At 44.2% G+C, this 107500-nt stretch overlaps 4 protein-coding genes across 4 annotated transcripts in view; 2 read left to right on the forward strand and 2 right to left on the reverse strand.

Moving 5' to 3' along the window:
* Positions 1-18924: 18924 nt before the first annotated feature.
* Positions 18925-21633, reverse strand: LOC127232430 (PRAME family member 12). Its single transcript, XM_051198573.1, has 3 exons — positions 21347-21633; positions 20280-20864; positions 18925-19505 (listed from the first exon to the last, which is right to left on the reverse strand). Exons 1-3 carry the CDS (start codon positions 21631-21633, stop codon positions 18941-18943), a joined length of 1437 nt encoding a protein of 478 aa, XP_051054530.1. The 3' UTR covers positions 18925-18940.
* Positions 21634-58838: 37205 nt separating this feature from the next.
* LOC127232252 (PRAME family member 8-like) lies at positions 58839-61069 on the reverse strand. The gene is given in 5 exon segments (XM_051198274.1): positions 58839-59406; positions 59694-59884; positions 59886-60276; positions 60737-61044; positions 61046-61069. Coding segments are annotated over 5 exon segments (1482 nt in total).
* A 4267-nt stretch (positions 61070-65336) lies between these two features.
* On the forward strand, positions 65337-67567 carry LOC127232250 (PRAME family member 8-like). Its single transcript, XM_051198273.1, is given in 4 exon segments — positions 65337-65354; positions 65356-65669; positions 66130-66711; positions 67000-67567. Coding segments are annotated over 4 exon segments (1482 nt in total).
* Positions 67568-106316: 38749 nt separating this feature from the next.
* LOC127232363 (PRAME family member 8-like) overlaps positions 106317-107500 on the forward strand; it is a 2226-nt gene continuing 1042 nt past the window's right edge. The window contains 3 exon segments of the mRNA XM_051198428.1: positions 106317-106334; positions 106336-106649; positions 107107-107500. The exon segment at positions 107107-107500 is cut by the window's right edge and continues 97 nt beyond it. Of these exon segments, the coding sequence (XP_051054385.1) occupies positions 106317-106334; positions 106336-106649; positions 107107-107500 (726 nt within the window).

Here is a 107500-nt window from a genome sequence, read left to right on the forward strand (position 1 = left end):
GTTTAGGACACTTTACACATTAGATAATATCTTACTCAATTCAAGGGATCTCAGTAGCAAATATTACACAGTAAAGTTCCTTGTTGCCCAGAAATGACCAGGTGGCCCTAGCAACCCAACCATATTAACCAATGACTAGATGCTGCTTGAATATCTGGTTGAGCCTAACTGCAGAGAGAAGCCGTTAGCTAGTGCTTTCTCCATGTCTCAGTTTGTTCTCCCAAGCAGATCTGAGCAGGAATCTCTATGCCTTCTGCAAAGTAGTAATTTCCTAAGGAAATTCTCAGAGCTTGTATACCGAGGTCTTCATAAGCTTGGATCTATATGTTCTCTTTTAAACATGAAAAAAGAGCAGTTGTAGGAGGGGCAAAGAAGCAGCACCAGGTGACACAGGCTCATAAAAACAGCAGGCAAGCAGGCAGGCAGGCAGGAAGATACAGGGCAGGGAAGATTTCTCAGTGGTTAAAGCACTTAGTCTGTGACTAGAAGGGCAGGACTTTGGATCTCCAGCCCCTATGCAAATATTAGGTTGAATGGAAACCCACATGTGATTCCAGGGATGAGAAGGAAGACAGAAGAAACATGGAGCAAGCAAACTAGCCAGATTAGCTTGTCTTGCCAAGCTCCAGGTTCAGTTGAAAGACCCTTGTGGTGACATATTATTTATGATTTGTTAAAGTTTGCCTAAGTATTCAGAAAGCAAAACCAGCCCCAAACTATACCTCCCACCACTTGGGAGGTAGAAGTAGACAGATCTCTGCTAGTCAAGGCCACACTGAGCTACACAAAATATATCCAGTCCTAAAGAGAAACAGCTCACACAAAGATCTCAGCACTTGCGATCACACACCTTTAGTCCCAGGACTCATGAGAGGTATACAAGACAGCAACAGGGTCTGGGAGTTGGCATTCATTCTCCAGCCACATTGAGGACAGGAAGACATAGTCTCAGGATTCTCCAGCCACGATGGGGAAAGTATAGCAGTCTGGGATTAGACTCTTAGGTTTGGTGGAGCCATGACCGCTTTTCAGTCTGAGGTAGAGGTAAGAGCTAGTGACCAGCTGCTTTGCTTTTCTGACCTTCAGCTTGAAGTTTGACCTCAATATCTGTTTCTGGGTCTTTTATTTTTCATGCTGCAGATACTGTCTCAATGAATAAGGTAAAAAAGGACTGAGAAGCTTCCCATCATCAACCTCAGGCCTTTCTACATGCACAGCCATACACGTGAACCTAACACACACACCCAACACGTAGAGACCCAACACACACATACTCTTACATACCCCCCATCACACATACACCCAACACACACTCTCACACTACATCACACACTCATACATACAGAGAGAGAGAGAGGAAGAGAGAGGGAGAGAGAGAGGGAGAGGGAGAGGGAGAGACAGAGGGAGGGAGAGAGAGAGGGAGGGAGAGAGAGAGGGAGGGAGGCAGGGAGAGAGGGAGAGGGAGAGGGAGAGGGAGAGAGAAATTGAAGTTTATTTTGGTTTAGTGGTTCCTGTCCACAGGTAAGCCCATTGCCTCTAGGCCTCTGGTATTGATGTTGAATAGCAATGGCAGAGAGCTTGTGAGAGAGAAAGAACTCTTACCACTTGGTCAGAAAATGAGATGGGACAGGCTGGGTCCTTATAATCCCCTTTGAAGCACAAGACCTAAGAACCTCTCTCTGGGCCCCACCTATTACAGATTCTATGGCCTTCCAATATCACCCTCTTGGGGCAAGAGTTTTAACACATAGACCTCTGAGGGACATTCAATAGGTGCAATTGTGCATGAAGCAAGATACACTGATCTCAATGTGAGCTGTTCTGACAGCTAGAGGAAGTCAGCAGTCCTGCCCCAACAGCAAGAGGAAGTTAGCAGTTCCACAGATTGGCAGACTGAAGGATGGACACCTGAGAACAAGGTGCCATGTAGTCAAACACTAGAGTAGAAATCACTGAAAACACCTTATTGTGTTCTCCTCCCTCCATGGGACTTTCCATGATTACCTCTGGGACATTCCCCAAACCCCTCTAGTTCCCAATACCATGACAACCGAGAAGTTCCTCATGGCCTTGGATTCTCGTTTGTCCTGTGGTTTGGTTCTCCACATGTATTGGGCATCTCCCCGGGCTTTTCACTTCATCCCTCTTGTTGTGAAGTACAGATATCAAAGGTATCTGGGGAGGACAACAGAGACCTTGCTTTTTGATATGAGAACACCACAATGGGTACTGCACATTTTAGGTAGACTTCAAGAATCACTCCTGTTTGGCAGTTGGGTCTGGAAGGACTCTTGATGCAGCAGGGTGAGATGGAGAACTGGTTTTGTTATTCTCTTTCCCATGAGCACACACAAAGGACAACTTACTGTAGAAGCCCTGGGGCCCAGACAGTGTTTGCAGGTATAATATCTGCCTAAACTAGATAGCCTTGTGATATATAAACAGAGCCCACTGGGTAGAAATCAGGAGTCTGGGCATCTAGGCTGCAAAAATGCCCAAAGATGAGCTACCATGGGCAAATAATTAATTCATATCTTCAGCAAGAGCTTGTCAACAATACACATAATCTTGGTGTCTTAGGGTTTCAACTGCTGTGAAGAGACACCATATTATAAGGTGTCTTATAAGGAAAATATTTTATTAGGGTGGTGGCTTACAGTTCACAGGTTCAATCCATTACCATTATGGTGGAAGTGTGATGGTGTGCAGGCAGACATGGTAGTGGAGAAGTAACTGGGAGTTCTATATCTTGCAGGCAACAGGACGTTGACTGAGACACTGGACAGTATCCTGAGCACAGGAAACCTCAAGGCCCACCCCAACAGTGACACACTTCCTCTAACAAGGCTGCAACCACTCCAACAAAGCCATGCCTCCTAATAGTGCTTATGAGCATATGGGGGCTGATTTCATTCAAACTACCTACCCACTTGGGTACCTATTACCAACTGGAATTATATAAAAAACTGTTTTGTACTTATTAAAACACATGGTGAGCCAATTAGATAGTTTGAACAGTAAGCAAATCAGCAAACTTCACAGGGTTTCTATCCTAGAACCATGTCAGGGGCCATGACAGATACAGCAGGTTTAATTGGTATTAACTCTCAATAGCCTGCCTTGTTCTCTTACCCAGACTACTGCACACAATCAGCTCACTTTCACCTCAGAGCAAGTTCAAACCAGACTAAAGGCTTTTTGTAAAAAGAATACAGCTTGCACAAGGTCAGAGTGACAGATGTCTACCAAGATTACTAAGAAAAGCATGCTGACTCTTCTTCACTTGCCAGTCTACTAACAATAGATCTGTGCCTTAATGGTGTCATTGGCACCGTGCCCTCCCCTATCTGGTCATGGATTTGCTCCTATGGCCTTGGACCCTTGTGTTGCTATGGTAAATGGCTCAGCTCCTTATCGCATACTCTAGGAATGTGCTTTTGATCAGTAAGAGAAATTTCTTTATCCCTTCAAGGTTCCTGAAGGAGAAGAGTCTTTAAATAGAAGAAATAGAAGTTAGAAGTAGGACAATATTATTAAAGTAGAAACAGAACACAGGAAATAAAGAGCATGACCCTCAGATTGTGTGTGAAGTTACTATAGAATCTTTTACCCCCTCCTTCACTCCTGAGAGACCTTTCACCTTTGGGACTCTGGGTAGGGGCTGGATTGGTCTCTTAGCCCTTACAGAACCCAAGCTGTCATGGTGATAATCCCAATTTACGATGCTGGAGACCTCTTACATTTTACAAGGCACGGGAGTGCTTAGAGTTTGCTGATAGAATTGCCTAGATCTTCTTTCTATAGCTCATAGCATTCCTTTTATCATAACAGCTTCTTGCCTATTTCCAACTAGTAGATCCCAAAATAGCTCGTTTAAGCCTGATACTATGCTTTAGGCAAAACAAGGATCTCCAAAGAGGAAGACACAGGCGGAAATCTTAGCTCTTCTCCCCTGCCCAGCACAGCCCCTCCCACTGCAGCATCAAAAGGTCAGATGCCTTAGCCAGAAAACACATTTCCAAGGAAACAAGCTCCGTTTGAGTCTTGCTCACAAGCTGTAAAATACACTGGCTCAGCATGTTCTAGAACATTGCCTTTGCTGAAGAAGGGGAGGCCAACATAGCCATAGGCACTAGCGCTTTGAAATGAAGTCCCAGGACTCCACACTGACAGAACCTGACTTAGTCGCCTGAACTGGTTTTTCTGGGGGATCTGCTCTGGTTCTACTCCTCTTTTGCCTCGGCTTCACTCTGCTTTAGTTAGTCTCTAAGCAACTCCTCCCTGCTCTGGATCTTTTCTGTTTATCATCTTTTATTGTGTCAGTTGCCCAAGCTAACACCCTCTCAATCCCCCCCCCCACACATACACAGCGCCCCAGCATCTGAAGAGCTCAGCTATGCCTCTGATTCCTGAGACCAGCTCTGTGCTGGTTCCTTTCTTGAAGAGATCTCTCAGAAAATTTCCAGTCAGGTCTCCATCCAAGCCAGTTCCTCAAAACACGGAGCGCTGCTGTGCGACTCAACAGTGCCACCTCATGGTCAAGCACTGAACTTGGTCCCATCATGTCTGTATAGCTAGTCCTTGGCTTGAATTACCTGCTTTCCCCCACCTACCTATACCGCCAGCCAGCGCTGAAAAGACGCCCATGGCCTTTCTTATCTTGCAAGGTACAGCTTTGAGATTAGCTGACAGCATTGCCCCGCAGATCAGTCCAAAGTCCATACCCACCACAAAGCCTAACAGACACCCTATAGAGGCACATTGGCCCTGAATTCCTCGATTGTACCATTTTGTCTTTAACTTTCATGGTCAGATGAGTAATCTAGTATATATACATGTATATATATATATACATGTATATATATATATATATATATATTGAAGTTAATATATATTATTATTATTAACATACTTATTACTAACTTCATTATAAGATAGTCATAGTCTTTCTCAGCACCAAGGTCAACTGTGTTTCTGTACAATAGTCTTAGAGTTCACTTTTGTGTGGAAACTTGTTCTGCTTTGTTCTCTCATTGCTGAAGAATTGATTGAAAGGCTCTAACCCTCTTTCTGCCTCTTCCTCCGTGTTGCCTTAGGGAAGGGGTTGTGTTGTAGATGTATCAGTAAGGGGTTGGGCATCCCGTGGACCAGTGTGGATATCTGTAATGTTCTTTGCTATGGAAGAAGCCTTGTTGACAAGGGAGGAGAGCCAGTGCAGGCATCGTGTGAGCAGAGATAAATAGGTATCTGCTTTCGGTCTCAATTTCTGCTCTGATTGTTGTTCCTTCCTTCTGTGAATCTTCAGTTTTTATAAAATCTTGTTATTATAAAACCTGTATATAGCTGGGTGGTGGTGGCACATGCCTTTGATCCCAGCACTCAGGAGGCAGAGGCTGGAGGATGTCTGTGAGTTCGAGGCCAGCCTGGTCTACAAGAGCTAGTTCCAGGACAGGCTCCAAAGCCACAGAGAAACCCTGTCTCAAAAAACCAAAAAAGAAAAATCCCTGTACATTTACCATTAAGTGGAGAGTTATTTCCTTAAAAAAAAAAATTAATGTAGACACTATTGCTGTGATGAAACGAGACTGAGCAAGTTGTGGAGAAAGGGGTTTATTTCACCTTTCAACCTTTAAGTCCATCAGCCAGGGAAGCGAGAGCAGGAGTTCAAGGCAGGAACCTGGAGGCAGGAGCTGTTGCAGAAGCCAGGGAGGATGCTGCTCACTGGCTTGTGCCCCATGGCTTGCTCAGCCTGCTCCCTTATGTGCCCCAGAACCACTAGTCCAGAGATGACCCATCTCACAATGAGCTGGGCCTCCCATGTTAATTATCAATCAAGAAAATGCTTCACAGGCTACCCAGAGGCCCATCTGGTGAGAGCATCTTCTCAGTTCAAGTTCCCTCTTCCAAAATGATTCTAGCTCACGTCAAGGTGACATAAAATGAGCCAGCACAGTACCTGTAGCTGTTAGCTTCCTTCCTAAAACCCCTTCCACCTACTACAACAGAATGTAAGTTGCATTTCCATTTTTATTTGGTTCAAGAAAGTTTCCATTTTCCCTTGATTTCTCAGATGATTCATTGTTGAGACAAAGAGTATCATCCAATCTCCATTTCTGTTGTTGATTTTTTGTTTTGTCCTATTACAATCTGATAAAACAAAAAAGGGGAAATAACTTCATGCACATTAAGACTTATTTTGGAGCCTAAAATGTGGCCTATATTGAATAAAGTTCCACGTACTGATGAGAGGAATGTGTGCTATGTAGCCCTTGGATGAAATAGTAGTTTGATGGTATCAATTAGTTCTGTTTTATATACAGTGCAATTGAACTCTTATTACAGTTTTTGCTAGGCTTTGCTTATTTGACTCTGGATGATCTGTCAGTAAGACAGGAATATTGGAGTTACCCACAATTACACTGGGGCTGTCTCTCCCTTAGTTTTATAAAATTGAGTGCTGTGAATGCTCAGTGTTTATATCCTCAATCATATCTTTTCATCAATATGTGGTGTCCTTTTGTCTCTTCTGAGCAGTTTCTTCTGCAACTCTGTTTTCCTGGTATGGGTAAAGCTATGCCAGAGTTCATCTGCTTGAAATTCCATTATTTTGGCCAGGCAGTGGTGGCTCATGCCTTTAATCCCAGCACTCGGGAGGCAGAGGCAGGCAGATGTCTTGTAGACCAGCTTGGTCTACAAGAGCTAGTTCCAGGACAGCTTTCAAAGCCACAGAGAAACCCTGTCTCAAAAAAAAAAAAAAAAAAGAAATTCCACTTTCCATTATTTTTACCACTTCATATCCTGAGTCTATCCCTGTAAGAACCCCACTCTGACAATGTTTACTGATCCAATCTGCCAGCATTTGTCTTTTAATTGCTAATTGCAGAAATGTAACAATCTATATCCAGGGTTACTATATAGAAAGGTATACTAGTTCCTGACATCTTAATGCCTTTTTTGTAGTTTTGGAAACTCCATGTTTTTGGGGTTTTTCCCTATTCATCTTAGAGGTCTGGTGGTTTATTGTTTTAATTCTTTCCTGCTCTCATTCACTTAGCTATCCTTCTCAAAAGATTTATTACTTCCTGAGCTCCCATGACTGTCTCTCTTCAATCATCTAGTGTGTATAGAATTCCTTTTGGTATCTTCTGTAGTACTGGAATGATGAATGGCTATGAAGTCCTTTTCTATCTGGGCTTGCAAACCTTTATTTTCCCTAGGATTCTGGAGGATAGCTTGGCTGGATATAGTAATCTAGGTCAGCAATTATTTTCTTTGAGGGTTTGACATGCATCATGCCCTGGGCTTCTGCACTTTGGAGTTTCTCCTGAGAAATCTACTCTTACTGAATGAATTTTCTTCTGCTCACAGCCTTCAGTAGTCTTTCTTTGTTCTGTGTGCTAGTGGTTTATCTCTAATTTGACATTGATAGGTTCTTTTCTGGTTGTTCCTGCTTGGGGTTCTAAATGTCTCCTGTTCCCAAGCATCTGTGTCTTTTCCAAGATTTGGGACATTTTCCATTTCACTGACTGGATTATACAGACTCAGCTTCCCATCGATGCTGATTATTCCTGCTTGCTTTTTAAATCATGTTTCATAGTTCTTGTTCCTAGCTCTTTTTTAATTATTTTCTGAATATGTCAGTTCATCAACACATCAACATTGTCTTCTACCCACCCCCACCCCCTGCCTGCCCCCTGCCATGTACTGGAGGCACTGCTGTAGACATATTGATGCTGTGTTTAGGTGAAGCTGTGATCTGTATTTCTTGCTGTTTCAGGTAAGAGTTTGTTGTTCATGGCAGGGCTGAATTTACCCTAGAAGCAATAACAGTGTATATATTGCTAGCCCTAAAGAGATTTGTGATGTGGTGATGTGTAGACAAGGCAAGCACTCATTTCTACCAATAGTCCCTCAGGCGATGCACCTGGAGACAATGCTAATGACTAAGCCACTACATATCCAGACGTTCCCCCAGAGCATGAAGGAAATAGACTACTGAATTCTATGCCAGAGGATGCCATCATATCTATCTCTGAGAAACTTTTCTGCTTCTCCATGCTTTCTAGATTTTCTTTATCCCCACAGCTCTTCTTTCTGTCTGTCCTTGGAGGAGAGTTTCACCTTGGTTGCTTTATCTTTTCTTGCTTAGAGATTCATAAAAAGATCCTTCTATTTTGCTATCTTACTCCAGAAGTCCAAGACGGTGCCCAATACTATTGCAACACCTAATGGAAGATTGGATATTAACTCATGATCCCATTTCCTCCTCCAGTAGATTCATCTTCACTACCAAACTGCTTTCCCTAGTTTGTGGTTTGTGTCATATCCTGGAGATAATGTAGAAATGTTTTTTTTTTTTTTTTCTGAACTACTAGGACTCATTTGTGGTTATCACTGGATGATTGATAATATGGCTTTTATGGTGTTAGCTGAATGTTGGATGATCTCCAAATCTGGGTAATTGTGATGGTGGTTATGCTAGGAACGATCTCCCAGAGATGTGTCCAAACAGAATCCCTAGCATGTAAATAAGCTTAAATATAAATCCAAACACTTCTTGTCATAAATATATCAGTATCAAAGCACAATGTGAGTTAGAATTCTGTCTGTAGCAACTATGACCCATAGCTTTGATTTTAATACTAAAATGTTCAAATTGATTCAGTGACACTGTAAAGAATTCCTAACAGAAATGAGCAGCATTGATCTTCACAGTCTTGACTGTAGTAATCACTTCCCTCCCCAAAGTGTATTCTTTTTAAAATTCCATGTCTACACATCTTGATTAATGAGCTTGCATTGAAATCCTATGAATTACGATCAAACTTACAGATTTTCCTGCAGTACAAAGTTTAATATCTTGACAGCTAGCCAACAGACAACTGGCCTGTAGAATCATACGAAGGTCATTTACATACTGGCCAGTTGTAGTAGCAACATCATTTTGATGTTCTGTGTTTTTGATAGCAATATTTTGGGTCCCATGCTTTGGCACACATTTCTCAGAAAAATCAAAATCCTCTTTGATTAACCCTCAGGACTTGATGAGCACATAAACAAGAATTACAGAACACAATTGATTGAGAGTTCAGCCAAAGAAGAATGCTTTCCAACTGAAATGAACTCATCTGCTATCACTCCAATGTTTCTAATCATTTAACATAAAACACTAACATGGAATGTGATTTATAACAACTGTTTGTTATTGTCTGATTAAGTCCAAAACAAGCCATGAATTCTAAAGAGATGCCAGGTGGTGATTAAAAACAAACCCAATGTGTAATAAATTTCATAACCAACTTAATTTGCCCTCAAAATATATGTACATGGGATTGAAACTCCCTCAAAACCAGCTCATTGGTGGAGCTGTCACTTGATTTCTACTATCTAAAACAAATACCCTTAGATCTGTCCTCATACTTGAATAGTAAGGTAAAGCCATCCAAGGCCTCAACAATGTCCTTATCAGAATTGCAACCACCCTAAGTTTCTCCTCAACTTTTCTTTCCACAATAATTTAGTCATATATTGCCATCTGATAATCCTCATAGACTTACCTTTTTCCCCAATAGAATGAAAGGTGTCAAAAACACATTAAATAAAAATGTTTGTCTTGCATTTGCTTTTCTTGTGATTAGGACTTGGGGTGCAACTGAATCTAGTAGTGAACATCAACATTTTCAACATCTCATGTCTTGATACTGCTTGCTTCAAACCTTGATGGATATCATCCCCATGCTGATGCTTTTAGTCAGTCTTCATGAGTTATCAGCAATCCTCCTATTTAAAAATTTCCCAAATAGATTTTGCTTGCTACCAATAATTCCACAAATTGGGAAATATTCTCAAGGAACATTTATCTATGTTTACATGGGCCAGGAGCCTATCCTCCAACCTCTGAAATTGCAAATCCTTCACTTGAAACTCCTTTGAAATGTGTGTGGTGTGGTGGTTAATCTCAGATGTCAACTCTGTGTGACCTAGAATTACCTAGGATGAAGGAAATTATTTTAACTAGGTTAATCGAGGTGAGAAGACCCACCCACTGTAGGTGGCACCATTCCCTAGGCTGGGATTCTGAACTGTATAGAAAAGAGATGGAATGTGACAGGCTCCCTCAAGCTCCTGCTGCTGTGATTTCTCCACGAGACTGACTGAAACCTCAACTGTAAACCAAGTAAACCCTTTCTCCATTAAGTTGCTTTTTAGGGTGTTATCACAGCAACAGGAAAGGAAACTGAGTCAATTAACCAGATCTGCTGATATGGCCAGTCCACTGCTTTATGGTAAAGTTACAGGGAAAGAATGTATGGGAAAACTTCAGGAGGTATACCTCTATACTATTTGTCTTTGAAGCATGAACATATCTCAGTTCCTATAATGTTGCAATCAATATAGAAACCATAAATTTTATTTGTTTTATTTTGTTTTGCTTTGTTTTTGAGACAGGGTTTCTCTGTGGCTTTGGAGGCTATCCTAGAACTAGCTCTATAGACCAGGCTAGTCTTGAACTCACAGAGATCCACCTGCCTCTGCCTCTCGAGTGCTGGGATTAAAGGTGCCACGAATGCCCAGCCTAGAAATCATAATTTAATGTGGGTTCCTTTGCACTGAACACAAATTACAGACAAAACCATCCCAGCCTTTAAATTTTATTAGTGTGTGTGTGGTGGGGGGAGGTAGGAAGAGACAGAGAGACTTGTGCAGGTGCCCATTGGAGCCCCTGAAGCTACAGTTACAGATGATTGTGAGCTGCCTTGGTGCTGGGAACGAATCATGGTCCCTCTGCAGCAAGCACTCCTAACAACTGAGCCATCTCTTCAGCCTCTTGAATTTTAATCAACTTAGAGTTGTGGATCGTAAGTTTTGATTGCACTAATACTATTACTCTAATATAGACCCACAAACTTTAGCAGAACTTTTAGAAATCTTTGATTTCCTCTGCATCATTTAAATTTTAATCTCAACACAGGAAATCTTGAATCAGAAAAGAAACTGGATAACTACCAACTTTCCCATCTCCTGGTTATCAGTTGTCTCCTAATCAGTTTGAGGCTCAACAGAACATGGACCCTGGATAAGTTTCAGCTGGCATTGATCTGATCTTTGTCTTTCTCAAGGATATTGTGGCTCAGTACTGACATTTCTCATCTAAATTATTAGAGGAACTCAAGACAAGTTTGAGGCACAGGACCATCACATTTAACAGAGGGTAGGCCTTCTGTGATGCTGTCCTCGCTTCCCATTGCAGCGTCTGTCAATCTCAGGGTAAAGACGCCTTTCTGACCACACCACTCATTTTCAGAACACTGAGTCCTTCTGCACACAGCTCTCTTTGACTATATGCCTTTCTCACTAGATGAATATCGACACATCCACCAAGTCCAACTCTATATCATATACTATGTGAACCTCCAAATGGACCCGACATTCATTTTTTGTAGTACTGTTATTAATTTAGCCTCATTTCTCTAACAGAGCATTTATTTCCCCACTTCCCTATTGGTCAGTGTTATTACATTCCATGTCATGGCTACACTGGTAGAGCACTCAAATGATGTCTTTGGAGAGTATGGGAGGAGGGAACAAAAAATGAAGAAGAGGAGGAAAGAAAGACCCTGAAGTCCCAGGAGATCAATTCTATTCTGCAAAAATATTTAAAGTGTTCATTCTGCTAAGAAAAATGCCCTTGACATTTAAGGACCGAATTGATGAAGAGAGTGCCAGAATGAAAACGATGACAATTACTGCCTTGGTTGAATCACTATTCTGAAGCAATGTTCCAACCATACTAACAGAGCAGGAGTCCTTCCTCCTCACTAGCTGAACCAGCAGAACAGCAGCCGACAGGGAATCTCAGACATTTTGTGACCGATGGTATCAGTTCCAGTTTGAATCTGGCCCTGGATGAGTGTTTGTTCTCTGGGCCAGAGTTCCATGATTTGATAGGATTCTATTGCACTGCTAGACATCCTATTTACAAAAGTACCTACACAATTGTGCAAGGTTATAACTCCTTTCATTGGAATGATTACAAGAGCTAAGCCTGGGCACCAGAGACTTTACGTGGGAAATAATTTTTAATGATGTGACAGTCATGGCATCTAGTTTTAAGAAGTGTTGAACCATATTTACTGACTTGGAAACTGTTGATGAGAGTTTGGTGGGGGAAACATATTGAACTTGTACAATCACAATCCTGGCAGAGCCATATTTGTTGGGGATGTCAAAATAATAATGCCAGCACAGCTGTTTGACAAAAATCCAGCAAAGCTGAGCCACAAGATGGCTGTAGGGCCATCTTTGGTTTTCATCTCCACCTGGTGCATATTTGGGGGACTTTGAATATTTGTATAATTTGGGGATACTGGAATGATGGAAAATTTCTTATGAATCATTTATTCCTTCTCCCAGGATTACTGTGTCTAAGCTTCACAGGACAGTCCTGAAGATACCACCACTCCTGCTTTTAGGGAGATGTCCTTATCTACTTGAAGGTCTTCCTTATGCCTCGGAGGTTGTGATACACATACAGAGGCCAGGTCTCTTTGTGAGGCTCTGAGACGTTCTTGAAACATCTGTCCTTGTGTGCACTCAGAAACAAGATTTTCAAAACAAAGTCAACTTTAAAAAAGGTCTTCAAGATTCAGAGGAGTTGTCCACAGATCAGATTGCAAGCCTGGTCCCACAATACACTCAGGTAACTGTGGCATATACGGCAACAAAGTTAGATAGGCTGGAGTTACTTCTGCCCTACATAGGGACTCATTGATAAACACAGAATGAGGCAAAAAAGATGATAAAAGAATGTTATGTTGCTGGGTGGTAGTGGTGGCACACACCTTTAGTCCCAGCATTAGAAGCAGGAAGATCTCAGTGAGTTTGAAGCCAGTCCAGTCTACAAAGCTAGTTTCAGGACAGATAGAACTGCTATACAGAGAAACCCTGCCTCAAAAAAGCAAAAACAAAACAAACAAACAATGAGTTGTCAACAGGTCCTACTTTTCTTAGAAAAGTTAGCATACTTGGGAGACAGAGGCAGGTAGATCCCTGACTTCTAGGCCATCCTGGCCTACAGAGGTAGTTCTAAGACAGCCAGAGCTACAGAGAGAAACCCTATTTCAAAACATAACAAAACAAAACCTTGTTTCTCTACATATTTCAAAGCTGACTTCACACTCTCAATCCTTTTTCCTAAGCCTCTGAAGTGAGGACATGACCTTACATGGCTCTGACTGTCCTGGAACTCAAGATGTAGACCAGGATGGCCTTGAGCACCCAGAGATCCTCCTGACCTTGCCTCTCAAGTGCTGGGATTAAGAGCCTGTTCCTACACAACTGGCTTGACATCTTTATTTTCTAAGTGTCTGAACAAGAATAGTTCAAACCTTTCCTATCAAATCCCAAATATTTTATGCTGTCCTGCTTTGGTCATAAGTCCAGCTAAGGACACACCCCCTTGGCTCAGGAGAGAGTTCATTGGTAGAACATTTGTCTACAATGCACAAGACTGTGGGTATGACCCACAGCAAATTACAAACAAGTGTACAAATACACACCCAACCGCAGAGCCTCAACCTTTCTTCCAGGCACGCATGTGTTTCTCGTGGGATTGAAAATTGAACCCAGGGAATGCCAAAGGCTGTTTTGTGTAACTTTCTCTGTTACTGTGATAAAAATGGAACATGGGGAGAGAAGGGTCTATTCACCTCATAGCTTACCATTCATCATGAAGGGAAGTCAGCTGAGGAGCTCAAAGCAGAAACTGAGGCCCAACCGATGCATAGAGGACTGCTCATTTCTGTCTTACTTTCTCCTCTTCCCCAGGAGCATAAGCCCATGTGGACACTGCCCAACCAAGAATAGTCTCAGCCCTTCATTAATCAAGAAAATGCCCCATAGACTTGCTACAGGCGGGTTTCTTTTTCTTTCTCTTCCTTTCTTTCCCCCTCCCTTCCTCCCTCAGTCCCTTCCTCCCGCCCTTTCCCCCCCTCTCCCTCCTTCTTTCAGTTTTTTTGTTTGTTTGTTTGTTTTTTGAAGACAGGGTTTTCCTGTGAACCCTGGCTGTCCTGGAATTTACTGTGTAGAACTGGCTGGCCTTGAATTTAAAGAGACCCACCTACCACTGTTTCCTGAGTGCAGGAATTTAAGGTGTGTGCCACCTCACCCAGCAGGGGTTCCCATTTAACCTAAAAGCCTAAAAACTAACCAGCACTGTGCAATGCCAGTGTTTACCTTTCCTTTTACATGACATGCCACTAAACTGACTGGGCAGGTTGAGCTTCAGTCCCCATGCTTAGGCATCCAGGGTAGCTGGAGTTAGGAACCTATGCACCAGGTACAGACCAAATGATCTTATTTCCTTGGCACACATCTTCAATTTTTATGAATTTTTAGGACAGCGTTCCACTGTGTGTTCCAGTTTGGCCTAGTTAGACTCACTAAGCAGCCTGAGCTGGACTTAAACTTGCTAGTAGATGATAATCATTAAATATTGACATTCTTGCCTCAGCCCCAACAGCTGGGATTCTAGGTATGTGACATGTGCCACCATAACTGTTTCCTGATAGATTTTTTTAACTTGGACATCGTGGAGCTCAGTATGGACACTGCTCTGTTACTCCACAGTGTACAAAAAAAGATAATGAACAACACTGAGTACCCCCCCCACAAACATAAAGAGAGAGACAGAGAGTGAGAGAGAGAGACAGAGAGTTACAGGTGATTAAAAACTGCTGAGAGGATGCTGAGCTTGAGTCTGACCTTAGACCACTCTGGCATCCTGACCTAAGAAAGTCATGGGGGTTACGGGACCTGAAATGGCCATTTCTGTAGCTTGGCAAGCTACATGGAGGGATTAGAACAACCCAGCCACACAACTTTCAACCTACAATTTGTCCTGCCTGTAAGATGTGCTGGAGTATAGGAGACACAGAACTTGTGGGAGTGGCCAACCAATGACTGGTCCAGCTAGAGACCCTGACCATAAGAGACAGCCCACCACTGACATTGTTTGGAAGGCCAGGACCCAGAAACTGGACAGCCCAGAGACCTAGCATAGAACCAAACACCACTAGCAATAAAATCAATGACTTGATTCCTAGTGATATTCTGCTACACTCATAAATTGATACCTAGCCAACTGTCATCAGAGAGGCTTCATCTAGCAACTGATAGACAGAGAGGTAGAGAACCAAAACCAAACATTATGCAGACCTCAGGAATCCTGCTGAAGAGAGGAAGAATTGTAGGAGCCAGATGGGTCATGGACATCATGAGAAAACCCTCAGAACCAACTAACCTAGGCCCATAGGAGCTCAGAGAGTCTGGATGGACAGCAAGGGAGGCTACACAGGACTGACCTAGGCCCTCTGCATGTATGTGACAGTTGTGTAGCTTGGTCTTCTTGTGGGATTTAACAGTTGCAGCAGGAGCAATTGACTCTTGCTGGCTTTGTACCCTCATCCTCATACAGGGTTGCCTCAGCCAGCCTTCATCTTGATGGGTATCACTGGGAGACCAACCCTCCACTCAATAGAAATGGAGGAGTAGATGGGGGCTGGGGATAGGCGGAGAGATGGGGAGGAACTGGGAGGAGAGGAAGGAGGGAAAACACAAAATTAGTAAATAAAATATATTGCCGGGGAGTGGTGGTATACGCCTTTAATCCTAACACTCAGGAGGCAGAGGCAGGAGGATCTCTGAGTTGAGACCAGACTAGTCTACAAGATCTAGTTCCAGGCCAACCTCAAAAAAAAACACAGAGAAACCTATCTAGTAACACAAACAAACAAACAAACAAATAAGATATATTAAACAGCTGGGATGAGAACCATCATGGTTACTCAAGAAAAAGCCATAAAAATATACACACATAAAACATAAGATGGACTCAAGATTGGATTTATATATTATTTGCATATGAATAAATCTATAGCAATTAAGGATTAGAGACCAAAAACTTGAAACTGATATTGAATGGAAGGGAGGAAATTATACACAGCAGGGAAATGATGTAATTATATTTTTATTTCAAAGAGTATCTTTGACTGCCGAATGCCTCCATTTTACTACAGTTTATTCTATCTGTGTTCAAACGCCAAAATGTGTGTAATTTTTTCCATTGAAACTTCCCTTTATGGTCTGATTTTTTTCTTTTCTTTTTCTTAAAGATTTATTGATTATGTATACAGTGTTCTGTCAGCATGTATGCTAGTACGTCAGAAAAGAGCAACAGATCTCATTACAGATGGTTGTGAGCCACCATGTGGCTGCTGGAAATTGAACTCAGGACCTCTGGAAGAGTAGCCAGTGCTCTTTAACCTCTGAGCCATCTCTCCAGCCTTTATGGTTTGATTTTTCAAGAATTATTTTAATTTTATTTTTGTATATGTACATGTCTATGTGAGTATATGCTGTGTGTGGTGGGAGGTGGTGTATGCTGGCAGTGGCCAGTGGAGGGCCTAGAATCCTCTAGAGCAAGAAATTACAGGTGGTTTGAGATGCTAGTCATGGGTTCTGGAACCCAAATTCTGATCCTGTGCAAGAGCAGCAAGTACTCTTAGCAACCACACCATCTCTCCAGCCTGGACAGTTACTTCACACAAATACTACCACTTAGGAGACTGGCTAATGCAACCAGAAGGAAATAGACAGGTGGCATAAAATATTGCATCTGAACGGCAGCCCTTGTAGTTATTGGACACAAGAGATCAGTAGATTGCCACTCCTCTGCTGCATCCTGTAAAGAGGGACATCTGGCACTTCACACTCTCTATGTCACCAGATCTCCGGACAATGAACCCCCAGCTCTGCCCCAGGACTGCAGCATAGCATGATCCCCTGAGCCACTGGAACCACTTGAATTCACATTCAGATACAGCTTTCCTCTTTGCCTCTTTTCCTTGGCCCAGCTCTGCAGACCAGCAACCACTTTAGACTGGGTGCCGTCCTCTTGCACAGCTTTGGCACCTGTTTCAATGCTGTCCTTGCTTTAGTAAGGTCCACTCAAGTTCCTGTAGTGTCTTTAGCCCTTTGCTGTTGTGAGTCGGGATGTCACTTACCCTGGTGGCCTCTGACTACAGCCGAGGAAGACCTTGAACTTCACATGCTCCCTCCTCCTCCACGTTTGTGTTTGGATTACAGGCATGAACAACCACAGCTACTGTCATGTGGAGCTGGGGGCAAGGGGTCAAATCCAGGGGATGCTTGATGCATAGGCAAGCACTCAACCAGCTGAGCTATACCCCCAGCTGAGACAGGAGGATGGCTGGAAGTTTTGGAGCAGAATAATCTGCAAAGTGAGTTTCAAACCAATCTGTTTTCTACAACTGAAACCACAGCTCTAAAATATAAACAGCATCACTAACAACCAAGTACCCTTAAATTTTCTAACATTCTGAGGCTTGACTACCAGGTAGAACATTTGGCTTGTATGTAATGCCTTGTCTTGTTCAGTTCCTTGATCTTTAGCCAGGTTCTCTGTGTGTTTTATAGTATGTGTTGAAAGGAGATCAATCAGGGCATGTCCCCTGTAAGCTGGTGACCAAGAATCTCCATGTTCAGGGTTCAGGGCCTCCTATAGAAACTGTAACTAGAGGAGATGAACCAGAGAGACAGGAGGGTGTGACCCTCTCTATGCAGAACTTCATCTCTGGGGCTGTGCTGTACATCACCCAGACATCATAAACTCTGCTGCATATGAAGACTTAAAAGAGTCTAATTGAAAGCCTGGCATGCAGATCCTGCTTACAGAGTCCAGCTGTCTCCGAAAATGCATTGATTCAGAAGAACACAAGACAATCATTGAATAGGTCTAGGATGTGCCCTCCTTCCTAAGAATGGGCTGGTCTGTGAGCACTAACTGTAGATAAAATATAAAACGATTTGCACATCATGAGGTCTTGAGGTCAGTGTGTAACTTCTGATGATATTCAGCATGAGTATAACATCAAGAGAATTATGACTGATCCTGATTTCTAGTAAGGGTTAATTTTAAGATTATGTCTCAAATGGTACTGTCATGGCAATCACATCTTTTCATGTTTTTCTTTCTTTCTACAGTGTACTTGTTACAAAAGCTTATAGGTAATTGCTGTATGGAAGTCAGTCAACAATGGTGGCCAATATTGAAGCAATGGATCTGTATTTTAATAAACACAAAAATAAGAGTTTGGCCCAAAGTTATTTTGGGCCTATCAGATGAGACCCAAAAATATGAGAACACGTATGGGCTAAGTGAATTAAAGATAAAAGATGAAGATTACAATTGAATAGTGAAAATAGTTATCTATTGTAGAAAGGACTTCAAACAGAGAAATTTTGACCACATACAGGAGACTTATATAGTAGTGACCATACAGATTTTAGGATCCATGAAAGATAGAGGCAAGTTATGGTAGCCACATTGATAATCTCAGAAATAAAAAGGTGGAGGCAGAACAAAAGGATTAAGAGTTCAAGGCCAGGAGCTGGAGACAGAGATGCCTCAGGACTGTAGAGCACTTGCTTCTCTTCTAGAGCAGCAAAGTTGGCTTCCAGCAACCAAGTCAGACAACTGATATAGGAATCCTATGCCTCTGGTACTTGTACTAGGGGACATGCAGCTCCTCATCACATAAACATAACTAAAACAATGAAAAGTAAGTTTTGTAAGAGATCAAGGCTAGCAAGTTACAGTTAAATATTCTTTAGGTGACAAAGAAAAAATAAAGATCATAGCGTGGATTAAAACACATCCCATTTCCTTGCCATTGCCTTTTCCTACTGTCATCTTTGATCTTCACCCATTGCAGCCTACTACACTGAGTATCCTGGATTAAACACCTCTGTAACCCAACCTCCTTCATAGGTGTGTCCATACTGTACTTTAAGACCCCTACACAAAGCCCTCTAAGTATCCACCATGAGATGCCAAGTTCCAAAAGTAACACTCCCCTATTTACTGCAAGCAAGAACAAAGCCTGGTCTCCTGCTCATACACACAGCGCTTAGAACATCTACTGCAGACATCTGTAGCAAAGGAGATGCTCTTGGGCTGCCTTATGGCCCTGAGGGTATCCATGAGCACAGGGCAAAATTGTTCAAATCTCTCTATGGAGACCAGACCCAGCTCATAGCACTCCTGAGGGGCAGGGTACTGCTCCATCACCATGTTGCTCAAGTTGGCTGTGTGGTGGAGAAGGTCACTCAAGACATTCATGGAGAAGTCATTGGTATAGAAATTGACCTTTGTGAGCTTGGAGCATTGGCTGAGGGCAGGGAGGAGGACACTGAGCTGAGAGTCCTTTATCCCACACCCCTCCAATTCCAGAGTCTCAAGGGTGTCTGCCACTTTCTGCAGGAGAACCCTGAGAGGCATCAGACAGAAATTGGACAGTAGGACTCCACTCATGTCCAGATGTTTTAGTTGACAGAGATGCTGACATTCGGATAAACGACATAAGTCTAACCGAAACAGCTTGCAGTGAGTGACAGAGAAGGTTTCCAGGTGATTCTTCAGGTTCCTAGGCAGAGACCAAAGGGTTAGTTCTGACAGATGATGCTGGAGAGGGTTGTGGTGGGATTACACAACAGTAGAAGGGGACATGTGTCCCAGTGTCAGTTGGACCACTGTGGGATGGCTCAGTGCACAGCTCTGTAGCACCTTCTCCTCACTGACACAGAATACCTGTGCGGCTGTTATACCCTAGTGCACATAAGGGAAGGACCCACCCATGGACGACCTGACAGTACTTCAGGCAGTTGTCACTGCCCTCTGCTCCCTGTCACCTCCTCTGTGGGGATTCCCAGTCTCCACCCCATATTGACCCTCAAACCCCTATGGGCCATTTCCCATCCTCTCAGCCCCTATTGTTCCAAGCAATTCCTGCATGGGAAATCTTGGTGGCTGTTCACACAAATTGAGCACAGACCCCCTGGGAGCTATGCGGGCTTTCTGATCCTCCACTCTTTGGGTTCCCTCCTTTCTCTGTTCCCTTCCTGTTAGCTTAGCCAGGATCTAAGGGAGAAAGTACAGCATTCTCACTAAATCCGACCAGTGCATCAGCATTTGTGACACACTATGTACACATTTCCTACCCCAAATGAGGTCTCTGATTCATGTCTGGTCATGGGACACCTAGCTTTAGCTTATATAGAAACAAGACCATGCTACGATATTCTAACAACTCCTTTACAATTCATTATCCAAGAACTGGAAGATGTCAGGCCCATAACTCTTTAACATAAAATGCAAAGTTTTGCTCTGATAGTAGAAACAGCTCTCTATCCATCCTTACCTGAGCAAGTGTCTCATGTGGCCACGGAGAAAACAGATGCCATCCATATAGAGATTCAGAAGACCGTTGAGACTGGAAAACTGGGATATGCACATTGGGATTAACCTCTTGTAGTGTGATTTAAAAACAGGGCAAAGCCTGGTCTTGTAGATACACACTAGAGAAAATGTGTGAAGATTTCTCATCTGAACGAAGTCAGGAGAGAGACATGTAAGAGCTCTCCAAGTTTGGTCGATGGTGATTTCCAACACCTCTATTTTCTCTAGCTGCAAAACTTCCTGGAACATCCAGAAATTATCTAGGTTCAATAACACAATCTCCATGTTTAAACAGTGGATCTGTAGGGAGTCTGCTCGTCCATGAGCCCCTGGCAAGAAGTCTGTTTCTTCTTCCTCCTGTGTGAACCTGGAGTAGAGGTCAGTTATCACCTTCACTCGATGCCTCTGCTCATATCTGGGAGGGGGCTTCACTGCTTGCTTCTCACTCACAGTCTCAGCTGAGCAGTCCCCATCTTCTGTCCCAGCCTCTATGGTCCAGACGTCACGGTGCACCCTCCGAAAATCCAGTATTCGAAGATTCCCCCTCCTGTGAGTTAGACAGGTGAAGGGTCACTGAGAGAGGAGACCCCACAGACATTCAGGTCCTTTCCACACACCTCTCATGTCAGCTCTGCCTTTCTCCCATGAGGATTTCTGCAAAGCTTGTTTGTTTTTTCCCAGCACTGAGTGTCCAACAACCTCATGGTCCCTGGCAATGGCTCTCTCTGAGCTGCATCACTAGCCCTCTGCCTTGCTTCCCTGCAATCAGTTACTCTTGACCTGGTACTACTAGTGCCTGTGGGAGAGACAGGGACAGGCTCCTCCCCCTGTGCCCACATCTTCTCTATTCCTCCCCCACACGCAACTGTCCTTCCCCATCAGAGCTCACCAGCAGGCAAGGCTTCTGCAGTCTTCCAGGCTGATGCTACCAAGGCCTCTGATTTCCCTCTGACCCCATTATCTCAACTCTGAATTTGTCTTCTCTGTACCCCAGGTTCCTCCATGTGACCCCGCATGGGTCTTACTTACATAGGGTGATCGTGCTGTCTCAGCAGAGCCCTCAGTCCTTCTATCACAGCCCGAAAGAAATCCCAATTGCAGGTGTCCATCAGCACCGCCACAGGAAAGTAGGAGAAAGGCCAGGCTGCCACCATAGCCCTCACAATCCTCCGGAGTCTGCAACTGAAGGCCTCCTGGAACAGTGGTAGGAAGAACCTCTTGGGCAGGTCTTCCAGAGCAGAGATGGCCAAGGCCTCATCTCTCAACAGCGCCTTCCTTGCCAGCTTCTCCAGTGTGGGTAGGGTCCGGATGCTCATTTTGTTGGGTCCTGGAAATATCTAAGTAAGACATCCAAGGAAATGTCAATTCATATAAGCACAATTCAATCTCCAGAAAGTATGACTTAAAGGTCACAAACTGATGAATTTCAAGAAAAAAAAAATCCTGCCAAACATGGTGCCTCTGGCCTCTGTCATCCCAGGGTGCTGTGGGTGAAGAGCTAGAAGACAAGTAGTTCCAGGCCAGCTGTGGTTCTTGAGACCTGAACACACGCACAGACACGCATGCTTTTTGCTTGTTGAGGAGGCAGAGAAAGGATTTCTGTGATTTGTACCCTGGTCCACATGCCAAATTCCATGCCATTCAGGTCTTCATAATAAATACCAAACTAAATTTCAATTCAGCAGTCTTTCTGTTAACAGCAACAAAGAAAAAACTGAATAATTAATATAACGTCTTTTGTCATTTTAATTTCCAATCCCAGTTCCCCTCCCCCCTCTTCTACTATTCCCCACCTCCACCCTAACCTACTACTCAACCACATCCCAAAGGGGATAAGGCCTGCCTTTTGCAGTGAATGTTGGGATATCAGTTAAGACTGCACCAAACCTATTCCCCCTGAATCAGGCTAGGCAAGGTAACCCCCACCCCTGCCTTAATATAATGGACTTCTAAAAGGCAGTTCATGTGCCTAGGATAAGTCCTCCTCCCCCCGCAGGACCCCCTCAATAGATCAGGAACCATAATCAAAAATTAAGTAATTTTAAGGTGTTTCTCCCTTTAAAATGTTCTAACTCTCCAGAAATTCTGATTTCCCTTTATTATCATCTCCTATTCACTGTAAATTAATAAAATAAAAGAAAGAAAAAACTTAAAGCTAGATGCTTCGCATGTAGGTCAGCTTTTGGAGTGCTGGCCTAGCATTGACCAGGCTCTGGGTTTATCCTCAGCACTGGATAAAGAGGCCACAACGCCTTTCCCTACCAGTCCATAGGAAGTAGCGCCAGAGGGGTCACTTTCAACGTCAGCTAAGATATGTATGGAGTTTATATACTTACCTTGGATATAAGAGTTCATATTTTTATTATTGTTGCTGTTATTTGACAGGGGATCTCTATCCCTCCCTGGCTGTCCTGGAACTCACTATATAGACCAGCCAGGCCTCAAACTCTGACTGCCTTTGGCTCCAAATACTGGGATTAAAGGCGTGTACCACTGTGCCTATAAAGCAGTTTGTTTTAGAAAGTAAAGCCAGTGGTGAGATCCTTTAATTGCCAGCACTAGGGAGGCTGAGACAGGTGGCTCTCTGTGAGTTCAAGGCCAACCTGGTCTACTGAGCCAGTTCCAGGAGAGCTTCCACAGCTAAAGAGCATCCCTGCCTGGATAAAACCATAAGTCAATAAACAAACAAACAGTAAAACCAACTCCTGGGCGTGGTGGCACACACCTTTAATCCTAGGACCTGGGAGGCAGAGGCAGGCAGATGTCTGAGTTCAAGGCCAGCCTGATTTGTACACATAATATTGAGTTCCAGGACAACTGGGACTGTTTCATAGAGAAATCCTGTCTTGAAAAATCAAAAAGACAAAAAGAAAGTAAAACCAGCAAAAGAAGCAAACTCTTATAACTTAAATATCTACCCAGGTTAGGCTACTCAGACAGTTCTGGTACAATCTGGGCAACATGGCAAAACTTGACCCAAAGATTTAAAACAATCACAAGTTAAAAATGAAAAAAGTGGTATTTAAGAGCAAGACAAAGCTGCACTTGGAGTCAAAATCAGCCCCCCATCGCCTCATCTGCAAACAAAAATAAGAACCCCTGTGCCTTTGAGAGTGTCTGGCTGGGTGAGATGTGGAGTCCTGATGGAGAGGCTGACTTACCTCAGCAGCTACTGGGACTGCTTGTCTTCTCCCAGCTGGCCAGGCAGTGGCTCTCTGCTCCTGGACCCTGAGTATCTTCTCTGGCTCCTCTGAAGCTTTTCAGGCTTTTTCCTAACTCCTCCCCTTTGCAGTCTGCCCCACCCACAAGCTGCAATTTGAGTAGATGGTTGAAGCTTCACCATCTTAACTGGTTTTGAGGTTTGGTGTTTCCAGTGTCTGGATTAGGTCATCAGGCAGGAAAGGGAAGGAATTAAGACTAACTGCACAAAACTAAGATTTTTCTACCTTCCTTCCTTCCTTTCTTCTTTTTTTCCCCTTTTGGTGGAATTTGTTTTTAAATAGGGCATTTATGTAGCCCAGGTTGGCCTAGAACTCACGCTGTATCAGAATCCTAGCCTTGACTAATGTATTTCCTCTGCTTCATTTCCTCCTGAGTGCTGGATTGCAGGAGTGAGCCACAAACCCCATTTAATTACAGATGTTATCGAGGCAGAGTGGGACCCAAAGGGAAGGTTTCTTTGGCATCCACAGCAGAGGATTATACATCCAGGCCTGGAAGCCACTAAGTGAGAGCCTGGGGTCCCAGAGTGGGAATGAAATCTGTCCAAGTCATGGTGCCGGAGACGCCATCCTTTTTGATGTTGCTCGATATTCCCTCAGCACTGAGGAAGACCTTACCTCAAGAGGAGTAAATTGCCTGGGCAGATTGACACCTATCTTTATCCTAGCAAACAGAAGGCAGAGGCAGGTAGGCTAGATATCTGTCATTTCAAGACCAGCCTCATCTCAAAAAGTTTTGGGGCAGTTGCTCTTTTATTTAAAAAAGAAAAACAAGGAAGGAAGGAGAAAAAGAGAGAGAGAAAGAAAGAAAGAAAGAAAGAAAGAAAGAAAGAAAAAGAAGACGAGAAAAGAAGACATTAGACCTAGCAGTGTGGCATATGACTTTACACCCAGCACTCAGGAGGTGAAGGGAGATCTCTCTGAGTTTCAGGTCAGCCAGGTCTACATAGAGAAATTTATCTCAAATAATTAATCATTAATAAATTACAATAATATTAAAGGGCTATTAACTTAAACTTAATATGTTAAATCCCATAGGTTAATACCCAAGTGGGGGAAAAACTCCCAAATGAAAAGAAAATGAGAGTGCTGATTAAAAAAAAAAAAAAAAAAAGACAAAACCTTTAAGGCTGTCTGGTTTATTCTAATTAATTTATTGTCTTTGTAAGGGGATTTAATCCAGTACCATAGGTAGACTTATAGGTAGAGACGAAGTACATTGTTGGAAACATTAGTGTGAGATCAGCTCACCAGAGAAGTCTCTGCCATGACTTTCTGGTGGTATCAAGGCTCATCCACTCCAAAAGTTTTATTTCTTTGTCTCTTATGGTGTTAGGTCTAACTGTATCTGTCAGTGACAGGATGTCACTAACACAGAGGGGACGTTTTACCATTGAGATAAAGTGACAAACCAATTAAACAAATTTATAGCACTACATTTGTACATTAAAAAGAAGAGAGTTTCCAAATGATACTCGACCAATGCAACTCAAAAAAATAGGAAATCAAGAATCAACATTAGCTGGAAAGACTCAAAGATCAGAGCCAGGTTCAGTTTAAACCCAAACTAATAAAAAATAGTAGGACAATTAAACAGATGGTCAGTGAGCCTGAAAATGAGAAAAGCCTCCACAGTGTATGGAAATAGAGACTTTACAAATGGACTAGTTAACTGGGAATCACAAGTTAACAACGGCCCCAAGTGAGGCCGTTTTCAAAGAGTCACTTTGACCAAGTGCTACATTTCTTTCCTTGTCCCTTCTCTATGCTCCCATGGCATAATAGTCACCCCCACATCCATACCAGGCTCCCAGGCCTCTGGCGGGAATGTCAAGCTCTCACTGCTCATGATGTCAAGAATGTACACTAACATGTAAGCAAGTGTCATACAAGCTCCTCTGGAGACAAGTCCCTTCCCTTCCCTCCTAACAGTATTGATCACTAGAAGGGGTTTGTGTCTGGAATGGAGCCTGGCTCACACTCTCCCCAGGCAAGGTTACTACCACTAAAGATAAGTAACCAGTGCTCTTTCTTGGCCTTAAACCAGAAACCTCACCAGAAGCAACTTAACAGGGAAAGGGGTTTGTGTGGCCACTGATCCTGAAATGCACTGCAGGCGTGGAATTGTGGGAAAGAAGTGGTGGAAAGAGTGGGCGGGGCCTGCTCATGGAGAGCAAACAGGAAGCAGAAAGATGATGCAGTGCTGTTTGATTTCTCTTAAACTCATTCCTGGCGTGTGGTCCATCAGATGGTGATGGGAGATGCCATTATGTACATATGCTTCTCATACTGGTTAATGAATAAAGCAATGTTGGCCAATAGGAAAGGAAGATAGGAGGGACTAGGAGACAAGGAGGAAATAGGAAGTAGTAAGGAGGAGCCAAGATGGAGAGTTGGGAGAAAGCAGTATGCTGGCTCCCCGGTAAGAGAAATACATAGATCAGCAGAAATGGGTTAATAATTAAGGCAGAGCTAGCCGATAAGAAACAAGTAACCGGGCCAACAGAATTATATCTAATACAGAGTCTCAGTGTGTTATTTGGGGCTGGAGCAGTGGCAGGACCAGACCGCGGCGGGTGGAAAAACTGTACATCTTACAAGATGGTACCTACCACTCCATTCAGTGTGGTTCACCTTCCTGCTCAGTTAGACATTGTTGCAAAATCACCGAGGGCTGGGTCTCATGCAGGTTTCCCATTTGTCAGACCTGAGTCACGAGTTTCTACATTTCCCCCATTATGGTCTGGACTCCATTGTTCATATTATCGCTCTTCCCTCACTTTAATTGTACTCCAGGAGCTGGGCCCATTGATTAGTTGTAGATTTCTGAACCTGCTTCCATCTGTTTCGGGAAGGGGAGGCCTTACCCTTTCTGAGATGCAAATTGGAGGTGGGAAGAAGGGGGGGAGAGCAGGAGAATAGTTGGGAGGGGGATCCGAGATTAGGATGTGAAAAATAAATTAATAATAATAAATAAAAAGGAAACAGGCATAATTTTCTCTCAAAGTCGCTGTGCCAGATTGTATTCTCACTGGTCCCTGGTACAAAGTGTTCTCCTTAGCAGTTGGGAATTCTAGTGTTCCTGACTCTGGGCATTCTACCCAAGGTATAATGGAACCCCCACCTTTCCTTTAATTCTTTGAACATTCCATACATTTATGCAATGCACTTTGATAATGCCCATCCATCCATCCATCACTATCTCCATCTCTAACACTGTACCTCACCACAACTCCGGCAATTACATGTGCTACTTTTCATTGTTGATTTAACAACCTCTCGAATTCAGTTAGTGTTACCTGTATGGAATAGGTGTGCTTCCATCCGTTGGGACATACACAATCAATCAGCATCCAAGACCTGAGAGGAGAGTGACTCTCTGCAGCCATCCACTGCCAATGGCTCCTGCACCAAGGGTAAGGTCTTGGGGCCCTTCTCCATTGTTGTTTTAAATTGTGTTTCTGATGATAATCTCTTTCATATTTCTATGTTCCTTGTGCATGTGCTCTTCTATTAGGGATGAGGTGCAAGGTTTGGCAAAAGAGATTCAGTGTGTTCCAACTCGACAGACTGCAATCACCTAAGAGAGAAGTCTCTGGGAATTCAGGAGAGTGAAATTCTGGGTTCATTATGGTAGGATGGTGTGATGGTTTGAGTCTTTGGACATTAGAAAATGCAAGTAGCTCTCGTCTGTGAGGATCTCATCACCTGTGTTGCTAAATTCCAAAAGATCAAATACTTGGAAGTATTGAATCCCATTGGCCACAGCCTTCACTCCAACTCCAGTGAAAATGCCCATTGCTCAGTGAATGTCACAATTTAGGAATTTGGGCTTGGTGGAGCACACCTGTAATATCAGCACTCATAAGGCAGAGACAAGAAGAGCTCAGAGAGTTCTAGGCTACCCTGGTCTATGGAGTCCCAGGATATCCAGGGTGACACACACAAACCCTGTCTGGAAAAACAAATAAAACAAAAGAACAATTTATATAATGGCTAGCCTTGTCACCTTGGTGCTTTAGACTCATCAAGGCACCATGCCTGCTGCTGTTCTGAAGAGTCAGGCAGGGAGCTTCACTCTCAATGTGGAGGTCCTGTGTCATAGGCTGAGGTCACCACTCCATGTGTTGGAGTCATGGACTGAACAAGAAAGGCGATGCAAACTCAGCACCACCCTTGCTTTCTCCCTGCTCCCTGCTTGTGCACACAGCCTGACAGTTGCCTCTCAGTCTTGCCACCATGGCATCCCTGCTGTGATGGACAGACTCATCCCTGTCCTGATGGGCAGCATGCCCTTGAGCTGTGAGACACAGAAGCCTCTTCTACATCTCAGTTGCTTGTCTTGGGGTATTTCACCACAGCAGCTGTTACTGATGTCTCTGCGGAGAGACAGAGGAATTAGGGGTCTGTCCAGGTCGTTAGGGAAAAGCACCTCTATTGGACATAGTATAGGATCTAAGTTTGACCTCTGACCTGGGGAGAATCCTGTCCTTGTAATCCATCCAAAGGTTATAACATCCTGTTGTATTATCCCTTTACCTTGTGAGTTAATTCAACTGGGCCTGTCAATCACCTGGCCAAGGAGGCCAGCCTTAGGAAAGTTGGTTCACTAAATAGAAAGATATTGAAGAAGAAGGATAAAAAGAAGAGGAGGAAGAAGAAGAAGAACAACAACAACAACAATAACAGCAACAACAAGGAACATAGTTAGGCTTGTTTGTGCTTGCATTTCCCATAGTCTCAGTTCATTCCTGCTAGGAGAGGATCTGAGCCACACACACACCTGCCCACTAGGATGGAGTAAGAGGCTGGAGCTTTAAGCATTGAATCCAGCTGCAGCTGTGGGTGGAGCTGGGGCAGCAAAGGGAAGGAGTGAGGAGGAGGTGCACAAAAGCTTGTGAGGAGCCAGAGAAGATGCCCAGAGTTCCAGAGCCAATTGCTGTGCCTCTTGGATAGGAGCACTGCCACCTCTGGTAAGTCACACACCTCCATCACCCAGCCAGCCACTCCCTACTGAGGACTATAGACCCAGGATAGTACAGGTCCCTAGAATTTCTGTCTCCATATTTGTAGATTAGACACTGGTTTTAAACCCAAAGGAAGTTTTGCCTTGAACTCAAATACCATGTTCTCCTTTGATAATTTGTGATCTTTTCATACTTGTGTCAGCATTTTGATTAGTTGCCTAGACTGTCCTGGACCTGGCTGAGTAGCTTGAGCTGATTGGAATCTGTGGTCTCCTTTGTCAGTATTCAGACATCTGTACTGGCCTGTCCTTGGGGTTCTGAAAGGATGAACCCTCAGCTGCAGCCACTAAGAGCGCCACTTGGGCACATTCAGTGTGTTCCCTTTTAAAAGGGCCCTGCCTACCTCCCATCTTTCTGTCTGTCTGCATCTTTGCCTCTCTTTTCTGTTGCTCCTGTCCCCAGAGGCAGGTCTCCCCTCTCCTTTCTCTGCCTTCCTTTTCCCACTCACTTTCCCCCAATAAAATACCCTTCAACCCAAGCTCTGTCACATGGCCTCCTCATCTCCTGCTCTGCCTTCTTAATTACAATATTCCTGACTCTGTCTCCTGAATGCTGGATTCACCAGCCTGTGTCATCAAAGTCAGCCTTAGCTCTCAGGGACTGCCATTCCAGGCTGTTACTCAAGAAACTTCCAGACCTTTTTTTTTATTCAGATCATTTTAATTATTTCTGGCTATGCTGCTTATGGGTTTGGTTTTGTTCTTGTAAAACATAGTGTTCAGTAGCCCAGTCTTGTCTGGAACTGAGTATGAATCTTAGAAGACCTTGTGCGATAACCCTTCTACCTCTACCTCCTAAGTGATGAAGTTTAAGCACTGGCCTTTTTACAAGTGTGATGGAGAACACACAGGGCTAGGAAAATACTTCAGACACTCACCTACACTGCCAGTATCTTGGTTTATATTCTTGTTTCTTTTATTTTTGTTAATTTGCAGTGAATATAGATTCATTGAAGGAAAATGAGAAGTTTTGGAGGGGAGATGTGTTCATCTCAGAAGAGGGAATTCCGGCAGTGAAAATTGCTCTATAAGATTCAGCTGTAGGCATTTTCTTTCTGATTGATGGGGGGAGGGGTGCCCAGCCCATTGTGGGTACCACCATCCCTGGGCTGGTGATCCAGGCTTTATCTCACAGCAATTGAAATTCTAAGACAGAATTTGGTACTGGAATTGTGTGAGATATTGCTTGAAAAGCCTGACCTTGTTTTGTGAAGAATTGTGGAAGGACTTTTGAACTTTGGGCTAGAGAAGCCATTGAGTGTGGAGAGCTGAGTGGGATGATCTGGATGAGCTTGGAAGATAAGAGCTTTGAGGGCAGCGCAAATGATGGAGGCCTGGCTTGTGAAGTTTCAGAGGGAAGCAAAGAATCTCCTGGGCTACTTGGTTTCTGGTTTCTGTGGCTGAAGAATCAGCTGTGATCGGCAAGATACCAGGACAACTAAAGTGAATCCTTGGCTGGGTTATGGATGTTCTTCAGCTGGGACTGAAGGATCATCTGAGATTTAGAAGAGGCCAGCATGACTGAGGTGACATCTTCTGAGAAGTATTTGCTCAAGGTCCTGTGTGCTTCATGCTGGCAGCTGAACTTGCTAGTGCAGCAATCGCCCAGGTGGTCCTGGTTTGAAGGCAGGAATGGGTCCTGGAGAGCAGCTGAGGCTTTCACTGTGGGCGGGGCTGGAGGCCCCGAAGTCAGCCTAGGAGAAGCTATTGGTGCAAGTGCAGCCCAGTTGCAGCAGGAGACCCCCACATTTTGGAGATGCCAGTGCCCTGGGATGACCAGGAAGAACAGCAGCAGCAGTGGAGGGTGGCTGGCCTGTAGAGGGCAGAGCTGAGAAGTGACGCCAGTCCTTCAGAAGAGCCCAGAAGAGAGAGTGGATCTAGATCATGGACATGGATTTATTTTCACTGTTGAGTTGGGTTTTGTTTCGGTTGTGACTGTGCATTTTTCCTATACTCTTGAAATAAGAAATTATTTCATTTAATTTCGATTTTGACAGGAGGCCACAGTTGAAAACTTAGAACTTCTAAAAGATTTTGGATTTTAAAAGATGGATTTTTTTTTTTTAATTGAAAATATCCACCTCATTTCTCTCCATATAATGACAGGCATCCCATGGATCTCAACCAAATATGGCATATCATGTTGTGCTAATACTAGGCACCTCCCCCTTTTAGCAAGGCTTGAAGAGACAACCCAGAGCAATCAGAGACTGCCCCTGTTTCCACTGTTGGGAGTCCACAAGAAGATCAAGCTACACAACTGCCACTTAATAAGCAGAGGGCCTAGGTTAATCCCATGCAGGCTTCCAGGTTGTGGGTTCAGTCTATGTGAGCTGCTGTGATCCCAGGTTAGTTGCTTCTGTGTGTTTTCTTCTGACCTGAATTCCTCTGGCTCCCACAATCCTTCCTCCCCCTCTTCAGCAGAATTCCCTGAAGTCTGCCTAATGTTTGGCTGTGGCCCTCTGCATCTGTTTCCTTTAGGTGCTTAATGAAGCCTCTCTGATGAGAATTGGGCTGGGACCCATTTATTATAGCAGAATATCATTAGGATCATTAGGAATCATTTTGTTGACCTTTGGTGGGGGGGGTCTCTGGGCTACATTGCATCTTGAAAAGTGTTCTGAGTCAAGTTGACAAAGGGTCGATTGTGCTGGATAATTTTTGTTAACTTGACACAAGCTAGAGTCATCTCAGAGGAGGGAGTCTCAATTAAGAAAAAGCTAGTATAAGATCCAGCTGTAGGCAAACCAGTAGGGCATTTTCTCAATTAGTGATTAAGGGGGGGGGGCCAGCCCATTTTGGGTGGAGCTATACCTGAGCTAGTGGTCCTTTGTTGTATAGAAAGCAGGCTGAGTTACCCTTGGGAAGCAAGCCAGTAAGCAGCACCCAGCCACAGACTGTGAATCAGCTCCTGGCTCCAGCTTGCTGCCCTGTTGGAGTTCCTGTCCCGATTTCCATTAATGATAGGCCACAGTGTGGAAGTATAAGTCAAATAAACCCTTTCTCCTGAATTAGAAGGAATGGAGCTGAATAAGTTGGGTCTTTGGTTTCTGTCTACTGACTCTTCACCTGTTTTACCCACAGGAGGTGGAAGCTTGAACTGCTCCATTTGCAGGATGAGCACCCTGACTTTGGAATGTAGCAGCTGGAACAGGATGGTGGCTGCTCAGCAAGAATAAAGAGTAAGAAGCAAATAGGGAAAGCTGATCAGGAAACTGAAAAGGAGAAAGTGGAGGCTGGCAACTGACCTCTGCTAGGGACATGTCTGCAGTAACAGCAACATGGAAATTTCTTGGATTGGCCTGGGAGAGTAAAGACTGTTTTCAGTTCCAGTGGAAAAGGATGAAGTTTTCATAACTGCCCATAGATACTTCCAAGAAGGTTCTGACAGTTTTCCATCAGAGCATGTGGAGGAGTTGGATCTCCAAATAAATTTTCTGGCTCAGATGAAAAACTTGTCCAACTGTGTTTCAAAGAACTCAGAGAATGTTGTGACAGTGTAAATTCACAACAGACACATAGAATCATGCCAGCAAATCATTTCTCAGTTGTGCAAACACCCCTAACTCCAGCATACCTACATGCTGGACACCTCATTTTGTAAAGTCTGCACAAACACACCAGAGGGATTCAACTAATGACAGGAAGAAAAGGACATTTTTCTCTAACTGCAAACAGACACAAAGACAGGTCTGCTTGTCATTCATACAGAGACCATGACATGTTGTACAGAACCTTATAGCAAAGAAGACTCTTTCAAGCTGTCTTGTAGCCTCCAGTCTATCCTTAAGCTCAGAAAAAAGGTGGGGGAGTCTCTCTGAGTGGACATAACAAACCCTGGATCATAGCACTACAGAAGACAGCTCTACAACCATCTCTTTGAGGTTCCCTGTGTGTTGCAGAAAATTAGAGGACATGTATTGAGAAGTCATTGGTATAGAAATTGACCCTAATGATTTGGGAGCATTGGCTGAGGGCAGGTAGGAGAAGACTGTTCTGAGAGTCTGTCATCCTACTGCCCAGAAAATCTGGGTCTGAGAGTGTCTTCTACACTAGATTCTCTGTCAACACTAGCAGAAGCCCAAGATTTAAAGGGAATCAGACATGAACCATGTCCAGATATTGTAGTTGCCTGTGGGTTTGACACTGTAGAGTCGATCCAGCTGTTCAATATAAATCTTGCTGGAAGTAACACACAAGGTCTGCAAGGGAGACTTCAGGATCCTAGGCAGAGATCAAGAGGTCCGTTTTAGAAATGGAGTTGGAGAGCATATTTGGTACATGATTGCCATCCTGCTTCTGTGTTTGATGGTTACTCTCTGACTCTGCCATATTCTCCATGCCTTTGAAGATTATCTATCTATCTGAAATATATCTCCATATGAAATATATCTCCATATGACCTTCAAGACATATAGAGGAGTAGTTATTCATCTGTGTTTCTTAATTATATGTTATACTTATAAATGAGCTGCAAAACAATACTTTAAACAAGAGTAGAAATATGCATATAGTATAACAAAATTAGCATGAAATTTGTAACAACAAACCAAAATCAATGCAATGTAAAATAGCTAAGATTAATAGTTTTTTTTTTTTTTTTTTTTTTTTTTTTGGATTAGAGTCAATCTATCATTTATATATTCCCCCTTTTTATTTTTTAAAATAAAATCCTTGACTCTAAACTTTTATGTTTAGCTTTTCTCTTGACCATTAACAATCAAAACTTGTAACCAATCCCCTAAATGATGAAAACATTCATAATTCATTTTTGGGAATGTGGGTGTAGTTATCTAGACTACATCCTGCTGATTGGAGTGCTGCTAATCTTTGATGGACCCTGAGAAGATTAGTATAACTGTTAAGTCTTGGCTGGAGCATTTTTTGAGGCTGGATCATCTCAGTCAGTATAGCCTTGAAGCTGTTTTGGATGCTAGATCACCTTGGCCATTTTTACTGGTGTTGAGTCCCCTTATTCTGAGAATCCATAAACTTTTAAAGGTAACATATCTATGTATTTTTTTTCAAATGTAGACTGTACATTGTACTAAACACTGCTGAGGCCAGAGATAATTCCTTGTTTCCTTCCTTCAGAAAATGGAATCAGACTGGAATCCCCCAGTCTTTCCAGGAGCTCACCCTGTCTTACTTCCTTTAAGAAGTGGGCCTCTGCAAGTATTGATAAAGAATGTAGCAGACACTGGATTTTCTGGGCTGTAGGATTTCACAGACTCTCAGACAAGTTCCTGGTACCTGTCCTCAGTCAAGACTCCTGTCAATTTCTATGACAACAACTTCTCCATGCATGCCCTGTGTGGTTTTCTACAACACAACGATGCTGGTTATAGAGCCTTACCCTGCCCCTCTTGAGTGCTGTGATCCTCAGGCTTATGTGCACAGAGATTTCCCCACCTCTGTTCTGAGCTTGTGGATACACTCTGGGGCCTAAGGTGGCCCCAATAGGGTATTGTTGGCTACAAGAGTTCTAACATGTCATGATGATGTATGTATGACAAGCAGACCCCTCTTTGTGTGTGTTTGCAATAAAGAGGAAAGCATCCTTTGCCTCCTGTTATTAGTTATATTCCTCTTGTGTGTATGTCCAGCGTTCTGTGTGCACAGATGTTATACTGCAGTGAGTAATGGATACACACCTCCTCATGAAGGAGGTTTTGGGGAATTGCAAACAATTGACATCTAGGATATTCATCAGGGCTGAAGGAAGTCAGCACAGAGCACAGGAAATGGGCCTAAGCCATAGTAGTCACTCCTCTTTATTTCTTCTTGTTACCACATAATCTGTTAGTCTTGATCTTTTTAGCATAATGTTTTAATTTTTTGGAAATTTCACATCATGCACCCCAATCCCACTCATTTCCCTATCCATATGTATCCACCCTTCACCCTTAGTGCCCCCCACAAAGAAAATATTAAAAAGAAGTATAAAAATAAAAATAAATACAAATAAGAACATTAAAGATATGAGCAAATGAAAATACAAGAACACTTTGGTTTTCTTTTCCCACCTGCTTATCACATCGCCATCCCAGAGGCAGTGGGATATGCTTTGTATCTTTGTATCCCCCTTTCCATTGCTCAGAGTGACAATGGTGCCCACTCAGATCAACATGGCCCAGGCAGCGGATTGTTTCTCGGACCCCAACTTGTTCAACTCTCATAAAAATTCTTTTCATCCTTTATGATTATACATGGTTCTGTACATCCTAGTGCAAGTGTCAGAAGCATTGGAGGCTAGAGGCACTGGATCCTCAGAGCTAGAGAGACAGGCAATTGTAAGCTTGCCTGTCACAGGGCTAGCAACACACACAAAGTATTTTCTAAAAGTCTCCAATAAATCAATTACCTAGTGAGTAAGAAGAAACTAGAAACTAGGCTAATTTATTTTGTTAAAGTATAGACTGACGTGGTAGTTTTAATGTAATTATCCCCCATAATATTACAGAGAGTGGCACTATCAGGAGTGTGGCTTTGTTGAAATAGGTGTGGCCTTGTTGGAAGCGTGCAATCTGGGTTGTAGTTTCAGGTAGTCTGTGCTCAAGATACTGCCTAGTGTGATTCGAGCACCATGTCTGCAGGCAGGCGGGCATGGTGCTAGAGAAGGAGCTCAGGAACATCTTATCCTACAGGAACAGGAAGTGAACTATATAGGAATAGGAAGAGACCACAAATCCCACCCCAAAGTGACACACTTTGTCCAACAATGCCATACCTACCCCAACAAAGCCACACCTCCTAACAGTGCCACTTCTTATGAACTTATGGTGGTCAATTACATTCATACTAACAGTTTCCTTATCACAGCTTCTGTCCAATGTCTATAAAACACTAAGATCTTCCTGTGGAAGGAATTAGAAACAGGGACAGAAGTGATTGGAAGCAATCTTAAAATTAACGCCTTCCAGAAACTGGAGTTTGAGATTATTTGAGATTCAGCTATTCTTGAGTCAGGTTCTGATGTAGACTAAACAGCCTGCAGCCAGCTATGTAGTTGAGGATAGCCTGAATCCTTATGCTGATGCTACCCCACCCTGAATACCAAGAACAGTGGTATGGCCCACCACACCTAGCTATGAAACAATTAGCTGTGGAACTTCATTTTATTATTCTGTTAGGGGAAATTTGCATGCAGAGAGTGCCCTTGGGACTGGAAGCTACTGGCTGAAAAGGGAGGGGTGAATTCAAAGGTCATTCATGTCCTTAGTGGAGGCTGGGCTTGATCCACTCCTCTGTTTCCACCCCGAGGAAGGTTGAGGCAGGAGGATCGGAAGTACACAGCCATGCTTACTACATAGGCAGTTTAAGAGCAGACAGGAGCACAAGACAGACAGACTGTCTCCACAGCAACAAAAAGCCCCAAAGGGGCCAGTGTAGAAGCTGACTCCCTGGGTGTGGTCACTGTGAGGCCTCTTGGAGACAGTACTCTGCCAAACTGGTTCACATGTGTCCACACAGTGACCAAATGTGGAGGTACAAACTGGACCTTCAGGCTGTCTCTAAGGCTGGCACATGGCCTAAGGTGACACACAGAGTATTATTACTTTTTCTCCTCATATGAACACACTTAAGACATTGGTTTTGAACCATGTCTGGTGGCATGAAAAGATAAGGCAGGAGGATTGCAAGTTTGGCCAAACCTGATCTAAAGAATAATGACTGGCCACTATCCTGAGCTGAGTGTCAAAACCCTGCATCAAAAAACCCAAAGTGTGTGTGCATCACTGCATACCTCTTAACCCAACATCCTCAAACCTGAAGCATGTATGTAGAAGAGGTTACCAATCAGGGTGGGCTACATGTTGGCTTCCACTGAGCCTTGGGTACAGAGTTAGACTCTCTGTAAGTACACCAATTTACAAAAATGAACAAAACATGAATGAGTTGATTAACATGAACAGAGGTTGGGTGCTTTCTCAGCATGTATGAGGCATCAAGGTTCTGTCCTCAGCCTCACGCCCTGTGAAAAGAATGTGGAGTTTTCAGACTTGATGGTTCAGTTCAGTGGTTGAACACTAGAATAGCTTGCATCTGGTTCCTGGTTGTCCATCTATACCATGGGTAACATAAGGAAATGACGAGTTTGTATATGTAAAGTGCTTGGAGATATAGAACCTCAAGAAATCAGTGTGATTTCACACAATCAAAATACTGCTTAGGAATCATCTTTGACTTTTAGTTGTGATTTTTTTTTTTGTTTTGTTTCATTTGTTTGGTGTACGTGTGTTACTTCAGACAGGAGCTCACTATGCAGAATCTCCTTAACAATACCCAGGGTCCCAATATCCTTCCAAAATATGGCTGAGTGACTTCAGTTAACAGATCTGTCTTAGAGTTCTGACTTAGGTCTCAGACCCACATGACTCTGGGCATTCTAGTGTATCTCTGTAATCCAATCATTTGGAGATAGAGGCAGAAACCCAGTAATTTAAGGTCATCCTAGGTACATAGCCAGGTCACAGGAGAACCCAGTTCAAAGATCAATTAACAGAAAAGAAATAAGTATCATTTTTGTCTGTAAGGCAAATGCTCTACCTCAGTTAAGCCTCTGAATGTTATAAAATGGGGCAGGGACATTATTGTTATTGTTGCTTTCTGTCCCTTGGTTCTCTTAATGAACTGGAATGCTTTATCCCTCTGAGGGCTCCATGTAGGCTTAATATGGCTTCTTTCCAGATGTATAATGTTGAACCTTCACCTTCCCATGGAAATCTCTCCTTTCTCATTGTTAACTTCAGTGGTCCCATCAGTAGACTAAATAGGTGGTCATTTCATGACTGCGCTTGACACAGTGTGTTAAGGAGGCCTGTCTCCAAATCTGATGACCTGAATTGGACCCCTAGGACCCTCATTGTGGAAGGAAAGAATCTACTGTGCAAATTTTTCTTTTACCGCCACATGTAGACCTCTTATAAAGTAAATTATGCAAAACAAAACAAAACAATAAATGACAGAGACACAATATATAACAACAAAACAAATACTAACACAAAGAGCACCTTGGCAACCAGGACTGAACACTCTTTACTGAAAAGTGAGGGGCCTCTGATTAAGGCTGAGAATTCCTTTATCAACACAGACCTAAATAAAGTGCATTTATTTGTGATCTGTTCCTCATCCTCTTCTATATTACAATCATTGTTTTTGGCAATTGTTCCTCCAATCATTTTTGTACAAATATATAGTATTGATGTATTATATGTCATTTTCTAAAATATTCAATAGGATGATTGTATAATTTCAAAATGTTTTCCCAAGCAGTTTCTTCTCAGCAATTTCCAAGTCAGTAAATATAGTTCAATACTTCTTAAAACTAGATGTCATGAGTGTCACACCACTAAAAATTATTTCCTATGTAATGATATCTTTGGTAACCAATCATAGCACTTGTAACCATTCCAATGAAAGGAGTTATAGCCTTACACAATTTTGTAAGTATTTTTGTTGGCAGGATGTCTAGCAGTACAATAGAATCCTATCAAATCATGGAACTCTGGTGCAGAGGGCAAAAAACTTAACCGAGACCAGATTCAAACCAGAACTGATGCCAGCTGTCACAAAACGTCCGTGATCCCCTGTCGGCTGCTGTTCTGCTGGTTCACTTAGTGAGGAAGAAGGACTCCTGCTCTCTTAGTATGGTTGAAAAATTGCTTCAGAATAGTGATTCAACCAAGGCAGTAATTGTCATCGTTTTCATTCTGGCACTCTCTTCATCAATACGGTCCTTAAATGTCAGGTAAATGGATAGAACTAGAAAAGGCCCACTGTTGACTATAAATCAAAAAGCCAGGCTGCCTTTCTATCTGTACCTTTCCTCACGAGGTTCCTGCTGGGATTCTCAGCTGGCCTGTTTTTATTTCACACTATACTGAAATGGTCCTAGAGCTTCTGCCTGCACTGCTTATAAATTCTCACTTCATCTCCACGGTAAAGAGTCAAAAGGGGAATTCCTAGAACGGGCTCCTCTGCAGAGTCTGTTGGCTGATTAGAAATTCACTGATGTGGGAAGGTCGATGATTTGGAGAGGTTGGATTGTCACAGGCCCAGAGCCTAATTGTCATTTCAGTTGGGCTACCTTTAGTCTACTAAATAGACAGTCCTTGTTCCCCTCTGTGTTAGGGACATCCTGTCACTGACAGCTACAGTCAGACCTAACACCATAAGAGACTAAGGGATAAAACTTTTGGAGTGGATGAATTTAACAACACCCAAGTTCCACCAATGAAAGTCTCAGAATGAGCCCTGATGCCATCAGAGACCTATGGCAGAGACTTATCAGCTGAGCTGACCTTGTAAGGATGGAAAAATACAGCCTAACTTTCCAATGACCCCAGGTAGCTGGAAATTTAAAAGTACTATCTAAAGCCCTAAATACCTTAAATTCCAGAGCCTGTCCTCTGCCAGTAAATAGGCAAAAGGTCTAGGAGCCCACACAAATGCAGACCTCCAGGGCTATAGAAAACAGATTGGTCTATAAAGTGCGGGCTTGGATGACTTAAAATGATTGGTCTAAAAACTACAAAATGGTCTATATTGATTGGCCTGCATCACAAGGGCTCTTGATGCTATGAGATAATTGGCTTACAATGTGTGGGCTTTGTTGTAACCCTATAAAAGCTGTCTCAACTCTGAATTTGGGGTCCTCAGTCCTCTACCACTGCTTTGTGTATGACTGTGGACCCCAGTGCACTTGGGATAAAAATTCGTCATGCAGTTGCATCAAGACTGATTCTCATGAGTGATTTGGGGTGTCGCCTTTCAAGAGTGGGAGCGTGAAGGTCCATGCTCTGCGGGTCTTTTAACCTCACATTGTTTCCAACAATGGTCTTTAGTTTGATTTTTTTTCTACCCATGTGTCTAAAAAGTACCATAATTTAAGTTTTTCATTGTTCTGTTTCCATAAAAACTTCATGAAACTGCTTCCATGCTGAAATATGGAAGCTGAAGTAACGTAAATCTATTTCCAGAACATGGTCACTCATATTTGGCCCTGGAATAAACCATCTTTATTTCCTTTGAAGTCTGTTTCCCAAGCTTTGTTTGTGCATCAACGGAGGGAAACCTTTCTTACAAATACGTGCCTTAAAAAGAAAGGAAAAGGGGTTGGCGTCTCTGTGTATTCCTTGGTATACAGAGTCCAGTACACATGTCAGCCCTGGGTTCCATTCTCACAACCAATAAAATAAAATAAAAATAAACCACAGACTCCAGGGATATTGTCTTTTTTGATTAAATTTTTTTTTCTTTTGTACTTAACCTATGGGCTCCATCATACTAAGTTAGAGGTCAATAGCGTTGTACTTTTATTGTGATTAATTTATGAGTTTTTGAGACTGGTTTTCTCAGTGAAGTCCTGGCTGTCCTGGAACTACCTCTGTATACTAGACTGGCCTCAAACACAGAGACACCTGCCTCCACCTCCAAAGTGCTGGGTTAAAGTCATGTGACACTGCCCCCTGGACTAACTGCTTTTTTATTTTATTTTTTAAATAAAAGAGCCACTGGCCAAAAACTTTTTGAGATGAGGCTGGTCTTCTTGAAATGACAGAGATCTGCCTGCCTCTGTCTCCTGCTGTAAGACCCTAATTCTGGGGTCCTGATGGGCCAATGGGAGAGCCCTGCGACACAAACACCAAAACCAGGAGATGCAACAGGCAAGAGGTATTTATTGAACGAGTGCACTCGGGTGACACCAATCCCGGGAAAGCTGCACACCCCTCAAAGGGTCCAGGTTCTTTTTATAGAGAAGACCACAAATCAGCATGCATGCATGGGGCACAAGGTGATTGATTACAAAGTATGATCTCATGTTTGAGAGAGCACCCAGGTATGACCTGTTCTTCTTCAAAGGATAAACCATAGAATGACTTGGAAAGTCCCCAGACTGTCCGTTGGCCAGGAGTGACCCAGACAGGGCTGTTTATCTGGGACCAGGGTTGGGGGCCTATTTCCTTGTGGGCCAAGACCTGTGAGAAACTTTACTTCAGTTATTTCACAAAAGATTTAACAGAATCAGCCTAGCATAACCATTAGCCCCATCATCATAGTAACTTTCTTGTTTTCATAATTCCTCTTTTTTTCCTCCCATAACATCCATTCTTTTTTATTTTTTATTTTACATGTCGATCCCAGTTCCCTCTCCCTCCTTCCCTCCCTCCCTCTTACCCTCTCTGCCCTCTCACATGCACCCTGACCACCCTCCCCTCCCATCCCCTCACCCCAATTCCACATGTAGGGCAATGCCATCTCAACATCCATTCTTTATGACTTTCTATATTCCGCTTGCAAGAATTATTATCCCGCCCCTTTCCTACCTACATCTTTGCTCTGCAAACTAAAATCTTTCACTGTTTGCTAGGATAAAGATAGGTGTCAATCTGCCCAGGCAATTTACTCCTCTTGAGGTAAGGTCTTCCTCAGTGCTGAGGGAATATCGAGCAACATCAAAAAGGATGGCGTCTCCGGCACCATGACTTGGACAGATTTCATTCCCACTCTGGGACCCCAGGCTCTCACTTAGTGGCTTCCAGGCCTGGATGTTTAATCCTCTGCTGTAGATGCCAAAGAAACCTTCCCTTTGGGTCCCACTCTGCCTTAAAAACATCTGTAATTAAATGGGGTTTGTGGCTCACTCCTGCAACCTAGCACTCAGGGGGAAATTAAGCAGAGGAAATGCTGTTAGTTTATGCTCGCCTCTTGGGACACCATGAGTTCTAGGCCAACCTGGGCTACATAAAAGTCCTATTTAAAAGCAAAAACTGCCGGACTTTGGTGGCACACGCCTTTAATCCCAGCACTCTGGAGGCAGAGGCAGACGGATCTGTGAGTTCCAGGCCAGACTGGTCTACCGAGTGAATTCCAGGACAGACTCCAAAGCTACACAGAGAAACCGAAACCCTGTCTCAAAAAACAAAACAAAAAAGGCAAAAAAGAAAAGAAAAAAGAAGGTAAGAAACAAAGATGTTAGTCTTGTGCCGTGAATTTCAATTCCTTCCCTTACCTACCTGAAGATCTGATCCACACAAACCACAAATCCCAAAACGAGTTAAGATGGTGGAGCTTCAGTCATCCTCTCAAATTGCAGCTTGTGGGTGGGGCAGACTGCAAAGGGGAGGAGTTAGGAAAAAGCCTGAAAAGCTTCAGAGGAGCCAGAGAAGATACCCAAGGTCCAGGAGCAGAGAGCCACTGCCTGGCCAGCTGGGAGAAGACAAGCAGTCCCAGTAGCTGCTGAGGTAAGTCAGCCTCTCCATCAGGACTCCACATCTCACCCAGCCAGACACTCTCAAAGGCACAGGGGTTCTTATTTTTGTTTGCAGATGAGGCGATGGGGGGCTGATTTTGACTCCAAGTGCAGCTTTGTCTTGCTCTTAAATACCACTTTTTTCATTTTTAACTTGTGATTGTTTTAAATCTTTGGGTCAAGGTTTTGCCATTGTTGCCCAGATTGTCCCAGAACTGTCTGAGTAGCCCAGGCTATGTAGACACCCAGCCTTAGTTAGCTCCTATTGGCTGACATTGCATGTTGTTACTCAAGCGTGTGCTAATGTTCGGTTGTGGTTGTTTATCTCATTTAAGCTTTAACGAGTTTGCTTCTTTTGCTGGTTTTACTTTCTTTTTGTCTTTTTGATTTTTCAAGACAGGATTTCTCTATGAAACAGTCCCAGTTGTCTTGGAACTCAATATTATGTGTACCAACCAGGCTGGCCTTGAACTCAGACATCTGCCTGCCTCTGCCTCCCAGGTACTAGGATTAAAGATGTGTGCCAACATGCTCAGGAGTTGGTTTTACTCTTTGTTTGTTTGTTTGTTTATTGACTTATGGTTTTATTCAGGCAGGGATGCTCTGTAGCTTTGGAATCTCTCCTGGAACTGGCTCAGTAGACCAGGTTGGCCTTGAACTCACAGAGAGCCACCTGTCTCAGCCTCCCTAGTGCTGGCATTAAAGGGTCTCACCACTGGCTTTACTTTCTAAAACAAGATGCTTTACCAGCATGGTGGTTCACATTTTCAATCACAGTACTTGGAAGGCAGAAGCAGACTGAGTTTGAAGCTGTATAGTGAGTTCCAGGACAGCAAGGGAGGGATACAAAGAGAGATCCTCTGTCAGACAACAGCAACAATAACAAAAATATGGACTATTGCCAAGGCTAGCATAGAAACTCCATTCATATCTAGCTGACCTCAAACAGTGACCCCTCTGTCCCTGCTTCCTAAGGGCTGGTTGGGACAGGCACTGTGGCCTCTTTATCCAGTGCTGGGGATAAAATACACCATCCTGGTGCATGCTAGTCCAGAACTCCAAAAGATGGCCTGCATTGACAGCATCTAGCCTCAAGGTTTTCTTTCTTTTATTAATTTACAGTGAAAATGAGATGATAGTAAAGGGAAATCAGAAATTCTAGAGAGTGAGAAGATTTTAAGGGGAGAAGAAACACGTTAAAATTATTTAATCTCAATCTGATTGTGGAGACGGCCTAGTGGGACTAGGACTTATTCCAGGTGGATGAACTGGCTTTTAGGAGCCCATTATGTGTGTGTTGGGGGGGGAATGTGTCTCACCCAACCTCGACCATTAAGGAAGATGCAACTCAGGGGATTTCTTCTTCTAGGAGTTTAATCAGAATCCTTGAGCAAGCTTCTTCTTCTGACCCCAGGGGAAGGCCTGCACAGGTTTAAATCCCCTTGCTCTGACCAACCCTAGTGAGCCACATGGACCCTGCAGATAGGCTTCTCTTATACAGAAGTTAGCAAGCTGAACAGGCTTAGCCAAATAAGGACTTGTTTATGACAGAGAGCGCTCACCATCGGGAAGGTGGATGGAGGAAGCCAGCACCATCTTCTTTAAGGTGTGGCACTTCGCAGCTCTCTACAGCGGGGGTAGGAGGTTACCTTGCCTAGCCTGATTCAGGGGGAATAGGCTTGGTTCAGACTCAACTTGGTTTCCCAGACTTTGACTGCTCAAGGGAGGCCTTATCCCCTCTGTGGAGTGGATTGGGATTAGGATGGGTGGAGGAGGGGATTAGAAGAAGGAGAGAGAGAAGGAACCATAAGGATTTGGGGCAGATTGTATGGGACAGGTATTCTGACACTTGGGATTCACAGAATACTGCCCGGATAGGAAGGTATCCTGGAGCTCGGCAAGCCAAGGAATACCTCAGTCACAGTAAGCATAGCAGTTTACAGCCCTGCTTCAGGGAAAGGATTTCCCCGTGTATCAGCTCTGCTCTGGCAAGAGAGGGTTTCCCTGGTCTATCAGTTCTGCTCGGGGTCCGACGGCTTCCCAGTGGACTCCCCTGGAGACTGGAGAGCTAGCTGAGTGTAGCAACTCCATTCTGCCAGGGGAAGATTTCCCCAGCGAAAGTGTGGCAGCCCTGCTCCTCTCCACTCATTCAAGAGATTTATTGGGAGGGAAGAATCCAGGAGAGTGGCCTCTGCTGGGATGGAAGGAGGCAGCTGGACAGTCACAAGCTGTAGAGGAATTCTTAGGGGGCAGGGTTTTCCCAGGCAGATTTCCGGGATGGGAATTGGTCAGATTTCTCTATCCTGGACTTTAAGATAGCTAGATCTACTGTTCAGGGATTGGTTGGTTTTCTGCACAGGTTTAGGGTCAGATTTGGCTCTGGTTTCAGGGCTAAAGTATGTTTCTTTCACTGGTCCTTTTCAGCCTTTTGGCTCTATCTTTAGGACCAGGGTGTATTTCTTTCACTGGCTCTGACTCCAGGGACAAAGTGTGTTTCTTTGGCATTGGTTTCAGGATCAGGGTGCATTTCTTTGGTTCTGGCTGCAGGAACAAAGTATGTTTCTTTGGCTGACCCCTTTTCCCTGCAGAAACTGGGATTGGAAATTAAAATGAAAAAAAAAATTTAAAAAGTTACTCAGTTTTCCTTTGTTGCTGTTGACAGAAAAGCTATTGAATTGGATTAAGTTTGGTGTTTGTTTAATATGAAGTTTTGGGTAGCCTGGAACTTAAGACTAAAATTACAGAAATCCTCCTGACTCTGCCTCCTGAACAGGAGTGTCTGTGTGGTTTTTTTTTTTTTTGTGTGTGTGTGTGTGTGATCTGTGTTCAGGTCTTCTCCAGTACCACAGCTGTCCTGGAACTATTGTCTACTAGCTCTTCATACACCACACTCTGGTATGAGAAGCCGGAGGCACCATGTCTGATAGGAGAGCTCATATCTGAGCTCTCCGGTATCAGCAGCCTCCAGCATCTCTACATGGATGGGATCTGTTTTCTCAGTGACAACATGAAACACTTGCTCAGGTAAGGATGGATAGAGAGCTGTTTCTGTTACCAGAGCAAAACTTTGAATTTTATGTTAAAGAGTTATGGGCCTGGTATCTTCCAGTCCTTGGAGAATGAATTGTGAAGGAGCCATTAGGATATCTAAGCATGGTCTTGTTTCTGTGTAAGCTGAACCCATGTGTTCCATGACCACACATGAAGCAGAGACCTCAATTGGGGTAGACAGTGTGTGCATAGTGCGTCACAAATGACTTGGATTGCTCAGATTTAGTAATAATACTGTACTTTCTCCCTTAGATCCTGGCTAAGCTAACAGGAAGGGAACAGAGAAAGGAGGGAACCCAAAGAGTGGAGGATCAGAAAGCCTGCATAGCTCCCAGGGGGTCTGTGCTCAATTTGTGTGAACAGCCACCAAGATTTCCCATGCAGGAATTGCTTGGAACAATAGGGGCTGAGAGGATGGGAAATGGCCCATAGGGGTTTGAGGGTCAATATGGGGTGGAGACTGGGAATCCCCACAGAGGAGGTGACAGGGAGCAGAGGGCAGTGACAACTGGCTGAAGTACTGTCAGGTCGTCCATAGGTGGGTCCTTCCCTTATGTGTACTAGCGTATAACAGCTGCACAGGAATTCTGTGTCAGTGAGGAGAAGGTGCTACAGAGCTGTGCACTGAGCCATCCCACAGTGGTCCAACTGACACTGGGACACATGTCCCCTTCTACTGTTGTGTAATCCCACCACACACCTTCTCCAGCATCATCTGTCAGAACTAACCCTTTGGTCTCTGCCTAGGAACCTGAAGAATCGCCTGGAAACCTTCTCTGTCACTCACTGCCAGCTGTTTCGGTCAGACTTGTATCATTTGTCCCAGTGTCGGCGTATCTGTCAACTAAAACATCTGGACATGAGTGGAGTCCTACTGTCCAATTTCTGTCTGATGCCTCTCAGGGTTCTCCTGCAGAAAGTGGCAGACACCCTTGAGACTCTGGAATTGGAGGGGTGTGGGATAAAGGACTCTCAGCTCAGTGTCCTCCTCCCTGCCCTCAGCCAATTCCCCAAGCTCACAAAGGTCAATTTCTATACCAATGACTTCTACATGAATGTCTTGAGTGACCTTCTCCACCACACAGACAACTTGAGCAACATGGCCATGGAGCAGTACCCTACCCCTCAGGAGTGCTATGAGCTGGGTCTGGTCTCCATAGAGAGATTGGAACAATTTTGCCCTGTGCACATGGATACCCTCAAGGCCATAAGGCAGTCCAAGAGCATCTCCTTTGCTACAGATGTCTGCAGTAGATGTTCTAAGCGCTGTGTGTATGAGCAGGAGACCAGGCTTTGTTCTTGCTTGCAGTAAATAGGGGAGTGCTACTTTTGGTCCTTCTTTTTCAGGGTGGTTACATAGAGGGCTTTGTGTAGGCGTCTTAAAGTGAGCAGTACAGACACACCTCTGAAGGAGGTTGGGATTGTAGGGCTTTTAATCTAGGATACTCAGTGTATTAGGGGACTCTGTGTGCAGATCAAAGATGACAGTAGGAAAAGGCAATGCAGAGAGAATGGGACGTGTTTCAACCCGAGCTATGCTCTTTGCTTTGCCACTTAAAGAATATTTGACTGTAACCTGCCAGCCTTGATCTCGTATAAAACTTACTTTTCGTTGCTTTAGTTATGTTTATGTGATGAGGAGGTGCATGTCCCCTAGTGCAAGTACCAGACGCATAGGATTCCTAAATTAGTTGCCTGATTTGTTTGCTGGAAGCCAAACTAGGCTGCTCTGGAAGAGAAGCAAGTGCTCTACAGTCCTGAGGCATCTCTGTCTCCAGCTCCTGGCCTTGAACTCTTAATCCTCTTGTTCTGTCTCCACCTCCTAATTGCTGAGATCAAGGCTATCACCACCACATCCAGCCTCCATTCTTCATGGATCCTACTATATAAGTATGGTCAGTACTATATAAGTCTCCTGTACTGTTCAAAATTCCTCTACTCTTTGAAGCCCTTCTTTTACCAGATATAACTATATTTCCACTATTCTATTGTAATTCCCCATCTTTATCTTTTTTTTTCATCTAGCCCTTAATTTTTCTCATATTTGTGGATCTAATCTGATAGCTGGAAAGTAATTTTGGATGACACTCTTTTATTTCATTTTTGTGTTTATTAAAATATAGATCCTTTGCTTCAATACAAGCAACTCTTTTTGGCTGATGTCCATACAAGAATTAATTGTAAGGTTTTTATCAAGTACACTCTGGAAAGAGAAAGAAAAACATGAAAAAATGTGATTGCTGTGACAGTACCATTTGAGACATAACCTTAAAATTAACCCTTGCTAGGAAATAGGGTCTATCATAATTCACTTAAAATCATACTCAAGCTGAGTATAATAAGTTGCACACTGATCAGAATACATTATCATGTGCAAATCATTTTATATTTTACCTACAGTCACTACTCACAGACCAACACAGGGTTCCTCTGGTTTTAGAGGCTGTCCTGGAACTAGCTCTTGTAGACTAGGCAGGTCTTGACCTCACAGGATCTGCCTACCTCTGCATCCTGTGGGTGACATCAATGCCCAGCAGATCAACACAGTCTTGGGAAGGAGAATACAATACTGAGGATTCCACCTTGTGGCATCCAGAAATAAGAAAGTCAAATAGCCATCTCTGTATCTTGGCAAGACTTCCCATGGAGGGATCAGAACTCAAACCCAGCCACATAACTTTCTACATACAATTTGTCCTGCCTGTAAGATGTGCTGGAGTATAGGAGAGACACAGAGCTTGTGGGAGTGGCCAACCTAGAGAGTGGTCCAGCTAGAGACCCTGGTTGTAAGAGTGAGCCCACCCTTGATAGTGCCTGGAGGGTCAGGACCAAGAGGCTGGACAGCTCAGAGACTTAGCTTCTGCAGAGACTGGAGGACTCTGTAAGCAGGTGTTTCATGTCTGGCTCTCACATGGACTCTAAGTCTTCATATGTATCAGAGTTTATAATGTCTGAGTAACATGCAGAAGGGCTAGAGATGAATGAAGTTCTACATAGAGGGGATCGCATCCTCCTGTCTCTCTGGTTCATCTCCTCTAGTTACAGTCTTTATATGGGGCCCACAGTCTTGTGCATTGTAGACAAATGTTCTACCAATGAACTCTCTCCTGAGCCAAGGGGGTGTGTCCTTAGCTGGAGTTATGACCAAAGCAGGACAGCATAAAATATTTGGGATTTGATAGGGAAGGTTTGAACTATTCTTGTTCAGACACTTAGAAATTAAAGATGTCAAGCCAATTGTGTGGGAATAGGCCCTTAATCCCAGCACTTGAGAGGCAAGGTCAGGAGGATCTCTGGGTGCTCAAGGCCATCCTGATCTACATCTTGAGTTCCAGGACAGTCAGAGCCATGTAAGGTCATGTCCTCACTTCAGAGGCTTAGGAAAAAGGATTGAGAGTGTGAAATCAGCCTGGACTATGCAGTGAAACTGTATCGGGAATATGATTACCTACCTTTCTTTCTTTCTTCCTTTCAATTTTTTTTTTGTTTGAAATAGGGTTTATCTGTGCAGCATTGGTTATCCTGGAACTCACTCTGCAGGCCAGGCTGGCCTTGAACTCAGAGATCTGCCTGCCTCTGCGGTCGAAGTTCTGGGATTAAAGGCCTGTGCCAACAGCTGAGCTATAATGGCTAATCTAGTTGCCAAGACCTCTCTGTATCTGGAATGAAATAAAACACATGGGAGGACTTTTTTTTTTTTTTTTTTTTAAATAAAGTCATCAGGAGTGGGAAGAGGAGGAAAACCACAGGATAATATCTCTTTACATTGTCCATAATTTCCAAATGAAAATAAGATCTAGGACGTAATTATGCCTTACACGGTACAGCTATCTCATGTACAAAAGCATTATATATTTAACCAGGACATAATACCATTTAAACTGATATAATTTCCCTTGTATAGCCACAAATGCAGTGCACTAAAAGACAGCCAAAAATGAATTATATATAAAAGAGCCATATGACCAGCCCAGTACTTATGGCAATGAAGAGAAGCCAGGGTGCTACCCGGTGGCAGAATCCAGAAAGGAAAAACAAACAAACAAACAAACAAACAAAAACCCAGCAGACACCAGAGAGCAAAAGTAGCATGTACTAGAGAGTGCCACCTTGTGGCGGAATCCTACTCAGAGTCAGCTCAGCTTTTGGGGAAAGAAGACAAAACAAAAACACCAGTGACAAAATCAAGAATCTAAGCAACCACAACTCCCTCTGTCAAACTTGTCTGCCATGCATTTGATCATTCATACAGTTGGCCAGGCATTCATTCAAGCAAAATCCAAACCAGAATGCAGGGGGCCCTTGTGCAGGTAGACAGGAAGAGATTCTTGGGAGAAATTTTCTTCTCACACCAGGAGGAGGGATACCAAAAGGACCATATCTCCCTAACCTGGAGGAAGGCTAGAGCCCCTAACCTGAAGGGGACCCACCAGTGCCTATTGATGTAATCTGAAGGCTGTCTTCCTCAGCCAGATTCACACCTGGATTCAGTGTACAGGCTCACATCTAAGTCTCATTAGGACTTTGTTTCCATGTTTAGGACCTCCTGCACCAACGAGATGATCAGGAGTCCTGGAACGTTTTTCTGGAGGAGCCCCCCCCACTACTTCCTGGCCTCTGGCCTGGCAGCAAGGCTGAGTCATGGCAAGCGTGGAGACCTCAGTGGGACCTCCAATGCCATGATGCACTGGAGATAGTTACTGACAACCAGACTGATTAAACCCATGAAAACTTTGAGGTCCATTTTATTGACGGCCAGACCAAGAGTGGCTTGAGTATTTGAAGAGCCTCATGGTGCCCTAGTTCATAGACAAAGCATTTGTAAAGGCAAAACCACAAAGGTACACCAAAGAATTGATGGTCAGAGTAACCTTAAATACCCATTCCTGGCAGGGCTAAGTACTTATATTAGCCATAGCGTGTCGATTGTTTTGGTTAATGCATTGGGAGGATGGTCAAGACCATGGAAATATCTTATGTGTTGCCAAGGCAAGTGGTAGTGTTGTGTGGAATGGTATAGAGGGCCAAAACCCATTAAAAACAAACACAAACTGGAGTCAGAACAGGACAGCACTACCTTAGTCATTTCACTCTGACCAGAACCTGGGCCTTCTCTGTCATTTCACGGTGTCCAAAGGAGAGTCTTTACTATTTAGAACCTACTAGGCAGGGGTCCACCCATCACATAGACTGGGATGATTGTAGACACCTCATTTGCACCATCGAAGACATTGGTCAGTACCAAAGGGGATAATTCTCACCTCCTCAGTAGCCTTCAGTGTATCATAATACTAGGGAGTTCTCCCACCAAAGGAATACATTAATTGTTATAGCCCCTTCTCTCTGAAGGACAGGGTTCAACTGCAGGATTAAATATCTCACCCTGGCAGTGTGGAGTAGCTGGACCACAAGACAGATTTGTAGGTTTGGTTCCCATGGGAATTGAATATGGTGAACTGGGATCAGCATCTCAGGACAGGTAGGGATGACAATGAGTTGAATATGCCCTTAGTGACAGTTTTCCTAGACCAGGGTCTTCGGTGGTGGTCCAACATTGTCTGGCAGAATTGGGCGGGGTGCAGGACTTTAGTCTGCCAGTCTCACCCATCTCAAATCCTGGAGTTTTAGCTGACTGGTGCATGGGAACTCATGTAGATGGCTCCACTGTGTTCCTAGGGGTTAATTGAGTCACTGACAGGGTGGGGTTATTCAGGTACCTAACAAGAAAACAAGCTTAAAGTTCTTTGAATAGATGGTGTGTGTCAGAGTATGGCTGGAGATGAGGTTAAGAGTGTACAGTGTTGTCCAGCATCCTTGCAATCATGTCATGATAACTTTTCCTCGTTTATCCCCATGATCTCACGTCAGTTTTACATAATAGCATCACAATATGTAGCATCACAACTTTAAAAATTCCCCAGTCTTTACAATTCAAACAATTTCAAAGTTCCATTTAAAATTTTTTATTTTATTTTATTTATCTATTTATTTATTTGTTTGTTTTACAACTTTTGGCCCATCACTGAGAAGGTAAGATGAAATAGAGATTCCAGAATAAAAATGCTGAGGGACTCTGGCTCTAAATCAAGAGAAAGTTTCTTGATCATGGAGCTGGGTTGACAACCAATTGTCCTCTGTTGTCTCTATCTCCAGAGGGGTAAAATAAGATGGCTGTATGTGTTATACCCTGTTTAATGGGGTACACAGATCTAATTAATATGTAGGTAAGCACAGTATCAAGTGAGGTGTACCTAAACTTTAAAGTTGATATAGAATGGGTAATGTCTATGCAAAATAGACACCCAATACCTTGTGATTATGTATCCACAAGTGACTTTTTATAAAAAGTTTATTTATTTATTCTGAGTTTTTTCTCATCATCTATCTTGATACCATTCATTCATCCCATGCACTCCTTTCCATCTGCCCATTGCTCCTGCATCCACATATCACCCCACCCACCCCAAAAAGAAAATGAAATTCAAGAGAAAAAAAGGAAAACAAAGAGAGAAAAAATATGGAAGGATTTAAAAATGTCCTCATGGAATTTGCAGTAAAACAAGTTGTATACCCCTTTGTCCTTACATCTCTACTTGCAAGAGTTCATAGCAGAGTCATTGGTCCAGTTCAAGATCCTGATCTTCATAGCAAGTTCAATGCTGGGCCCCCACCAGGACTCTCTCTGGAATCCCCCCTGTTGTAGAGATACTGCAGCTTTCCATCTGAGGGTCAGGTCCCTTCACTTGCTCCAGCAGATCTCAGATGGAGTGGATATTGGGCCAAGTTATAACCCTAGGTTTGGGTCTGGGCAGCTGAAGGTTGGTCCCCTAGATGGGAGGTGGGAACAGCGCTCCATGGTCACAGTCTCAGGGCTGGAACAGCTACACCTGTGCTAACAACATTGGCTCTATAGTGTGCTCTCCAGAGTGTTGCAGGTGGTGTGGGTCAGGGATGGCTGTCACACTCTAATCTCCATAGGCTCAGCACTGGCCCCTGCCTCAGGCCTTGATGGGTGGGTATAGGGGCAACTCTCCTCTCCCCTTGCCACTTCAAGATACATGGGTAATGTGGACAGATCTCCCATGCTCACAGTGGGTGTTGGTTCACCCACACCTCGGCTATCAGGGTTGGCTCAATTGTGCTGCTCTGGTCAGGTGCAGGACCTCCTCTCCAGATCATTGCAGCAGGTGTCAGGGGTGGTCGTGGGGGCGGGGGTGGGGGGGTCATGGATGGTTGTTCTCCCACTCTTCTGACCACAGGGCCATCTCTCCCTCCCGACTCACATGTTGAAGGCGGGATGGGGGGTGTCACTTTTTCCCTCTGCCATGCTGCCACAAGAAAGATGGCTAATGTGGAAAGCTCTCCCATGGTCACAGTTTCTGTGCTGGCTCTCCCACACTGTGCTTACAGGGTTGGATATATTGCACCACTCTGTTGAGGTGAAGATCCTGCTCTCCAGAGTGTTGAAGCTGGTGGCATCAAGAGTTGCTTTCCAACTCTTATGACTGAAGGGACCAGACCCTCACTCAGCCCCCTGTGATAGCAACTATGACAGGCCACAGAAAAGACAAGTAGGACTCTGACTCACACAAAGAAACTCCAGGTCCCCTGGCCTCGTGGAGCCTAGGGCCAAAACTGAACACAAGAAACTCCACACCCGCCCAGCCTCCTAGATACTTGGTTCCTAGGGACTGTTTGCCTACAAAAGAAAGTCCAAGTGAAATCAAAAACTCCCCCGTGGTTCCAGTATACAATTCTAAAAACTATTGCTATGTTCAATTGTAAATGTTCAATGCTAAAAACTATGGCCATGTTCAAATAACAAGACCGAGCCATAGAAACCACAGAATTTTCCCTTTCAGTCCTGGCCAATGAGAGTAATTGGTACACAGGCATTTCTTGCAAAATATGACTTTGAAAAATTCCACTAATTGTTCCCAAATGTCAACCAATCAGAAACTACCCTGTATCTACTTATGCAATCCTATGATTTTGTCCTTTAAATTCTAGCAATAAACAAGGGACTTCATTCCCTCTGGAGGCTGCTAAGTCAGCTTGCTAGACAGGGTTCCTATCATGGTTGGATGAACAATAAACCTTGCTTTTGCAGTTTGGTGGGTATGTCTGCATGGTGGTCTTCTTGGGGATCTTTGAGACTTAGGCAAAAAATGGCCACAAGGCCAGCTTTCCCATCTAACTCAGGCATTGACGGGCATCAGGGTGGGGTGCGGGGAAGGGCAACTCTCCTCTGCCCATGTCATGACAAGACATATGGGCATTGGAGACGACTGTCTCATGCTCACAATTTGGGACCTGGCTTTGTTTCACAAGTACTTTATACACTGACAAACTTGTGTTGATATTGTTTGTAACCCTAACTAATAAAGCTTACCTGAAAGCAGAATGCAGAAGTAAATCACTAGTAAATAATACACCTAGTTAAGAGCTAACCTACTAGTTAGCCACACACCTAAGCCACTACATAGGCATAGAAGAGAATGGAAGCCACACTATTAAACCCAATACACAGGATACAAGGCAGACAGATCTTTGTGAGTTCAAGGCCAACCTGGGCTACATGAGAGAGCATCAGTCGAGCAGAGAAACACAGCTCCCGACTCTGATCCCAGCATGTGGAATGACATGCCTTTAACCCCAGCACTACAGAGGATGATAAGGCAGGAGTCCAGGCGCTCAGTCAGTTTTTATTCTGCAGGCATGCTGAGGACAGGATTGTCCCCTCCATGGTAGAGGTGAGAAATCTCTAGTGGTTGGCTGCTTTGCTTTTCTAATATTCAGCTTGAACCCCAATATCTGTCTCTCTGTCTTACTATTCTTGCTGCACAAACTCCTGATGTCCTTTGACTCGATCCATGGTGCAGGACCCCAAACCCTGGAACCCAGAGCAAACTGGGGTGTTGCTCAGTAACTGACTCAACCCACACACCTGAAAACTCTGTGTCTTCACAGTGTGATGCTGGGGACTGATGTCAGCAGCACACACAAGTCACACGAGTGCCTTGCTCCAAACAACATCTCCATTTCAATTAGCAGGTTTGTTTGTACTACTTCCTTGTGAAATTGTGTGTGTGTGTGTGTGTGTGAGAGAGAGAGAGAGAGAGAGAGAGAGAGACAGAGACAGAGACAGAGAGAGAGAGACAGAGACAGAGAGAGAGAGAGAGAGATAGTGTGGTGAATTGTGAGGATTTGTGCTTGTGAAAGTAGGGCCCACACAGGTCAGAACTTGCCTTATCACTTGAAGCCGCCTTGAGGAGCATCTGAGAACTGCCCAAAACCAAACTTGGGTTCACTTAAAAAGCTGTATGGGGCCAGGCAGTGGTGGCCCATTCCTTTAATCCCAGCACTCTGTAAATAGAGGGAGGCAGATCTTAAGTTAGAGGACAGCCTTGTCTATGAGACCTAGTACCAGGACAGCTTCCAAAGCCACAGAGAAACCCTGTCTGGAAAACAAAAATAAAGAAGGATGATGATAAGGAGGAGGAGGAATAAGAAAAAGAAGGTGTAATGGCTCTTAAACTATGAGCCTTCTCTCTATCTCTCTCAAACTATAAGATTTTTTTTTTTTCTAAGACTATGTTGTCTTACTCGGCACCCTAGACTGGCCCAGATGTCCATATTTGGTCTACCTTGGCTGACAACTTCAACCACCTCTCTCAGAGTTTGAAATGCTGACATTATTGGCATCAATATATTCATTTTTACTTCTGTCCAGAAAGCATTGGTTGAGGAGTCCTTAAATTTAGATGCATTATGGAATTCACATCATCAGTACTAACATTTAAGAAAAGAACTTTTGTTATATGTGCTCAGTAAAATTCTCATGAAGAATAAACCTGGGCAATAATGTATTACTCTAGTGATATTTTATTACACGGAAGAATGGGCTATAATGACTAGGCCTAGGGAATATTTTTTTCTTAAAGTAAATCAACAGAGACAACAACTGAAGACTTAAAATACAATAAAATACAAGTCTTTTTAAAAGTAAATGTTTCATACCAGTAGAGGGACTTAATGTTTATTGAGCACCTTTATGTACATAAGGCTACTTCATAGACTTCAAGAGTCCACAGGAATACGAGCCTATAGATTTGAAGGTTGCATGATAGACATGGTGAATTATGGTGGTAATCTCAGTGAGGCAAGAAGAAAATCAAGATTTCAATGCCAGTGTGCAGTACATGAGGCTATCAAATTAAAAGAAAAGAAAAGTTTGAATGTAGAAGAAAAATTAGTGTCACAAGCCCTGTTCACTTTGCACTGTGTTGTCTTCCTTCCTGCAGCCTCTCTGGTGGTCCACCGTGCTTGTGGCCTGAGATCACTGGATGTTAATCCTCTGTGGTCCCTAGAAACATCCTTCAGTGGAAGTGCCAATTCTGACCACTGTAGGTTAGCACTTTTCGGGCAAATAATTGAACGGCCACACAAAATGACTGTGAGGAATGCACAGGCATAGCCCAAGAATGACAGAAGAGTCACAAAAGATTTTGCTACCAATGAGAACTGCACCTCTTCTTCATTCATTAGACACCGGTGTTTTTCATTCCTGAGTCATTGGACCACCCTGAGCCTGAGCCTGGAGTGAGGTTAACAACTGAGAAAGTCCCCAGAGGAAGAGCATCCAGGTTTACAGGTACAGGACAAAGTCCCTGGTTAGCCCACCCTGACAGAAACACTTAGAAATGCAAAATTGTGCTTCTGAATCCAAGAGACTCTACTTGCTCCCTTGATCCCATGGTCCTCCCAGTCATCCTCAGCCTGCAAGATCCACCTTCTGGCACATCATTTAGTTTTCAGCAATCTGAGCAGTGTGTGCAGCCCTGAGCTCTGCCACCCCAGATGTCCCCAATTTTCCATATCTTCAAATATGGAAGTCATGTTCCCTTATTTACTGCCAGTAAGAAGAAAATCTGGGCACCAGGTCATAGAGAAAAGGCACCACATTAATGGCAGACATTGTAGCAGTGAAGAGCCTCTTGGGATGCCTATGGCCTGGGGTGTATTCATGAGAGCAGAACACATATTTATCCACAGACAAAACCCCGGCAATGACACAGGCTCCAGAGGGGCATCATGCTCCATCATGCTCCAGTTGGCTGTGTAGTGCAAAAGGTCTTTCAGAATGGGCAAGAGAAGTAATTGTCCTATACACTGACTTTGGTGTACTTTGGAGCCTTAGTGGCCAACTGGGTACTGACTAAGGGACTGTGAGGCAGCAGAGGAAATGAAAATATCAGTGCATTCATGTGCAACTGCTAAGACAACAGGAAAAATAAGAGAGATGCACACAACACAAGATTCTCTTACATGGACATAAAATATACTGCTCTCTAAAAACATTAGGGAAAATCTAAAATGTACATAAATGAGAAAGGGCAAATATATTGGTCAGTGGGAGAGTGGTCACCTCACACGTGGAAGGTTGGAGGTTAACTCTCAAGGATGACACAAACACAGAAAGGAAAAGTCAATCAAACGATGCACATTTCCCAGCTAGCTTGCTTGCTTGCTTGCTTGCTTGCTCAATTGATTTGCTTTTTCCTATGGGGGTTGGAAACCAGGATCACACATATGCACAGGAGACAAAATATCAAGCAAAGCACACTGACTCTTCCCTCCCCTCCCCTTTCCTTCCCTTCCCTCCTGTCCCCTCCACTCCTCTCCTCTCCTTTTCTTCCTTTCTCCTTTGATGCTTTCCTTTTCTATGTCTTCCATTCCCTTTTTCCTTTCTTCTCTCTCTCTCTCTCTCTCTCTCTCTCTCTCTCTCTCTCTCTCTCTCTGTCATACTCTCTGGTACATAACCCAAGACAGGTCACCATGAAACTATGCCCACTCTTGTCTACTGAATTCCATCTCACCTGTGGTTTGGATTTCTTATTTTCTTTAAACCTGGTACGTGGATTAGAACCCAGGACTCCATTTATGACTTCTTCCCCCAACCCCTAATCCTTATTAAATCTATGTGTGCCTCTATCTCTAAGTATCCCTGACTGTTCTGGAACTAGCTTTGTAGACCAGGATGGCCTTGAATTCAGAGATCCACTTGCCTCTGGCTCCCCAGGGCTGTGATTAAAGGTGTGTGCTACCACACCCAGCAGTCCTGTTTGTTTTAAATCTGGGAACAGTGACTTCCTCAAGCTGGCAGGAGCTTGAGACCCTCCTTCTGCCTCCCTCCCTCATAGAAGTCAATTACAGTCCTGTACTAATGTTGCCTTGGGGGTATCAAGGTTTACCAGACAAAAGGGAATGGTGCTTCATATGTTATCCAAGCATTCAGAAAGCTGAGACAGGGGACTCTCTCCAGTGTGAGGATAGCCTGGTCTACATAAAAACTTTCAGGCATTATGGCCTACCCAGTAACAGCTACACAAACACACAGACAACATTACAACGACATAGCTCTGGATTTTTCTGTTTAAAAAAAAAAAACAAAAACAAAAACAAATAAACTTCCGTTAGTTTTATTTTTCAGGTTCTGGAACATTCAAAACAAATTCTTAGGCTATGTAGGTAGGATGCCAATGACTTTCTGCTTCCCTCTCTCTACCTCCAGAATGGGGGGAATTACAGTAGCACTACTGTGCCCCATTTGATAGACTTTACAGATCCAATGAGGGATTCATGTATAGTGGGAAAGCAGTGTCAAGTGAGGAACATCCCAGGAAGCTAGGGACCCAGGAATTGTTATGTGAGGTCTACATAGTGAGTGGCATGCTCTCTGGAAAAAATTAAAAGAAAATACATGTGAAACCTAAAACATGAAAGATCACACTTTAATAGTACTAAGATATTATGAGATACACACCAGACCACCCGGGACTCTTTATCTACAAGCAAGCACTGTGTGTCCATCGCCCTCATCATCTTTAGATTGTCCATGGTGCAGGAGAGCAAACCCAGGAGCCAAATGCAAGCTGTGCAAGTGTTCAGCACTGAGCTGACCCTCAGCTTCTCGCTCCATGTACTCTTGCACCATGAAAAGCTGAATGCAGATCCCAGGGCCTCACAGGCACCAGGCAAGCACCCACCACTGAGTTTACCTCTGTTGTGACTAGGTTAGTTTCATTTGTAAACTTTGCTTTTAATTCAATTTCGTGTACGAAGTCGCATTTGCATAAATGTGTGGTGTGGATTCATGCAGTTGAATGCAGGTGTCCATTCAGATTCCATCATCTGGAGCTGAAATTAGAGGCAGGTGTGAGCTACCTGAGGCGGGTAGAGGAAACTGAATTTGAACCCTCAGAGAGAATTCCATGCCTGTGCTATTCAACTTTGGACATCCCACTGGCTTTTGGGTTGGTCTCTCTCTCTGTCTGGGTGTGTGTGTGTGTGCGTGTGTGTGTGTGTGTGTGTGTGTGTGTGTGTGTGTGTGTGTGTGTTTACCAGGCTTGCCCAGATATGAAGGACACAATAGCAGTCAACTGTATCTACCTTCCCCAATTTGGAATAGTGTTACTGTAGACATGGAGCCATTCCTGGTTTTTTTTTTTTTTTTTTTTTTTTTGTTTTGTTTTGTTTTTTGTTTTTTGTTTTTTGTGTTTTGTTTTGTTTTGGTTTGTTTGTTTTTTTGTCTGTCCAGAGTCCTTACAATCAGTTGGGGGGATGAGAGCCAGACAACACTAATGGAATTTAAGCAGAGGACCATCACTGTGCGTGTTTAGGAAAGATACCAAGGCAGAAGAAAAGTGTGATGCACAAGTATTTTATTGCTGCTTCGTCGTACAGAAAATTGAGAATGCAATGGGTAGGCATAGGGAGAGTTTAAAAAAAAAAACCCAGTTAATAAAAAGATCACAACTGACGACTTCAAATCCAGTTCCTTGGTTCAGTAGATCCCTGAAGCCTGATGAGAGGGAGACTTTCTAGACCCTGAGCCTAGCAGGGCGGCTAAGGACTGAGGAAAAGCCCAGAGGGAGAGCACCCAAGTCTGGAAGTCATGTTCCCTATTTACTGCCAGCAAGGACAGAGTCTGGGCCCCAGGTCATAGACACAACGCACACCGCATTCCTGGCAGGTATTTGTAGCAAAGATGATCCTCTTGGGCTGCCTCTTGGTGCTGAGTGCATCCGTGAGTTCCACACAAAGATGGAGGAATCTTTCTGTGTCGATGCAACCACAGTCATCGTAGCAGTCCACAGGCGCCGGATACTGCTCCCCACTCATCTTGCTCAAGTTGGCTGTGTGCAGCAAAAGGTCCTTCAGGATGGGCACAGAGAAGTCGTTGTCGTACAGGTTGACCTTGGTGAGCAGGGAGCACCGGCTGAGGGCAGGTATGAGGACAGTGAGCTGAGAGTCCTCCATCCTACAACCCTGCAAGTCCAGGGACTGAAGAGTGTGTGCCACATTGTCTAGCAGAAGTCCGAGAGGCATAGGATCTAAAGGCCATAAGACCACACCTCTCAGGTCCAGATGTCTGAGCTGACCCAGGCTTTGGCAACAGGGGAAACAATTCAAGTCTGACTGTGACAGGCGGTAGAGAGTGATGGAGAGAGTCTCCAAGGGGTTCCTCAGGCACCTAGGGAGAAACCATAGGTCAGTTCAAGCAAAAGGTTGTGGAGAAGAGCGTGTGCCCTGGAGCTTAGAAAGAGGATGGCGGGGCACACGCATGGCCCAAGGTCAGTTTGAACATGTGAACAATGAAGCAGAGTCTACTTTTCATGGAGTAGAAACCACACCCCCAGCTTTCACCATAACTGAACCCAGTGACAGGCAGGCACCACCCATCCACTCACTACTCCTTAAAGCAAAGTTAAAGAGCAAGGTTTGCTCTGGTTGCTGACCCAGCTCTCCATCCTTGCTTACCTGAAGACCTCTTCGAGGTGGTCTCTCAGGAAGTAGATGCCATTCAGGGAGAGATGCTGCAGACAGTGCAGTTTGGAGAACTGAGACACCAACTTCCTGACACACTTGTCTTCTGCCCTGTTGCCAATTGCCATTGCGTTCTTGTAGATGCGTGCCAGGGAGAGTTTGCGAAGACTTCTCATGTGGCCAAGGTCGGGGAGCAAAACGTGCCAGAGTGGACACGTCCCAGCCCATGTTCAGTTGCAGTTCCTCAATGTGCCGTGGATGGAAAACAGTCAAGATGTCCTTGACAGTACGTAGAGGCAGAGCCCAGATCTTCATCTTGGCACAGCAGAGCTGCACGGAGCCTTTCCTGCGCTGCGCCCACTGCAGGAAATATGCTTGCTCTTCGTCCAGTCGGACTCTGAGGCACAGGTCAGCTATGACCTTCAGACGCCGCCTCACAGCATATCTGGGAAGGACCTTCACTACTTTCTCCTCATCCCCAGTCTCTGATGAGCAGTCCGCATCCTCTGTTCCAGGCCACATGGTCCAGAAGTCATGGCGTACTTTCCTGAGGTCGAGCTCCTTAATTTTCTCCCTCCTGGGGGTAAAACGTGTCAAGTGTCAGCAGACACGACGACGACAGGACCCAAGGTCGGCGAGCCAGCTTCACTACACATCCCTAATGCCAGCTCTTCCCCCCTGCCAAGGTGTAAGTCACCTGGGATGGCATGTGTGCTATGCGAGCTCCCGCTGGGCTGCATCTGTAGACCCCACTGCTTTCCCTCCCTCAGTCACTCTGTCTCTACCTAGTCCCATTATTAGTGGTTGTGGGATTCCAGGGACCGGCTCAGTGCACCCTGACCCCATCTTCTCTAAGCTCTAATCCCTGCTCCAAGGTCCTTAACCTCAAGGAATCAGTAGCTTTCCAGGCCCCTCCTCCCTGCACGATGAGCCCATCAGAAGCCTCTGAGCCACTTCCAGGGCCCTTCTCCCTGAGCCCAGGGTCTCGTCTGCGTGTACCCAAGGGCTCCAGTCTACACTACTTGGTTCTTGCTTACCTGGGGTGAAACTCTCTTGCCAGCTGCATGTCTACTGCATCCAACACAGCCTGGAAGGATTCCAAGTCGGGGGTCTTCATCAGTGTCCCCACAGGGAGGCAGGGGAAAGGCCAGGCTGCCACCATTGCCTTCACAACCCTAGTGTGTCTGCCTTTGAAGGCGTCTTTGAACAGTGCCGGGAAGAGCTCCATGGGCAGCTGGTCCAGAGCAGAGATGGCCAAGTCCTCATTTCTCAGCAGAGCCTGCATTGCCTGCTTCATGAGCGTGCCTGGGGTCTGAACACTCATCATGAAGCGTCTGCAGTCGCAAACCGCAAAGGTCCTGGGGAAGCATTCAGGGAAGAACATATTTTCAGGACAAACTTTAGAAAACTTCCTCACCCAGCACAGCAACCGCTCAAGGTCACAGTTTTATTGCTCTGGCAATGGCACAGACACCAACTGAAACCATAGTCCTCACTGGTGGTGGGTAGACAGACTCCCTCACTGCCACCAGTGAGCCTCTCCATCCCATAATGGGCTCATGAATTCCAAGTCAAAAAACCTGATGTGCCTCATCTCTCAAAAATAAATAAATAAAGAAACAAACAAATAAATAAAGGCATCGTGTGTGGTTCAGTGTTTAGTTTAACTGCTACTAAGTAGGATGATGGCAATGGGTTCCGGATGCTTTCAGGCATCAATCTAACAAACAAACATAAAAAAAAAAAAAAAAAAAAAAAAAAAAAAAGTTCACCGCTGTTTTGGAAAAGATGCAAACCAAAGCCTGATTCAAGAACTACCTCACAGCTACTGCGAGTCTCTGTGCTCTCCGGGTCTGCTTGGGACCTTATTCCACAAAAACACCATTTTGAAGGTAGCCCAGTATGAGGGAACATGCTAGTGACCTCATCACCCTGAGACTAGATGGCCTTCATTTCCCTGCTACCCAGAATTCTGGGGACAGTTTTGGGCTGTTTGAACTTGGGAAACCCTGTCTCTAAACAATCAACAATCACACTGAGATCAACAAGCTATCATAGAGGGACATTTGAGATAAAGGTAAAACTTCCTTTAGAATCAAACCCAGTGTCTTCAGCGTGTTTGTTATCCTGAAGAGACAGAAACCCAAATTTCCTGTCCCTTCTTGGGTCTAAAGACCCTACATCAAACTGCAAGACCCAAGGGACGAGAGTTACTCACCAGTTCTGAGCACTGAGGACACCTGAACCATGCACTTCCTCCAGCTCCAGGTCTCTGAAAGCCCTGGGGGGTCTCTCCTGAAGCCTTTATATACCTCCCTGCTAACCCTCCCTGCTGAAGCCCCACCTTCCAATCCCAAGCTGCTTTTGATTGGATCGTTTGGTGACCACCATTTTCAATCTAATAGTCAACATGCAATCATTTCCTCAATTGAATCAAACCAAGTGTGAAAATGCCCCTCCCCCAGCCCCTCTAAGTCTGGATAAATATCAACATTGCACTTGCTAATTAACTACACAACACTGAGTTTATTGATTTGTTCTCTTATTGACTTATTTATTACTTAGTTTTAAATTTGATACAGAGACTGGATCTAGATCCAAAGTCAAAGTTGTATTGGAACTCTAACCCTCGGAATCCTTTTCCCGTGGATTCCTTCACTCTGGTTCCCATCACAGAATCTGTGCATTCACTCTCTGTCATGCACAGTCCCACCACTCTGTCCTGTACACTCTACCCCGCCTGGCCCCCAACGTCTGACACAAGGGAGACAAGGGCAGAATGGAAGCTGTTCTCACAGATCTGAGCACAGCCTTCACCTCTAGACTATGCTGGTGTGAGTCCCCTGACCCCTGATTAAACTCTCCCGTTTCTGATCTCTTTCCAGGAGATTGGTTGGACATGACTCCATAAAGGATCCCAAGCCATCATTACTGAAATCTGTCCTTTTTTTGTACCCCACTTCAATCATTTGCTTCATGAGTGGTCACCTCAAGACCCCCATTCAGCATATGTGGAAACAAGATGTAACTTCCATATTCTAATGCATTTGTAAATTTGTTTCCCAGTGACTGGCAGGCATCAGGTGAGCAAGGATCTTTAACTCTAGGTAACTTCAGATAGCCAGTCATGAGGAGCAGGAAAGTGGGACAGAAAGAAAGACAGGCAGATAGAAAGAATGAAAGGAAGGAAGGAAGGAAGGAAGAAAGAAGGGAAGAAGGAAGGAGGAAAAAAATAGAAGGAAAAAAGAAAGGAGAACCAAGAAATAAAGAAATGTAACAAGCCCCAAGGCAAAATGTATGTAGAGACATAGATTAAAAGAAGAGATGAGATAAAGAAGATGATTGAAGCAGGAATTAATTCTAACTGGTCTTAATAATGAAAACTCAGAGACAGATATTTGCATTAAACCTGAAGATCAGACACATAAAGCAGCCATCCGCTAGAGAGTTCTTACCTCTACCAGTGCTCAGAGGGGAAAGGCCGATCCTGTCCTCACACTGCACTGTTCCTAGACTGCACTGAGCTCCTGTCTCTTCGTGCCTTGTATGTCTCTCTAGTGCTGGAGGGATAAAAGGCTTGGGATCCCAAATGCTGGGATCACGTTTATGTGAGCTCTGTTTCTTTTTTAGGTGGGTTGAAGTTCGTGTAGATCTGTCTGCCTCTGTCTCCTCCTTGCTGGGAACAAAGGTGTGCACCCTCTATACCACACTTGTGTGGCTTAGGATTAAGGGTGTGCACCACTACTGCCTGGCCTCTATGGCTGACTAGTGTGTCTAGCTTTGCACTGTAATCTTAGGATAAGCTTTATTTGTTAGATCATAAATAATATATCAACCCATATGATTCATCACTAATAACTATTCTCATTGCCCTGATTGGGGGGCTGTTTGGTGGGCAACAAGAAAGTCTGTTACAAAGCCCCATACGACAAAACAAACACCCAAGAACAACAGGATCTTATAAGACTGTTGTGCCAGTGTGCAATCTTGTTTCCACATATGCTGAATGGGGGTCTTGAGGTGACCACTCATGAAGCAAAGGATTGAAGTGGGGTACAAAAAAAAGGACAGATTTCAGTAATGATGGCTTGGGATCCTTTATGGAGTCAAGTCCAACCAATCTCCTGGAAAGAGATCAGAAACGGGAGAGTTTAATCAGGGGTCAGGGGACTCACACCAGCATAGTCTAGAGGTGAAGGCTGTGCTCAGATCTGTGAGAACAGCTTCCATTCTGCCCTTGTCTCCCTTGTGTCAGACGTTGGGGGCCAGGCGGGGTAGAGTGTACAGGACAGAGTGGTGGGACTGTGCATGACAGAGAGTGAATGCACAGAGTCTGTGATGGGAACCAGAGTGAAGGAATCCACGGGAAAAGGATTCCGAGGGTGAGAGTTCCAATACAACTTTGACTTTGGATCTAGATCCAGTCTCTGTATCAAATTTAAAACTAAGTAATAAATAAGTCAATAAGAGAACAAATCAATAAACTCAGTGTTGTGTAGTTAATTAGCAAGTGCAATGTTGATATTTATCCAGACTTAGAGGGGCTGGGGGAGGGGCATTTTCACACTTGGTTTGATTCAATTGAGGAAATGATTGCATGTTGACTATTAGATTGAAAATGGTGGTCACCAAACGATCCAATCAAATAGCAGCTTGGGATTGGAAGGTGGGGCTTCAGCAAGGAGGGTGAGCAGGGAGGTATATAAAGGCTTCAGGAGAGACCCCCCAGGGCTTTCAGAGACCTGGAGCTGGAGGAAGTGCATGGTTCAGTTGTCCTCAGTGCTCAGAACTGGTGAGTAACTCTCGTCCCTTGGGTCTTGCAGTTTGATGTAGGGTCTTTAGACCCAAGAAGGGACAGGAAATTTGGGTTTCTGTCTCTTCAGGATAACAAACACGCTGAAGACACTGGGTTTGATTCTAAAGGAAGTTTTACCTTTATCTCAAATGTCCCTCTATGATAGCTTGTTGATCTCAGTGTGATTGTTGATTGTTTTGAGACAGGGTTTCCCAAGTTCAAACAGCCCAAAACTGTCCCCAGAATTCTGGGTAGCAGGGAAATGAAGGCCATCTAGTCTCAGGGTGATGAGGTCACTAGCATGTTCCCTCATACTGGGCTACCTTCAAAATGGTGTTTTTGTGGAATAAGGTCCCAAGCAGACCCGGAGAGCACAGAGACTCGCAGTAGCTGTGAGGTAGTTCTTGAATCAGGCTTTGGTTTGCATCTTTTCCAAAACAGCGGTGAACTTTTTTTTTTTTTTTTTTTTTTTTTTTAATGTTTGTTTGTTCGATTGATGCCTGAAAGCATCCGGAACCCACTGCCATCATCCTACTTAGTAGCAGTTAAACTAAACACTGAACCACACAAGATGCCTTTATTTATTTGTTTGTTTACTTATTTATTTATTTTTGAGAGCTGAGGCACATCAGGTTTTTTGACTTGGAATTCATGAGCCCATTATGGGATGGAGAGGCTCACTGGTGGCAGTGAGGGAGTCTGTCTACCCACCACCAGTGAGGACTATGGTTTCAGTTGGTGTCTGTGCCATTGCCAGAGCAATAAAACTGTGACCTTGAGCGGTTGCTGTGCTGGGTGAGGAAGTTTTCTAAAGTTTGTCCTGAAAATATGTTCTTCCCTGAATGCTTCCCCAGGACCTTTGCGGTTTGCGACTGCAGACGCTTCATGATGAGTGTTCAGACCCCAGGCACGCTCATGAAGCAGGCAATGCAGGCTCTGCTGAGAAATGAGGACTTGGCCATCTCTGCTCTGGACCAGCTGCCCATGGAGCTCTTCCCGGCACTGTTCAAAGACGCCTTCAAAGGCAGACACACTAGGGTTGTGAAGGCAATGGTGGCAGCCTGGCCTTTCCCCTGCCTCCCTGTGGGGACACTGATGAAGACCCCCGACTTGGAATCCTTCCAGGCTGTGTTGGATGCAGTAGACATGCAGCTGGCAAGAGAGTTTCACCCCAGGTAAGCAAGAACCAAGTAGTGTAGACTGGAGCCCTTGGGTACACGCAGACGAGACCCTGGGCTCAGGGAGAAGGGCCCTGGAAGTGGCTCAGAGGCTTCTGATGGGCTCATCGTGCAGGGAGGAGGGGCCTGGAAAGCTACTGATTCCTTGAGGTTAAGGACCTTGGAGCAGGGATTAGAGCTTAGAGAAGATGGGGTCAGGGTGCACTGAGCCGGTCCCTGGAATCCCACAACCACTAATAATGGGACTAGGTAGAGACAGAGTGACTGAGGGAGGGAAAGCAGTGGGGTCTACAGATGCAGCCCAGCGGGAGCTCGCATAGCACACATGCCATCCCAGGTGACTTACACCTTGGCAGGGGGGAAGAGCTGGCATTAGGGATGTGTAGTGAAGCTGGCTCGCCGACCTTGGGTCCTGTCGTCGTCGTGTCTGCTGACACTTGACACGTTTTACCCCCAGGAGGGAGAAAATTAAGGAGCTCGACCTCAGGAAAGTACGCCATGACTTCTGGACCATGTGGCCTGGAACAGAGGATGCGGACTGCTCATCAGAGACTGGGGATGAGGAGAAAGTAGTGAAGGTCCTTCCCAGATATGCTGTGAGGCGGCGTCTGAAGGTCATAGCTGACCTGTGCCTCAGAGTCCGACTGGACGAAGAGCAAGCATATTTCCTGCAGTGGGCGCAGCGCAGGAAAGGCTCCGTGCAGCTCTGCTGTGCCAAGATGAAGATCTGGGCTCTGCCTCTACGTACTGTCAAGGACATCTTGACTGTTTTCCATCCACGGCACATTGAGGAACTGCAACTGAACATGGGCTGGGACGTGTCCACTCTGGCACGTTTTGCTCCCGACCTTGGCCACATGAGAAGTCTTCGCAAACTCTCCCTGGCACGCATCTACAAGAACGCAATGGCAATTGGCAACAGGGCAGAAGACAAGTGTGTCAGGAAGTTGGTGTCTCAGTTCTCCAAACTGCACTGTCTGCAGCATCTCTCCCTGAATGGCATCTACTTCCTGAGAGACCACCTCGAAGAGGTCTTCAGGTAAGCAAGGATGGAGAGCTGGGTCAGCTACCAGAGCAAACCTTGCTCTTTAACTTTGCTTTAAGGAGTAGTGAGTGGATGGGTGGTGCCTGCCTGTCACTGGGTTCAGTTATGGTGAAAGCTGGGGGGTGTGGTTTCTACTCCATGAAAAGTAGACTCTGCTTCATTGTTCACATGTTCAAACTGACCTTGGGCCATGCGTGTGCCCCGCCATCCTCTTTCTAAGCTCCAGGGCACACGCTCTTCTCCACAACCTTTTGCTTGAACTGACCTATGGTTTCTCCCTAGGTGCCTGAGGAACCCCTTGGAGACTCTCTCCATCACTCTCTACCGCCTGTCACAGTCAGACTTGAATTGTTTCCCCTGTTGCCAAAGCCTGGGTCAGCTCAGACATCTGGACCTGAGAGGTGTGGTCTTATGGCCTTTAGATCCTATGCCTCTCGGACTTCTGCTAGACAATGTGGCACACACTCTTCAGTCCCTGGACTTGCAGGGTTGTAGGATGGAGGACTCTCAGCTCACTGTCCTCATACCTGCCCTCAGCCGGTGCTCCCTGCTCACCAAGGTCAACCTGTACGACAACGACTTCTCTGTGCCCATCCTGAAGGACCTTTTGCTGCACACAGCCAACTTGAGCAAGATGAGTGGGGAGCAGTATCCGGCGCCTGTGGACTGCTACGATGACTGTGGTTGCATCGACACAGAAAGATTCCTCCATCTTTGTGTGGAACTCACGGATGCACTCAGCACCAAGAGGCAGCCCAAGAGGATCATCTTTGCTACAAATACCTGCCAGGAATGCGGTGTGCGTTGTGTCTATGACCTGGGGCCCAGACTCTGTCCTTGCTGGCAGTAAATAGGGAACATGACTTCCAGACTTGGGTGCTCTCCCTCTGGGCTTTTCCTCAGTCCTTAGCCGCCCTGCTAGGCTCAGGGTCTAGAAAGTCTCCCTCTCATCAGGCTTCAGGGATCTACTGAACCAAGGAACTGGATTTGAAGTCGTCAGTTGTGATCTTTTTATTAACTGGGTTTTTTTTTTTAAACTCTCCCTATGCCTACCCATTGCATTCTCAATTTTCTGTACGACGAAGCAGCAATAAAATACTTGTGCATCACACTTTTCTTCTGCCTTGGTATCTTTCCTAAACACGCACAGTGATGGTCCTCTGCTTAAATTCCATTAGTGTTGTCTGGCTCTCATCCCCCCAACTGATTGTAAGGACTCTGGACAGACAAAAAAACAAACAAACCAAAACAAAACAAAACACAAAAAACAAAAAACAAAAAACAAAACAAAAAAAAAAAAAAAAAAAAAAAACCAGGAATGGCTCCATGTCTACAGTAACACTATTCCAAATTGGGGAAGGTAGATACAGTTGACTGCTATTGTGTCCTTCATATCTGGGCAAGCCTGGTAAACACACACACACACACACACACACACACACACACACGCACACACACACACACCCAGACAGAGAGAGAGACCAACCCAAAAGCCAGTGGGATGTCCAAAGTTGAATAGCACAGGCATGGAATTCTCTCTGAGGGTTCAAATTCAGTTTCCTCTACCCGCCTCAGGTAGCTCACACCTGCCTCTAATTTCAGCTCCAGATGATGGAATCTGAATGGACACCTGCATTCAACTGCATGAATCCACACCACACATTTATGCAAATGCGACTTCGTACACGAAATTGAATTAAAAGCAAAGTTTACAAATGAAACTAACCTAGTCACAACAGAGGTAAACTCAGTGGTGGGTGCTTGCCTGGTGCCTGTGAGGCCCTGGGATCTGCATTCAGCTTTTCATGGTGCAAGAGTACATGGAGCGAGAAGCTGAGGGTCAGCTCAGTGCTGAACACTTGCACAGCTTGCATTTGGCTCCTGGGTTTGCTCTCCTGCACCATGGACAATCTAAAGATGATGAGGGCGATGGACACACAGTGCTTGCTTGTAGATAAAGAGTCCCGGGTGGTCTGGTGTGTATCTCATAATATCTATTAAAGTGTGATCTTTCATGTTTTAGGTTTCACATGTATTTTCTTTTAATTTTTTCCAGAGAGCATGCCACTCACTATGTAGACCTCACATAACAATTCCTGGGTCCCTAGCTTCCTGGGATGTTCCTCACTTGACACTGCTTTCCCACTATACATGAGTCCCTCATTGGATCTGTAAAGTCTATCAAATGGGGCACAGTAGTGCTACTGTAATTCCCCCCATTCTGGAGGTAGAGAGAGTGAAGCAGGAAGTCATTGGCATCCTACCTACATAGCCTAAGAATTTGTTTTGAATGTTCCAGAACCTGAAAAATAAAACTAACGGAAGTTTTTTTGTTTTTGTTTGTTTTGTTTTTTTTTTTAACAGAAAAATCCAGAGCTATGTCGTTGTAATGTTGTCTGTGTGTTTGTGTAGCTGTTACTGGGTAGGCCATAATGCCTGAAAGTTTTTATGTAGACCAGGCTATCCTCACACTGGAGAGAGTCCTCTGTCTCAGCTTTCTGAATGCTTGGATAACATATGAAGCACCCTTCCCTTTTGTCTGGTAAACCTTGATACCCCCAAGGCAACATTAGTACAGGACTGTAATTGACTTCTATGAGGGAGGGAGGCAGAAGGAGGGTCTCAAGCTCCTGCCAGCTTGAGGAAGTCACTGTTCCCAGATTTAAAACAAACAGGACTGCTGGGTGTGGTAGCACACACCTTTAATCACAGCCCTGGGGAGCCAGACCACAGGTGAGATGGAATTCAGTAGACAAGAGTGGGCATAGTTTCATGGAGACCTGTCTTGGGTTATGTACCAGAGAGTATGACAGAGAGAGAGAGAGAGAGAGAGAGAGAGAGAGAGAGAGAGAGAGAGAGAGAGAGAGAGAGAGAGAGAAGAAAGGAAAAAGGGAATGGAAGACATAGAAAAGGAAAGCATCAAAGGAGAAAGGAAGAAAAGGAGAGGAGAGGAGTGGAGGGGACAGGACGGAAGGGAAGGAAAGGGGGAGGGGGGGGGGGGAAGAGTCAGTGTGCTTTGCTTGATATTTTGTCTCCTGTGCATATGTGTGATCCTGGTTTCCAACCCCCATAGGAAAAAGCAAATCAATTGAGCAAGCAAGCAAGCAAGCAAGCAAGCTGGGAAATGTGCATCGTTTGATTGACTTTTCCTTTCTGTGTTTGTGTCATCCTTCAGAGTTAACCTCCAACCTTCCACGTGTGAGGTGACCACTCTCCCACTGACCAATATATTTGCCCTTTCTCATTTATGTACATTTTAGATTTTCCCTAATGTTTTTAGAGAGCAGTATATTTTATGTCCATGTAAGAGAATCTTGTGTTGTGTGCATCTCTCTTATTTTTCCTGTTGTCTTAGCAGTTGCACATGAATGCACTGATATTTTCATTTCCTCTGCTGCCTCACAGTCCCTTAGTCAGTACCCAGTTGGCCACTAAGGCTCTAAAGTACACCAAAGTCAGTGTATATGACAATGACTTCTCTTGCCCATTCTGAAAGACCTTTTGCACTACACAGCCAACTGGAGCATGATGGAGCATGATGCCCCTCTGGAGCCTGTGTCATTGCCGGGGTTTTGTCTGTGGATAAATATGTGTTCTGCTCTCATGAATACACCCCAGGCCATAGGCATCCCAAGAGGCTCTTTACTGCTACAATGTCTGCCATTAATGTGGTGCCTTTTCTCTATTACCTGGTGCCCAGATTTTCTTCTTACTGGCAGTAAATAAGGGAACATGACTTCCATATTTGAAGATATGGAAAGTTGGGGACATCTGGGGTGGCAGAGCTCAGGGCTGCACACACTGCTGAGATTGCTGGAGACTAAATGAGGTGCCAGAAGGTGGATCTTGCAGGCTGAGGATGACTTGGAGGACCATGGGATCAAGGGAGCAAGTAGAGTCTCTTGGATTCAGAAGCACAATTTTGCATTTCTAGGTGTTTCTGTCAGGGTGGGCTAACCAGGGACTTTGTCCTGTACCTGTAAACCTGGATGCTCTCCGTCTGGGGTCTTTCTCAGTTGTTAACCTCACACCAGGCTCAGGCTCAGTGTGGCCCAATGACTCAGGAATGAAAAACACCGGTGTCTAATGAATGAAGCAGAGGTCCAGTTCTCATTGGTAGCAAAATCTTTTGTGACTCTTCTGTCATTCTTGGGCTATGCCTGTGCATTCCTCACAGTCATTTTGTGTGGCCGTTCAATCATTTGCACAAAAAGTGCTAACCTACAGTGGTCAGAATTGGCACTTCCGCTGAAGGATATTTCTAGGGACCACAGAGGATTAACATCCAGTGATCTCAGGCCACAAGCACGGTGGACCACCAGAGAGGCTGCAGGAAGGAAGACAACACAGTGCAAAGTGAACAGGGCTTGTGACACTAATTTTTCTTCCACATTCAAACTTTTCTTTTCTTTTAATTTGATAGCCTCATGTACTGCATACTGGCATTGAAAATTGATTTTCTTCTTGCCTCACTGAGATTACCACCATAATTCACCATGTCTATCATGCAAGCTTCAAATCTATAGGCTCGTATTCCTGTGGACTCTTGAAGTCTATGAAGTAGCCTTATGTACATAAAGGTGCTTAATAAACATTAAGTCCCTCTACTGGTATGAAACATTTACTTTAAAAAAGACTTTTATTTTATTGTATTTTAAGTCTTCAGTTGTTGTCTCTGTTGATTTACTTTAAGAAAAAAAATATTCCCCTAGGCCTAGTCATTATAGCCCATTCTTCCGTGTAATAAAATATCACTAGAGTAATACATTATTGCCCAGGTTTATTCTTCATGAGAATGTTTACTGAGCACATATAACAAGAGTTCTTTTCTTAAATGTTAGTACTCATGATGTGAATTCCATAAAGCATCTAAATTTAAGGACTCCTCAACCAATGCTTTCTGGACAGAAGTAAAAATGAATATATTGATGCCAATAATGTCAGCATTTCAAACTCTGAGTGAGGCGGATGAAGTTGTCAGCCAAGGTGAACCAATTATGGACATCTGGGCCAGTCTAGGGTGCCGAGGAAGACAAAATTGTCTTAGAAAAAAAAATCCCATAGTTTGAGAGAGATAAAGAGAAGGCTCATAGTTTAAGAGCCATTACACCTTCTTTTTCTTATTCCTCCTCCTCCTTATCATCATCCTTCTTTATTTTTGTTTTCCAGACAGGGTTTCTCTGTGGCTTTGGAAGCTGTCCTGGTACTAGGTCTCATAGACCAGGCTGTCCTCTAACTTAAGATCTGCCTCCCTCTATTTACAGAGTGCTGGGATTAAAGGAATGGGCCACCACTGCCTGGCCCCATACAGCTTTTTAAGTGAACCCAAGTTTGGTTTTAGGCAGTTCTCAGATGCTCCTCAAGGCAGCTTCAAGTGATAAGACAAGTTCTGACCTGTGTGGGCCCTGCTTTCACAAGCACAAATCCTCACAATTCACCACACTATCTCTCTCTCTCTCCCTCTCTCTGTCTCTGTCTGTCTGTCTGTCTGTCTGTCTGTCTCTCTCTCTCTATCACACACACACACACAATTTCACAAGGAAGTAGTACAAACAAGCCTGCTAATTGAAATGGAGATGTTGTTTGGAGCAAGGCACTCGTGTGACTTGTGTGTGCTGCTGACATCAGTCCCCAGCATCACACTGTGAAGACACAGAGTTTTCAGGTGTGTGGGTTGAGTCAGTTACTGAGCAACACCCCAATTTGCTCTGGGTTCCAGGGTTTGGGGTCCTGCACCATGGATCGAGTCAAAGGACATCAGGAGTTTGTGCAGCAAGAATAGTAAGACAGAGAGACAGATATTGGGGTTCAAGCTGAATATTAGAAAAGCAAAGCAGCCAACCACTAGAGATTTCTCACCTCTACCATGGAGGGGACAATCCTGTCCTCAGCATGCCTGCAGACTAAACACTGACTGAGAGCCTGGACTCCTGCCTTATCATCCTCTGTAGTGCTGGGGTTAAAGGCATGCCATTCCACATGCTGGGATCAGAGTCGACTGATGCTCTCTCATGTAGCCCAGGTTGGCCTTGAACTCACAAAGATCTGTCTGCCTTGTCTCCTGTGTATTGGGTTTAATAGTGTGGCTTCCATTCTCTTCTATGTAGTAGCTTAGGTGTGTGGCTAACTAGTAGGTTAGCTCTTAACTAGGTGTATTGTTTACTAGTGATTTACTTCTGCATTCTGCTTTCAGGTAAGCTTTATTAGTTAGGGTTACAAACAATATCAACACAAGTTTGTCAGTGTATAAAGTACTTGTGAAACAAAGCCAGGTCCCAAATTGTGAGCATGAGACAGTCATCTCCAATGCCCATATTTTTTGTCATGACATGGGCAGAGGAGAGTTGCCCTTCCCCGCACCCCACCCTGATGCCCGTCAATGCCTGAGTTAGATGGGAAAGCTGGCCTTGTGGCCATTTTTTGCCTAAGTCTCAAAGATCCCCAAGAAGACCACCATGCAGATATACCCACCAAACTGCAAAAGCAAGGTTTATTGTTCATCCAACCATGATAGGAACCCTGTCTAGCAAGCTGACTTAGCAGCCTCCAGAGGGAATGAAGTCCCTTGTTTATTGCTAGAATTTAAAGGACAAAATCATAGGATTGCATAAGTAGATACAGGTTAGTTTCTGATTGGATGACATTTGGGAACAATTAGTGGAATTTTTCAAAGTCATATTTTGCAAGAAATGCCTGTGTACCAATTACTCTCATTGGCCAGGACTGAAAGGGAAAATTCTGTGGTTTCTATGGCTCGGTCTTGTTATTTGAACATGGCCATAGTTTTTAGCATTGAACATTTAGCATTGAACATAGCAATAGTTTTTAGAATTGTATACTGGAACCATGGGGGAGTTTTTGATCTCACTTGGACTTTCTTTTGTAGGCAAACAGTCCCTAGGAACCAAGTATCTAAGAGGCTGGGCGGGTGTGGAGTTTCTTGTGTTCAGTTTTGGCCCTAGGCTCCACGAGGCCAGGGGACCTGGAGTTTCTTTGTGTGAGTCAGAGGCCTACTTGTCTTTTCTGTGGCCTGTCATAGTTGCTATCACAGGGGGCTGAGTGAGGGTCTGGTCCCTTCAGTCATAAGAGTTGGAAAGCAACTCTTGATGCCACCAGCTTCAACACTCTGGAGAGCAGGATCTTCACCTCAACAGAGTGGTGCAATATATCCAACCCTGTAAGCACAGTGTGGGAGAGCCAGCACAGAAACTGTGACCATGGGAGAGCTTTCCACATTAGCCATCTTTCTTGTGGCAGCATGGCAGAGGGAAAAAGTGACACCCCCCATCCCGCCTTCAACATGTGAGTCAGGAGGGAGAGATGGCCCTGTGGTCAGAAGAGTGGGAGAACAACCATCCATGACCCTCCCACCCCCGCCCCCACAACCACCCCTGACACCTGCTGCAATGATCCGGAGAGGAGGTCCTGCACCTGGCCAGAGCAGCACAATTGAGCCAACCCTGATAGCCGAGGTGTGGGTGAACCACCACCCACTGTGAGCATGGGAGATCTGTCCACATTACCCGTGTATCTTGAAGTGGCAAGGGGAGAGGAGAGTTGCCCCTATACCCACCCATCAAGGCCTGAGGCAGGGGCCAGTGCTGAGCCTATAGAGATTAGAGTGTGACAGCCATCCCTGACCCACACCAGCTGCAACACTCTGGAGAGCACACTATAGAGCCAATGTTGTTAGCCACAGGTGTTGCTGTTCCAGCCCTGAGACTGTGACCATGGAGCGCTGTTCCCACCTCCCATCTAGGGGACCAACCTTCAGCTGCCCAGACCCAAACCTAGGGTTATAACTTGGACAAATATCCACACCATCTGAGATCTGCTGGAGCAAGTGAAGGGACCTGACCCTCAGATGGAAAGCTGCAGTATCTCTACAACAGGGGGGATTCCAGAGAGAGTCCTGGTGGGGGCCCAGCATTGAACTTGCAATGAAGATCAGGATCTTGAACTGGACCAATGACTCTGCTATGAACTCTTGCAAGTAGAGATGTAAGGACAAAGGGGTATACAACTTGTTTTACTGCAAATTCCATGAGGACATTTTTAAATCCTTCCATTTTTTTCTCTCTTTGTTTTCCTTTTTTTCTCTTGAATTTCATTTTCTTCTTGGGGTGGGTGGGGTGATATGTGGATGCAGGAGCAATGGGCAGATGGAAAGGAGTGCATGGGATGAATGAATGGTATCAAGATAGATGAGGTGAAAAGACTCAGAATAAATAAATAAACTTTTTATAAAAAGTCACTTGTGGATACATAATCACAAGGTATTGGGTGTCTATTTTGCATAGACAGTTACCCATTCTATATCAACTTTAAAGTTTAGGTACACCTCACTTGATAGTGTGCTTACCTACATATTAATTAGATCTGTGTACCCCATTAAACAGGGTATAACACATACAGCCAACTTATTTTACCCCTCTGGAGATAGAGACAACAGAGGACAATTGGTTGTCAACCCAGCTCCATGATCAAGAAACTTTCTCTTGATTTAGAGCCAGAGTCCCTCAGCACTTTTATTCTGGAATCTCTATTTCATCTTATTCCTTCTCAGTGAAGGGCCAAAAGTTGTAAAACAAACAAACAAATAAATAAATAAATAAAATAAAATAAAAATTTTTAAATGGAACTTTGAAATTGTTTGAATTGTAAAGACTGGGGAATTTTTAAAGTTGTGATGCTACATATTGTGATGCTATTATGTAAAACTGACGTGAGATCATGGGGATAAACAAGGAAAAGTTATCATGACATGATTGCAAGGATGCTGGACAACACTGTACGCTCTTAACCTCATCCCCAGCCATACTCTGACACACACCATCTATTCAAAGAACTTTAAGCTTGTTTTCTTGTTAGGTACCTGAATAACCCCAGCCTGTCAGTGACTCAATTAACCCCTAGGAACACAGTGGAGCCATCTACATGAGTTCCCATGCACCAGTCAGCTAAAACTCCAGGATTTGAGATGGGTGAGACTGACAGACTAAAGTCCTGCACCCCGCCCAATTCTGCCAGCCAATGTTGGACCACCCCCGAAGACCCTGGTCTAGGAAAACTGTCACTAAGGGCATATTCAACTCATTGTCATCCCTACCTGTCCTGAGATGCTGATCCCAGTTCACCATATTCAATTCCCATGGGAACCAAACCTACAAATCTGTCTTGTGGTCCAGCTACTCCACACTGCCAGGGTGAGATATTTAATCCTGCAGTTGAACCCTGTCCTTCAGAGGGAAGGGGCTATAACAATTAATGTATTCCTTTGGTGGGAGAACTCCCTAGTATTATGATACACTGAAGGCTACTGAGGAGGTGAGAATTATCCCCTTTGGTACTGACCAATGTCTTCGATGGTGCAAATGATGTGTCCACAATCATCCCAGTCTATGTGATTGGTGGACCCCTGCCTAGTAGGTTCTAAATAGTAAAGACTCTCCTTTGGACACCGTGAAATGACAGAGAAGGCCCAGGTTCTGGTCAGAGTGAAATGACTAAGGTAGTGCTGTCCTGTTCTGACTCCAGTTTGTGTTTGTTTTTAATGGGTTTTGGCCCTCTATACCATTCCACACAACACTACCACTTGCCTTGGCAACACATAAGATATTTCCATGGTCTTGACCATCCTCCCAATGCATTAACCAAAACAATCGACACGCTATGGCTAATATAAGTACTTAGCCCTGCCAGGAATGGGTATTTAAGGTTACTCTGACCATCAATTCTTTGGTGTACCTTTGTGGTTTTGCCTTTACAAATGCTTTGTCTATGAACTAGGGCACCATGAGGCTCTTCAAATACTCAAGCCACTCTTGGTCTGGCCGTCAATAAAATGGACCTCAAAGTTTTCATGGGTTTAATCAGTCTGGTTGTCAGTAACTATCTCCAGTGCATCATGGCATTGGAGGTCCCACTGAGGTCTCCACGCTTGCCATGACTTAGCCTTGCTGCCAGGCCAGAGGCCAGGAAGTAGTGGCGGAGGGGGGGGGCGGGGGGGGCTCCTCCAGACAAAAGTTCCAGGACTCCTGATCCTCTCGTTGGTGCAGGGAGGTCCTAAACATGGAAACAATGTCCTAATGAGACTTAGATGTGAGCCTGTACACTGAGTCCAGGTGTGAATCTGGCCGAGGAAGACAGCCTTCAGATTACATCAATAGGCACTGGTGGGTCCCCTTCAGGTTAGAGGCTCTAGCCTTCCTCCAGGTTAGGGAGATACGGTCCTTTTGGTATCCCTCCTCCTGGTGTGAGAAGAAAATTTCTCCCAAGAAACTCTTCCTGTCTACCTGCACAAGGGCCCCCTGCATTCTGGTTTGGATTTTGCTTGAATGAATGCCTGGCCAACTGTATGAATGATCAAATGCATGGCAGACAAGTTTGACAGAGGGAGTTGTGGTTGCTTAGATTCTTGATTTTGTCACTGGTGTATTTGTTTTGTCTTCTGTCCCCAAAAGCTGAGCTGACTCTGAGTAGGATTCCGCCACAAGGTGGCACTCTCTAGTACATGCTACTTTTGCTCTCTGGTGTCTGCTGGGTTTTTGTTTGTTTGTTTGTTTGTTTTTTTTGTTTTTTTTTTTTCCTTTCTGGATTCTGCCACCGGGTAGCACCCTGGCTTCTCTTCATTGCCATAGGTACTGGGCTGGTCATATGGTTCTTTTATTTATAATTCATTTTTGGCTGTCTTTTAGTGAAATGCATTTGTGGCTATACAAGGGAAATTATATCAGTTTAAATGGTATTATGTCCTGGTTAAATATATAATGCTTTTGTACATGAGATAGCTGTACCGTGTAAGGCATAATTACGTCCTAGATCTTATTTTCATTTGGAAATTATGGACAATGTAAAGAGATATTATCCTGTGGTTTTCCTCCTCTTCCCACTCCTGATGACTGTATTTAAAAAAAAAAAAAAAAAAAAAAAAAAAGTCCTCCCATGTGTTTTAGTTCATTCCAGATACAGAGAGGTCTTGGCAACTAGATTAGCCATTATAGCTCAGCTGTTGGCACAGGCCTTTAATCCCAGAACTTGGACCGCAGAGGCAGGCAGATCTCTGAGTTCAAGGCCAGCCTGGCCTGCAGAGTGAGTTCCAGGATAACCAATGCTGCACAGAGAAACCCTATTTCAAAAAAAAAAAAAAAAAATTGAAAGGAAGAAAGAAAGAAAGGTAGGTCATCGTATTCCTGATACAGTTTCACTGCATAGTCCAGGCTGATTTCACACTCTCAATCCTTTTTCCTAAGCCTCTGAAGTGAGGACATGACCTTACATGGCTCTGACTGTCCTGGAACTCAAGATGTAGATCAGGATGGCCTTGAGCACCCAGAGATCCTCCTGACCTTGCCTCTCAAGTGCTGGGATTAAGGGCCTATTCCCACACAACTGGCTTGACATCTTTAATTTCTAAGTGTCTGAACAAGAATAGTTCAAACCTTCCCTATCAAATCCCAAATATTTTATGCTGTCCTGCTTTGGTCATAACTCCAGCTAAGGACACACCCCCTTGGCTCAGGAGAGAGTTCATTGGTAGAACATTTGTCTACAATGCACAAGACTGTGGGTATGACCCACAGCAAATTACAAACAAGTGTACAAATACACACCAACTGCAGAGCCTCAACCTTTCTTCCAGGCACGCATGTGTTTCTGGTGGGATTGAAAATTGAACCCAGGGAATGCCAAAGGCTGTTTCGTGTAACTTTCTCTGTTACTGTGATAAAAATGGAACAAACTAAACATGGGGAGAGAAGGGTCTATTCACCTCATAGCTTACCATTCATCATGAAGGGAAGTCAGCTGAGGAGCTCAAAGCAGAAACTGAGGCCCAACCGATGGATACAGGACTGCTCATTTCTGTCTTACTTTCTCCTCTTCCCCAGGAGCATCTGCCCATGTGGACCTTGCCCAACCAAGAATAGTCTCGGCCCTTCCACATGAATCACTATTCAAGAAAATGCCCCATGAACTTGCTACAAGGGTCTTTCTGTTTCTTTATTTTCTTCCTCCCTTATTTCCTTTCTCTCTCCCTTTCTCTTGTACTCTCTCCGTCTTCTTGTATTGTTCTTCCGGTATTTTTCTTTTTCTTTTTTTTCAATTTTCAAGACAGGATTTCCATGTGAACCCTGGCTGTCCTGGAATTTACTGTGTAGACCAGGCTGACCATGAACTCTATGAAAATCCATCTATCTCTTCCTCATGAGTGCATTGATTTAAGGTGTGAGTCACCACATCCAGCAAAGGTTCCCTTTTAACCTAAAAGCCTAAAAACTAACCAGCACTGTGCAATCCCAGTCTTTACCTTTCATTTTAAATGGCATGTCCTGATAGCTCTTTTAACTTGGACATCATGGAAATCACAGTGATGAACAACACTGAGAACTTCAAACCCTCCCCCCTCTACACACACACATACACACACACACACACACACACACACACACACACACTCACACACACACAATTATAGGTGGTTAAAAACTGCTGGCATCCTGACATAGGAAAGTCATGGCAGATAGGGAACCTGAAATGGCCATCTCTGTGGCTTGGCAAGACTTCCAGAGGAGAGATTAAAACAACAACCCAGTACATAACTTCCAACCAAAAATTTGTCCTGCCTGTAAAATGTGCTGGAGTATAGGATACACAAAACTTATGGGAGTGGCCAACCAATGACTGGTCCAGCCTGAAACCCTGGCTGTAAGAGAGCCCTGACACTGGCTAGAAGGTCAGGAACCAGAGGCTAGACAGCCCAGAGACCTAGCATAGAACCAAACACTACTGGCAATACAATCAATGTAATGCTTCCTAGTGATATTCTGCTACACTCATAAATTGATGCCTAGCCAACTGTCATCAGAGAGGCTTCATCTAGCAACTGATGGACAGAGATGTGCAGAACCACAACCAAATATTACATAGACCTCAGGAATCCTGCTGAAGAGATGAAGAATTGTAGGAGCCAGATGGGTCATGGACATCATGAGAAAACCCCCAGAACAAACTAACCTAGGCCCATAGGAGCTCAGAGTCTGGATGGACAGCAAGGGAGGCTACACAGGACTGACCTAGGCCCTCTGCATGTATGTGACAGTTGTGTAGCTTGGTCTTCTTGTGGGATTTAACAGTTGCAGCAGGAGCAATTGACTCTTGCTGGCTTTGTACCCTCATCTCATACAGGGTTGCCTCAGCCAGCCTTCATCTTGATGGGTATCACTGGGAGACCAACCCTCCACTCAATAGAAATGGAGGAGTAGATGGGGGCTGAGGATAGGCAGAGAGATAAGGAGGGTCGTGGAGGAGAGGTAGGAGGAGAAAGAGTAAATACAATATATTAAAAAACAGCTGAGTTTATCTTTCCTAGGGATGAGAACCCTCATGGTTAACCAACAAAATGCCCTAAAAGTATACACACATACAATACTAGATGGACTCAAGATTGGATTTATGTATTATTTGCATATAAATAAATCTATGGTAATTAAGGATAACACCACAAACTTAACAATGATGTGGAAGGGAAGAAAAGGAAGGAATTGTAGGGAGCAGAGAAATAATGTAATTATATTTTTATTTCATAAAGTAGCTTTGAACTCCAAGTGCCTTCATTTTATAGCAGAAAAATATTCCATCTGTGTTCAAATGCCAAGACTTCCCATAATGTGTGTAACTTTTTCCATTAAAAACTTACCCTTCAGCCACGCGGTGGTGGCACACGACTTTAGTTCCAGCACTCGAGAGACAGAGACAGGCAGATCTCTGTGAGTTGAGGGCCAACCTGGTCTACAAGAGCTAGTTCCAGAACAGGCTCCAAGGCAATACAAAGAACAAAAACAAAACCACAACAACAACAAGAACAAACAAACAGAAAAAAAAAAACATTTATTCAAACAGCCAGTCCTTGTAGTGCTATTAGATGTTATCACACACACAAAATCACTTAGGTTTGCAAAACCTCTCATGGTAAAGGCCAGGCTGCCACCATTACCCTCACAATGTTAGGGAGTCTGCAAATGAAGGCCTCCTGGAACAGTGGTAGGAAGAGCATCTTGGGCAGGTCTTCCAGAGCAGAGATGGCCAAGGCCTCATCTCTCAGCAGCGCCTTCCTTGCCAGCTTCTCCAGTGTGGGTGGGGTCCGGATGCTCATCTTGTTGGGTCCTGGAAACTTCCAAGAAAGACATCCAAGGAAATGTCAATTCTTATAAACACAAATCAATATCCAGGAAGTATCTATCTCTTAAAGATCACAAGAAAAAAAATCCTATTAGACATGGTGCCTCTGGCTTCTCATACCAGAATGTGGTGTATGAAGAGCTAGTAGACAATAGTTCCAGGCCAGCTGTGGTACTGGAGAAGACCTGAACACAGATCACACACACACACACACACACACACACACACACACACACACACACACAAAAAAAACCCACACAGACACACCTGTTCAGGAGGCAGAGTCAGGAGGATTTCTGTAATTTTAGTCTTAAGTTCCAGGCTACCCAAAACTTCATATTAAACAAACACCAAACTTAATCCAATTCAATAGCTTTTCTGTCAACAGCAACAAAGGAAAACTGAGTAACCTTTCAATTTTTTTTTTTCATTTTAATTTCCAATCCCAGTTTCTGCAGGGAAAAGGGGTCAGCCAAAGAAACATACTTTGTTCCTGCAGCCAGAACCAAAGAAATGCACCCTGATCCTGAAACCAATGCCAAAGAAACACACTTTGTCCCTTGAGTCAGAGCCAGTGAAAGAAATACACCCTGGTTCTAAAGTTAGAGCCAAAAGGCTGAAAAGGACCAGTGAAAGAAACATACTTTAGTCCTGAAATCAGAGCCAAATCTGACCCTAAACCTGTGCAGAAAACCAACCAATCCCTGAACAGTAGATCTAGCTATCCTAAAGTCCAGGATAGAGAAATCTGACCAATTCCCATCCCGGAAATCTGCCTGGGAAAACCCTGCCCCCTAAGAATTCCGCTACAGCTTGTGGCTGTCCAGCTGCCTCCTTCCATCCTGGCAGAGGCCACTCTCATGGATTCTTCCCTCCCAATAAATCTCTTGAATGAGTGGAGAGGAGCAGGGCTGCCACACTTTCGCTGGGGAAATCTTCCCCTGGCAGAATGGAGTTGCTACACTCAGCTAGCTCTCCAGTCTCCAGGGGAGTCCACTGGGAAGCCGTCCGACCCGAGCAGAACTGATAGACCAGGGAAACCCTCTCTTGCCAGAGCAGAGCTGATACACGGGGGAATCCTTTCCCTGAAGCATGGCTGTAAACTGCTATGCTTACTGTGACTGAGGTATTCCTTGGCTTGCCGAGCTCCAGGATACCTTCCTATCCGGGCAGTATTCTGTGAATCCCAAGTGTCAGAATACCTGTCCCATACAATCTGCCCCAAATCCTTATGGTTCCTTCTCTCTCCCCTTCTTCTAATCCCCTCCTCCACCCATCCTAATCCCAATCCACTCCACAGAGGGGATAAGGCCTCCCTTGAGCAGTCAAAGTCTGGGAAACCAAGTTGAGTCTGAACCAAGCCTATTCCCCCTGAATCAGGCTAGGCAAGGTAACCTCCTACCCCCGCTGTAGAGAGCTGCGAAGTGCCACACCTTAAAGACGAAGGTGCTGGCTTCCTCCTTCCACCTTCCCAATGGTGAGTGCTCTCTGTCATAAACAAGTCCTTATTTGGCTAAGCCTGTTCAGCTTGCTAGTTTCTGTATAAGAGAAGCCTATCTGCAGGGTCCATGTGGCTCACTAGGGTTGGTCAGCGCAAGGGGATTTAAACCTGTGCAGGCCTTCCCCTGGGGTCAGAAGAAGAAGCTTGTTCAAGGATCCTGATTAAACTCCTAGAAGAAGATCTCCCCTGAGTTACATCTTCCTTTATGGTCGAGGTTGGGTGAGACACACACCCCCCCCCCAACACACACATAATGGGCTCCTAAAAGCCAGTTCATCCACCTGGAATAAGTCCTAGTCCCACTAGGCCGTCGCCACAATCAGATTGAGATTAAATAATTTTAACGTGTTTCTTCTCCCCTTAAAATCTTCTCACTCTCTAGAATTTCTGATTTCCCTTTACTATCCTCTCATTTTCACTGTAAATTAATAAAAGAAAGAAAACCTTGAGGCTAGATGCTGTCAATGCAGGCCATCTTTTGGAGTTCTGGACTAGCATGCACTAGGATGGTGTATTTTATCCCCAGCACTGGATAAAGAGGCCACAGTGCCTGTTCCAACCAGCCCTTAGGAAGCAGGGACAGAGGGGTCACTGTTTGAGGTCAGCTAGATATGGATGGAGTTTCTATGCTAGCCTTGGCAATAGTCCATATTTTTGTTATTGTTGCTGTTGTCTGACAGAGGATCTCTCTTTGTATCCCTCCCTGGCTGTCCTGGAACTCACTATGTAGATCAAGACAGCTTCAAACTCAGTCTGCTTCTGCCTTCCAAGTACTGTGATTGAAAATGTGAACCACCATGCTGGTAAAGCATCTTGTTTTAGAAAGTAAAGCCAATGGTGAGATCCTTTAATGCCAGCACTAGGGAGGCTGAGACAGGTGGCTCTCTGTGAGTTCAAGGCCAACCTGGTCTACTGAGCGAGTTCAAGGAGAGCTTCCAAAGCTACAGAGCATCCCTGCCTGGATAAAACCATAAGTCAATAAACAAACAAACAAACAAAGAGTAAAACCAACTCCTGGGCATGTTGGCACACATCTTTAATCCTAGTACCTGGGAGGCAGAGGCAGGCAGATGTCTGAGTTCAAGGCCAGCCTGGTTGGTACACATAATATTGAGTTCCAGGAGAACTGGGACTGTTTCATAGAGAAATCCTGTCTTGAAAAACCAAAAAGAAAGTAAAACCAGCAAAAGAAGTAAACTTGTTATAACTTAAATGAGATAAACAACCACAACAGAACATTAGCACACGCTTGAGTAACAACATGCAATGTCAGCCAATAGGAGCTAACTAAGTCTGGGTGTCTACATAGCCTGGGCTACTCAGACAGTTCTGGGACAATCTGGGCAACATGGCAAAACCTTGACCCAAAGATTTAAAGCAATCACAAGTTAAAAATGAAAAAAAGTGGTATTTAAGAGCAAGACAAAACTGCATTTAGAGTCAAAATCAGCCCCCCATCACCTCATCTGGAAACTGTGCCTTTAGGTCTGCTGTGGAGAGTGTCTGGCTAGGTGAATCCACTACCATAGGTAGACACATAGGTAGAAATGGTAGAGACAAAGAAAAGAAACAAAAGCACATTGTTGGAAACATTAGTGTGAGATCAGCTCACTTGAGAAGTCTCTGCCATAGGTTTCTGGTGGTATCAGGGCTCATGCTGAGACTCATTCATGGATGGGAATTGGGTGTTGTTTTTTCATTCCAAAAGTTTTATTTCTTTGTCTCTTATGGTGTTAGGTCTGACTGTATCTGTCAGTGACAGGATGTCACTAACACAGAGGGGACATTTTACCATTGAGTTAAAGTGACAAATTAAACCAATTAAAAAAAATTTATAGCACTACATTTGTACATTAAAAAGAAGAGAGTTTCCAAATGATACTCGACCAATGCATCTCAAAAAAATAGGAAATCAAGAATCAACATTAGATGGAAAGACTCAAAGATCAGAGCCAGATTCAGTTTAAACCCAAACTAATAAAAAATAGTAGGACAATTAAACAGATGGTCAGTGAGCCTGAAAATGAGAAAAGCCTCCACAGTGCATGGAAATAGAGACTTTACAAATGGACTAGTTAACTGGGAATCACAAGTTAACAACGGCCCCAAGTGAGGCCGTTTTCAAAGAGTCACTTTGACCAAGTGCTACATTTCTTTCCTTGGCCCTTCTCTATGCTCCCATGGCATAATAGTCATCCCTACATCCATACCAGGCTCCCAGGCCTCTGGCGGGAATGTCAAGCTCTCACTGCTCATGATGTCAAGAATGTACACTAACGATGTAAGCATGTGTCATACACGCTCCTCTGGAGACAAGTCCCTTCCCTTCCCTCCTAGCAGTATTGATCACTAGAAGGGGTTTGTGTCTGGAATGGAGTCTGGCTCACACTCTCCCCAGGCAAGATTACTACCACTAAAGATAAGTAAACAGTGCTCTTTCTCGGCCTTAAACCAGAAACCTCACCAGAAGCAACTAAACAGGGAAATGGGTTTGTCTGGCCACTGATCCTGAAATGCACTGCGGCATGGATTTGTGGAAAAGAAGTGGTGTAAAGAGTGGGCGGGGCCTGCTCATAGAGAGCAAACAGGAAGCAGAAAGATGATGTGGTGCTGTTTGATTTCTCTTAAACTCATTCCTGGTGTGTGGTCCTTCAGATGGTGATGGGAGATGCCATTATGTAGATATGCTTCTCATACTGGTTAATGAATAAAGCACTGTTGCCAACAGGAAAGGAAGATAGGAGGGACTAGGAGACAAGGAGGAAATAGGAAGTAGTAAGGAGGAGCCAAGATGGAGAGTTGGGGGAAAGCAGTATGCTGGCTCCCTGGTAAGAGAAATACATAGATCAGCAGAAATGGTTTAATAATTAAGGCAGAGCTAGCCGATTTATATCTAATACAGAGTCTCAGTGTGTTATTTGGGGCTGGCACGGTGGCAGGACAAGACTGCTTGGGGCTGGCGCGGTGGCAGGACAAGACCACGGAGGGTGGAAAAACTGTACATCTTACAAGATGGTACCTACCACTCCATTCAGTGTGGTTCACCTTCCTGCTCAGTTAGACATTGTTTCAAAATCGCCAAGGGCTGGGTCTCATGCAGGTTTCCGATTTGTCAGACCTGAGTCAGACCTGACCTCACTAGCTCTGGTCATGAGTTTCTACGTTTCCCCATCATGGTCTGGACTCCATTGTTCATATTATCTCTCTTCCCTCACTTTAATTGTACTCCAGGAGCTGGGTCCATTGATTTGTTGTGGATTTCTGAATCTGCTTCCATCTGTTTTGGGAAGGGGAGGCCTTACCCTTTCTGAGACACAAATTGGAGATGGGAAGAAGCGGGGGGGGGGGGGGGGAGCGGGAGGATAGTTGGGAGGGGGAACCGAGATTGGGATGTAAAAAATAAATTAATAATAATAAATAAAAAGGAAACAGGCAGAATTTTCTCTCAAAGTCGTTGTGCCAGATTGTATTCTCACTGGTCCCTGGTACAAAGTGTCCTCCTTAGCAGTTGGGAATTCTAGTGTTCCCGACTCTGGGCATTCTACCCAAGGTATAATGGAACCCCCACCTTTCCTTTAATTCTTTGAACATTCCATACATTTATGCAATGCACTTTGATAATGCCCATCCATCCATCCATCACTATCTCCATCTCTAACACTGTACCTCACCACAACTCCGACAATTCCATGTGCTACTTTTCATTGTTGATTTAACAACCTCTCGAATTCAGTTAGTGTTACCTGTATGGAATAGGTGTGCTTCCATCCGTTGGGACATACACAATCAGTCAGCATCCAAGACCTGAGAGGAGAGTGACTCTCTGTAGCCATCCACTGCCAATGGCTCCTGCACCAAGGGTAAGGTCTTGGGGCCCTTCTCCATTGTTGTTTTAAATTGTGTTTCTGAGATCATATGATGATAATTTCTTCCATATTTCTGTGTTCCTTGTGCATGTGCTCTTCTATTAGGGTTGTTGGTCTACTCACTAATAATGTGTTTTGCTTCTTTACTGTTGAGGGATAAGAACTTCATGATTCCTGTGGACAACATTCTTTTTTCAAATGTACCCTTTGCAAATACATTTTGTTACTCCATGTCTCATATTCTCATCTTGACACTTTTGTAAAGCAAAAATGTTTAATTTAAACAAATTATCTTTTATTATATTTTTCGTTTAAAAAAATCACCACAGGTGAGTTTCCATAGCAATTCTTGATCCCATCAGCACAATTAATTAGTCACCACCCCAAACCTGAACACCAAAAGTAGACCAGTGGGGCTTTTGATTGGAAGTGGGATGAGGTGCAAGGTTTGGCAAAAGAGATTCAGTGTGTTCCAACTCGACAGACTGCAATCACCTAAGAGAGAAGTCTCTGGGAATTCAGGAGAGTGAAGTTCTGGGTTCATTATTGTAGGATGGTGTGATGGTTTGAGACTTTGGACATTAGAAAATGCAAGTAGCTCTCGTCTGTGAGGATCTCATCACCTGTGTTGCTAAATTCCAAAAGATCAAATACTTGGAAGTATTGAATCCCATTGGCCACAGCCTTCACTCCAACTCCAGTGAAAATGCCCATTGCTCAGTGAATGTCACAATTTAGGAATTTGGGCTTGGTGGAGCACACCTGTAATATCAGCACTCATAAGGCAGAGACAAGAAGAGCTCAGAGAGTTCTAGGCTACCCTGGTCTATGGAGTCCCAGGATATCCAGGGTGACACACACAAACCCTGTCTGGAAAAACAAATAAAACAAAAGAACAATTTATATAATGGCTAGCCTTGTCACCTTGGTGCTTTAGACTCATCAAGGCACCATGCCTGCTGCTGTTCTGAAGAGTCAGGCAGGGAGCTGCAAACTCAATGTGGAGGTCCTGTGTCATAGGCTGAGGTCATTACTCCATGTGTTGGAGTCATGGACTGAACAAGAAAGGCGATGCAAACTCAGCTCCACCCTTGCTTTCTCCCTGCTCCCTGCTTGTGCACACAGCCTGACAGTTGCCTCTCAGTCTTGCCACCATGGCATCCCTGCTGTGATGGACAGACTCATCCCTGTCCTGATGGGCACCATGCCCTTGAGATGTGAGACACAGAAGCCTCTTCTACAGCTCAGTTGCTTGTCTTGGGGTATTTCATCATAGCAGCTGTTACTGATGTCTCTGCGGAGAGACAGAGGAATTAGGGGTTTGTCCAGGTAGTTCAGGAAAAGCACCTCTATTGGACATAGTATAGGATCTAAGTTTGGTCTCTGACCTGGGGAGAATCCTGTCCTTGTAATCCATCCAAGGTTATAACATCCTGTTGTATTATCCCTTTACCTTGTGAGTTAATTCAACTGGTCCTGTCAATCACCTGGCCAAGGAGGCCAGCCTTAGGAAAGTTGGTTCACTAAATAGAAAGATATTAAAGAAGGAGAAGCAGAAGAGGAGGAAGAAGAGGAAGAGGAAGAAGAAGGAGAAGAAGGAGAAGAAGGAGAAGAAGAAGAAGAAGAAGAAGAAGAAGAAGAAGAAGAAGAAGAAGAAGAAGAAGAAGAAGAAGAAGAAAAAGAAGAAGAAGAAGAAGAAGGAACATAGGCTTGTTTGTGCTTGCATTTCCCATAGTCTCAGTTCATTCCTGCTAGGAGAGGATCTGAGCCACAAACACACCTGCCCACTAGGATGGAGTAAGAGGCTGGAGCTTTAAGCATTGAATCCAGCTGCAGCTGTGGGTGGACAGCTGTGGAAATCCTTTGCTGCAGCTCGGGCAGCAAAGGGAAGAAGTGAGGAGGAGGTGCACAAAAGCTTGTGAGGAACCAGAGAAGATGCCCAGAGTTCCAGAGCCAATTGCTGTGCCTCTTGGATAGGAGCACTGCCACCTCTGGTAAGTCACACACCTCCATCACCCAGCCAGCCACTCCCTACTGAGGACTATAGACCCAGGATAGTACAGGTCCCTAGAATTTCTGTCTCCACATTTGTAGATTAGACACTGGTTTTAAACCCAAAGGAAGTTTTGCCTTGAACTCAAATACCATGTTCTCCTTTGATAATTTGTGATCTTTTCATACTTGTGTTAGCATTTTGATTAGATGCCTAGACTGTCCTGGACCTGGCTGAGTAGCTTGAGCTGATTGGAATCTGTGGTCTCCTTTGTCAGTATTCAGACATCTGCACTGGCCTGTCCTTGGGGTTCTGAAAGGATGAACCCTCAGCTGCAGCCACTAAAGGCACCACCTGGGCACATTCACTGTGTTCCCTTTTAAAAGGGCCCTGCCTACCTGCCATCTTTCTGTCTCTCTGCATCTCTGCCTCTCTCTTCCTCTCTCATCTGTTGCTCCTGTCCACAGAAGCAGGTCTCTACTCTCTCCTTCCCTCCCCCTTTTCCCATTCATTTTCCCCCAAATAAAATACCCTTCAACCCAAGCTTTGTCACTAGGCCTCCTTTTGTCCTGCTCTGCTTTCTTAATTACAATATTCCCGACTCAGTCTCCTGAATGCTGGAGTCACCAGCCTGTGTCATCAAAGTCAGACTCAGCTCTCAGGGACTGACTGTACAGGCTGTTACTCAAGTATCTTCCAGAGGTTTTTGATAAAGGTCATTTTAATATTTCTGGCTATTCTGCTTGTGGGTTTGGTTTTGTTCTTGTAAAACATAGTGTTCAGTAGCCCAGTCTTGTCTGGAACTGAGTATGCATCTTAGAAGACCTTGAGCAGTAACTCTTCTGCCTCTACCTTCTCAGTGATGAAGTTTAAGCACTGGCCTTTTTACAAGTATGATGGAGAACATGCAGGGGCTCATGCCTGCTAGGAAAATACTCCAGACACTCACCTAAATTGCCATTATCTTGATTTAGATTCTTGTTTCTTTTATTTTTGTTAATTTGCAGTGAATATAGATTCATTGAAGGAAAATGAGAAGTTTTGGAGGGGAGATATGTTCATCTCAGAAGAGGGAATTCCAGCAGTGAAAATTGCTCTATAAGATTCAGCTGTAGGCATTTTCTTTTCTGATTGATGGGGGGAGGGGTGCCCAGCCCATTGTGGGTGGTACCATTCCTGGGCTGGTGATCCAGGTTTTATCTCACAGCAATTGAAATTTTAAGACAGAATTTGGTACTGGAATAGTGTGAGATATTGCTTGAAAAGCCTGACCCTGTTTTGTGAAGAATTGTGAAAGAAATTTTGAACTTTGGGCTAGAGAAGCCATTGAGTGTGGAGAGCTGAGTGGGATGATCTGGATGAGCTTGGAAGATAAGAGCTTTGAGGGCAGCGCAAATGATGGAGGCCTGGCTTGTGAAGTTTCAGAGGGAAGCAAAGAATCTCCTGGGCTACTTGGTTTCTGGTTTCTGTGGCTGATGAATCAGCTGTGATCGGCAAGATACCAGGACAACTAAAGTGAATCCTTTGCTGGGCTATGGATGTTCTTCAGCTGGGACTGAAGGATCAGCTGAGATTTAGAAGAGGCCAGCATGACTGAGGTGACATCTTCTGAGAAGTATTTGCTCAAGGTCCTGTGTGCTCATGCTGGCAGCTGAACTTGCTAGTGCAGCAATCGCCCAGGTTGTCCTGGTTTGAAGGCAGGAATGGGTCCTGGAGAGCAGCTGAGGCTTTCACTGTGGGCGGGGCTGGAGGCCCCGAAGTCAGCATAGGAGAAGCTATTGGTGCAAGTGCAGCCCAGTTGCAGCAGGAGACCCTCACATTTTGGAGATGCCAGTGCCCTGGGATGACCAGGAAGAACAGCAGCAGCCGTGGAGGGTGGCTGGCCTGTAGAGGGCAGAGCTGAGAAGTGACACCAGTTGTTCAGAAGAGCCAAGAAGAGAGAGTGGATCTAGATCATGGACATGGATTTATTTTCACTGTTGAGTTGGGTTTTGTTTTGGTTGTGACTGTGCACTTGTCTTTCACTCTTTTTGTTTGTTTGTTGTTTGTTTTTCGTCAGGGTTTCTCTGTATTGTTTTGAAGCCTGTCCTGGAACTTGCTCTGTAGACCAGGCTGGCCTCGGACTCACAGAGATTGATCTTCCTCTGCCTCCCCAGTGCTGGGACTAAAGGCAGGGGCCAACAATGCCCGACTTGTCCTTTTTTCTTGAAATAAGAAATTATTTCATTTAATTTCAATTTTGTCAGGAGCCCACAGTTGTCAGACTTAGAACTTTTAAAAGAGATTTTGTATTTTAAGAGAGATGGGATTTTCTTTTGGAAATATTTGTCTCATTTCTCTCCATACGACTTTCGAAACACATAGAGGACTAATTATTCATCTGTATTTTTAATTATACATTACACTTATAAATGAGCTGCAAAACAGTAACTTAAAAAGAGTAGAAATATGCATACATTATAACAAAATTAGCATGGAATTTGCAAAAATAAACCAAAATTCATGCCAATATAAAATGTTTAATATTAATAGTTTTTTTTATTAGAGTCAATCTACCCTTTAATTCTATCATTTATATAATCCTCCTTTTTCATTTTAGAATGAGATCCCTGACTTAATCTCTTGTGTTTAGCTTTTTTCTTAACCATTAACTATCACAACTTGTAACCAACCCCCTAAATGATGAAAACATTCATAACTTATTTTTTTGGAGTTTGGATTGTAGTTGTTTAGACTACTTCCTGTTCATTAGAGTGCTGCTAATCTTTGAGGGACCGTGAGAAAATTAGGATAACTGTTAAGTCTTAGCTGGAGCATTTTTTGAGACGGGATCATCTCAGTCAGTACCCTTGAAGCTGTTTTGTGAATGCTGGATCACCTTGACCATTTTTACTGGTGTTGAGTCCCCTAGTTCTCAAAACACCATTTTTTTTAATGAAAGGGGAGCTTTGGAAGCTACCCTGGAGCTTGCTTAGTAGACCAGGCTGGCCTTGGTCTCACAGAGATTTGCCTGCCTCTGTCTTCTGAGCACTGGGTCTAAAGGTGTGCTCTACCACAGCTCAGCAAGCCATAAACATTTAGAAGATATGTATGTATGTATGTATGTATGTATGTGTGTATGTGTGTATGTGGATATATATACTCATATACATATGATACATATAATAGATATACATATATACATATATATGTGTGTATATATATGTATATATACTCTCCTCTCTCCCAAGCCCATGGGACTCTTCCCAGTCTGGATCCCAGAGGTCTTCAATGGCAGACTAAGATTGTGAAGGCTATGTCCACAGACTGACCTTTCTTCCATCACCCTGTGTGGTTGCTGGTAGGCCTCACCTACAAGGAAAATTTCCAGCCTGTGTGGGATGAGCTAGATGTCCTATTGACACAGAATATGTGCTCCATGTAAGCAAGACCCATGTAGGGTCACATGGAAGGACACTGGGGTACACAGAGAAAGAGACCTGGGGTTGAAAGCCTGGAGTCAGAGTTAGATCAGAGGCCTTGGTAGCATCAGCCTGGAAGACTGCAGAAGCCTTGCCTGCTGGTGAGCTCTGATGGGGAAGGACAGTTGCTTGTGGGGGAGGAATAGAGAAGATGTGGGCACAGGGGGAGGAGCCTGTCCCTGTCTCTCCCACAGGCACTAGTAGTACCAGGGAATTGAGACAGAGGGCTACTGATGCAGTGCAGATGGAGATACTGCCTGGGATCATGAGGTTTTTGGACACTCAGTGCTGGGCAAAAAAAGCCAACACTGCCAAGACCAGATGGGAGAAAGGAAGAGCTGACATTAGAGATGTTGAAAAGAGCTGACTGGATGCCAGGTCTCTTTTTGTTTACTGACGCTTTGCCTGTTTTACCCACAGGAGGTGGAACCTTCAAGTACTCCATGTTTGGGATCTGTACCATGACTTCTGGACATGTATGCTGGAAAAGATGGTGCTGGCCCCTCCACCTCACCACTAATCTGCCCTGTACACATCTACAGATGTGTCATAATTGAAGGTGGTAATTAACCTCCCTTTAGGAATCCATCAGAACCCTCAAAGTACATATGTTTTAGAGTGGGCCTGGAGAGAACACAGATTACAATTCTGCTGCATGAGGTTGGAGATTCTTTCCTTGTTATCCTTCCATAACATCAGGAGGCTTCTGAGAGTTTTCCTGCCAGAGCACATCCATGAGTTGGAAGTCGGAATAAATTGGAGTCAGTCTACCATGGCGCAATTTGTAACTTTTCTGGATCAGATGAAAACACTTAATGTTCTCTTTTCACATAAGAAGACTGTGGGTTCATCACTTTAAATACAGAAGCAGATGGAAAGAAGCAAGCCAGCATGTTCATATCTCAGTTTCTAAACTCATCCAACTTGAGCAGCTCTACATGAAGTCTGCTTCTTTTTCTAAAGGCCACATTCAACCTCAGGAAAGCAAGGGTGGACAGATGCTTCTACCAGAGAAAACTTTTCTCATTCACTGTAAGGATTAGTGGGCACATTATATCTGCCAGTCACTGGAGTGAATAAGGAGGGAATCATTTCAATACCGGAATATGGCCTTGCTTTCTGGTTAAGGGAATGAGACCTCACAGGGTCATTCATGAAACCTATACTGTGATCGAGCATGTGTATGGAGTACAATGTTACAAGTATGTGGGTAGGTTGCACACTCTAATGGGGATGGGAAAGAGAGAAGATGGCATGGAAAGAGGAACAGAATGCCTGCATAGCTCCCCAGGTGCTCTGTGCTCAGACTGTGTTAACAGCCACCTCGCTGCCCCTACTTTTGAACCCAAGTGGGTAATGAGCAGATGGGAGATGGTTGATGTGAGGCTGAGGTAGTGTTAAGGTGCAGACTGGGAGTCACCATGGGGGTAGTGACAGGAGGCAGAGAGCAGTGAGATCTGCCAGAGGCATGCTGAAATGCCATCAGGCTTTCATGGACCCTCCTGTGTGTGTCCTCTGTCCCAATAGGCTGCCTGGATTTCATAGTGACCCTGAAAAGGCACTGGAGAGCTGTGCCAGGTGTGGGTGTGACTTGAGTGGACACAATCCAACAGGCAACACCGTAGATACTGACTTCCATCATTTGTTGCAACTGACATTGGAACACATGGCCCCTTCCACCACCTTTAAATCGAGCACATATGCTCCCCAACGCAATTTCCAGAACTAAAACTTTGGCCTCTGCCTAGGAACTTGAAGACATTGTCTATCACTTCCAGCTGGATTTATATTGAACACCCAGATTAACTCTTCCAGTGTCACCTCTGGATATGGTTCCTGTCTTATTTCCTTTAAGAAGAGGGCCTCTGCAAGTATTGATAAAGAATGTAGCAGACACTGAATTTTCTGGGCTGTAGGATTTCACTCTCAGACAAGTTCCTACTACCTGTCCTCAGTCAAGACTCCATGCATGCCCTGTGTGGTTTTCTACAACACACAACGATGCTGGTTATAGAGCCTTACCCTGCCCCTCTTGATTGCTATGATCCTCAGGCTTATGTCCACAGAGATTTCCCCACATCTGTTCTGAGCTTGTGGATACACTCTGGGGCCTAAGGTGTCCCCAATAGGGTATTGCTGGCTACAAGAGTTCTAACATGTCATGATGATGTATGTATGACAAGCAGACCCCTCTTTGTGTGTGTTTGCAATAAAGAGGAAAACGTCCTTTGCCTCTGTTATTAGTTATATTCCTCTTGTGTGTATGTCCAGCGTTCTGTGTGCACAGATATGTTATACTGCAGTGAGTAATGGATACACACCTCCTCATGAAGGAGGTTTGGGGGAATTGCAAACAATTGACATCTAGGATATTCAGGCTGGGAGGACACTGTGTGTGCATCAACCAGGGCTGAAGGAAGTCAGCACAGAGCACAGGAAATGGGCCTAAGCCACAGTAGTCACTCCTCTTTATTTCTTCTTAATGTTACCAGATAATCTGTTAGTCTTGATCTTTTTAGCATAATGTTTTAATTCTTTGGGAATTTCACACCATGCACCCAATCCCACTCATTTCCCTATCCATATCTACCCTTCACCCTTAGTGCCCCCCACAAAGAAAATATTCAAAAGAAATATTAAAAATAAAATAAAAATGAGAACTAAAAATAAATACAAATAAGAACATTACAGAAATGAACAAAAGAAAAAGCAAACACAGCAACAAAAAGCACTTTGGCCCCTTTTCTCCACCTCTCCATTGCATCTTCTTTCATCTTCATGGCATTGGGGTATGGTATGTATTACACCGTATACCCTTTTTCAAGGCTCTGGCTTCTGGTACCCCATCAATACTGGGACCCTCACTGAATCTCGTCTCAGATATCCTGCAGTTACCATGAGTCATGGAGATCCTGTGGCTATAGTTCTGCAAGACCAGGCCCTTCAGGAGCTCCTGCAGCTCACAGATGGGGTCTGTGTTGGAGATTGCCAGCTCAAAGGTCTGTGTTTGCCTGGGTGGTAGCTGAGTTGGTCAGTGAGGGCAACTGGGACCATCCCCCCTCAGGTAAGGGGCAGAGCCAGCTCTCCCATGCCCATGGTGAGTAGTGTGACCAGATTTCCCAAGAGCAGGGACAAGTTCTCCAGTGCCCGAGCCATCAGGGTCCATTTTCCTAGGGCTGATGTGAGAGGCATGTCAGGTCTCCAGGGATGGGAAGCTCTTCCTAGGCCAGTGAGGGGCAATGCCAGGTCTACAGCCCTCATACTTTAACACCTGGTTCTATACATGGCTCACAGGCTCCTATGATAATACAGGCAACAGGCATCAATACATACCCGGGATGCAACAGGACCATGAACCCAGCCATGGCCATAAACAGCAGCTTGGGGCCAGAAGTCACCATGGCCATGGGTGGAAACATAAGCTTCCCAAATCAGCATGGTCTCCAGACTCTAACACGGCCCCAGGTGGGAGCCCAGACCCCAGGCATCTGCACAGCCTTCAGTGGTAACAGGAGCTCAAGTCATCTATGCAGAGCCTGGCTGTGATAGCCACAGTCCCAGACAGCAGCTCAGGCCTGGATGACACCGTGGCCCAGGGTGACAGAACTGCCCACTCAGATCAGCATGGCCCAGGCAGCAGCTCATCCCTCAGACCCTAACTTGTCAAACACTCATTAAAAAAATTTCCTTTCACTCTTTTTAATTATGCATGGGTACGTGCATCCTAGTGCAAGTTCCAGAAACAAAGGAGGCTAGAGGCATTGGATCCCAGGGCTGAAGTTACAGACAATTCTAAGCTTGCCTGACTAGGTCTAGGAACACTCATATACATAAATAGATAAATATTTTTAAAATGTCCCTAATTCATCAGTTACACTCATTTTTTATTGATCTAATGAGTTGGAATAAAAGATTTGGCTCATACTCTTTATTTATTGCTGTGTTTTTTATGCTTTCAGGTCTCCTATGCTCAAGATACTGCCTAGTGACTCTCTCCACTTCCTTTGCCTGCAGATCAGGATGTAGGAATCTCAGCTCCATCTTCAGCAACATGTCTGCCTATACACCACCACGTTACATCATAAGGACAATGAACTGAGCATCTGAAACTGCAAGCCACCCCAATTAAAATTTTTCTTTATAAGGGTTGTCGTGGTCATGGTATCTGTTCACAGCACCTAACCTTTTACTTGGGTTTTTTTTTTTTTTTTTTTTTTTTTGTGCTGAAAAGACAGCAACTCTTCAAAAGGAAAAAATTTAATTGACATGGCTTATGTTTCCAGAGGCTGAGTCCATTTTCATGGTGGAATGTAGTGGCCTGCAGGCAGTCATGGTGCTGGAGAAGGAGCTGAGAGTCCTACATCTTGACCCACAGGCAACAGGAAGTGAACTGAGATACTGGATATGGCTTGAGCATATATAAGACCTCAAATCCTACCCCAAAGTGACACACTTTGTCCAACAATGCCATACCTACCCCAACAAAGCCACACCTCCTAACAGTGCCAATTCTTATGAACTTATGGTGGTCAATTACATTCATACTAACACAGTTTATTTATCGCAGCTTTTGTCCAATGTCTATAAAACACTATGATCTTCCTGTGGAAGGAATTAGAAACAGGGACAGAAGTGATTGGAAACAATCTTAAAATTAATGCCTTCCAGAAACTGGAGTTTGAGATTGAGATTCAGCTATTTTTGAGTTTAAGAGCAGACAGGAGCACAAGACAGACTGTCTCCACAGCAACAAAAAGCCCCAAAGGAGCCAGTGTAGAAGCTGGCTCCCTGGGTGTGGCCACTGTGAGGCCTCTTGGAGACAGTGCTCTGCCAAACTGGTTCACTGTGTTCACACAGTGACCAAATGCTGAGGCACACAGACTGGATCTTCAGGCTGTCTCTAATGCTGGCACATGGCCTAAGGTGACACACAGAGTATTATTACTTTTTTCCTCATATGAACACACTTAAGACATTGGTTTTGAACCATGTGTGGTGGCATGAAAAGATGAGGCAGGAGGATTGCAAGTTTAATCCAACATGCTCAAAACCGAAGCATGTATGTAGAAGAGGTTATCTATCAGGGTGGTGTAGTGGCATCTTCCTTGCCAATGTTTATCAATGAGTCCCTATGTAGGGCAGAAGTAACTCCAGCCTATCTAACTTTGTTGCCGTATATGCCACAGTTACCTGAGTGTATTGTGGGAAGAGGCTTGCTATCTGATCTGTGGCCAACTCCTCTAGCCCACTGAATCTTGAAGTCCTTTTTAAAGTTGGGAAACCAGCATTGGACCGACTCAGAGCCCCCTCAACATGGGTCTCAGTTAGAAGGCCTGGGCAGACTAAGGGACCTCTTAGAGTGGAACCAGGATGTATCCCTGGTGCACAAAAGGACTTTGGGGGCACATTCCCCATGGAGGGATAACTGCCTTAGCCTAGAGACAGGAGGGAGGGCCTAGTCCCTACTCCAAATGACTTCACAGATTTTGTTGATCCCTCCTGGAAGGCATCAAACTCCCTGTGGATTGGGGGATGGGAATGGGATGGGAGGAGGATCAGAGGGCATGGGAGAGAAGGAAGGAGGGAGGGAGAGGGAACTGGGATCGATATGTAAATTAAGAAAAAATAATAATAGGAAAAGAAAAACCCAAAACCAAAAATCAGTCAAGCAAACATAAAGGTCAGTCTTTAATCTGGATTACACCTTCTGTTGTCAGCCTACATATATAAAGGGTATTGAAGAAGGAAAAACAAGTTGACTTCGTTTTGAATATCTTGTTTCTGAGTGCGCACAAGGACAGATGTTTCAAGAACGTCTCAGAGCCTCACAAAGTGACCTGGCCTCTGTATGTGTGTTACAACCCCCGAGACATAAGGAAGACCTTCAAGTAGATAAGGACATCTCCCTAAAAGCGGGAGTGGTGGTATCTTCAGGACTGTCTTGTGAAGCTTAGACACAGTAATCCTGGGAGAAGGAATAAATGATTCATAAGAAATTTTCCATCATTCCAGTATCCCCAAATTATACAAATATTCAAAGTCCCCCAAATATGCACCAGGTGGAGATAAAAACCAAAGATGGCCCCACAGCCATCTTGTGGCTCAGCTTTGCTGGATTTTTGTCAAGCAGCTGTGCTGGCATTATGACTTTGACATCCCCAACAAATATGGCTCTGCCAGGATTGTGATTGTACAAGTTCAATATGTTTCCCCCACCAAACTCTCATCAACAGTTTCTAAGTCAGTAAATATGATTCAATACTTCTTAAAACTAGATGCCATGACTGTCACACCATTAAAAATTATTTGCCATGTAATGAAGTCTCTGGTGCCCAGGCTTAGCTCTTGTAATCATTCCAATGAAAGGAGTTATAGATCTCTGCAAGTCCACTTGGAGTTCCTGGGGGCAAGATCCTTGACCCCCAAATCCTGGCCTCTGGCAAAGAACGAGGTCTCAGCTGGAGAGCGCCAGTTTCCAGTGAGAGCCCACAACCCTGCAAAACCTTCTCAAGTTCCAGCTCAGCCCTGGTCCTCTTCTGCAGGCTATTGGCCAGAGGTGAGTCTGGGCCCAATCAGGGCTGCCTGTCCCCCAAACCTCTTTTCCCCCCCTCCCCCGCGTGAACTCCCTGGGTTGGCCCCTGATCCTGCTGTTCCTGTCTCTGGTCCCCATCTAGAGCACCCTTGGCGCTCTGATACACCCCACCCATCCCCACCGGCAGCCTACCCCCCCCACACCCTGTGCCCTACCCCACCCACGGTCCTGCTGCTCTGGTTGAGCACTGGGACAGAGGGTGGAGGCAACAGTCCACCCTACTTCGGAGACTTCTCGGAGCAATTCTGAACAAAGGAGACCTGACTATCCACGTGTGGGACCACCTGTAATTTCTACCTGCTTGGACTATGACCCCGCCTCCAGTCCTCTGCTGGAGTCCCGGGCCCCTCCCAGAGATCCGCCTATCTCTGTGGGTCCACTCGGAGTTCCTGCTGGCAAGATCCTTGACCCCCAAATCCTGGCCTCTGCCAAAGAACGAGGTCTCAGCTGGAGAGCACCAGTTTCCAGTGAGATCCCACTACTCTGCAAAACCTTCTCAAGTTCCATCTCAGCCCTCGTCCTCTTCCACCAGCTATTGGCCAGAGCTATTGGCCAGAGGACCACTGTGAGTACCTGCTGGCATCTTCTTCTGGATCCTCATCCTTGACCCCATCCCTGGATCCCTGTCTGCGGAGAAACCTCCTAGAGAGCTTGGACCACACAGAGCTACAGATATTGAATCTCAGACCCGCATGAGCCCATCGGGGAAGGACCATAGAGAGAGGGAAGAGACACCACCAACACCTACTGGAAGAAACTATGGGAAGAAGGCAATACAAGAGAACACCTAACAACAGAAAGACAAACATGACACCACCAGAACCTAGGGAATCTACACCAACTAGAATGGAACACAACAACAAAGCAGAGGAATCAGAAGATGTGAGAAAATCCCTTAAAGAAATGGAGGAAAAAACAAACAAAAAAGTGGAAGAAATGAACAAATTCCTTAAGGAAAGTACAGAAAGCCAAGAAAAAACAATTAACTAGGTGAAGGAAATGGTTCAAGACTTGAAAACTGAAATTGAGAAAATAAAGGCAACACAAATGGAAGGAATGCTGGAAATTGAAAAGCTGAGCAAAAAATCGGCAAGTAAGGACACAAGCATAACCAACAGAATTCAAGAGATGGAAGAGAGAATCTCAGGCGCAGAAGATAAACTAGAAGAAATAGATTCATCGACCAAAGAAAATCATAAATCCAACAAATCCTTAACACAAAACATCCAGGAAAAGGCCAAACCTAAGAATAATAGGCATAGACGAAGGTGAGGAAACCCAGCTCAAAGGTGCCGAAAACATATTCAACAAAATCATCGAGGAAAACTTTCCACATCTGAAGAAGGACATGCCCATGAAAGTACAAGAAGCATACCGAACCCCAAATAGGCTGGGCCAAAGAAAAAAGACCCCTCGACATATAATAATCAAAACACCTAGCATACAGAATAAAGAAAGAATATTAAGAGCAGCGAAGGAAAAAGGACAGGTAACATATAAAGGCAGACCTATCAAAATTACACCTGACTTCTCCATGGAAACCCTCAAGGCCAGAAGGTCCTGGATAGATGTTGTACAAGTATTAAGAGAACACGGATGCCAGCCTAGGCTACTATATCCAGCAAAACTCTCAATCAACATAGATGGAGAGAACAAGATATTTAATGACAAAACCAGATTTTCCCAAAATGTATCTTCAAATCCAGCCCTACAGAAAGTATTGGAAGGAAAACTCCAACCCAAGGAAGGTAACTACGCCCACAAAAATGTAGGCAACAGATAATCCAACTACACCAGAAACCTAGGGTGAAGCAGAACAAATATATTCACAATACCACTGCCAACAACAAACCTAAATCAAACAAGCATCAACAATCAATGGTCCTTACTCACCCTCAACATTAATGGTCTTAACTCACCTATAAAAAGACACAGGCTAACAGAATGGATACGAAGACAGAATCCATCCTTCTGCTGCATACAAGAAACACATCTTAGCTTCAAAGATAGACATTACCTCAGGGTAAAGGGTTGGTAAAAGATTTTCCAATCAAATGGAAATAAGAAGCAAGCAGGCGTAGCTATCCTAATATCTAACAAGTTAGACTTCAAACCAAAATTAGTCAAAAAGAGATGAAGTCGGTCATTTCATATTCATCTCAGGAGAAATCCATCAACACAAAGTCTCAGTTCTGAACATCTATACCCCTAATACAAAGTCACCCACATTCGTAAAAGAAACACTCAAAGCTCATATAAAACCTCACACACTTATAGTGGGAGACTTCAATACACCACTCTCAACACTAGACAGGACCACAAATCAGAAACTCAACAAAGAAACAAAAGAATTAACAGAAGTTATATCTCAACTGGGGTTAACAGACATCTATAGAACATTCCATCCAATGACAAAAGAATATACCTTCTTCTCTGCTCCACATGGAACCTTCTCTAAAATCGACCACATACTAGGTGACATAACAAACCTCAACAGATACAAGAGAATAGGAATAGTCCCCTGTATCTTATCGGACCACCATGCTTTAAAATTGGAATTCAACAACAACACAAATAGCAGAAAACCTGCAAACTCATGGAAACTGAACAATGTGCAATTGCACCACTCCTGGGTCAAAGAAGAAATAAAGAAAGAAATTAAAGACTTTCTAATATTCAACGAGAATGAGGATACAACATACCCGAACTTCTGGGCCACCTTGAAAGCAGTGCTATGAGGGAAGTTCATTGCACTAAAGTGCCCATATGAAGAAAACAGAGGATAGTCACATAAGAGAATTAACAGCCCAACTGAAAACCTTAGAAGAGAGAGAAGCGAATTCACCCCGCAGGAGTAGACGCCAGGAAATAATCAACTTGAGGGCTGAAATCAACAAAATAGAAACCAGGAAAACAATACAAAAAATCAATGCAACAAAGAGTTGGTTTTTTGAGAAAATCAACAAGATAGACAAACCTTTATCCAAATTAACGAAAAAAGCAGAGACAGAACATGGAAATTAACAAAATCAGAAACGAAATGGGGAACATAACAACAGACACAGAGGAAATCCAGACAATTTTCAGGTCATTCTTTGAAAATCTGTATTCCACAAAAATTGAAACTTCAAAGGAAATGGACAAGTCTCTGGATAACTATCACTTACCAAAATTAAATCAAGAACAGACAAACAACTTAAATAGACCTATAACCGGCAATGAAATAGAAGCGGTCATCGAAAGCCTTCCAACCAAAAAAGTTCAGGGCCAGATGGATTCAGCGCAGAATTCTACCAGACATTCAAGGAAGAACTAATACCACTACTCCTCAAACTGTTCCAGAAGATCGAAACAGAAGGTTCATTGCCAAACTCTTTTTATGAGGCCACAATAACTTTGGTACCCAAACCTCACAAAGGCACAACTAAGAAAGAAAACTACAGACCAATATCCCTGATGAACATTGATGCAAAAATACTCAATAAAATTCTGGCAAACCGAATTCAAGAATACATCAGAGAAATCATCCACCATGACCAAGTAGGCTTCATACCTGGAATGCAGGGATGGTTTAACATACGAAAATCTATCAACGTGATCCACCATATAAACAAACAGAAAAAGAAAAACCATATGATTATCTCCCTAGATGCGGAAAAAAGCCTTCGACAAAATTCAACACCCTTTCATGATAAAGGTATTGGAGAGGTCAGGGATAACAGGAACATACCTAAACATAATAAGAGCAATATACAGCAAACCAACTGCCAACATCAAACTGAATGGAGAGAAACTTAAGCCAATTTCTCTAAAATCAGGAACAAGACAAGGCTGTCCTCTCTCTCCATATCTCTTCAATATCGTACTAGAAGTTCTAGCTAATGCTATAAGACAACAAAAGGAGATCAAGGGGATCCAAATTGGAAAAGAAGAAGTCAAACTGTCTCTATTTGCAGATGATATGATAGTTTACATAAGCGACCCAATAAACTCTACCAGGGAACTCCTACAACCAATACCAAGGTGTTTTCAGGACTACAGCTCTATAGTAGAGCTTGAAGTCAGGGATAGTGATGCCTCCAGATGTTCCTTTATTGTACAGGATTTTATTGACTATCATGGGTCTTTTGTCATATAAAGTTGAGTATTGACCTTTCAATGCCCGTGAAGAATTGTGCTGGGATTTTGATGGGGATTGCACTGAATCTGTAGATTGCTTTTGGCAAGATTGCCATTTTTACTATGTTGATCCTACCTACCCAAGATCATGGGAGATCTTTCAATTTTATGGTATCTTCCTTAATTTCTCTCTTTAAAGTCACAAAGTTCTTGCTATATAGGTCTTTCACTTGTTTGGTTAGCTTATCCCAAGATACTTTATGTTGTTTGTTGCTATTGTAAAGGATGATGATGTTTCTCTGATATCTTTTCAGCCATTTTTTTCATCTATATACAATAAGGCTACTGATATTTTTAGTTAATCTTGTATCCTGCCGCTTTGCTGAAGATTTTTATCAACTGTAGGAGTTCCCTGGTAGAGTTTTTGAGGTCACTTATGTGAACTATCATATCATCTGCAAATAGTGACAATTTGACTTATTCCTTTCCAATTTTTATCTCCTTGATCTCCTTTTGTTGTCCATACTGTTCTAGCTAGAACTTCAAGTACAATATTGAAGAGATATGGAGAGAGAGGGAAGCCTTGTCTTTTTCCTGGCTTTAGAGGAATCACATTAAGTTTCTCTTCATTTAGTTTGATGTTGGCTGTTGGTTTACTGTATATTACTTTTATTATGTTTAAGTATGTTCCTGTTATCCCTGATCTCTTCAGTACCTTTATCATGAAGGGGTATTGGATTTTGTCAAAGGCTTTTTCACCATCTAGTGAGATGATTATATGGCTTTTCTTTTTCAGTTTGCTTATATGGTAGATTACATTGATAGATTTTTGTATGTTGAACCATCCTGCATCCCTGGGATGAATCATGGTGGATGATTTCTCTGATGTGTTCTTGGATTAGATTTGCCAGTATTTTGTTGAGTATTTTTGCATTGACGTTCATGAGGGATATTGGTCTATATTTCTCTTTCTTAGGTGTGTCTTTGAGTAGCTTGACTACCCAGGTAATTGTATATAAAAGTAGTTTGGTAATGACCATTATGCTTCTATTGTGTGGAACAATTTGAGGAGTATTGGTATTAGCTCTTCTTTGAATTTCTGGTAGAATTCTGCAGTGAAGCCATCTGGCTCTGGGATTTTTTTTTTTTTTTTTTGGTTGGTAGACTTTTGATGACTGCTTCTATTTCATTAGGGGTTATAGGTCTATTTATATTACTTATCTGTTCTTGGTTTAATTTTGGTAAGTGATATCTATCCAGAAAATTGTCCATTTCCTTTAAATTTTCTAATATTATGGAGTACACGTTTTCAAAATATGACCTGAAGATCCTCTGGATTTCCACATTGTCCCTTGTTACCTTTTTGTTTCTGATTTTGTTAATTTGCATTTTCTCTCTCTGCCTTTTGGTTAGTTTGGATAAAGATTTGTCTATCTTGTTGATTTTCTTGAAGAACCAACTCTTTGTTACATTGATTCTTTGTATTGTTTTCTTTGTTTCTTTATTGATTTCTGCCCTCAATTTGATTATTTCCTGTCATCTACTCCTCCTGGGTGAGTTTTCTTTTTTTTTTTTTTTTTTTTTTTTTTTTTTTTTTTTTTTTCTTCTTTTTGATCTAGAGCTTTCAATTGTGCTGTTAATTCTCTAATGTGACTATTCTCCAGTTTCTTCATGTGGGCACTTAGTGCTATGAAGTTTCTCTCTTAGCACTGCTTTCAAAGTGTTCCATAAGTGTGAGTACGTTGTGTCTTTTTTCTCATTGAATTGTAGGAAGTCTTTAATTTCTGTATTTCTTCCTTGACTCGGGAACGGGAACGGTGCAATTGCTACATTGCCTGGTAATGTGATCGATTTTAGAGAAGGCTCGTTGTGTTTGGATGGAATGTTCTATAGACGTCTGTTAAACCCAATTGGATAACTTCTGCTCTTTTGTTTCTTTGTTACATTTCTGTCTGGTGGTCCTGTTTGAAGTCTAATTTGTTAGATATTAGGATAGTTACCAGCTTGTTTCTTGGGTCCATTTGATTGGAAGATCTTTTCTCAACCCTTTACTCTGAGGTAGCATCCGCCTTTGAAGTGAGATGTGTTTCTTGTATGTAGCAGAAGGATGGATTCTTCGTATCCCTTATCTTAGCCTGAGTCTTCTTATAGGCGAGTTAAGACCATTAATACCGAAGGAAATTAAAGACCATTGATTGGTTTTTTTGTTTTTTGTTTTGTTTGTTTGTTTTGTTTTTTCGAGACAGGGTTTCTCTGTGGCTGTGGAGACTGTTCTGGAACTAACACTTGTAGACCAGGCTAGTATCGAACTCACAGAGATGTGCCTGCCTCTGCCTCCCGAGTACTGGCATTAAAGGTGTGGGATGCCACTGCCATGCAGATCATTGATTGTTAATTCTTGTTTGTTTTGGATTTATTGGTGGTGGTGGATTTACCTTGCTTTTTCTTTTGACTTCTGGTAAAGTGGGATTACCTATTGCCTATGTTTTTGTGAGTGTAGTTAACTTCCTTGGATTGGAGATTTCCTTCAGAACTTTTGGTAGGGCTGGATCTGTGAATATGTATTGTGTAAATATAGTTCTATCATGGAGTATCTTGTTTTCTCCATCTATAGTGATTGAGAATTTTGTTGGGTATAGTAGCCCGGGTGGGCATCCGTGGTTTCTTAGTGTTTGTAGCACATCTATCCAGGACCTTCTGGCCTTGAGAGTTTCCATGGAGAAGTCAGGTGTAATTCTGATAGGTTTTTGTTACGACGCCCAAATTCCCAAATATTGTGTATAAATGTTTGTTTTCATTTAATTGGACTTTGTTATATAAAATTAAATAAAAAATACTCTATATGCATAACAAAAAAAAAAAAAGAAAGAAAAAGAAAATGGTGGTCACCGAACGATCCAATCAAATAGCAGCTTGGGATTGGAAGGTGGGGCTGCAGCAGGGAGGGTGAGCAGGGAGGTATATAAAGGCTTCAGGAGAGACCCCCCAGGGCTTTCAGAGACCTGGAGCTGGAGGAAGTGCATGGTTCAGGTGTCCTCAGTGCTCAGAACTGGTGAGTAACTCTCGTCCCTTGGGTCTTGCAGTTTCATGTAGGGTCTTTAGACCCAAGAAGGGACAGGAAATTTGGGTTTCTGTCTCTTCAGGATAACAAACACGCTGAAGACACTGGGTTTGATTCTAAAGGAAGTTTTACCTTTATCTCAAATGTCCCTCTATGATAGCTTGTTGATCTCAGTGTGATTGTTGATTGTTTAGAGACAGGGTTTCCCAAGTTCAAACAGCCCAAAACTGTCCCCAGAATTCTGGGTAGCATGGAAATGAAGGCCATCTAGTCTCAGGGTGATGAGGTCACTAGCATGTTCCCTCATACTGGGCTACCTTCAAAATGGTGTTTTTGTGGAATAAGGTCCCAAGCAGACCCGGAGAGCACAGAGACTCGCAGTAGCTGTGAGGTAGTTCTTGAATCAGGCTTTAGTTTGCATCTTTTCCAAAATATCGGTGAACTTTTTTTTTTTTTTTTTTTAATGTTTGTTTGTTAGATTGATGCCTGAAAGCATCCGGAACCCACTGCCATCATCCTACTTAGTAGCAGTTAAACTAAACACTGAACCACACAAGATGCCTTTATTTATTTGTTTGTTTACTTATTTATTTATTTTTGAGAGCTGAGGCACATCAGGTATTTTGACTTGGAATTCATGAGCCCATTATGGGATGGAGAGGCTCACTGGTGGCAGTGAAGGAGTCTGTCTACCCACCACCAGTGAGGACTATGGTTTCAGTTGGTGTCTGTGCCATTGCCAGAGCAATAAAACTGTGACCTTGAGCGGTTGCTGTGCTGGGTGAGGAAGTTTTCTAAAGTTTGTCCTGAAAATATGTTCTTCCCTGAATGCTTCCCCAGGACCTTTGCGGTTTGCGACTGCAGACGCTTCATGATGAGTGTTCAGACCCCAGGCACGCTCATGAAGCAGGCAATGCAGGCTCTGCTGAGAAATGAGGACTTGGCCATCTCTGCTCTGGACCAGCTGCCCATGGAGCTCTTCCCGGCACTGTTCAAAGACGCCTTCAAAGGCAGACACACTAGGGTTGTGAAGGCAATGGTGGCAGCCTGGCCTTTCCCCTGCCTCCCTGTGGGGACACTGATGAAGACCCCCGACTTGGAATCCTTCCAGGCTGTGTTGGATGCAGTAGACATGCAGCTGGCAAGAGAGTTTCACCCCAGGTAAGCAAGAACCAAGTAGTGTAGACTGGAGCCCTTGGGTACACGCAGACGAGACCCTGGGCTCAGGGAGAAGGGCCCTGGAAGTGGCTCAGAGGCTTCTGATGGGCTCATCGTGCAGGGAGGAGGGGCCTGGAAAGCTACTGATTCCTTGAGGTTAAGGACCTTGGAGCAGGGATTAGAGCTTAGAGAAGATGGGGTCAGGGTGCACTGAGCCGGTCCCTGGAATCCCACAACCACTAATAATGGGACTAGGTAGAGACAGAGTGACTGAGGGAGGGAAAGCAGTGGGGTCTACAGATGCAGCCCAGCGGGAGCTCGCATAGCACACATGCCATCCCAGGTGACTTATACCTTGGCGGGGGGGAAGAGCTGGCATTAGGGATGTGTAGTGAAGCTGGCTCGCCGACCTTGGGTCCTGTCGTCGTGTCTGCTGACACTTGACACGTTTTACCCCCAGGAGGGAGAAAATTAAGGAGCTCGACCTCAGGAAAGTACGCCATGACTTCTGGACCATGTGGCCTGGAACAGAGGATGCGGACTGCTCATCAGAGACTGGGGATGAGGAGAAAGTAGTGAAGGTCCTTCCCAGATATGCTGTGAGGCGGCGTCTGAAGGTCATAGCTGACCTGTGCCTCAGAGTCCGACTGGACGAAGAGCAAGCATATTTCCTGCAGTGGGCGCAGCGCAGGAAAGGCTCCGTGCAGCTCTGCTGTGCCAAGATGAAGATCTGGGCTCTGCCTCTACGTACTGTCAAGGACATCTTGACTGTTTTCCATCCACGGCACATTGAGGAACTGCAACTGAACATGGGCTGGGACGTGTCCACTCTGGCACGTTTTGCTCCCGACCTT

Source organism: Phodopus roborovskii, unplaced genomic scaffold, assembly GCF_943737965.1.
Source record: "Phodopus roborovskii unplaced genomic scaffold, PHOROB, whole genome shotgun sequence".
Classification (NCBI taxonomy): Eukaryota; Metazoa; Chordata; class Mammalia; order Rodentia; family Cricetidae; genus Phodopus; species Phodopus roborovskii.

Bases quoted from the DNA above. Each gene is read 5' to 3' on its own strand.
- LOC127232430 (XM_051198573.1), bottom strand. From the start codon at position 21,633: ATGAGCATCCGGACCCTACCCACACTGGAGAAGCTGGCAAGGAAGGCG. The intron at 20,865-21,346 runs GTAAGTAAGACC...TCTAACTCACAG, and splicing joins AGACAGCACGATCACCCTAT to GAGGGGGAATCTTCGAATAC. The intron at 19,506-20,279 runs GTAAGGATGGAT...GTCTCTGCCTAG, and splicing joins CACATGAGACACTTGCTCAG to GAACCTGAAGAATCACCTGG.